The 139662-nt window shown below is 49.7% G+C and overlaps 2 protein-coding genes and 1 long non-coding RNA gene across 5 annotated transcripts in view; all 3 read left to right on the top strand.

Moving 5' to 3' along the window:
- LOC117004461 (probable phospholipid-transporting ATPase IIA) overlaps positions 1-32632 on the top strand; it is a 49340-nt gene extending 16708 nt beyond the window's left edge. The window contains exons 8-28 of the mRNA XM_033075237.1: positions 1-15; positions 198-273; positions 2304-2380; positions 2944-3104; positions 3738-3880; positions 4564-4676; positions 8414-8626; positions 13391-13552; positions 18309-18401; positions 19261-19344; positions 21046-21216; positions 22873-22971; positions 23223-23312; positions 23769-23913; positions 25164-25228; positions 25976-26131; positions 26459-26523; positions 27279-27387; positions 28632-28689; positions 30531-30734; positions 31822-32632. The exon at positions 1-15 is cut by the window's left edge and continues 66 nt beyond it. Coding sequence (XP_032931128.1) covers positions 1-15; positions 198-273; positions 2304-2380; positions 2944-3104; positions 3738-3880; positions 4564-4676; positions 8414-8626; positions 13391-13552; positions 18309-18401; positions 19261-19344; positions 21046-21216; positions 22873-22971; positions 23223-23312; positions 23769-23913; positions 25164-25228; positions 25976-26131; positions 26459-26523; positions 27279-27387; positions 28632-28689; positions 30531-30734; positions 31822-31958 — 2436 coding nt within the window. The 3' untranslated portion in view covers positions 31959-32632. The remainder of the gene's footprint in view (positions 16-197; positions 274-2303; positions 2381-2943; positions 3105-3737; positions 3881-4563; positions 4677-8413; positions 8627-13390; positions 13553-18308; positions 18402-19260; positions 19345-21045; positions 21217-22872; positions 22972-23222; positions 23313-23768; positions 23914-25163; positions 25229-25975; positions 26132-26458; positions 26524-27278; positions 27388-28631; positions 28690-30530; positions 30735-31821) is intronic.
- Positions 32633-34122: 1490 nt separating this feature from the next.
- On the top strand, positions 34123-36402 carry LOC117004464. The gene is made up of 2 exons (XR_004419628.1): positions 34123-35629; positions 35692-36402. It is a non-coding gene; the product is annotated as an uncharacterized LOC117004464 (long non-coding RNA).
- A 9878-nt stretch (positions 36403-46280) lies between these two features.
- On the top strand, positions 46281-134127 carry LOC117004514 (nuclear factor of activated T-cells, cytoplasmic 2-like). Of its 3 annotated transcripts, XM_033075304.1 has the most exons (11): positions 54442-54592; positions 63672-64695; positions 65910-66078; positions 78359-78561; positions 80821-80993; positions 93647-93787; positions 103635-103690; positions 104633-104759; positions 106254-106928; positions 128565-128652; positions 132698-134127. In XM_033075304.1, exons 1-10 carry the CDS (start codon positions 54442-54444, stop codon positions 128606-128608), a joined length of 2763 nt encoding a protein of 920 aa, XP_032931195.1. In that variant the 3' UTR covers positions 128609-128652; positions 132698-134127. The 3 variants fall into 3 exon arrangements, with proteins under 3 accessions (XP_032931196.1, XP_032931195.1, XP_032931194.1); XM_033075305.1 differs by lacking the exons at positions 54442-54592; positions 128565-128652 and adding an exon at positions 46281-46332; XM_033075303.1 differs by lacking the exon at positions 128565-128652.
- Positions 134128-139662: the final 5535 nt, after the last annotated feature.

Below are 139662 nucleotides of genomic sequence, written 5' to 3'. Positions count from 1 at the left end.
GGGACCTTCACCAGGGTGAGTCTGCTGCATGAATCATCCAGAACTCACCAGGGTTCATGAAAACTCTCCATCCTAGCAGAAATCCCTCTGCCAGCTCGCCCAGCATCCCTCTGCAAACACCTCTGTGGGACTCCTCTCATCCTCTGCCCTTTGCATTACTGGCGAGTTTATTTCTTTTTCTCTTTTTCCTGTTGTAGGAGGACAGTGACCCTCCAGTAAATGAAAGTTTGAGCATAGAAAACACCCTGTGGGCCAGCACAGTGATTGCATCAGGTAAGGTGGAGAGCTGTGTAAAATTGTTTTTAAGGGAATATGTTAACAATTTCTAAAGTTATTTCTGTGATGGAATAATAATTCTGTCAGTTGGAGAAATTAGCAGTTGGAATGAGGTTTCCCTGTTGTCCTGACACCTCTGGGGAGCTGAGCTGACATCTAATTGCCTCTTGGACATTCCTAGATGAGAAAGCAGTGGAGTGGCCTTTGGGGCCCTTCTTTAGCATCTAGGAGCAGAATAGCACTTAATTGCTGTGCACATTGACATCCTAATCTGTAACAGAAATGGTGTCAGATGGATTCTGGAACACAAGCTGAGATGAAAGATTTCCAGGTAAGTGCTTCCATTGAGTTTGTCCTATATACTCTTTAAAAAAAACAAAAAAATCAAGTCTTTGACAGATTTTGACTCATAGATACAATGAGCTCCCAAGGCCTGAGATTAATCAGTGCCCCCTTTAGAGGCTGTCAAAGTAAAAGCCTGGTTCCTCTCCTGCCCAGTGTGTTTGCAGAGTTTGCTGGGCAGCAGCTGGAGGAGAGTGGAATGCTGGAGTCCAGTTCTGGAATTAAACTTGTCAAATGGAGGGTCTTGACAGTGCATGTGCATATTTTCAAAGAGTTTATTCAATTGAGTGTTTGAAATGGCCACAAACCAACTGGAAACATTAGTTTTTTTACAGATCAATGTCTCTTCAAGCTTTTTCTAGTCCTGGCAGGTGCTTCCTCTCATTTTGCCTGACTTATTAATTCCAATACTCAATTTTGTTTCTCCTGTGGTAATATCAAGCAGCGTGCTGCAGGTTATTTCTGTTAGGAGAAAACCTGGGTATCATTTTTGCTCTGCAGTGATGGAAGCAGTGGGGCTGTGCTGCCATCTCACTGGGGCAGCCCCTGGAAGATGAGGCAGAGCAATGTGTCTCTCTCCATCTGCTGCAGCAGGGCTGGGTCTGACTCTGACTCTTTGCAGTGGATTTGGAGTGGCTGTGCCATCTGCTGAGCTCAGTTGTGATGATCTTACCACCACCTGCCATCTGCCTCCTGAGATTTGTTGTTGTTTTTTGGGGTGTTTTTTTAAAGGAATGTTTCTCAGTATATTTTTAGAAACCACCTCTCTTATCAGCCTTATTTAAAAATAAGTCACTTGCAGCTTGTTCAAACTTTGACCATTAGTGAGAGCAGGGGAATAGTGGAGTATAAAGTAGCAATGCATTGGCAGTAGTGGTTTTTTTAGAGTTGGTTTTCTCCATTTTTACAGACTCCTACCACTGGGCAATAGCAGCTCCTAAACTGTTGGTGGTTAGACAGCTTTTTCTTCATGGCTCTTTTCTAAAAGAAAACCCATAGAAACCCTGTAATTTCTAGTGATAAACTGAATTATCTTTCTGCACAAAGAAAATGGAGAACTCTGTTGCTCTCAGCTCTGTGGCAAGTGTGGGACAGAGCATTCAAATCACTGATGGGCTCCCAGCAGCTCCATCTGTTACAGGAAGGTAGGAGTTGGGATGATTCACTTCGTGGCAGGAGCAGGATTTAGATAACCACTTAAAGTAAATTGTGGATTTTAAAATAAGGTAATTTTGTCTTTGAGCTCTGGAATTCATTGGATTTGCTCTGATTGTATCAGCCTTTACCAATAAACAAGCAGAGCCCAGAGCTGGTTTGGTTTTGACACAATGAAGTCTGGTGGAAGGCAGCACCAAAGTGGGATTCCAAGTGCTGGGAGGAAATCCAAGAATTCCTCCATCCCCACCAACTTTTATTTATAGTGTGGAGAGACAAGTGGATCAAAAGGGGGTCAGGGAAGCAGAGCAGAGCTGGCTGCTCTTCCCATGAGCTGCTGGAGTCCTGGTGCTGCATCCAGTCCAACCTGACACTGAATTACACCTGGCTGTTTCCTTTCAGTCTGTGTTTTCATGGGTGCTGTGTTGCAGATACCAGCTTTTTCAATTTCTGGTTGTTCCTGAAATTAGCCTGCTGCAAATCCTTTCCACCTGACAGTGTTTTTATGGGGGAAACCTCTGTGTGTGCAGGTACTGTGGTGGGAGTTGTCCTGTACACAGGCAGGGAGCTGCGCAGCGTGATGAACACCTCCAACCCAAGGAGTAAGGTATGGAGAGGAAGCAGGTTTATCATAAATAAAGGTCAGAAATTAATCATTTTTTAAAAGAAAACCCTTCCAAACACTCTGTGCACACACCATAGGGACATGGAATAATTGATATTTTCCAGCCTGTGATTTAAGGTGGTTACCACAACAGAACCTATTTCTCCCAGTTCTTTAAATCCTATTATACACCTGTCTTCTCACTTTTTTAAGGTTGTCAAAACCATTGTTTTATCTGTTTATAATGAGACAGTCCCAGTTAGAATAGAAAAGCTTTTGTTGCACTGGAGCAAAGCTAAGACACAGTGCAGGGATGGTTACACAGCTTTTGGCAGCGTGAGTCCTCTCACACCTCTGCATCCTCTGCTCAGCTTCTGAGGGATGGAAACCTCATTTAATGAGCTGGCAAGAGTATTGATTATAAATTTAAATGTGTCTGTAGTGTTGTGAAAGAGGAGAAGCTGACTGTGGGGAGTGGCTCTTTGGATGGAATGGCAGTTCACTTTTTTTGTGACATTGCACTGAGCTGACATCACCTGTGTGCTGAAACCTCTCTCCTGTTCTAGATTGGCCTCTTTGATTTGGAGGTGAACTGTCTCACCAAGATCCTGTTTGGGGCTCTGGTGGTGGTGTCCCTGGTCATGGTGGCCCTTCAGCACTTTGCAGGCCGTTGGTACCTGCAGATCATCAGATTCCTGCTGCTGTTCTCAAACATCATTCCCATCAGGTGAGGAGAGCACCTGAGCTCTCACCCGTTCCTCTGTCCACAGCCAAGCAAGGCTAGAAGGAGAATGAAGTTACTGTTCAACATAACAGCTGCTTTGTTGTTTGTGCTGAATTTGTTCAGCTTGTTGATCCATTCACTGGCTCAGGCTGTGGATTAGGCCTTTAAATTCTCTGTGTTTGGGCTGCCTGGTCACTGTGATAACAACAGACCAAAAGGAAAGGAGGGTGTTTTGTACAAAATTCAATTAATTATGTATTTAGAGGGCAATGAAACTTTAATATTATGCCATATTAGTGAGTAGATTGGTAACTTACTTTGGGTACAGGACTGGGATTCATTTCAGCTCCATTTTTAATCTGCTCTCTGGTATCCATCACTGTCCTTACTGTGTCCACCCTCCCTTCAAATCATACCTGCTCTTCTCATTGCAATTTTCTCATCTTTGAGTCACAGTGTAATTACATTTGCCACCAGAGCACTGACTTTGAATAAACTTCTGAAATTCTCCTCTGGCACCTCAGATTCACTGTGGAACTCATCCTTTCATTGCACTGTGGCAGTTCACAAGGATTTTTCCCAAACTTAACCTGGTGATACATTTTATTTTCCTTTTTTCTGTTTCCTCCTGTGCAGTTTGCGAGTGAATCTGGACATGGGGAAGATTGTGTACAGCTGGGTGATCCGCAGAGATTCCAAAATCCCTGGCACTGTGGTTCGCTCCAGCACCATCCCTGAGCAGCTGGGCAGGATTTCCTATTTGCTTACAGACAAAACAGGTATTGGTGCAGAAAATACAGCTTTGAGTCATGGCATCTTGTTTGGATTCTGTTGTGGTTTTGGCCAGGAAAAGAGGATAATGTGAGATTTCTTTTGACTGGAAGAAATATGCATTTCCTGTCACTTTGACAATATGATTTAATCAGTTGTTGAAAAAGTTATGCTTTTTTGTTCTGAATGTGCTATAAGCAAGGTAGAACAGGAATATTATACTACTTGAAGTAGTACTTAAAGCATGCTATTAAAACAAAAGTTGAGGTTAAAATAAAATTAAACTCAACTTTTTAGAGCTAGTTTTCAAGGCCAGGTTAAAATAACTTACACAAACAGGCAGAAGCTGTCTGCTGCTGAGCTTTTGAAGCTGAGCTTGAATTGAAAGCCTGAGCTGGAATGAAAAGCTTGGTCTGACCTGAAATCCTGGTCTCACTGGAGTAATTTCCAATTTTTTTTTTGTTCCAGTGGGACCAGAACTATGCTTGCAGCTCCTGCTGGCACTGACTGTGGGGTGAATCTCATTTTTATTTATGCACCCCTCTTGCCAGGAGGGTTTGTTAATGTTGGGTTTTTTGCAGCCTGGGCTGTGCTGGGATGCTGCAGTGACCAGCCCAGCTTTCTGTGGTTCAGGATGGGGCTGTGCTGAGGGTTGGGGTGCTGCTCCCACTCCCTGGTGCTGCTTTTCCAGGGACTCTCACCCAGAACGAGATGGTTTTCAAGAGGCTGCACCTGGGCACGGTGGCGTACGGCCTGGACTCCATGGACGAGGTGCAGAGCCACATCTTCAGCATTTACACACAGGTAAAAACTCACTCCCTGCTCCCAAAAAAACCTTTCCACATCTCTGGGCTAATGGTGAATCGATGTGCTGGGGATCTGTTTAGGAACTGCTTGTGGGAAGTGTGAAGGTCATTGGATGTTTAATGCATAATTGATGTTGTGATTGCTCGTTGTGCTCTGGGGGTTGTTTCACATCATGTGCAATTCCAAGTGTGTGCCTGTGTCCTGCTGCTGAGGTCTAAAATAACTTTTATTTAGATATCCAACTATCTCTTTCTATCTCCTCCGAGCATTTGGTTCTTCTTTTGGTGTTGAAACCCTTAAATGACAAAACTGTATTTAAAAAAAAAACAAACAACAAAACACAAACACCCCAAATCACAAACCCCCAGACTTCAGCTTTATTTGCCTTCATTTTATACTAAATCCTCGGAGAAAACTTGATTACTGGTTAATTATTTGCCCAAGTGTTCAGCATTTTTCAGGAGCGTTTGGGTGACTGGCTGGTCCAGTGTGTGAGCAGTGACAGTAAATTAGAACATCTAATCACCAGTGTGGAAAATAATGTGTGGAATTAGCCTGGTAATGGATATGTCTTATAAAACTTTCAAGTGAGATTCCTTGTAATGAGAAGCATTTGCTGGCCATGATTCATTTCAAACTGTAGTTCTTATTCTTTGCTCTTATTTTTACCATGTTGTGGCCCTTTGACCTGGAAGTGAAACTTTTGTCCTCTTGACACTAAAGGTTAACAGAGCAGGAAACTGGATCACTGTGTGTCCCTTCTTCAACTGGGATAATTTAGTAATTGTGCAATTATCTGAAGACTCCCATTCTGATACTAAAAATAGTATTAAAAAATAAATGAACGCAATTAAGATTTTCTAACTCCATGTGAGTCATCTGGTTTGTGTTTTCACCAATTATATTCTCTTGCACATGAAACCCAGGTGACTCTGAACTTCCCAAACCTCTGTTTTTTTATAGAGTAAAAAAGTGGGGTTTTTTGTGGAGTAAAATGTGGTTTTTATGTGGAGTAAAAAAGTGGTTTCTCTGAGTCTTTTGACTCTTTTTTTCTTGAGAGTGACCAAGAGGCAGTGAGGCCTTTTATCTCCTTTGGACAGTATCAGATTGGATCTGCTCTCATTCAATAATCATATACAATTAACTTTCCAGCACAGAGAAACATTAAGATCAATAAAATACAGTTTTGAGGCATATAAGTGGTTCCTTTTGGACACTGGTGTCCTGGTAGTACAAATAATCTAAGATTTTTTAGAGTTATTTTAATAGATAAATATGGGATTTGTTTCCTTGGGCTAATCTGTTATGATTTTGGATAAATTTTATTCCCTTTGCCCCTTATGTCACGTTTCCCATTGATTTCAGATTTCTGTCTTCACTGCTTGCCTGCTGTCCATACCACCACTACACCTGCCAGTTATTTGTGCTTTTCTCTCAAAGGCAGAGAGGGGTAGAAGGAGCAGGGAGGTGGAAGTACTGGATTTGCAGTACAGGGGCTTTTTCTTGTCCCAAAATCTGGGTGGGCTCTGTGTGTCCTGAACTTCTGTCCTATTTATGTTACAAACCATTATATTTTTTTTTGCTGTGTATCTTTTTGCATAACAACCCATCAATACCTTTGCTATTACCTATAGCCCATCCTAACTGCTAACATCATCAAATTCATGTCACTATGTTCTAATTACAAAAGGTCAGTGTGTTACAGTTTTAAGTTAGAAGTTGTTTTTCAGTTTTCTTGCTGTGGAAAATTCTGAGCTCTGTCTTCTACTTGCAACATTGGTTTTCTTGTTTGCCTGTGAAAATCTTTTTGTAAAATCACCTTTTGTTTTGATGCCTTAAGTTTTGAGTTTTCTGTTCTGCTTGGGTGAGCCTTTCTGTTGTGCTTAGGGTGATGAAGACAAAATAGTCTGATTTCACCTGTGGGCTTCAAGGACAATTTCTCCAAAGCTCAGGCCCTAAGCATAAACAACGTGAAAAGGGGAGGGCAGGCCAGAGAGCAGGCCAGGAGGATGAAATTTCACAATTTGAGACTGTTAATTGGATGGTTGACTGCTGTATGCAAATGGACTAAAATCTGTGAAGGTGTGGGATCTGTGAAGGTGTGGGATTTATAAAGATGTAAGATCTGTAAAGGTGTGAGAGCTATAGAGTTGTAAGATCTGTAAAGGTGTAAGATCTTTAAAGATGTGAGATCTATAAAGGTGTGATATTTATAAAGGTGTGAGATTTATAAAGGTGTAGGATCTGTAAAGGTGTGAGATCTGTAAAGTTGTAGGATCTATAAAGGTGTGAGATCTATAAAGGTGTAGGATCTGTAAATGTGTGATATTTATAAAGGTGTGGGATCTGTAAAGGTGTGAGATCCATCATGGAGCTATCCAGGCAGGGGCCAGACCTGTGGCACTGATTCTATCAGGGTGTTGAAGGCCTGTCAATAAATAAGGAGAAATGAGGGGAAATAGAATTGCTAGGGAGTGCTGTAAAGCACACAAGTGTCGTAAAACTTGCTAGTGTGAAAAACACGTTTTACTGTTTTGGTAAAATTGGCTGCTGCCGTGCTGGGGGCCAGGGCAGGAGGAGCGGCCGGGAGAGCCAGCGGGTCGCTCAGTGAAATGACAGCCCGTGAGCATGTGCTGGGCGTGCAGCTGGTACGACAATTATCAACACTCACCGGCTGCACAGGGCCGGACCAGCACCCACGTTAGAAGGTGATAAGGAGAGGATCAAAAGCCCAAGCCAAGAAACAGGCATGCTGTAAAAGGCGGATCCGAGGAGTGGCCATGCTAAACAGTTCCCAGAACATGTTGACTGTGCAAGAAGGACTGTGACTAATCAACATGCTGATGTATTGTGAAGTGTATTTAAAGGGGCGTTCCCGAAGTGACCATGTGCTCTTGGTGGCCTGCCAAGCACCCGGCCACGTTTGCTCTATCTTTGTCTCCTATTGTGTTTTTATTAAACCTTTTAAATTTTACCAAGGGTGAAATGTGTTTTTCACACTAAGGAGTGCCATAAAGAGCGGAAGTGTAGTAGAAACCCGTTGCTAGGGACTGCCGTAAAGGGTGGAAGTGTCGTAAAACTAGCAAAAGCGTGGCAGTTGCGTAAGAAATTGTTGCTAGGGAGTGCCGTAAAGCATGGAAGTGTTGTAGAACTGTCGTGAAACAGTTGCTAGGGACCTGAGGTTGCATATCATTAAATATGGGACCGGGGATACAAAGCACAGGTACGGGTACCGGGAGGGGACACACAACCAGGAGCGCTATGGCTGACAGGGATACAAGATAACAGGGAAGAGAAACAGCAAACAACTGGAAACATTTACAGTTTACAAAGACATAACAGCTAACATAGGCAGCAATTTGGTAGAGACAAACTTATATTTGGGGAATTTGGGGAATTTATTCCCCACGTGTGGCACTGAGTTCTGCCAGGGTGTGGCCTTGAAGGCCTTTCAATAAATTTCCATTTTATTTCCCCTAACTCTGTGTGGCTTCTGTTCCAGCTCCTCTAGGCATCAGTTTGAGGTGGATTTAATTTATGCTCACAGTCATAAAAGCCCCTTCTAACTCACTTACCTTTTTCCTTTTCAGTTACCCAGTGAGACTGGCTCAACAATTCTTGTCTTCTATATCAAAACCTGTTGTCATTTCTATCCCTTCTTTCCCTTTTACACTCAAAGATCTTTCTGTACCACACACAGACCTGTGTGTCCAACCCTTCTCTCCCGCCCGCAGCAGGCGCAGGAGCCGCCGGCCGTCAAGGGGCTGTCGGTGGCCACCAAGGTGCGGCGCACCATGAGCAGCCGCGTGCACGAGGCCGTCAAGGCCATCGCGCTGTGCCACAACGTCACCCCCGTCTACGAGTCCAACGGCGTCACCGACCAGGCCGAGGCCGAGCGCCACTACGAGGATTCCTGCAGGGTGTACCAGGCCTCCAGTCCCGACGAGGTCAGCACAAAGCATGCTCTGGTTTGGGGTGAATTTGAGGAAATTTTTGGATGGGGATGTTTTTTGGGAACAGGGTTAAGCAGTTCCTCTTACAGCTGGTCTACTACAAGGGCTCCAGCCCGGATGAGGTCAGCACAAAACCTGTGTTGGTTTAGGTTAAATTTGTGGAGGAAATTTTTGGATGACGGTTTTTTAGGAAATGGATTTAAACAGTTCCTCTTACAACCTGTACACTACGAGGATTCCTGCAGGGTGTACTAGGCCGCCAACCCCCACGAGGTCAGCACAAAGCATGCTCTGGTTTGGGGTCAGTTTGAGGAGGAAATTTTTGGATGGGGTTTTTTAGGAAATGGGTTTCAGCAGTTCCTCTCACAGCTGGTCCACTATGATAATTCCTGCAGGGTGTACCAGGCCTCCAGCCCCGACGAGGTCAGCACAAAGCATGCTCTGGTTTGGGTTCAATTTGGGGAAATTTTTGGATGGGGTTTTTTTAGGAAACAGGTTTAAACAGTATCTCCCACAGCTGGTTTACTATGAGGATTCCTGCAGGGTGTACCAGGTCTCCAGTCCCAACGAGGTCAGCACAAAGCCTGCTCTGGTTCAGGGTGAATTTGAGGAAATTTTTGGATGGGGTTTTTTAGGAAATTGATTTAAGCAGTTCCTCTTACAGCCTGTCCACTATGAAGATTCCTGCAGGGTGTACCTGATGAGGTCAGCACAAAGCCTGCTCTGGTTTAGGTTAAATTTGTGGAGGAAATTTTTGGATGGGGTTTTTTTAGGAAACAGGTTTAAGCAGTATCTCCCACAGCCTGTCCACTACAAGGATTCCTGCAGGGTGTACCTGATGAGGTCAGTCCAAAAAACTGCTTTGGTCCGGGGTGAATTTGAGGAAATTTTTGGATGGGGTTTTTTAGGAAATGGATTTAAGCAGTTCCTCTTACAACCTGTCCACTGTGATGATTCCTGCAGGGTGTACCAGGCCTCCAGCCCTGACGAGGTCAGCACAAAGCATGCTCTGGTTCAGGGTGAATTTGTGGGGTTGTAGTGCTACTGGAAGATTGGCACAGAGCTGATTTGCACGTTTACATACATTCAGAATATTCCAGGCAGGGTCTGGGTGTCCTGTCCCACGCTGGGCTGGGCCAGGCTTTGCTTCCCTGCTCCTCTCCTCTCCTATGGGTTGCTCTCCCCTGGAAAGGCAGCATGCAGAAAGCCACTGCCTCTGCACTGAAATGAGTTCTGAATGATTTCCAGATGGTTATTTTTATCATCTGCATCTAAGTTTTTTTTTCCTCCTAAAGCATTTACAGGATATTTTTGCACAGATTTCTGTTTATTTACATATATACTGTGGTGTATAGTGAAGTCAATGTTTTTTTCTTTCACTCTTTATACTGTTCTGCCCTTAAAATATTTACACAGCAATTTGTCTGAAATACCCAGGGGATATTGTTTATTTGTTTTACTATAGCATGATAACTAATCCTTCCAAGATTATTGTTTAAATTCTTTTTTCCTTTCTTGTGATATCTTAAGTAGAGAATTACAGCAGGTTCAGAAATCAGATATGCTTTGCTGCACTGAGGAAATCATGTCTGTAGGTCTTAGATATACAAATATTATTCAGCCATGCTCAGTATGTCATCCTAGATGGTACAAAATGCAGGAGCTACACAAGTGGAGCCCTTGAGAAAGGAGTAATGCTGTTAAATAACATTCCCTGTAGGGGAATGGCTTTGGACTCCTGTTAAAGCCAGCCTTTGAAATCCTATATCAATAAAATATTGCCATGGCAGGGAAGGTCAGTTTATGAAATGAGTACAAAAACTTGTATTCTCTTTACTTTAACAGCAAGGGTAATTTCTACCAGTTGGCATAGGATTCATTTCCTGTAACAGAAAGCAGGATTTCCTAAATTTGTTTCCTGTGCACGCTGCCATTTAGAAGTCTTGAAGTATCTTTATTCAGGTATCAGTTACAGCCTTGGGGCTCTGAGGGCCAGTTGTCAGTTGTAGCCATACAGTAACTAACAGGGGAAATGAAATAGATATAATCTGATCAGAGATAAGAGCCCTGGGATTCCTGGGCAAACAGTCTGTAACCCTGACAGGGCGGCAGCTGCCAGGACATGAAAGGGTGCAGGATCAATTGGTCTCTGCTCTGTCTGCCTGCCTGCCTGGGCAGCCTAGAGGGGACCCTGCAGAGAGCTCATGGCACAGAAGGATCAATTTGTCTCTTTAGAATGAAATTTATTAGTCGATATCCACTTCACTGGTGGCTTGGGTAATTTAATTGTCGCAGAGAGCAAAGCTGGAGGATCCTGTGCTGGGCTGCTGTGCTTTGAAATGCTCAGATTGTATCAGCCTGCCTTGGTTGGAGCTGCAGAATGCTGGCAGGGGCTTCATTGATTTCCCTCATCAGTGAGCATGGGCTCCCTTTAAGGTGTTTGAGGGATTTCAAGCCTCCTTTTAATTCTCCTTCCTCTAAGTTGTAAATACACTTTTGCATTTTGAATATTTCTCATCTCTCTGCTGTGGCTGAGAGCACCTTGAGTTAGGTGTTTGCAGGGGGCAGAGCAAACCTTTCTGACTGATGTGGAGCTGGGATGTGCATCCCATCCCATCCCACGATCCCATCCCACGATCCCATCCCACGATCCCAATCCATCATCCCATCCCATTATCCCATCCCAGACAGAAGAGCTGTCAGTGCCATGGGTGGAGCTGTCCCCTGGTGCCACCTCTGACATGCTGCTCATCCCTCTGTCCCTCTGCCCAAGGCTTTGCTTTCCAGAGCTTTAGGATTGCAGTGAGATGCTGGCAGGGAAGCAGGGAGGAGTGTCTGTGCAAAGATCTTTAGCAGGCTGAGCTGGGAGCAGAGTTTGTCCTCCAGGCACTTGGAACTCACCAGCACAGGCAGAAGAGGCTGCACACACTGAACATGGCACAGCATCATGCTGGAAATAATTCCCAATAATTATTTATTAACCAGAGTGTCAGAAAGCAAGCTCCATCTCTGCTCTGGGAGGCTGCTAGGAGGATTATCCAACTGCACACTTTAATGCACTGAGGATGGCTTGAGGAAACTTTTGAGAAAGATAAGCTTGAAGGAGCCTTTGATTTGTTGTAATCTTTGTGAGTAAGCCTGCACAAACTTGTTAATATTAAGCCAAATATTGATTCAAATTGACTTAAAGGTCTTTCAAGGCAAAGCCAACTCAATTACTTTTTTTTTCTTAATCTGACAACTTAAGACTACTTTATGAAAGGAAAAGTTTGGTTTAGGTTCTCTTTTAAGCTTTTGGATGAAAAGGAGCTGAGTTCAAAAAGCTCCTTCAGTTAGTCCCAATTGTATCAATTAATTAATAATTCGGTGCAAGTATTTACAGGTTCTAATTTTATTTGTATCTTTTGTATGTGGCTTTCCAAAATCAGTTTCATTTTTAACTGAGGTATTTGTGGTTGCTGGAGGCAGTAGAGGCAGAACCTGAAAGGCAGAAAGGATAATTAACCTTCAAGTCGACAGCAGCCATGTGCCCAGCACTGCTGTGCCTTTGAAAATGTCACTGTAAAACACTTGCAGTATTTCATGTCTGTTTAGGGAAAGGATCCCTTGGTCCTTTCTGGGGCAGTGATAGATGGGCTCCTGTCAGCTGCTGCTCCATCTGTTACTGCCCAGACAGCTCTGGAGTTAAATCTCAGCGAGCTCAGGCTGAGGTGGATGTGTCAGCTGAGCTGGGCACTCTGGCCCTTCTCAGGGAAGTGAAATAAAACCTTTGGTTTGTGGCATGGCTCTGGTTGCAATTGAGGGAAAGCTTGTAGAGAACTCAGTTGTGTAGGTCCTGAAATAGGGGCTGCTATCAAAATGATCCCCACATCAGTTAAACCTTGAACAATCTGGGGGTTGTTTTGGGGTTTGTTTGAGGGGTTTATTTGTTTTTTTAGTCCTTAGGGAGAAGGGTTCTATGCTAAGAAGTGTCTGAGCCAGCCTTCAGCTGTCTTGCTGATCACTGCAAAATTGTTGAAATCTGTTGATGAGCTGTTACTACTGAACACATAGAAAATAGCACAGAGTTTGTTTTGTTTGGGGTTTTCTAATATGAATTTTTAATGTGCTGCATTAGTGTTTCTGGCTTTGAAATTGTCAATCCAGGGTGAATGCATCCTTTTGAATTCTTAATTTCACAGACAGCAAGCTGGGAAATCACTCTTTCCAAAAGTCAGTGTTTGTAAAGGGATTTCCCTGAGGAGGTTTGGGCTGGGTGGGGGATCCCAGTTCCTGCTCCTTGCTGCGGACTGTCCTTTGGAATGAAATCATGGAATCATTTAGATTGCAAGAGCCCTCCCAGAGCATCAAGTCCAAGCTGTGCCCAGTGCTCACCCTGTCCCCAGCCCAGGCACTGAGTTCCACATGCAGGAATTCTTTGAACACCTCCAGGGATGGGGATCCAAGGCTCCCTGGGCAGCCCCTGCCAAGGCCTGAGCTCCCTTTCCATGGGGAGATCCCTGGGGTGCAGTGGAATTGGCAGTGGAATTGGCAGGGATGTGCCCATGGGCAGTGCCACAGCTGCACCAACCTGAGCTGGGCTGCCCAAACCGAAGGGACTGGGTGAGGAAAGAGCCATGGAGGAGCAGCTGTGTTTATCAATGGATGTGTTTGATGGCACCATTAATGACTAATGAATTAATGCCTGATGAGTTCCCTGCTGTCCCTCCCCTTGGGAGGTGTGTGGCTGGAGCCCTCACCATGCCCTTCTCCTCTCAGGTGGCCCTGGTGCAGTGGACAGAGAGCGTGGGTTTGACTCTGGTGGGCAGAGACCAGTCCTCAGTGCAGCTGAGGAGCCCAGGGGGGCACATCCTCAACTTCACCATCCTGCAGATCTTCCCCTTCACCTACGAGAGCAAGCGCATGGGCATCATCGTGCGGGTAAGGGCGGCGTGGCCAGGTAAGGCTGGGCTCAGACACACCTGGGGGGGAGCAGGGCTCACCTGGAGACACCCAGGGCTCACCTGGAGACACCCAGGGCTCACCTGGGGACAGCCAGGGCTCACCTGGAGACACCAGGGCTCACCTGGGAAACACCCAGGGCTCACCTGGAGACAGCCAGGGCTCACCTGGGGGACACCCAGGGCTCACCTGGGAGACAGCCAGGGCTCACCTGGAGACAGCCAGGGCTCACCTGGGAGACAGCCAGGGCTCACCTGGAGACACCCTGGGCTCACCTGGGAGACAGCCAGGGCTCACCTGGGAGACACCCTGGGCTCACCTGAGGGACACCCTGGGCTCACCTGGGGACAGCCAGGGCTCACCTGGAGACACCAGGGCTCACCTGGAGACAGCCAGGGCTCACCTGGGAGGGAGCAGGGCTCACCTGGAGACACCAGGGCTCACCTGGGGACAGCCAGGGCTCACCTGGGAGGGAGCAGGGCTCACCTGGAGACAGCCAGGGCTCACTTGAAGACACCCAGGGCTCACCTGGGAAACACCCAGGGCTCACCTGGAGACAGCCAGGGCTCACCTGGAGACACCAGGGCTCACCTGGAGACAGCCAGGGCTCACCTGGGAGGGAGCAGGGCTCACCTGGAGACATCCAGGGCTCACCTGGAGACAGCCAGGGCTCACCTGGAGACACCAGGGCTCACCTGGGCTGGCCTCCCTGCTCACAGCTGTCACCCAGGGCACAGGAGGGCAGCCAGGCAGGGCAATCCATTCCCTCCCTGGGTGTGAAACACCGGGAAGAGTTTGGAATGTGAGCACATGGCCCAGGGCAGGGATGGCAGGGAGGTGAGCTGAGAGGCTGAGCTGGTGCAGAGTCATCACTGTGTTCAGTCTGGGAATCCCAGACCCAGGGAATGCACTGAGCAGACACTGAGTGTTCCCACAAACTGCCTGTGCTGCAGGGGATACCTGCCACAAGGGCACTGTGTATCCAGGTCAGTGCTTCAATTAATTACTTCTGTAATGGAAATTATCTGGAGGTTCTGGGCAATCTTTTCACGACCTAGAATTAAAATATTATCAGCAGAAGAGGGAGGACTAAAGAACCTCCTCATTGTTTTTATTGCAAGTGCAAGCTTTTGATGAAATGCTGTTTTATCAAAGTTGTAAGAGGTGGAGAAACCATCAAGGCCAGGGTGAGCTTCATTAAATTGTGTTTTTATGCTAAACAGAAGTGAATGCCCTGGAATTTTCTTGTCACGAGTGTAAGAGTGCTCCTTTTTCTTTTCCCTTCTTTGATTTGAAGTTTAGTCCTTTTAAATTACCTATTATTTATCTCCTCCCTCACTAGGAGGAAAGAGGTTTCTAGTTTGCATTTCTCTGTTTAGATTTTGCAGTTTGCATTTTAGGCAAAACCAGCAAAACTCCCACTTGTGGTCAGTGGGAGCAACATCAGGCCTAGATCCTGACTGTAAATACCTTTTAAGAAGCATTGAGAAGTGAATTGTCTTTATTTTGTGACCATTCAGCCATAAAATCAGCTCCCTTGTGTGCCCTGTGCAGAGTTAGGGTTGAGTGGCAGATGTTGACTGCCTGGGTATTACTTTGCCACGTTTCTGTATGCTCCAAAATATCTTCAAGCAGGGTTTTAATTCCCATTTAAAAAAAAAAAAAAAGGCATTTATAAATAGGTAGTGAGCAAGTAAAATTGCTTTAATTAAACACATATGTGTGTGTGTGTAGGCACTCCATTTGGTTTGCTCCACAGCTCGAAGGGTGTTCACCTTCTCAGTGCATCCCCTAAACTGTGCTGCTTGCTTAAAAACAGAAACAGGGGGAGGGAGAGCAGCATGGAGCACCCAGGAGAAAACACACCCAGGGAGGGAGATGGAGCTGCCCTCAGCACTGAGTGAGCAGAGCCAAAGGGAAACATTGCTGCTCACCTGCACAGGTACTGCCTGTCCTTACAAACCACAATTTTGGTGAGAATTTTGCTTGCTGCCAGCCTGGGGACAGAGGTGAGCAGAGGTTCCTGTGTCCTCAGTGCTGTCCCTGCAGGCACCATCTCCCTGCACATGCTGTGTGCCCTGCCCTGAGCAGATCTCCTTCAGCACTGCTGGGAAATAAAGCAATGCTCAGTAGTGAAAACAAGTCACAGATGCTGCCTGCTTTGGGATATTCTGCAATATCTGAGTGTTTCCTTGCACTCAGCTGTCATTTCTGTACCTGATTATTTCAGTTCTAAGAAATGCTGTTCTACCCCAGCAACCTGCTCACCAAGTGTGCACTGACTTGTCTTCCTCTTTGAAGGAGGCCTGTTTGTTTGACCACAATATTTTCCATTCTTCGTTTTCTTTGCGTTTTTTTTTCCCCTTAGCCCTGTGGAATGATCTTTGTTGTGGAGCAGAGATAGTGCTATTGTCATATCTGGAATTGAAAGGAGCCTTTGAACCGTGGCCAGAGGCAGACCATGGTGGAAAAAGATGCTTCCCCAAAACAATATAAGTGGCAAATCTGTGTGCAGATTTATAGGGTGATCTTGCCATGATCTGAGAACGCACTAACCTCCTCCTGAACTCGGGCAGAGGAAATGACTAATGCAGGGAGATAGCTGATACAGTATTTACATTGGACAAAAATTCTAAACTCTCTTAAGCCAGCTCTGCAGCACGGGAAGTGCAGTCTTTATTCAGTTTCCTACAGAGATGTTGTGAGACACTCTTTAATCAAATAATTTCACAGATAAACCTTTACCTTTGGCTACTGCCAGAAGTGCTGTGTTTTATTTAAGCAGATTCTGCTTGTTTTGGAAGAGTGACACCCGTTTTCCTCTGGGGATGTGGGATGTGTATCTCTGTGTGAGGGCTGGATGTTCCAGAACATTGAAAACCACACTTCTAATTATGAGCATCTTCCTTGTGAATATCTCTGTGAGCTTGGCAAAAAAATTCAGCTAAGGAGCCTCATTATCCTTGGCTACTCCTCAGCAAAGACTCTGCTTTTCTTTACAGTTTTAGTGTCCATATCAGGTGCTGCATTATGCCTTTTTTTTTTTGCTATGGATTTAAACTCTGCCAGTGCCACAGGACCTGGGGCTTTTAACCTATTTATGTTCAAAAACCTCCACCACTGATTTCTATAACAGTGGAACAGACTGACCCAAATACTAGCTGAGAGAATGAAGAAGTGTCCACTTTGCTCTTCTTTAATTTCTCTTATTCCTAAAATACTTTGGCCCCTTCGTTCACAGCTGTTTATTTCAGACCTTCCTGGGCTTTTTTTGTTTTGCATTTTAAATTTGTTTTTATCCCTGGTGGCTGTCTCGGTTTACAGAGCAATTTGTTTCTTACTCATTGTTTTGTGTCTTTTGAGGAAATTGCCAGGGTTTCCATTAGCTTGTAATACTCAGAGCTGTGGCTTCCTTACATATCTGCCTGCTTAGAAGGGACTTTTTGATTTGTGGTGATGTAAATATGCTTTGCTTGCAGCCTATAAACTCCTTGTATCAGATAAGGCAGGCAGCAAGCTAAGCTTTCTGTGGCAGGCACGAGCTTTAATTATGCTTATTGCATCTGGTGTAACAGAGCAGGTAAATCAGAGTGATTTTTACTCTGCTGGGCTCTGTGCATCTGTTTTGTTGTTTCAGGTGAGCAGGGAATCAGGTTTGAAGGTGAGGGCTCAGGTTATTCTGGAGGCACAGGCAGTCAGGGCTGGGAGGGTCTGTGTGGAGCTGATCCTCCTTGTCTAGAGCATTCATTGCTGCTGTGAGGAGCTGAGCTGCAGCTGGGCAGGCATCTCCTTCTGGCCCCAGACAGGCAGCTGAGCCTCACCTGCCCCAGAGCAGGCAGTTCTGAGCCTGCTGTGCTGAGAATTCACCTCACTTTGCTGAGCCCCCAAATCTGTTCCACTGTCCCAGCTGAGCCCCCCAGATCTGTTCCCAGCTGAATCCCCCAGATCTGTTCCCAGCTGAATCCCCAGATCTGTTCCCACTGTTCCAGCTGAATCCCCCAGATCTGTTCCCTCTGTCCCAGCTGAATCCCCCAGATCTGTTCCCAGCTGAATCCCCCAGATCTGTTCCCAGCTGAATCCCCCAGATCTGTTCCCAGTGTCCCATCTGAATCCCCCAGATCTGTTCCCTCTGTCCCAGCTGAGCCCCCAGATCTGGTCCCAGCTGAGCCCCCAGATCTGTTCCCAGCTGAATCCCCAGATCTGTTCCCAGCTGAATCCCCCAGATCTGTTCCCTCTGTCCCAGCTGAATCCCCAGATCTGTTCCCAGTGTCCCATCTGAATCCCCCAGATCTGTTCCCTCTGTTCCCAGCTGAATCCCCAGATCTGTTCCACTGTCCCAGCTGAATCCCCCAGATCTGTTCCCAGTGTCCCATCTGAATCCCCAGATCTGTTCCCTCTGTCCCAGCTGAATCCCCAGATCTGTTCCCAGTATCCCAGCTGAATCCCCCAGATCTGTTCCCAGCTGAATCCCCCAGATCTGTTCCCAGCTGAATCCCCCAGATCTGTTCCCTCTGTCCCAGCTGAATCCCCAGATCTGTTCCCACTGTCCCAGCTGAATCCCCAGATCTGTTCCCAGCTGAACCCCCCAGATCTGTTCCACTGTCCCAGCTGAATCTCCCAGATCTGTTCCTCTGTCCCAGCTGAATCCCCAGATCTGTTCCCAGTGTCCCAGCTGAATCCCCAGATCTGTCCCACTGTCCCAGCTGAGGCTGGTGTGTGTCTGTGCTGTCTGCAGGATGAATCCACAGGAGAGATCACGTTCTACATGAAGGGGGCAGATGTGGTGATGGCTGGCATCGTGCAGTACAACGACTGGCTGGAGGAGGAGGTATGGGAGGGCAGCTCCTGCCAGAGCTGCCACTGCTGGGGGGGACCTCCCTGCTGAAATACCTGTGAGCCACAAGGTCACTGATCCTGGAAATTCATTGGATCAATTCATTCTTGGTGTCAGTGGAGAGTTCAGCATATTTCATCTAGAATAAGTTCTGTAAATGAAATGGGTTTTGCTCAAAGCTGATTGGCACTCACCAAATTCTGTTTGGATCTGTTTTAGCCTGAAGGGTCCAATTTCAAGACTCTATTTGGCAGATTTGCACTGGGGTGTGTTTGTCAGGTTAGCAGTAATGTGGCACAGAGTTCATGGAATCCCAGAATGGTTTGGGTTGGGAGGGACCTTAAATCCCATCCCACTGCACCCCCTGTCCTGGGCAGGGACACTTCTCCTGTCCCAGGGTGCTCCAAGCCCTGTCCAGCCTGGCCTTGGACACTGCTAGTGCTCCAGGGCCATCCTCAGCAGTAGCTTCAGTCACTGATTCTGTGGTGTTCAGATGAATAACAATGACCTGGCCTTATTTTAAAGAGTTCATTGTCAAAGATGTGAAGTCTAGAAATCCCAGGCTTGTGCCCTTTTACTTAGGGAAATGTAATCAATGGGATTGTATTTGCCACCCTGGTGTAACCAGGACATTTTTCTTCCTGATCACTGGGCTAGGTCCCAAAGCATTGCAGATCCCCTCTTTCCTCCCGAGTTTATCATGCACTTTATCAGATGTTACAGACTCCCTGGGCTTGCTCAAATGGGATGGTTATTTTCTTAACCTGCTATCTTGCACTGCCATCTCCACAGTGCTGTGCATAAATCATTTCAGTGGAGTGCAGGTTATGGTTTGCAATGTGCTCCTCTGCAGTGTGGGAACATGGCTCGGGAAGGCCTGAGGGTCCTGGTGGTGGCCAAGAAGTCTCTGACAGAAGAGCAGTATCAAGACTTTGAAGTAAGTTTTTATTTGTTTTTTCTTCCCTTTGTTTTTAAACAATGAATCACTGAAGTGATTCTCACAAAACTCTTGTGATAGTGCTGCCTCTCACCCCCAGCTCTCTGCTAGAATTGTGTTTTAAAGTGTCTTGATATTCTTTTAATCAAAGTTGCTTTCCAAGTGACAAGGATGAAGTGTTTATCCCAGTGAGGATCCTCTCAAGCAGTTCCTGAATCCTGTCTTGTAGTCTCTTGTGGTAATAAATTCTGCAAATTCTCATCATTTGTTAGACAAGTTTGGGAAATACGTTGGTTTTAATTTCCATTGTTGCATTCTGACATCCAGGGAAACTGCAAATAACTAGAACACAATGCAGGCAGCTCCCTGCAAGCACAGGCTCCATGTGTGGGGTTTGTCTCTGCCCTGGCTTTTCCAGGCAGGCAGGATGGGAAGGGGAACTGTTTGGTTAGTACAGGGACGTGGTGGAACTGCTTGGGACTCTCTGGTGCCGTGGGTTCTAGAGGTGTTCCCTGTGGAGGGGAGCTGCTTGCAGAGGCTGCACTTCCAGGGTGCATGGGCACAGGGGGAAGGCCACGGAGGGAGGCTGGCTTTGTGTCCCTGGGGCTGGGCAGCCCTGTGTCCCTGTGACCTGTGTGTCCCCTGTGACCTTGCTGTGTGTCCCTGTGTGCCCTTGCTGTGTGTCCCTGTGTGACCTTGCTGTGTCCCTGTGACCTTGCTGTGTGACCTTGCTGTGTGACCCCTGTGACCTTGCTGTGTGTCCCTGTGACCTTGCTGTGTCCCCTGTGACCTTGCTGTGTGTCCCTCTGTGTGTCCCTGTGACCCTGCTGTGTCCCTGTGACCTTGCTGTGTGTCCCTGTGACCTTTCTTGTCCCTGTCACCTTGCTGTGTGTCCCTGTGACCTTTCTGTGTCTCTGACCTTGCTGTGTGTCCCTGTGACCTGTGAGTCCCCTGTGACCTTTCTTGTCCCTGTCACCTTGCTGTGTGTCCCCTGTGACCTTGCTGTGTCCCTGTGACCCTGCTGTGTGTCCCTGTGACCTGTGAGTCCCCTGTGACCTTTCTTGTCCCTGTCACCTTGCTGTGTGTCCCTGTGACCTTTCTGTGTCTCTGACCTTGCTGTGTCCTCTGTGACCTTGCTGTGTCCCTGTGACCTTTCTTGTCCCTGTGACCTTGCTGTGTGTCCCTGTGACCTTTCTGTGTCCCTGTGACCTTTCTGTGTCCCTGTGACCTTTCTGTGTCCCTGTGACCTTTCTGTGTCCCTGATCTTGCTGTGTCCCTGTGACCTTGCTGTGTGTCCCCCTGTGACCTTTCTTGTCCCTGTGACCTTGCTGTGTGTCCCTGTTGCTGTTTGTCCCTGTGACCTTGCTGTGTGTCCCTGTGACCTTTCTATGTGTCCCTGTATGACCTTGCTCTGTGTCCCTGTGTGACCTTGCTGTATCTCCTGTGACCTGTGTGTACCTGTGACCTTGCTGTGTGTCCCTGTGACCTTTCTTGTCCCTGTGTGACCTTGCTGTGTCTCTGACCTTGCTGTGTGTCCCTGTGTGTACCTGTGACCTTGCTGTGTGTCCCTGTGACCTTTCTTGTCCCTGTGTGACCTTGCTGTGTCTCTGACCTTGCTGTGTGTCCCTGTGTGTCCCTGTCACCTTGCTGTGTGTCCCCTGTAACCTTTCTTGTCCCTGTCACCTTGCTGTGTGTCCCCAGGCACGCTACGTCCAGGCCAAGCTGAGCGTGCACGACCGCTCTCTCAAAGTGGCCACGGTGATCGAGAGCCTGGAGATGGAGATGGAGCTGCTGTGCCTCACTGGGGTGGAGGATCAGCTGCAGACAGACGTCAGGCCCACGCTGGAGACGCTGAGGAACGCTGGCATCAAGGTCTGCCTAAGCCAGGGCTGCTCCAGCAGGAGCAGGGACCCTCTGGAGTGTGTGGCACTGTCCCAGCTCCAAGCTGGGAGGGTTTCAAACATCACTTTGGGAGCAGAACGTGCTGCAGGTGGTAAATCCCAACACAGGAGTGTGTCACCTCTTGTGTGTTCATGCTCTCACATGCTCTGGCTCCTCCTGCAGAGGAAGGAATCGTGTGGGCACAAGGGAGGATCCAGCAGGAGATTTTTGGGCAATTCTTCTTTCAGGGAGTTGCATGAAACAAAGCAGGTTTGTGGTGCCTGAGCCCCCGTGCTGGGCTGGGAGCTGTGGATATCCACGTTTTCAGTAGCCACTAGAGGGGAGTCTGAGCCAAGACAATCAGGGAGTGGATTTTTTTTTTTTTTCCAGTTTTCTGGGCTCCAGCATCTGTGACTCCACACCTACAGCCTGAGCTGTGCTGTGGGAGCTGCTGTGGTGTCTGCATAGGTTCCCTCTCTGAAAACTTTGTCAGCTTTGCAAAACGGGGAAAAATTGGATTAAATATTCAGATTTGGGTAAGAAAAGTAGGTGAAAGGTCCTGGTTGTGGTTTCTCTGCTTTAAGTTGCAAAGTGAGCAAAATTGTGAAGCCGTGCTGTGAATACAAAGCAGGGCTGTGTGTTTGGGGCTGAGGCAGGAAGGGAATTCAGAGCTTGGGACAAGCTCCCAAAAGTACTTTTTGTTTGGGGCCATCCCTGTAAACAACAGAGACTTCAGCAGAGAAGTGAGACCAGGGAAATCAGAGTTCCCCAGGGATGTAGTCCTGGCCCAGCACTCCAAGGTTTTCCTTCTTTGCCCTCACCTTGGCTGGAGGTGTGGGATGGGCTGAGCACTCCTTGCACTGCAGGGTTCATCAGGGCATTGCATGTGAGGATAAACCCAGAGAGAAGGGGGCCTTGCAGTTCATGGCAGGAACAAATAAACGAGTCTTTGTGTGGGGTTTTTTGTTGATGTTTTGGGATTTTCTTAAGGTTTTTGTATTTTTCAGTGAATATTCTTGGGCAGTGTCTTGAAAGAATTAAAACACCAGTGGAAAAAACCAAAGTCACTGTGATATATTTACACTGGAGAAGGAATTCCCAGCCATTGCTGCTGACATTGCTTTCTAACTCCCTCCCCTCACCAGCACAAAATAAAAGGAGCAGTGTAGATTTAAAAAAAAAATCTAAAAAAAAAAACCTCAAGCAAGTGAGTGTGTTCCAGACGTACACATCAGCACTGAGCTAACCCCAGTTGCATCATCCACATTTCAGCCTGGGCCAGGAGGGATCTTTCTGCAGCAGGGCTCGGTTGAGAAATGGCCGGGGAGGGACACATTAACACACAAATACACATTTTTTAGCTTGCATTTTGTGGGTTTATCAGCAGAATCTTGAAATATTGCAGGTGGGAAAAATGTTACACAGGGTTTGTAACTTCCTTTGTGTCTCAGCCTCTTGAAGAGCTTTGCTTGCTTTCACTTGTGGGAATTTTCTTGCGTGTTTTAAAATAGATGTTTTTTAGAAGAATAATTTGTGTGTGTGTTTTAACAGTTCTTGTCTAAGCCTGAAGGGGCAGGTGGTACTTGCAGAGCTCCTGCAGACGTGGATGTTAAGCTGTATTTAACACAAGAAATGTTTGGGTTTTAGGTGTGGATGCTGACAGGGGATAAGCTGGAGACAGCCACGTGTACAGCCAAGAATGCTCATCTGGTGACACGGACACAGGACATCCATATTTTCAGACTAGTGAGTAACACCCCAGAGCCTCTCTCAGGGGGCCCAGACTGGGACAGGAGGGGTGTGAGCTCACAGCTGCTTCCCAGCAGGGCATTTTTATTCCTTTAACCCAACTTTGTACCCCAAGTTGTTGTTTCTGTGACTGCGTGCCCTAACTCAGTGTGCTGCCTGTCCTGGCTGTGTCACTTCTGTTCCCTCGGATTCTTTGCTGTTCTCCCAGCCCAGTGAAGCACACCTTGCTCAGTTCCATCCTCCCCCAGGTGACAAACCGAGGAGAAGCCCACCTGGAGCTGAACGCCTTCCGCCGCAAGCACGACTGTGCCCTGGTCATCTCGGGGGACTCACTGGAGGTACTGGTGCCTCAAGTTTGGGCTTTCCTATTTCCCACCTTCTGTACTGCCTCAGTGTGTGACTCTGAACTTCGTATAAAGTGTTAGCCAGTTCTCCTCACAGTGTAGTCAGACAAAACAATCCTTGTCTAGCCTGAGAACCAAGGACACCGCTGCAGCTTCAGGACCAAAAAGTGCAAATTGAGGAGAGAATCTGGGAGGGTGGGACTGCAGAGCCTGGAGCTGGAATTGGACAGTGAACCCCAAGGTGGAAATGGACCCAAACTGATAAAAGTGTGAAGACTTGTGACTTAGGGTCCATCTTGGGTGTGTCCTCAGCCAGGCTGAATCCTTTAAGAGTTTTTAACAAATCCCTGCTTTATTCCTTTAGCTCTGTCCAGATCTAGGCACCCCTGAAGGCCCAGCAGGGCCAGCCTGGCAGAGCAGGTGTAACCCAGGTGTGCTGTGTGTGCCCAGGTGTGCCTCAAGTACTACGAGTACGAGTTCATGGAGCTGGCGTGCCAGTGCCCCGCCGTGGTGTGCTGCCGCTGCGCGCCCACGCAGAAAGCGCAGATCGTGCGGCTGCTGCAGGAGAGGACGGGCAAGCTCACCTGTGCCGTGGGTGAGTCGGCAGCCAGGGAGTGGTGGCACCTCCAGGGTGTTCTTTTGGGTGAACACATCCTCTTGTACTGCCTGGGAATGGGGATTTGGGGAGCTGTGTTTTTTTGGGGTGATGCAGAGGGTGGTTGAAATTTTGCGCATGGAAATTCAGTGCCAAACTCCTCCTCAGCCTGGGAATGGGGGTTTGGGGAGCCACACTTTTTTGGGGTGGTGGAGAGGATGAAAATTTGCATGTGGAAATTCAGTGCCAAACTCCTCATCAGCCTGGGAATGGGGGTTTGGAGAGCCACGCTTTTGTGGGGTGGTGCAGAGGATGGTTGAAATTTTGCACGTGGAAATTCAGTGTGAAAATCCTCATCAGCCTGGGAATGGGGGTTTGGGGAGCTGTGGTTTTGTGGGGAGGTGGAGAAGGATAGTTGAAATTTTGCACCTGGAAATTCAGTGCCAAACTCCTCATCAGCCTGGGAATGGGGGTTTGGGGAGCCATGCTTTTGTGGGGGGTGGAGAGGATGAAATTTTGCACCTGGAAATTCAATGTGAAAATCCTCATCAGCCTGGGAATGGGGGTTTGGAGAGCCACGCTTTTGTGGGGTGGTGCAGAGGATGGTTGAAATTTTGCACGTGGAAATTCAGTGTGAAAATCCTCATCAACCTGGGAATGGGGGTTTGGGGAACCATGGTTTTTTGGGGTGGTGCAGAGGGTGGTTGAAATTTTGCACCTGGAAATTCAATGTGAAAATCCTCCTCAGCCTGGGAATGGGGGTTTGGAGAGCCACGCTTTTTGGGGTGGTGGAGAGGATGGTTGAAATTTTGCACCTGGAAATTCAATGTGAAAATTCTCATCAGCCTGGGAATGGGGGTTTGGGGAACTGTGCTTTTTTGGGGTGGTGGAGAGGGTGGTTGAAATTTTGCACGTGGAAATTCAGTGCCAAACTCCTCATCAGCCTTTCAAGGGGCATCTTTGCAAAACAGAGCTTGAGCCTGACCAGGTGAGGTGCCACTGTTAATCTGGGAGCTTTGTTTCAGCACTGTACATATAATGGTGCCACCTACAAGTGAGACACATCCACCACTGACCTGGGGGGCAATTAAAACAAAACTTAATTTAAATTCATGATTTCTGTTTAAAATTTTGCTTTGGTTGATTGAGTCATTTCTTACAATATTTCATTGTGGTGCAGATGACTTTGGTGGGGTTGCAGGTTGCCCCTGTTGCTTAACTCCCAGTTTTGTTTGTGCTCTGCCCTGCAGGTGATGGAGGGAATGATGTTAGCATGATTCAGGAGGCTGACTGTGGTGTTGGAGTTGAAGGAAAGGTGAGATTACCTCATGTTTAATGAGAATTTCTGTGGCCAGTTTTCAAGCAAGTCATAAATGAATTCTCAGACATTTGTGCAAGAAAGGGAGCAAGCTCCCTCAAGACTCATCATCAGAGCAGTAGCCCTGTCATGAGAAATAATTTGGCTATAAAGGAGACTACTGTTAAAGGGAGTTCAAATTCATTATTTGGTTCTTGGCAGAATCCCTGAATTTATGCCCTCATGGTTAGTTTGGGGGGTTGGATGCCTCAAGTGCTGGAGTTCTAATTACACTGATCAGATATACCCTGCATGCACAATTAAAAACTGTTCATATCAGTTTGCAAAACAAACTCTGGGTTAGAGCTCAGACTCCTGCACCTGGAGCTGTGTGGAGCTGCAGGACTGGATTGGCAGCAGCACACAGACTCTGCTTGCAGTCAGCCAGAATTGAACTTTTGAGACTGAGGGTTTGTGTTCAGCACTGACTTGATAGGAGTGTCACGTTAACAAGTGTGCTTGGATCAGAATCCAGAGGTTGCTTGCAATTGGAGGCCAAGGTTCAAATGGGAATGCTCCTCATATTTTTGCTCTTTGCTTAAAACCCACAGTGGAAGGAGAAATACTGAGGCAATGCTCTCCCTCACCTAACATACTGCAGATATTCCTGGAAATTCTGTCAGTGATAACTCACTAGCAACACAATATTCTTTGTTTGCAGTGCTGAAATGAGCTCCCTGTGCTTTTCCTTGCTCTTGTTCCCAGGAAGGGAAGCAGGCATCGCTGGCAGCTGATTTCTCCATCACTCAGTTCAAGCACCTGGGGCGTTTGCTCATGGTCCATGGAAGGAACAGCTACAAGAGGTCTGCAGCCCTCAGCCAGTTTGTGATCCACAGGAGCCTCTGCATCAGCACCATGCAGGTAAATGGGCCAGGAAAGGCTTTCCAAAGAGAGCTGGAGAGGCCAAGTCATAAAGGACAGGTCTTGTGTCTCATCTGGAATGCTGCTGTTTCTTCTCCTGAAGATTTTCATGGGTTAGGGCTTGAGGTTGTTACTGTGATATGAAAACACAGGAGAACATTCCTGGTATTGGACAAATACCAGCAACTGCTCCAAAGGACTAAAAAGGGTTGATATTCCTTTAGTCTGTCTTCATTTCAGGAATGTTCCAGTTAGAACAGAGTGTATTTTTAAGCTGTAACTTTTACTGCAGTATCTCAGTGCCTAAAAAGCTCATTTCTTTTCTAGGCTGTTTTCTCATCAGTGTTTTACTTTGCTTCGGTTCCTCTCTACCAAGGCTTCCTCATCATTGGGTAAGAGCTCACTTTTTACTGGGAATGAGGAAACCTCTGCACAGTGATCCCTTCTGGGCTGGTTAACATCTCCACTCTGCTCACAGCACTGCCTGGAGCTGGATGTCAGCCTTGTCCCCTTCCAGTGCAGCCACTTCCAGGAACATTTCCAGCAGGTTTTGATGGTTTGTGAAATAGCCCACCCTGAGGGAATGTTCCTTTGATCCCTTTAAAAGCAGAGGGATGGTTGTTCTGGGCTGGTGTGTGCACAGCAGTGAGAGGCAGTGCCAAGAAAAGGGACAGCCCAACTTTAGTTCCTGTCCAAAAACTGTCTAAGACAGGGCATTGCAACTGTAATCCCACTATGACTTTTTATACCTTTGAGTACATAACTAAAAAAACCCAGCAAATTCCTCTCCACTCCCTTCTGATGCAAACAGACTCAACCCTGAGCTGTAGAGCAGAATTTGGGGTGGGCACAGGTCAGTCCTTGGCTCCACTGCAATATTTGAACCAATCACTTGTGTATGAGTGTTCCTGACCAAAAATCACTCAAAAATCAATCAATCAAAAGTCACAAAAACAGCAACCAAGCAATCACATCAATCCTGATGGTTTTTTTCCTACCTGCAAAACTCTGGTGTGCTCCATTTGCCAGTTTTTTAATGTGTACATTATTGTGCACTTAAAGAATATTTTATTTCCTCTCTGGAGCCCAGCATTTGTTTGTTCACCTCCACCTGAGTTAATCTGCTGCTCTCCTGCCTTCTTCCCAGGTACTCCACAATTTACACCATGTTTCCTGTGTTTTCTCTTGTCCTGGACAAGGATGTGAAATCTGAAGTTGCAATGTTGTACCCAGAGCTCTACAAAGATCTTCTTAAGGTGTGGGAGACTCTTGTTTGTGTGTTTTGCTTTAAGGCAAGATCCTCATCTTGATTTGGATGTGTAAAGTCAAATAAATTGCCAGGAGATCCAGAACTTTATCAGGAATTTCCAGGCAAAATTCTGTTCAAGTCAAATTTGGATCAACAGATAGAACCAGAGTTCCTGGCAGTTGCTTATTAAATGCTGCATGAAATGCAATTTATTAAAAACGGCTGGAGAAGTAGAAGTTCCATTCTGTGGGAAATTCTAGGGATTTAATATTACCAATTTGTTCCATAATAAAGGGAAAACAGAAATTGTTGGGGATTTGGCACTGTCCTGAAGCCAGAAAAGGGAAGAGGGGAAGGGATATTTGCTCATTTGATGGAGGCAGGGGTTATCCCAGAGTTTCTTCAATACAAATTTGACTGGAGCATGATCTAAGGTTTGCTTGCTGTGCCTTTTTTGTAGCTTTAGCATCTAAGTCAGGTCCTTCTCCTTAGACAAAGAAAACTTTATTTTATGTTTACCATAGAAATATCAGGAAGGTAAATTCTGTCTTAGGTTCCTTTTAAATTTTTTTTTCTTCTTCCCTGGAAAATGTTTTGAATAACTGGGGAATGCAGCCTGGGAACATCTTTCTTGCTTGGAGGAAAGGGTGGACTGAGTCTTCCCCAGCTCCTTTCCCTCAAGGGTTCCTGTTAAACAGATACTCTGAGAAGCACAGCCTGTTTTTCCAGAGCCTCAAAAAGTCTCCATCTGGTTTCACTTGCATGTTGTCTCTTATGTCATAAACCACTAATTCTTCAACCATCCTTAGGCCTGGTCTAAACATAGGGGGTTTTGTGCTGGTATAGCTGTGTTGGCTGGAGATGGATTTTTAAAATCTATCTGCCTTCAATATGAGGGTGATTTGTGTGTGTCTAGAAATACAATATTAATGTATTCACATCAGTGTGTGTACACACATCTCATATTTCCCAGTACAGTGACTGAACTCCTGAGGCATCTTTGCTCTGAATTAATTGTGTGTGCAGAGAGGGCCAGGCTGTGCTGGGGGAGCCCTGAGCCCCTCCATGCACCCAGAAAAATGAGATAAATAAAGAAAATAAACGAGCACTGCCTCAGGGCTGCTTGGTTAGTTTTATTTCTTTTTTCCAAATCATCTTCCAATTCTCTTTTGAATTTCTAAGTTGATCAATAAGTGAATTTTCATAAAAGAAAACCCCAATGGAGCTCTGTCTTTTTTTCCCCCCACCCAGGGACGACCGTTGTCATACAAAACATTTCTAATCTGGGTCTTGATAAGCATTTATCAAGGTAAGAAATCACCTCCTGCTCATGCTTTAGATGTTGTAGTGTGTGTGGCTATCTAAGTTTTGGTATTGCAGAAGTTAAGTAAGGCATGCAATGAATTTCCCAAAGTACCCTTGTGGTGGTGAATATGTTTTTTTTTTTTTGACTCGGAAAATGTTGGTAACGTTACCAAAGGAAAAAATGATCTAAACCCAAATATTGGCAGTAATTGGCAGTATTGGTGATGGAGAATTCAAACCATTGTGCCTCTTCCCATCAGAACCATCCCCTGGAATTCTGTGCAAGTTCCTTGCACTGCTGGAGTTGCCCCATCTGTAAAGCAGAGCTCATGACTCTCCCTCCCTTTCTTTTGGGAAAAGTTCTCCAACCTATTTTTGCAGTTTTTTGTCAACATGGAAAATGCAGCATCTGTAGCCTTCTGTATTTTATCCAGAGATGGAGCTGGCATTAGTAGTTCTGGGTAGTTCTGATTGCTTCACAAGCATCTGTAACTCAGAGTCAATCTCTTGTTCTTGATCATATCTCATCCACTCTAAATTAGGCTGCTGAAGCAATTAAGTAAATGCCCTAATTACAGTGCATTTTCAACAGTGGATGTAGTAATTTGGGTATATATCTAAGAAGGTCTTTTCTTTCATTTTGTCTTTTTTTTAATCAAGTACCCTCAAACTCCAATGCTCTCTATAAGTGTTAATCAGGAAGTTGTAGAAAACAGATCAATAATGTGGAGCTAAAAGCTCAAACAGCAAAATTCCTTGTTTTCCAAAACTCTTTATCAACAAGAGTTAGAGTAAGGGGTCAGAATAAGCGGGTAATCCTGATGGATTTAATTGATGTTACCATCAGGGAGTGAATCCAGGAGTGTAACATCTCTAGGGTTAGCTTTATTTCCTGAGCTCTGTCACAGGGTCCTGCAGCAGGGATCAAGGGCTGGGGATGCTGGATATCACCATGGCAAGGGCAGGGCATTGAGAGAACACTGCCAAGGGGTGGAAGGCTGCAGCAGAGGGTGATGCACGGGGGGACAGATCCCTCCTTGAGCTCTCTGCTTACAGGGTTTGGTTCAAGTGACTCCACCAGAGCTGTGCTCAATAACCAGCAAACAGTGGCCAACAACAGGGCCAGTTGCTAGCAGAGATGAGCCTGAGCAAAACCTGAGCAGTTTGGAAAGTTCCCAGCTGGGCTGGAGCTCTGTGGCTGCAGCTCTGTGGCTGGAGCTCGGCTCCTCCAGGTTTTCCTTGCTGGTGGATGTTGCTGGGGATTACTCATGCTGCTCTCTCCATGAGTTATTTGTGCAGGTGGCCTGGAGCAGCCCTGGCCAGCCAGGAGAGAGGAGCACCAACAATGCCTCGTTAGCAGAGCTCTAATGGGATTCTCTTCGGGGGAGGTGGGAAGGGGAGAGACCTTGCAGTGCAGATTGAGGCTCCCTGTATCCACTGAGCTTTTCAACACTTTGCTGCCTCTTGGCACCGAGGCAGAGCGGTAGGATAAAGAAGAATTCGATATCTTTTAGCTTCTGAGTAGTGACCAAGTGCTTTTGTGGGAGGATAGAGTTACATGATGTTAGAGACCTCCACTTGCCAAAACAGCATGTATTAATTTCCTATCTCCATGTGTCCATGAGTATGATAGACTGTTAGAAAACTTTGGGTATCTCTGCTGTAACTTTTCCCTGTCTTCTCATCACTTCTGTCTCCTAAATAGTAACTGATTTGTTGTCATTACATTCATCAGGTTTCATGAAAAACAGCCTTAGGTTAGGATTGTTTCAGCCTTTCCAAGACCTAACTGTGGGTTTAGAGCTGAGCCTGGTGTTTGACTGAAATAGTTCCATTCCCTTGCAGGTAGCATCATCATGTATGGAGCACTGCTGCTGTTTGAATCAGAGTTTGTGCACATTGTTGCCATTTCCTTCACGTCCCTGATCCTCACCGAGCTGCTGATGGTGGCACTGACAATCCAGACGTGGCACTGGCTCATGATCGTGGCTGAGCTGCTCAGCCTCTCCTGCTACATCGCCTCCCTGGTCTTCCTGCACGAGTTCATTGGTGAGGTTCAGTGCTCTGCTCCATCCAGTTCAGGGCTGGATGGCAGCAGGAGCTGAGCTGTGGGTGCAGCTGACAGCAGGCACAGTGACAGTGCTACCACAGTAAGCTCTGTGTGATCTATTGGAAGATATTTTATGGTTTTTTCCCACAGCAGAATGCTAGAGAAGGTAAAGGTGGTCAGCAGAGTGTGCTACCCACTGAATCTCATCCATTCTTTGAGCTCCAGCTGGCTCATGTAGCAGTGGCCTTTATTTCCATGTGGGAACTTGAGATGCAAGATTGAAATCTCTGCTGTTGGATTGAAAGATTTGGTCTTTTAAACTGCCTCCTAAAACTTACCTTATTTTATCTGTTCATTGAGGCCATTCTCATGGGTTTGGGTGGTGGTGGTGTTTTGGTTCCCTGAAGCAGAACTAATCCTATTCCCTGGCCAGAGGAAAAAGGATGAGGAGTTCCAGACTCCCCCAGTCACTGTTGAGTTGCAAATATCAGACCCATGGGCTTGCTCCAGTGTTCATTCAGGAACCACAAGATGTCACTGCTTCTTCCATAAAGCTCTTTCCTAGCTGAAGACAGCAGGGATAACTTCTCCCCTGGCTGCATCTGTCCTTGCATGTGGTTACACCAGTCCCATTTGGAACGATGCTTTAACTGTTTTGGTGAAGATCCTGAGGTGTTTTGAGTCCAGAGCAGTTTGCTGGGCTCAGCCAGGCAGCAGAGGCAGCTCCCAGGGTGGGAGCACACACAGTGCTTGGCAGTGCCAGGAGGATTTCCCTGGCTCAGGTGGGGTTTGGGAGGGCAGTGACCTGTGAGAGCCCCAGTCCTACACCCCAGTGCTCAGCACATCTCTGCACCTTCCTGGGAAGGGGAGTGAGGAGCCAGGTATCACATGAGCTCTGAACTTGGAGGTGGGGCAGTTTTAAGAATTATAAAATCCCAGAATGGCCTGGGTTGGAAGGGAGCTTAAAGCTGAGCTAGTTCCACCCCCATGCCATGGGCAGGAGGGGCAGTGGTAGATGGAGCTGCTTTTCTGCTGCCCAGAAGGTCCTCCCTGTGTTTTTGACTCAGTGCTCCTTTCTCCACACAGATGTTTACTTCATTGCCACCTTGTCGTTCCTGTGGAAGGTCACTGTCATCACCCTGGTGAGCTGCCTGCCCCTCTACGTCCTCAAGTACCTGAGAAGGAGGTTCTCTCCCCCCAGCTACTCGAAGCTCACATCCTAGGGCTGCTCCTGGCACAAGACAAAGCCCAGCTGTCCCAGAACAAACACACCCCGTGGTAACCTCTGTTACCTGCTGCTGTGTGAGAGACTCCCAGCCTGCCCTGGACAGGAACCTAACGCCAGGAGGGAGTGTTGGAGGGTGCAGGCTCTGAGTTCATCCAGTTCTTGGCACTTTTGTTCTACTTAACTGGGGTCAGATGCATGGAACTGCGATGGCAATGGGTTTCTCTTGCATGGTTCAAAGTCTGTGGAAGCTGCTACCTGACCTTGGGATTTACATTTGACAATTTACAGTGAATTTTTTAAGTGTCTGCGCTGTTCTTTGCATTGTGTTATGTTTTTTTTACATTATTCATCTTTTTGATTCAAGTAGTTACATTCTTTTTACATCTTGGAAATCCCTTAATGTAGGTGATGCACTGCCCTGCTGACAACTGATTCCTGATTTATGGCATGTTGTTTCCATAATGGGGCTCCAGCCTGTCGGATCCACACACACAGGAGAGAGAATCTGAGCGTGCCTGAGATTTCCCTTCCGTTGAAATGGGGTCACCCCGGTGATTCTGGAGGTGTCCAGCCATTGATAAAGACAGAGAAGTGGTAGCTCAAACCCAGAGAATTCAGTTTTGTTTTGCTTTTGTGCTTCCTGTTAAAAGGAGCCGGTGACATAATAGTTTTACTCTGTATTTATTTGTGTAGCAGAAAATTATCTAAACTAAAGCAAATCCTCTTTGGAACAGAACTTTGCAGTTGATCATCCTTGAAATGTGTCGACAACGTGAGAAGAGACTCGTGCTGTTCTGCAGACAATGTGGCAGACGTGTCTTGAATCCTTGGAGACTGAAAGGAGAGGTCACAGAGCTGCTACTCCTCACAGCTCCATGAAATCTGTTTCCTGTTAGTGTGAAACTTTGAGGATGAGCTGCAAATAAGCAGAGGCACTCCTGGGTGGGTGCTTTAATGACACACTCCCTGCAGAGAGGCAGTTTTTGGAACCTTGCACTTGCTTGGCTCTAAAAACCAAACCTGAATCACCTGAGTGAGTTCCTACAAAGGCATTAGGTTGTGTGCATTTTTCATTTTCAAAAATTAAACTCAATGAGTTCTGTCATTATAAACTTTGGTCCTCATTATTATAATATCATGAGGAGAGCAACACGTGCTTGGGCTTCTCAGCAGAAGAACAGAGACTTGCAGGGACCTTTTAGAGCTGGGTTGGTGCATCAAACACCCTGGGCTCTCAGTGGCACCCATCCTGTCTGAGGCTCTTCAGGCTCTGCTAAATTAGTTGCTTGCTGTCTTCTTGTCACAGAGAAACCACGGGGGGAGCTGGCACTGCCTGGTGCCCTTGTTGGCTGCACAGGAGGGAAAGAGCTCAGAGCTGAGCCCTGTCCCGTATCAGAAGCTGAGCCCTGTCCCAAATCAGAGCCTGAGCTCCTGTCCCAAATCAGAGCCTGAGCTCCTGTCCCAAATCAGAGCCTGAGCCCTGTCCCAAATCAGAGCCTGAGCCTGAGCCCTGTCCCAAATCTGAGCCTGAGCCCTGTCCCAAGTCAGAGCCTGAGCTCATGTCCCAAATCAGAGCCTGAGCCTGAGCTCTGTCCCAAATCAGAGCCTGAGCTCCTGTCCCAAATCAGAGCCTGAGCTCCTGTCCCAAATCAGAGCCTGAGCTACTGTCCCAAATCAGAGTCTGAGCCCTGTCCCAAATCAGAGCCTGAGCCTTGTCCCAAATCAGAGCCTGAGCTCCTCTCCCAAATCAGAGCCTGAGCCTGAGCTGCTGTCCCACATCAGAGTCTGAGCTCCTGTCCCAAATCAGAGCCTGAGCTCCTGTCCCAAATCAGAGTCTGAGCCCTGTCCCAAATCAGAGCCTGAGCTGCTGTCCCAAATCAGAACTTGAGCTCCTGTCCCAAATGAAAGCCCAGAGCCTGAGCTGTGTTCTGGAGCTGGGCTCACAGCCTCCTGTGAATTACTGCCATTTTGCCAGACAGATCCTTAGCATTGTCTTCATTATGAGTGGATAGTGTTGGCCATGGCACTGTTCTGGAGTCCCCAGACCTCATTTCACAGAGTCAGGGAATGGAAAACCCCTCCAGTGCCACCCCTGCCATGGCAGGGAAACTTCCACTGTCCCAGGCTGCTCCAGCCCCAGTGTCCAACCTGGCCTTGGGCACTGCCAGGGATCCAGGGACAGCCCCAGCTGCTCTGGGCACCCTGTGCCAGCCCTGCCCACCCTCACAGGGCAGGATTTCTTCTCAATGTCCCATCTAATTTGCATTCATTAGTTTAGGTGCAAGAACCAAGAATTCCTTGTGGCCCCAGGGGGTGTGTGAGCAGCCCAGTCCCTCTCTCCTGTGTGCTGGTAGCTCGATGTCCTGCAACAGCAACAGTGCCAAGCTACTGTGTGTAAATATTTGAGACATATAAATGGTAGAATTCACTGTTTCCTCAAGTCAATACAGTTTACACTGAGTGGACCATATTTGCAAACTATTCGTTTACACCAAGAAAGGGAGTGAACTGTGATTTCATCTGTATTTATTGAATCATAAGTTTAGTAGCATATTTGGTAGTTACAGTGATCTATAGCTGTGTTTTGGGGTGTGGATTATGTTCTTTGCAGCTCGTGTTTTTCCACAAGGTAGTAAATCCAGGAAGTCATTTCTGCCTGGATATACACTACATTTTTTCAAAGCAGTCAGAGACTAAAACTGCCATGTAACAAACAGCAGGAAAGAGGAACACTTCTATTTTTCAACTTTAGCACTTTATGTTTGCAACCCATTTCTCTTAAGTTATTTAAAAATGTTTTTAAAAGCAAAATTTAATACACATGTTCCTATTTACTGTACATTAAAATAAACGGATTCTCTGCTGGAAATTTCATCTTCTCCTCTAGTATGCTCATAATTTGTATTTTTGGGGAGTGAAGCATTGTTTTTTTTCTTGTGTGTAGTATCTCAGTGTCTTTCCTATTGCTTTATCTGTGTGGGTTATGTGCTGTAGCAGTTCCTGTGTGCTTTGGGGCTGCTCCAGGTGCTGGCCCTGGGTGCCAGTGTGAGTCTCACCGTGCTCCTGCTGCCCCTGGGTGAGTCTCACCGTGCTCAGCTGCTGCAGGGTGAGGTTTTGTGGCACACACTGTTCTCTTCCTGCACCCTGCAGCAATTCCAGGTGTGTACAGCCCTCTCTGTCCCCTTAACTCTGCATTTCTCTCCTCCACAGAGCTTGTCCTGTTCATCTGTGCAAACATTTGTTTAGCTCAGCTCGTGGAGCAGTGGAAACCCAACATTCTGTGCTCAGCAGCAGCTTCAGCCTGTGCAGGTGTGCTCAGGACAGGTGGGGTGGGCAGGACCATCCTGTGTCCCCTGGAGGTGAGGCTGTGCTGGGAGCTGCCCCAGGGCTGTTCTCTGAGCTGTCCCAGCCAAAGCCCAGGACAGCCTCGGCCTCTGGAGCTGCCAGAGAGGTGCTGGAGGTGATCTGGGGTTGGCAGGGGGGTTCTAGAGGTGACCTGGAGTTGGCAGGAGGTGCTGGAGGTGATCTGGGGTTGGCAGAGAGGTTCTAGAGGTGATCTGGGGTTGGCAGGGGGGTTCTGGAGGTGATCTGGGGGTGGCAGGGAGGTTCTAGAGGTGATCTGGGGTTGGGCTGTGCTGCTGGAGGTGATCTGGGGTTGGCAGGGAGGTGATCTGGGGTTGGCAGGGAGGTGCTGGAGGTGATCTAGGGTTGGCAGGGAGGTGCTGGAGGTGATCTGGGGTTGGCTGCTGGAGGTTCTAGAGGTGATCTGGGTTTGGCAGGGAGGTTCTAGAAGTGATCTGGGGTTGGCTGCTGGAGGTTCTAGAAGTGATCTGGGGTTGGCAGGGAGCCCCAGCCCAGAGGGGATCCCCAAAGCTGCTCCCTGGTTCTGCAGCTGTGCTGCACCAGCCCCTGGTTTGCTGTGCCCCAGGGATGTGGAGCCCTGCCTGGAGCAGCCCCAAGCTGTTCCTGTAGGACTGGGCTCATCCCAGGGGTCTGGGGCCAGCCCAGTGCCCATTTCAGCAGGAGCTGCACAGCTCTTTATTTATTATTGGTTATTCCAGAAGTGTTAAACTCTATGATTTGCATGAAATCCTGTGGTTCACAGCTTTGCCAATATGGTCCATTACTACTGCCTACAACTCGTGTACTTCTATGCCTTTGAGAACATTTTTAACTGTTAAAATTGTTTTAAGAATCAATGTTAAGTTAATTTTTAATGGGGAAATGGATTCTGGTGTCAAAATGGTATTTACTGTGATGCTGATGTTTTGTACCTGTCATCCAGCTAAACAACCTGTAAATATCCTGAGTCAAGAGAAACACAAATGCCAATTATTTATTGTTCTGTGGAGTTACATGTCGCAGATGTGTAAGAACTTAAAAGGGAATGTCGTAAAACAAGGTGGAAAAAATAAATTTTATGCAACTTCTTTACTTCACCCCTGTATGATGCACCTGGCATGATCAGCCCCAGAGGTGTGGGAGTTGTCAGGATGTGGATTGTGCTGTGAGCCTTTAACCTGTGTGTGGGATAAAAAGGAAAATCCCAGAAATGATAAATTCTTTCTAGAGAATTCCTTCTGTTTTGGTTTTAACGGGGGGGTCATTGCTGCTGGCAGCCACTGCTGGAAGTGAGGAGGGAATTCTCACTGGGACACAGATAAATCCTGCCCTGGGAAGAGCAGTGGTGCAGGAGCATTAGGAGCAGCTATTTTGGGGATGCTCTCATCCCTTGGACTTTGATTCAGGGTCAGGAACAGGGGGAGAGGCAGGATTTAACCCTGAATATTCTCACAGGGGAAATGTCAATAATGCTGAGTACAAACACAATACAGTCATTTTCTACCAAAAATGTAATAGAGCTATAAACACTTAAAAAAATAAATTAAAAAATAAAGAAAAAAAATTTGAGAGTGCAATTGGATAAAGTAAATCTCTGACTTGGGAGACTGTTTATTGAAAGCAGTGACAAACTCTCCCTCAGATCACTGACCATCTATGGAAGTGTTTCTTTTAGGTTCTATAGGACACAGATGCCCTTTTGAATGGCTAACCTTTTTTTGGTATAAAGTAGTTAATGCAAATATTAAATAAGCCGTTTTTGTGATGTTTGCACACATCAAATGGATGGTGTAGACTCCAGAAATCACAGGAACAGACTTTTCTCCCAAGTGTTACCAATTTCCCACTCTAAATGGGTTACATAAGCCCTGCTTAGTGGTTCCTTTAATTTTCGGACGTTTCTTTTTAATGGTGAAATGTGTAATTAAAAAAAGCTAGAAATAGTTTTTCTAAACTCACTCTGGAAGGGAAGGAGAATTTCAGCAATTTTTTTTTTCACCCAAATATTGCATAATAGTAGAAATGTCAAAGATTTCCATGGGGTTTCATTTCATTCTTCATGTGGCTGTGGTCATGCAAGAAGTTTGAACGCTGCAGGGGCTGGCACATTTTTGGAAGATCACACATCCTGGGCTAGGTTTTCAGCCTGGGCTTTACCAAAGAATGCCAGTGGCCTTGTTTTTCAGATTGTGGTTGTGCTGCACCCTGGTGTGTCTCTGTTTTTCCTTTTTCTCTGAGAAGAAGGAGTGGGTGCTGTCTGGGTTGGGGGTCTGCTCTGGCCCTGATGGAGCTGTAGAGGCACCATGAGCCATTGGAGAGAGGAAAACCTCCTTGAGCTGCTTTGTTTTCACCTTCTGAGGGCTCAAACCATGACACCTGCCACTGCCCCTTCCCCCCTGCATTGCTGTGCCATTAAATATTGTCTTACATCCCCACCAGAGGGGGAGAACTGCTCCTGTTCCCCTTCCCCAGGCAGGAATTGGGGTCAGAGCCAGAGGGCTGGGCTGGCCCCACAGGCAGGGCACAGAAAGCAGAAAAATATTTCTGCCTTGATGATGAGACTTTCTCAGCACCTTAAACATGGGAGTCAATCTTAGAGGAAAGTTCCTCCTTCCACAGAGTGCTCAGATGTCTGATTTTAAATGAGAAATGCGATTGCAGGCTTTAAAAACCTCCTGAGTGGGAATGCTGATAAACCCCAACCCAAACATTTCAGTGGATTCTCTTCTGTCTCCTTCTGGAGCTGCAGATCCAAATCGCCCCTGTGCTAAGGGTTCAAGCTGAGTGCCTGTGGGGGCTGTGAGGATGGGGAGCAGCAGGAAGGCAGCTGGGCACTGCACAGGAGGTGCAGGAGGAGCTGGAGTGTGAATGGCACTCACTCTGTGCTCTCCAGGGCTCACACCAGGGCTTCCTCTGGCCACGAGCATTTGGTGGCCCTAAAACCCTCTGGGGCTCTCTGGTGCATCTCTGAAATGTTGCTGCTGTAATTAAAGTTGGAGATGATGAGCATCTTGCAGGATCAGGCTGTGAGAAGAATTTCCTTCCCTCTGCTGCTCTTCCTTCGTGGCCCAAGACCTGAGTGGGTTACAAAAAAAGGCTTTAAAATCACTGCAGTCCCACTTTAAATCCTCCTGCCCTTGGCTTGCTGGAGTTGTCCACGTAAGGAGAATTCTGTCTGCTCTTCAGATTCCCTCAGAAAGGAGTAGTAACAAGAACAATCTGTGCAAAAGAATTTAACGCAGTAAAGATGGGGGTAATAGTCATTCTCATTTGTCCTTTTATGTGAAACAGATTTTATTTTAAATGTACACTCTGAGTAGCTTAACCATATCCAGAGAGTTGTTTAGCAGGGTAAAAGCAGAGCTCCCCAGGATAAATGGGGAGCAGGAGGGGAGGTGAGTGGGCTGTGCTCAGTGGTTGTGCTCAGCTCAGGAGCCCCCTGAGCTCTCCTTGGTGGCCCTGGCACCTGGGGCTGTCCTGCCTTGTGCTGTTGGCAGGCACCAGATTGGCTCATGTGCTTCACATCTGCTCTGTGGCATTTCTGTGCCTGTCCTGGGCTGCCTCTGCTCCCTTTGAAATCACCTCAGATTCCTTTTGTACAGATGCCACCAACCTGTGACAAAAAGTGATGGAAATTGCTATTGACCAGGCATTAAATAAATCCCATAATGGTCTCACTGAAGCAATGGTACCACTGTCATGGGGAGAAACAAAGCTCAAAAAAGCTCTGGGGAAGCTGCCCAGAGAGGCAGAACTCCTCTGTACCTTTGTAAATCTGAAATCAGGGTTTGGAGTAAAAAAGCACATTTATAAGGATCAGCATTCTGTCAGATTTTAACACCTGATCTTTTCCTAGAGATGCTCCAGAAGGCAAAGTCTGAGTGAGATCTCAGTTTGCAGCACTGGCTGAGGACAGGAGCTCCCCGGGGAGGTGGGAGGTGAGCACAGGTTGGTGTCTCAGGTGGGAGGTGAGCACAGGTTGGTGTCTCAGGTTGGAGGTGAGCACAGGTTGGTGTCACAGGTGGGAGGTGAGCACAGGTTGGTGTCACAGGTGGGAGGTGAGCACAGGTTGGTGTCTCATGAGCACAGGTTGGTGTCGCAGGTGGGAGGTGAGCACAGGTTGGTGTCTCAGGTGGGAGGTGAGCACAGGTTGGTGTCTGGAGCTGGTGGGAAGGAGCAGCTCACACTCACCCACCCCCACACAGCCCTCGGGCTTTGCTCAAGCCCCAGCTGAATTCTTGCCAGGGCTCATTACTGAAGTGTGGAACTAATTCTTACAAGTGCCGTGCTCTCCATAAATCGCCTTCAAAAGAAAGCAAGCTCTTGTGTTCCACACGGGAGTGAAGTGTTTCCTCCTGTGATCCCCCCAGAGCCGGGAGCAGGCTGATTTACAGAGCCCCAGTCCGATTTACAGAGCCCCAGCCCGATTTACAGAGCCTCAGCCCGACTTACAGAGCCCCAGCCCGGTTTACAGAGCCCCAGCCCGATTTACAGAGCCCCAGCCCGATTTACAGAGCCCCAGCCCGATTTACAGAGCCCCAGCCCGATTTACAGAGCCCCAGCCCATCCCCTGCAGCCCTGCAGAGCAGAACCCACAGAGCTGGGGAAGAGCAGAGCCTGCAGCAAAGATCAGGTGTTAACATGCAATAAAAGCTGCCACGCTTGGCTGAGCCGGGATCACACACCCTTTAGGCCTGACCTAAGGCAGAGCTTTATGGAGGTGGCAGGTAAGGACTAATTATAGACCTGCACTCCATCACAGGCTGGCCTGTCAGCTCAGCTTAGGGACTGCAGTGCCTAAATCACTCCTGCCCCTCTCATAACTGCGCCCAGTGTGCTCCTAAAGAAACCTGGGGAGTAAATCTGAGGTGCTGAAAGAAATACTGCAGCAGAAATCACACTGTGGGCAAGGTTTTATATGTGTTGGGGTGAATTAATGAATGGGTTTGGGGGTTTTGGAAAGGAAAAAAAACACAACAAACTTTGTGCACAAATACATAGTTTAAAATATATTCTCTTTCAAACGCCAGCTATTTTAACAACAGTGTAAATCAGATTTTACAGACCACATATTTCAAGTATGAAGTTCATTAAATGTGTGAAATTCTAGATTAGCTGCCGGGTGTGGCCAGAGCCCCAGTAATGAATTGTAAATTTTGTTCAGGATATAATATCAGATTCCCTTGCCCTGGCGCTGATATGAAAGGACTAAAGGCACCTTTTCAAAACAGTCATAACCTTTCTTTATTATCTTTATTTAATTGAGCCATCATATGATATAATGAATGACTGCATCAGTGTTTCCATCCTGAACCTAATGCACAGGTGTTTAACTTCATGAATTTGTGGGTTTATTATTATTAAACTGACCTATGTCTCAGTGTTACTGAAATTAATGCTATCAATTTATTCACATTTTTGCCAGTGCCCTGATAGGGGGTGGTTGGCTGGCTTTAGGTTCAATATCACTCTAAACTACAATTCCCTCTGAATTTGTGTGTGAAAAAATGGATTAATTAATGATGGTGTTCTCATTCCATAAACCCTTCCATGAGCTGGGAGCAAGGTGCTGAAGGGAACAGATCCTTCCTTGTGCTGCTGTGTGCAGTGACATTTGGGGACAGATCTGTGGGGTCCAGCTCCACTGGACACAGCAGGCAGGACAGAAATCTGGGTGTTCTGTGCCCCAGGGATGGGCACTGGACACAGCAGGAAGGACAGAAATCCAGGTGTGTTTATGTCTCAGTTCTGGGCACTGGACACAGCAGGCAGGACAGAAATACAGATGTGTTTGTGTCCCAGGGATGGGCACTGGGCACAGCAGGCAGGACAGGAATCCAGATGTTCTGTGCCCCAGTGATGGGCACTGGGCACAGCAGGCAGGACAGGAATCCAGGTGTGTTTGTGTTCCAGGGATGGGCACTGGGCACAGCAGGCAGGACAGGAATCCAGGGGTTCTGTGCCCCAGGGATGGGCACTGGACACAGCAGGAGGAGAGGAATCTGGGTGTTCTGTGCCCCAGTTATGGACACTGGACACAGCAGGCAGGACAGAAATCCAGATATTCTGTGCTGCAGTGATGGGCACTGGACACAGCAGGAAGGACAGAAATCCAGGTGTGTCTGTGTTCCAGTTATGGACACTGGGCACAGCAGGCAGGACAGAAATCCAGCTGTGTTCGTGCCTCAGTTCTGGACACTGGACACAGCAGGCAGGACAGGAATCCAGATGTTCTGTGCCCCAGTTATGGGCACTGGGCACAGCAGGCAGGACAGGAATCCAGATGTGTTTATGCCTCAGTTCTGGGCACTGGACACAGCAGGCAGGACAGAAATTTGGGTGTTCTGTGCTCCAGGGATGCCATGGGTGGATCCAGCTCGTGCCTCTGGACCTGCACAGCCTGGCCTTGTTGTTTCTTCCTCTCCCTCCTGCACTATCCAAAGGGAAGGAGATTCACAAGCCAGTTCTAATCCTGATGTAACCAATAATGGGAATTTTCCAGGTAGCTGGGCCTGAAAGTCCAGGGCTAAGTAGGAGAATTGGCATCTCTCACTCGTGGCTGTTGGCTGGAGATCTCCCAAAGCAGAATTTTCAGTTGTGGATGAAAAGCAAGTAGTGATTTGGAGGAAACCCAAGCAGTTCTGGTTGCAGAGCTGTGTGTGGGTGGGAGAGCTCGGTCAGAGCTGCTCTGTGAGGCAGTCAGGTGAGTGAACACCATTTACACGTTGTTATTTGGAGAAATGCACGGTGGGGAAGGAGCCTGGAGCCGTGCCACGCTCTGGGGATGCTCCGGGGCTGCTCGGGAAGGAGAGGCAGGTCCCGGATTGCAGGACTGTGGGGTAGGACCCAGCCCGAGGGGGGAATCCTGCTGAGCCCCTCTGCAGCACGGCAGGACCGGTGCAGCCTGATCCAGAGCCTCCTGTGCCAGGGCACTCTCGGGGAGAGCAGTATTTACTTTGGAAGGGCGAGCAGCCTTTGTCAAAAATACTTATTGTTGCTGTGAGACTGAAATACCTTTTGCGAGTGGAAAACAGCGATGTCTCCACGAAGTCTCTGATGATAAAATCCAGTCAGCTGCCCCAATGGCCCGAGAGCACATCCTCAGGAAGCCTTGATGCCTTATCTCCTAAAGAGCATGAGAAATAATAATAATTTTAAAAAATAATCGGTTTTATTGCCAAATGCGTGCGTGGAGCCGGGCAGGGAGGTTCATCCTGTGGGAGGCTGCCAGGGGAAGGCAGGGACCCCCCCGGGCAGGGACCCCAGGGACCCCCGCTCCCCCCGAGCCCCCCGGGCCGCCTGCAGCTCTCCCCGGCCGGGCACGGAGCTCCTTGCTCGGCCTGCTGGGCTGCGAGCCCGGCTGTGAGCACCGGGACAAGCTCAGCTTCCAAATCCATCCCCCGAGCCCGGAGCTGCTTGGGGTCGGGGCCAGCAGATGCATCTCTGCCCTGGTCCCCAAGCCAGGCACATCCCAGAGGGTGCCGTGGCCATGGGGGGAGCTGGATGGGTTTTTGGGGGGTAGGGGTGCAGTCCAGAATGTGCCCCTAAAAGGAAGAGGAAGTATTCTCCTAAAGAGGGAATAAATAGCTAAAAATATTAGTTATTAATAGCTCCTTAGCTCCAAAAATAAAATCCCTTAGTGATACCAAAATAAGAAAGCAAAGGAAAGTCGGAGGTATTTGGCCTTCCTTTGAAAAAGGAAGCTAAAAATAACTATATATATATAAAAATCTCTCGTTTCTAGGGAAAGTCTCTGCCCCCGCATCCAGCTTGCACTGTTATATAAGACTTGAACTACATCCCCCTCTCCTCCGCGGCCGCTCACAACGCGCTGGAGCCGCGGCCAGATGGAGAAAGGTTCCGTCAGGAAAGTTTAACTCAGCGGGGAAGCTGCAGCCAGTGGAGGACACGATTCTCTCGCTGAACTCTCCAAAAGCCTTGGAAATCTTACAGTTGTGTCATATGCTGGTTTGGGGAATGCTAGTCCGGAGGCAGCCGCCAGCCCTCTTTCACTTCTTTATTTATTTATTTTCTTTTTTTTTTTTCGCGTTGCACTGAGTTTAATTTGGGTAGCAGGATTCAGCAGTTTTAAGTTGGAAAAAACTTAGTGGAAGAAGATATTTTAGGAAAAGCCTGTCATGTGAACTAGCGGGAGCCGATCAAACCGAGCTATTAAAAGAAAGACATTGTATTTTTAAACGGGGCAGCCTAGGGCAGCCAACCTGTGTGCCCAGAACCGCGGGGCTGCTCCCCGCGGGGGAGGAGGCCGAGCTTTCCGTCGGGGTGGCCCATTCTCCGCTCGGCCCGGGATCCCCTTGGCACGGCCGGCTGCCCTCGGCCCCCCCGGGCCCTGGGCTTCCCCTGCTCGCCCCCAGTTTGCCCCTCAAAGCTCGGCTTCACCGCCCCAGCCCCGTCCCGAGCGCTGCCCAGTGCGAGCCTGGCTGGGTGCTGCGGTGACTGGGCAGAGCTGCAGTGAGGAGCTGGGGCGGTGGGGGTGGAAGCTGTGTTAATTGCTTATTTCTCCCGCCTAGAAATGAATTAAAATCGTTTTGCTCTCTATGTAAAGCTGCAGCTTCGAGAAATCCTGATTTCCCTTAACTGTTCCTGAACAGGAATCTGGTGATTCCGATCCTGCTGCTGCCGGTGGTGGATGCGCTCGGAGCCGTGGGGAGCTCAGATGGGCACCTGTACCGGGGGGGGTCTCAGGTGTGATACCTGTGCCGGGGGGTGCGGGGAGTTCTGGTGTGACACTTGTACCGGGGTGTAGGGAGTTCAGGTGTGATACCTATACAGAGAGATGCCAGGGGATGCGGGGGGGGTCTCAGGTGTGACACCTGTACCGGGGGGTGCGGAGTTCTGGTGTGACACCTGTACCGGGGGGTGGGGACTTCAGGTGTGACACCTGTACCGGGGGGTGTGGGGAGTTCAGGTGTGACACCTGTACAGAAAAATGCCAGGGGATGCGGGGGGGGGGGTGGTGGGGTGTGTCTCAGGTGTGACACCTGTACCGGGGGGTGCGGGGAGGTCTCAAGTGTGACACCTGTACAGAGAGATGCCAGGGGATGCAGGAGGGTCTCAGGTGTGACACCTGCACTCAGGGATGTGGAGGGGTCTCAGGTGTGTCACCTGCACTTCGGGGTGCGGAACCGCTGCCGAGCAGCTCCGGGGCTTTGCGGGATCTCTCCCATGGCTCCAAATCCGCTCTTGGAGAGGGCTGTGAACGGGAAAACCCTCCAGGTACCAACCCGAGGGTCAGGTGCAACTTCTCGGTCCTTCCCCGCCCTCCCACGGCTCAGCACCGAACATCCTCAGGGAGAGCGGCTCAGCCCTGCGGGCCGGGCAGGAAAAGGCTTCCCGAGAGCCGAGGGGTGCGAGGGGCTCTCGCTGCGGGGCTCGGGGCGAGCTGTGGCCAGCGGGGTCCCCGGGCCGGGGCTCCCCCGCTCCCCGGTTGCATAACGGGCCCGCGGGGCTGGGGAAGGTATTTCCGCCCCGACGTGTCCAAAGATGACAAAGGATAGGAAAGTGAGGTGCGCTGAGTTTCCCTGGGCTGCCTGCAGTTGCTAGCCTGCAGGACAACAAACCCGAGCAGCAGAAAGTTTGATTGCGATACCTCCTTCGAGTGGATTTGGGGAGCGAGGGAGTGAAAAATGGAAATGCGGGGCGGGTGCCAGGCAGCCCTCGGCGCTGCCCCGGCCAAGCGCGGCTGCCGTGACTCACCGGGGCTCCGGCTGACCCCGGCGCTGTCCCCGAGGGGCGGCAGAGCTGCCACCCTCCCCAGAACCCTTCTGTTCGTGTCCTCCCCATCCCTGCAGCAGAGCTCTGTGCAAGTGCAGCCGCACGGAGATGCCGCAGCGAGAGGCAGATGCTGCTCCTTTTACACCAGTGAAAACCATACATTGAGAGACAGCCGCGGTTCATGACATGCCCGGCTTTATTTTCCTGTTTTCTTTTGCTTTATTTTCCTGTTTATACATAGGACGTGTAAACACACACGGGTTGTCTTGGTTTCGGAGGCTTCCTTGGATATTTCATTCTTGCTAAGCTCCACGTGTATCAGTGGAAATCCGTGGGGTTGCTCCTCTCCTAAATTGATCTAAAATTAGGAACAGAGAGAGGTCTGTGAAACGCCACTAAACAAATTCACCGATTCTTAATTTTTCTTTTCGTCTTTGTATGAAGAATTGAGCCGGCGGTAATTAGGAGCCAAAACCTGTGCCAGTAACAAGATGGGTATTAATAGAGTGCTGCTGAATTTAAAAGACATAAATATAAGCTGGGGACTTCGCTTTTCTGAATGATTTATTCAAAGGTAAAAGCAGCAGCAGCCTGAGCTTGTCTCTGCTGGGAAGAAGGAAAACTTCTGCACAGAAGCCCCGTTGCTTTGAAAGGCTTTGCAGTTCCTGCAAGTTTTGTTTAAAAAGCACACACTGGGATTTTTAACATCATCCATATTTCTTTCTTACTCGCTCTCTAACTTTCTGCTCAACAATTAAGTGCTTGTGCTGCAGACTGAGAAAGCCGCAGAGCTGCCTTGGCCCGGAGCTGGGAGACGTCATGGATTCCTGAGTGTGAAGTTGCAGGAAAGCCCTCAGTTTGGGAGATGGAGGCGATCCAGGGGTTTCCATGGCACTGGGATAAACAGGAGGAAACAGTGAGGGAATCCCGTTATTTTACAGCATTCAAAGACTATAAACACTCGGAGCAGGGAAGGAAGTGGCCTTTCCCTCTCTAGTAACCCTCATCTCAGAGCAGAGAACTGACTTCACTTCAGGAACACGCTCAGCCCAGCTCGGATCCCTCTGAGCACCTCCAAACACTTACTGAGGAGGCGAGCAACAGGGGTTCCCTCTGTCCGGGCAGCACTGCTTGAAGATGGTTTAAAGGACATTTTATTTTTTTCCTTTTTTTTCAATTTTTTTTTTTTTTTCGCTATAGAATTTTTTTTTTTTTTTTTAAATTCCTGATGCAGCGAGAAACTGCCTGCAGGCTGGTACACTACCACCACATCATGAGGTCTATGGATCAAGGTAGGTGTGAGTGCTGCCTGTCCGGGTGCTGTGTGCGTGTCCCTGTGTCCCTCCCCTCCCGGGGCTCGGCGGGTCCCCCCGGGCCGGGCTCGGGCCCTTGTCCCCAGCCCTGGGCAGGCGGGGGCGGGCAGGAGGGGTCACTGGAGGGGCCGTGGGGCAGGGAAAGGGCCAGAGGGGCCTGGGGCAGGGACCGGGCCAGAGGGGCCTGGGGCAGGGACCGGGCTGCCTTCAGCTTTGGGGAGGTTTGGTTTGAAGCGATCCGCCACGGCGGTACGGATCCGTCTGGAGCAGCCTCCTTTAAAGTGCAGCCAGGGGAACTCTCCTGTTCCAAGGCATCACCCCAGCAGTCTCTCTGACTAACCCGGCCCTTAACCCTTGCTCCGCCTGCGCCTCGGGGGCTCGGGGCTCCGCCGAGCTGCGGCAGCGCTGCCCGGGGCTCGGTGCGGGGGTGTCCGGGATGTTCGGGGTGCCCGGGGATGTTCGGGGTGCCCGGGGATGTTCGGGGTGCCCGGGGATGTTCGGGGTGCCCGGGTGCGGTCCGGGCCGTGCTGCGGGGCGGGGGTCGGGGCTGGGGGCGGCGTGCGGGGCTGCGGGGAGGAGGTAAGAGTTAAGGGTGGCGAGAGGAGGAGCCAGCCCCGCTGTCAGTGCCGTGCCCGGGGACAGGGGCAGCCTTCCGGGGATGCTGCGGCTCCCTCGGGCATCCTCCGAGCTGGCCAGCCGGGGAATCGGGCTCGCACGGAGCGGGGCACCGGGCACCTCTCGGGGCGATGCAGGCTCGGGCACGGCCGTGCGGGGCTCTGCGGGGCCGGCCGGAGGATGCTCGGGGAGAGGGAAAGCGCTCGCTGCCCGCAGCCCCGCTCCTGCATCGCGCCTGAGGAGCGGCGAGCTCGGCTGGGACAGCGCTGCCAGTGCGGGGACAAGGGACAGGAGGGACAGGAGGGACAAGAGGGGCAGCAGGGGCAGAGGGACAGGAGGGACAGGAGGGACAGGAGGGGCAGGAGGGACAGGAGGGACAGGAGGGACAGGAGGGGCAGCAGGGGCAGGAGGGGCAGGAGGAGCAGAAGGGACAGGAGGGACAGGAGGAGTAGAACGGACAGGAGGGACAGCAGGGACAGGAGGGACAGAACGGACAGGAGGGACAGGAGGGACAGGAGGGGCAGAGAACGGACAGGAGGGACAGAACGAGCAGGAGGAGCAGGAGGGACAGGAGGGACAGAACGGACAGGAGGGACAGGAGGAGCAGGAGGGACAGGAGGGACAGAACGGACAGGAGGGACAGGAGGCACAGGAGGAGTAGAACGGACAGGAGGAGCAGCAGGGACAGGAGGCACAGGAGGAGCAGAACGGACAGGAGGAGCAGCAGGGACAGGAGGGACAGAACGGACAGGAGGGACAGGAGGGGCAGAGAACGGAAGAGAACGGACAGGAGGGACAGAACGAGCAGGAGGGACAGGAGGGACAGGAGGCACAGGAGGAGCAGAACGGACAGGAGGAGCAGCAGGGACAGCAGGGACAGGAGGGAAGCGCTCCTCCATCCGGCCGCTCCATCCCCGATCCCGCCCGCGCTGGCAGCGCCCTCGGCCGCTGAGTCAGAGCCGGGCCGGAGCGGAGCGGGCTCCGGGGGACGCGGCTCGGCTGCCTTGGAGGGGCCTGGAGAGCGGCTGTTTGTTTGCTGCTGCGGAGAGAGCTCCCCGGGCACCTGCCAAAACACACTCGTTAACACCTACACCCAGAGGGGATCATCCGAGAGCTCCGAGTCTCGCACAAGCCAATGGAAAGGCTCTGGAGTGGCTTTATACCGCCTTAGGATCAGACCATTGCCCTGCCTCGTGTCTCCTCGGCTTTCTCCAGACAAAACTCCCTCTCTCTGAGCGCTCCAGCTGCTCTTAGTCACTCTCACAACAGCCGTGGGAAGTTATTTTGCTGCGAGCAGCAAAGGGAACGCGGAGGTTTCGTGTGCTGTCAGTGATCTCACCTGCTGCAGGACAGGGACAGCAGGGCATCAAAGCTCAGGGACAGCAGAGTATCAAAGCTCAGGGACAGCAGGGCATCAGAGCTCAGGGACAGCAGGGCATCAAAAACTCAGGGACACCAGGGCATCAAAGCTCAGGGACAGCAGGGCATCAGAGCTCAGGACAGCAGGGCATCAAAACTCAGGGACAGCAGGGCATCAAAGCTCAGGGCAGCAGGGCATCAGAGCTCAGGACAGCAGGGCATCAGAGCTCAGGGACAGCAGGGCATCAAAGCTCAGGGACAGCAGGGCATCAGAGCTCAGGACAGCAGGGCATCAAAACTCAGGACAGCAGGGCATCAAAGCTCAGGGACAGCAGGGCATCAAAGCTCAGGACAGCAGGGCATCAAAACTCAGGGACAGCAGGGCATCAAAGCTCAGGGACAGCAGGGCATCAGAGCTCAGGACAGCAGGGCATCAAAGCTCAGGGACAGCAGGGCATCAAAACTCAGGGCAGCAGGGCATCAGAGCTCAGGACAGCAGGGCATCAAACTCAGGGCAGCAGGGCATCAGAGCTCAGGACAGCAGGGCATCAAAACTCAGGGCAGCACCGGGGGCAGCACCACAGCCCCTCCCTGTGCCGGGCAGCTCTGCTTTCCCCAGAGCCCTGCAGCCACAACCCAGAATGAAAAGCACTAATTTATTTCTTTTATTTCCAGATGGAATATTTGGGAGTAGCCAGTGGAGCACTGCAATCAGTTGCACGACAGAGCCTTGAGGGGCTCCAGAAAGAAAATGCTCCTGGGCCCCAGAAAATGCTCCTGGGCCCCAGAAAATGCTCCTGGGCCCCAGAGTGTATTTTTGCCTTATGCAAATGTTGCTCCTGTCAGTGCTGCAGGGCTGATCGGAGCAGTCTCTGCCCCCGACTTGCCTTTGTGCCACAAGGCTGCTCCCAACATTTCCACAAGGAAAAAGCAGCACGAAGCTGCAAGGGGTTAATAACACATGGCACTTTTGGGATCTGCCTTCGGGAGGATTCCTGCACCCACAACAAAGTGTTAGAGTCTTACTAATGCAGGGTGTGTAAATGATGATGTGCTAATAATTTTAAGCCCTTATCCCCTTTTATGATTGGAGCAGGCTCAGGATGAGGAATGAAGGCTCTGCACAAACACCCTGCCAGAAAAAGCTGCTTCGGTGCCTTTGCTCCCCGAGCTGGGCTTCAGCAAGTCTCAGCCAGGGCAGAGATCTGTCCCATGTGTCCCCAGGTCCCTGTGGCACCCTGGGGTCCCACAGCTGTTAATTCTCTGTCCCTTGGCCTTTGTCTGCTGTGGGACACCAGCTGCAGTCAGCAAATGATTCCAGAGTCTTTCGTGCGGGGCAGGAATCACATTCACAGATGGGACGCTGACAGAACTGGAGCACTCTTTTATAATATTCCAATAGATATTCTAAGTGAAATTTCATCACTCATTTCTTAAAAAATAGCCAAGGATAATAATATCTTAGAACTTCTTTTCCACTACTGGCCTAATCTATTTTTTTTAAAAACTATGATATGTGCATTCCTTTGGTTTGCCCAGCAGACTTCAGAACTTAATGGGAACGTGGAGATATGAGCAATTTTTCCATTGTCCTTCCTTGCCAAACCACTTTAAGCTTGAAATTGGGGGGTAATATCTGTGACTCAACCTGACCCCAAAATTGAATAGTGTGTGTGCCTGTGCCTCTCAAAGGAACTACCAGATATTTCTTCCTTCTCTCTCCCTCCTTTTTTTTCTCTAATAACACTCCCCACACTCCAGACCAAGCAAGCAGTCACTCACAGTCTGAGCTCATTTTAAAGAGCTTGGATTAAGTCCATGTGCAAGTTTTAGTTGCCTGTTAAATTTCTAATGCCTGCCACATACACCATTAGAACACTTAGATTTTTAAGACAGCATTGACTCATATTTTCTTTGGGTTTTAGCAACTAAATAGACATGCAGCTTTCTTAATCCACTTTTCTCTACCTCTTTTTCTTTTAAAAAGTTTAATGTAGGTATTGCAGTATTAGTGATCCAGAGTAAGTAATGTGTCATGTGGGACAAATAATAATTAGCAGAGATATTTCTGAGATGAAATAAAATTTCCTCATCTCGAAGCATCCTCTGATCCCTTGCATTAGTGAAGTTATTGGTGCAGGGAATACAGGGGGGCAGTAGAAGTAGAAACTGAAAATAGTGAATGAGAAGTTGCACAGGCAGTGCATTTAAACACTGAGCAATACGTTAAGGACTCTAACTCACAGTTTTTATTACACTAGAAGAGCTCTTTTTAGCTTTGTTTTTGGATTCCCCGTCCCTCAGTGCCTAGGTAGTCCAGTATTCACATTCCTCTAAAGTTTTATTAAAGTACAGCCCTGCCAAAGGCCAGCACGGATCCAAGTATGTGGAAAAGGACTCCTTCCATCCTGCAGTTCCCTGAAATGGCAGCACAGTGTATTTCCAGTTCTGCTCTGTGTGGAGCCTGCTGCAAGCATACGTGGCTGCAATTTTTGTTAATGCTGCCAAGGACAGGCTTTGCTGCAGTCCTTGAAACACCTTTTTGGCTCATGAAAACAGCTTTAGAGAAAAAAACCCCGCAGTTAGTGCTGACTCCCAGATGTCAGGGTGGGTGCTGAGAGCCCAGGCAGAGCTGGGACCAATCTCCATGATCCTGGACACAGCAGAAATGCATGGAGGATCCCTGCAGAAAGGAAGGGTCTGATGTGAGAAAGACTGAGATTTAGGAAAACCAGTATTTCTGGTTTTGGACAGTCTATCCCAGCCTTTCACTCCAACCCTCATAGAAATCAAGCTTTGGGAAGTGTCTGTCACATTGTTTGGGTTTTGTTCTTTGATTTGGGTGATGTTCCTGAGTGTATATTACTGGGCTGAAGAGCCCACAGCCTGTTGAAGTCTAGGAGCTTCCCTGCCTTTCCTTCACCACTAATTATTAATGACAGGCTGTGGGCAGTATTTGTCAGTTATGTAGTTATTAACAGCTCAAACTTAAACAATTTATAATGTTTTATTTTCATTGTGGGCTCAAGAGCCTGTTTTGGGTCTAAACTAAACTCCACTCAGCTCCAAAAACTACAGCTGTCACTTGAGCTGAATTCTGCAGCTGCCTGCACCTACCAGTGGCTTCTTGCCCCTCTAATATCGGTATTTTGTGCATTTGTAATATTCCTGCTATAAATAACAAACAAGTAGGCTCAAACCCAGCCCACAGAGAGTTCAAACTCCCATCTCTGTGCACTCAGAGCTTGTCAGACTGGTTCCTGTAGGTTCTGAGCAGGGATTGTATGGGGCTGGTGTCCTCATGTGCCCTGAGAGCTGCAGGGGGAGCAGCAGGGACACACTGCACTACAGCCCGCTGCCTCCTGCTCCCTGACATCTGTCAAGCTGTCTGCTGGGCAGAAAACCTTGAATCCTATAAGCTGAGCTAATTCCTGCGTTTCTCTAACACTTTTCTCATTGCTGTCTTGTCACCCTCATTCCTGGCCAGAGTCAGAATTGATGATTACGTGTTTGATGAAACTCCTCTGCATGACACGGTCCTCTTGGAAAGCAAAAGGTACATTTTCCATCTGTGCAGTACTACTAATCCTAGGAGTAGCTGAGGATAAGTCTGAAACTTCACATGCCTAATGGATTGCAGGCAAGCTGGGAAGTAAAGGATGGGATAGAGCTTGAGCAGAAGTCAGGGTTGTCTCCCCATGCCCTCCTGCCAATCACCTCTACCTCACTTTAAAAGCCCAGTGTTTTTATTTGTGCTCTTTCTTTCTGTGGCTAATACAATCGATGCTCTCCCATCGTGCTCCCTGTGGTGTTAGCTGTGAGGATGGCAGCTCTCTTCATTGCTAAGCCAAGATCAGCGAGTGTGTTTCATTTTTCTAATGAATTTCAAGTAGAATAGCCAATGATAAAAGGTCAGTGCTCAACAAACAGTGAGGATCACTGGACAACAGATAGAAACAATCCAATTTAATAGGTGTTTAAACAATTCAGAACAAATCAGGAGAGAGCAGCCCAGGTTCCCCAAGGGGCTGGCAGGATCTGTGAATACCTCAGTGAACATTGTGTCTGCAGGCTCACCTGCCCTGTCTGACAGCCACTTTCCCTATTCCCTGGCACCTTCCAGTAACAAATTAGTGCCACAAGGGCTGATTGCAGTGTGACTGTTTGGCTGCTCCCCGAGTGCCCTTTCAGCCCCAGCCCTGTGTGGTGTTTCGGCTCACCCAGAGCTGCAGGGGGATCAGCCAGTGCTGGTCAGAAACTCAGTGAAGAACCTGACTGCAAACTGCAGGGAAGGTCTGAGTTCTTGTCCTCTGGACGAGCAAAGGATGGAGCAGAAGGGTGTGATGAGAAGGCAATTTGTCATTACTTGGCTGGACACATTAATGAGAAAGGCAGTAAGTTTTAGCACAACTGCAGAGATTCTGGTTCATGTGTGCTTCAAAACAGACTTTCTGTGACCTTAGACAAGTAACGCAGGGTTGGATTTATCTTGCAGTTAATGCTGCCATGCTGACAGGCTTAGCAAATAAAAACAAGCTGAAGTAAACACCAAAATACTTCTTTAATGATCTTGGTCCCTCTGCCCTTGCCTCCCTGCCCTGTCCACAGACTAGGAGCATTTTTCAAACTCACAGACCTGATGACAGCCATGTGCACACCCATGAAGGGCAGCACACAGAGAGGGAACAGCGCTGTGAGCACAGAGCCCTGCACACACAAACCCAGGGTCCCCAGTTCCCGGCGGGTTCAGCCCCATCCCAAGGGCAGGAGGCTGTGGAGACAGTGACCAGCACCCCAACAGGGCCAGGCCAAGGTTGGATGAGAGGAGTCAGTGTGGGGGTGGCTGGGGGCACCTGGGCAAGCTGGCAGCACCCGGCTGTGGCCAGCAGGGAACGCGGCAGTGCCCATCCTCTGCAAAACACAGCTTGTGAGCGGGGCAGGACGAGAACAGAGCCTTGTGCACCACGGCCCCGCTGCCTCTTAAGCTGCTCCGGCTGTGACAGGCTGTCCTGAGCTTACAGACAGCCGACAGCTGCCGCAGCTGCCCTGGTGCACATGGTGCGGGATGTGCGAAGCCTGGAGAAGGCAAGGGCAGGGAGAGGCGGCGACCCTGGAACCTCCGCGGAGAGCGGCTGCGGCAGCACAGCCCGGCACGGCTAACGGGGGGGGACAGCACGGGGAGGCTGCCCAGAGGGCAGGGAGAGACTCGGGAAAAGGGCAGGAGATGCTCGGGCAAAGGACAGGGAGATGCTCGAGCAAAGAGCAGGAGAAGCTCGCCCAAAGGGCAGGAGATGCTCACCCAGAGGGCAGGAGATGCTCGCCCAAAGGACAGGGAGAGACCCGGGCAAAGGACAGAGATGCTCGCCCAGAGGACAGGGAGATGCTCGCCCAAAGGACAGGAGATGCTCGCCCAAATGGCAGGAGATGCTCGCCCAAAGGACAGGAGATGCTCGCCCAAAGGACAGGGAGATGCTCGCCCAAATGGCAGGAGATGCTCGCCCGAAGGACAGGAGATGCTCGCCGAAAGGACGGGAGATGCTCGCCCAAAGGACAGGAGATGCTCGCCCAAAGGACAGGAGATGCTCGCCCAAAGAGCAGGAGATGCTCGCCCAAAGGAGAGGAGATGCTCGCCCAAAGGGCAGGAGATGCTCGCCCAAAGGGCAGGAGATGCTCGCCCAAAAAGCAGGAGATGCTCGCCCAAAGGACAGGAGATGCTCGCCCAAAGGGCAGGAGATGCTCGCCCAAAGGCCCCCGTTCCTGGGGGTTCCCGAGCCGGGGCAGCCCGCGGTCCCCGCCGTTCCCAGCCCGGGTGCGGTGCTGCCGGGCCGGTGCCGGCTCCTCCCCGGGGGCGGCCCCGGCGCAGGTGGCTGCGAGGAGCAGGAAGCTGCCCCGCTGCCGCCCGTGCCGAGCCGAGCCGAGCCGTGCTTTGCCGTGCCCAGCCGTGCCCAGCCGTGCCGCCCGCGCTCGCCGTCGGGGCTCCGTGCCCTCCGCAGCCCCCGAGCCAGGGCGTTTGTCTCTCGGAGTTCCCCGCTCCATCCCCGCCCGGCTCTCGCTCCGGAGGCACCGCGGGGTCGCGGCCGCGGCTCTCGGGGCTCGCTCGCCCCCCGGGCCGCAATGAGCGCGGCGGGCCCCGGGCCCGGCCCCGAGCCCGGCCCGCACGATGGGGACCCCGGGCCCGGCCCCGGCACGGCCCGGCCCGGCAGCCCGCAGGAGGAGTTCGACTTCTCCGTCCTCTTCGACTACGACTACCTGAAGCCGATCGAAGGTTGGTGAGGAGCCCCCGGCAGCTCCTCGGGGCTGGTGCTCGCCCGGGGCTGGTGGCCGTGCCCCTGGATCGGGACATCGCTGCTGTCCCCAGAGCCGTGCAGCCAGCCGCGGGGAGCTGTGGCAGGGCTCGGCAGCATCCCGGCACGGCTGGGCGAGCTGCGGGCTCCGAGCGCTGGGGCGTGCAGCCCCGGGAGCGCCGAGCCCGGCAGGGCTGGCACAGCTGGCTGGGCACAGCTGGCTCCAGCCCGGCGACAAGCACCGCCGCTGGAGTTGAATTTGAGGAAAAAAAGAAAGATTTGCGGGCTGTTCTGCTTTTCTGGGCTTGTGCTGTGATACTGTAAAGTGCGGTGGCAAGTGTTGCCTGGCTTTCCAAATGGTGATTCTGGCTGTTGATGGCACTGAACAGGGATACTTCCCTTGAAATATAGATTTGTGTAAGCCAGGCAAAGCCAGAAGAGAGGACCCGGAGGAATGATTTGTTGGGATGTTGTCTCTAAGATACGTTGGTTTGATTCTGCACAGTGAGAGTGGTGTTTCCCTGGGGCATCCAGAGATGTGCTCCTCTAAGGGACGAGACCTTTGAGGCTGAATCGTGGTGTCATTAGTGAAATGGAGAGTTGTTGCTGAGTTTTATTCTTGTCATTAGTGAAATGGAGAGTTGTTGCTGAGTTTTATTCTTGTCATTAGTGAAATGCAGAGTTGTTGCTGAGTTTTATTCTCTCTGTCGTTGTTTAAGTGCACCAGTATCGAAGGTGACTGGGGATGGTTCATACCATGATGGACAAAGATGAATTTTCTTTCAAGCTTTCATGTAGATCAAAACGTGCTACAGTAAATCCACGGTGGGGAGGGGTTTATGGTTTTAATGAAAATACATGGAATGTCAGTGAAAGCTTCAGATGCTGCTGTGTTCACATCTTTGCAGTAGACAGAGCTGCTGTGAAACCTTAAGTGGGAACTTCGACAGAATATAATTGTACATAGGTGGGGGGTAGAAAGTTTAATCTTCAAACCACATAAATGCAGAGCAGTGTGTGCTTGTTGTAGAAGTAACTTCCTTCTCGAGCCTGCTTTCTTCACTTTTGAATGACTGGAAACCATAATTAGTAGTAATTTTGTTCCAAAGATGGAAATCATTAGCATTAAAAAAAAAATTATCCCAACCATATACATGAGCATTGTAATCTGGAGAACATTCTCCCTGGCTTTGAAAAGGCACAACTCCAGTCTGTAAGCAATCCAGGATACATCCGCAACCTTTAATGTACAAAAGATTAAAGTGTGTTTACACAGAGCAGAAAATGCTCAAACTCTGAGCGAGGGCTTTATGCACGTGCTGCTGGTCACTGCTGCTCATTGTTCGTGTGCACTGCTGGCCTCATCTGAACTGCACTTGGGCAAACAAGCCCTGTGCACACGAGGACTCAAAGTGGAACCAAAACCAAAGCAGTGGGACCCAGCACTTCAGGCTGGTTCCTGCATTTTGAGTCCTCCCAGCCTGGTCTGCTCCACCCACTGCTCATGACAAGTCCTAAAATAACTAATCTATGAGCACGTTAAAAGTAATTTTTTAAATTTAAAAAATACGGAAAAATGTAAATGTTAGGCTCTAGGAATGGATTGGGGTGAATGTTTATTCCTGATAAACAAATTTTTAAAAGGCTGGACTTTGGCAGTATCCTTCCAAGGCTGTGTTTTAAAAGTAGGACCTATATCAACTTGTTGTCATGGGGATGCCAGAAATATCCTTCCTGAAAGTGCTGGCATTCAGTGGGGCTTGTGCCTGGGCCAACAGGAACATGGACTGCTATAAAAGCAACAGGGAAAAGAAGGGTCAACAAAAATCCTGCAGTCAATATTATTAATATTGGATGTTCCTCTTGAAGCCAGCCATTTCCAAAAGCTTTTTACCTTTACTTGCCAGGCTTTAATTAGCAATCTTCTCAGGGTTTGCAAACAAACATCTGCTGAACTCGGGGGCCTGCCCAGATGAACAGGATTTGGGGAGTGTGGGCAAGGCACACTCAGCTTTCAGGTGGAAGCTGTGATTTCATTTGGCCATTGAGGATTCTTCTGTCCTTTAAACAAAGAAGTGTTGGATGCGTTCCCTGCAGAGCTCTGTGCAGGTGTTGGCAGTGCTATCCCAAATCTTAGTTCCAAACGTGCCAGGTGAGTTAATGAGCATTTCCAAATAAACTCCCACTCCTGGATACTCCCAGAGGAGTAAGTTCTGATAAGTGCTGTCTGTGCTCTTCCCTAACACCTGCTGTTGGCTTTGAGAGACAAAATTCTGCAATCCAGACCGTGCTGTGCTCCAGCAGCTCCCTTCAGGTTTGCTGGGCACTCAGTGTGTGATGATCTGCTGAGAGGAAAAGCTGCCACATCATTTTTAATGTTTGAGCTCAGCACTTCTGGGAGCTGATCCTCTGAGGGGTGTGCTGCAAATCCAAAAAAACCCCTGCATTTAAATAAGATTCCAGATGAAATCCTGCCCTGAGACAACAGGTAGAAATGCAGATGGGGAAGAGTAATTTTCTCTAGGCTCTTGCTGTAGCTGATTGGACTCAGCCTGCAGCTGGTGATAGGAATCTACAGGCTCTGTGTGTGTGCAGTGTAGAGAGGGGAGGCAGGGAGCATCCATAAATATTAATATTCCTCCAAATGCTTGTTTGTATGTAGACAGGCTCCCAGGGACATTGCCACGTCTTGTAGGTGTCAAGCCCTGAATAATTTGCCTCGTTCCTTTTTTTTCTTCTCCCAGATGCAAAGCTATTAAAAGGAAAAAAAACTGAAAGTGCATGCAGTTGGGTCCTGGGGCTGGCTCAGGAACACAGGAGGCAGTGTTCAGCTCTCCATAAAGAAACAAATATGCACATCTACCAGAGAATTCCAGATTTCACTCAGGAAACCAGCTCTCACTCGGAGCTTCCAAGCAGTTAGTGTAAATAACAGACAACTCAGCTTTTGAAAGATGCAAAGAAGCTCTGGACTGGCCCCTTCAAATGACAATAAGCAAGTTAATTGAAAAAGAAAATCGACTCTTTTATTTATGCAGATGAGGGACTCCAGTTAGATCCTGGGAGCTGCAGGCAGCGGATGTGAGGTCAAAACCCAACTTGTGCCCCTGGCCTGCACGGGGCTATCTTTAGCTTTTCCTAGAGGATGGTTTGGATAAACCCAGCACGGAATGCAGCTTTTATTCCCTAATTTCATGCTAATTGGCACGGTCCCATTTGGCTGAGTGGCTGCCTTTGAAGAAGCTGCCTTGTTTTAAAACAGAGCAGGGTGGCCCTCACCAAGCCACGTGTGCTCACCCTGCTGTGGCCCTGGGGAACCTGGGGAGCCTCTTCCTTTTCCTCTCTGCCATTCAGAGATGTGTGAAAAGGAGTTCAGAAATCGAGGGTCAAGTCCTTTGAAACTGAAATCTGATTTCTCTCCCCTATGATTCAGCTGTGGCTCAGTTCTTGGGGGCACTCCTGAGGGTCCCCATATGGGGAGGGTGCCTGGTTTCCAGAGGGTGCTGGAGCTGCCTTGGTGGTTATTTGCAGTGCAGGAGCACCCAGAGCCCTGCTGTGATAACAGAGGCAGTCCTGTGGGTAAAACCTGTGGGAAAAGGGACAATGAGAGCTGGCAGCTTGATCCCAGAGGGGCTGGGGGTCAGACTGCTGTAGGAAGAGGAGCTGAGTGGCACAGGGATGGCTGTTTGCTGACAGTCAGGCTGACTGAGAGCATGGGGAGATGCCAGAGCTGCCTGGGTGTGAAACTCGCTGTGTTTTAACCCCCTGTCACAGCAGAAGGATCTTTTGGTGCTGAATCAGAGGGTGAATCAGCAGTGAAACCTCAGGATGGGAAATCCTGAGTGCAGGGAGGGGGTGAGTGCTGGAGCAGCCCGTGCTGAGGAGCTGTCTGTGGGATGTCCATCAGAAAAGAGTGGAGAGGATGGTGGTGCTTTGCTGGAGTATCCCAGTCTGTGATCTGGGATGCAATATGCAGAAATGGATGAACTCTTGCAGGTGGCACAGCCTTGGGAGCAAAGCTCTGTCTCTGGGGCATCCGCACCGAGGTTTCAGTCAGTTCAGTGCTTGGGAAACAGCTTTGCTGGGCTGGTCCATCACACAGCTGCTCCCTTGGAAGGTTGCAGAGGGCTCTCCCTCCTTGGGGAGCCCAGCTGGAGGGAGGCAGGGCTGCTCCCCGCTGTGTGCCACATCCCCGGTGTGCAGAGGGCAGCAGGGTGAGCCTGGCCGTCCTGAGCTCCTGCAGCCCTACCCAGGCTCGGCAGCTCAGGGAGAACTTTGGGTGGTGCTGGGGCCGTGTGCCTGAGCCATTCCTGTGCCGCTGGGATCTGCGAGGGCAGAGGGGAAGCAGCTGAGCTGCTGCGAGCATCCTCTGCCCCTCGCGAAGGCAGGGCTTGATGTTATTACAGGAGCGAGCTGCTGCTGTTCCTCTCCTGGCTGCTGTCTCTGCCCTGCCCTTTCCTCCAGCAGATTCCTGACCCCAGGCTGGCCGGGAGCGGAGCAGCCAGTCCCCTCCTGCTGAAGCCAAAAAGCAGAATTCCTGCCGATTTCCATGGAAGAGGCGTGTATCTGTGGGAGCAGCACTTGCTGCTCCCCCTCGCCCCGCTGAGCTGAGCTCGCCTCGCAGCATCCCCGGCGTTGCCATGGGCACAGACCGCGACACCAGCGTGGGCAGCGGCGGCCGGGACAGTGATTTCATTGTGCCCCGCCGCTCTGCGGGGCCGGCAGAGCTCCCCGAAGCGCAGCCGGGCTCCTGACGGAGCCGAGCCGATGAGTCAGGGCTGCAGCCTCTCCCTGCACCGCAGGCTCAGCCCCGGGCATCGCCGCTGCTGCTCCGGGCAAACTGAGCCGGGCTTCAAACCGAGCTCTACTTCAAACCGAGCACGGCTCCAAACCCAAACCGGCATCAAACTGAGCCGGGCTTCAAACCGAGCTCTACTTCAAACCGAGCACGGCTTCAAACCCAGCCCGGCATCAAACCGAGCCCAGCTTCAAACCGAGCCCGGCTTCAAACCGAGCCCGGCTCCAAACCCAGCCTGGCATCAAACCGAGCCCGGTTTTAAACCGAGCCTGGCATCAAACTCAGCCCGACTTCAAACCGAGCCCGGCTTCAAACCGAGCCCGGCATCAAACCGAGCCCGGCTTCAAACCGAGCCCGGCTTCAAACCGAGCCCGGCATCAAACCGAGCCGGGCTTTAAACCGAGCCCGGCTTTAAAACGAGCCCGGCTTCAAACCGAGCCCTGCTTCAAACCGAGCCCGGCTCCAAACAGAGCCCGGCTTCAAACCGAGCCGGGCTTCAAACCCAACCTGGCATCAAACCGAGCCCGACTTCAAACCGAACCCGGCTTCAAACCCAAACCGAGCCCGGCTTCAAACCGAGCCCGGCTTCAAACCGAGCCGGGCTTTAAACCTAAACCGAGCCCGGCTCCAAACCGAGCCCGGCTCCAAACCGAGCCGGGCTTTAAACCAAACCCGGCTTCAAACCGAGCCCAGCTTCAAACCCAAACCGAGCCCGGCTTCAAACCCAAACCCAGCCTGGCATCAAACCCAGCCCGGCTCCAAACCCATCCCGGTTTCGCAGCCGTGCCCTCGGCCCCTTCTCTGTCGCTCTGCCATGGGGGGACAGTCAATATTGTTGCTGCACGGATGCTGTGGGTGTTTGCTCGGCCGGGGGCTGTGGCAGGGGCAGGCTGGGGCTCGCCGTGTGTGAACGCTGTTATTCATACCTGGAATATTCATACCTGGAATATTCATACCTGGGATATTCATAGCTGGAATTGCATCCCGCGGGAGGGGCAGTGCCGCGGTGAAAGTGCTCTCTGGAACATTGCAGGGATCAGCAAGGAAAGCAGCTCGTGTGATGCCCGGTTTTGGATGGGCTGTCGCTGGGGGCGAGGGGTGTGTTTGTTATTCAGCAGACTTTTAAAATGCCACGTGCACATACAAATTTTGTTTTTCCCGTATTCCTCAGCATGAACCTCTCCCCGCTGGCTTTGCTGCTCGGTGTGTTGAGTTTTGGTTCCGTGCCTGCTGTCTGTGCCTGGCACAGATAATTCAGTTTATGGTGTGGTGGGGCAGCTCTGGCTGAGTTTTGGTTCCGTGCCTGCTGTCTGTGCCTGGCACAGATAATTCAGGTTATGGTGTGTGGTGGGGCAGCTCTGGCTGAGTTTTGGTTCTGTGCCTGCTGTCTGGCACAGATAATTCAGTTTATGGTGTGGTGGGGCAGCTCTGGCTGCAGGGGTGCTGCCTGGGGAGCTGAAATGCTCACTGCCCCTTGGGGTGAAACTGTTCAGCCTGGAGAGGCTTTTCTGCTCCTGCTGGTCACGGCACAAATCCAGCCTGGCTCTGCTTGGTGCTGGTTTTGCTGGCTGGAATCGGGGGGATTCTCCCCGACACTGTCCCCAGAGCAGGGGCAGTGATGCTGAGTGTCAGGGGTGGCTGTGAGTGTCCTGGGGTGGTTGTGAGTGTTCTGTGAGTGTCCTGGGGTGGCTGTGAGTGTCCTGGAGTGGCTGTGAGTGTCCTGGAGTGGCTGTGAGTGTTCTGTGAGTGCCTTGGGGTGGCTGTGAGTGTCCTGGGGTGGCTGTGAGTGTCCTGGAGTGGCTGTGAGTGTTCTGTGAGTGCCTTGGGGTGGCTGTGAGTGTCCTGGGGTGGCTGTGAGTGTTCTGTGAGTGCCCTGGGGTGGCTCTGAGTGTCCTGGGGTGGCTGTGAGTGCCCGGGGATGGCTGTGAGTGTCCTGTGAGTGCCCTGGGGTGGCTGTGAGTGCCCGGGGATGGCTGTGGATGTCCTGGGATGGCTGTGATTGTCCTGGGGTGGCTGTGAGTGCCCTGGGGTGGCTGTGAGTGTTCTGTGACTGTCCTGGGGTGGCTGTGAGTGTCCTGGGGTGACTGTGAGTGTTCTGGGGTGGCTGTGAGTGCCCTGGGGTGGTTGTGAGTGTTCTGTGAGTGTCCTGGGGTGACTGTGAGTGTTCTGGGGTGGCTGTGAGTGCCCTGGGGTGGTTGTGAGTGTTCTGTGAGTGTCCTGGGGTGACTGTGAGTGTTCTGGGGTGGCTGTGAGTGCCCTGGGGTGGTTGTGAGTGTTCTGTGAGTGTCCTGGGGTGACTGTGAGTGTTCTGGGGTGGCTGTGAGTGCCCTGGGGTGGTTGTGAGTGTTCTGTGAGTGTCCTGGGGTGGCTGTGAGTGCCCTGGGGTGGCTCTGAGTGTTCTGGGGTGGCTGTGAGTGCCCAGGGATGGCTGTGACTGTCCTGGGATGGCTGTGAGTGCCCTGGGGTGGCTGTGAGTGCCCTGGGGTGGCTCTGAGTGTTCTGGGGTGGCTGTGAGTGACCTGGGGTGGCTGTGAGTGTCCTGTGAGTGCCCTGGGGTGGCTGTGAGTGCCCAGGGGTGGCTCTGAGTCTCGGGGGTGTGTTCCCCTGCTCGTCCCGCAGACTGACGGGTTCTGCTCAGAGGGAATCTCGGCAGCGATCTGGAGGCTCGATGTGTCAGACCTGAGTGATGGGGATGACACACTCGCTACTCCTGGGTGCCAAAGCTCTGAAATCAACGGCGCTAAAAATACGTTTGGCTCAGAGTTCAGTGACTCGTTGCTGTTTTCCTATCCCCAAAACAGCTGTGTGCTGGGATTAAAAGCCAGAGGGAACCTTGAGCATTGTGCAAGCTGGACTGTGCTGTGCACTCCCCTCCTGTCCCAGACATTCTGTGTGTTGGTTTGTTTGCTCGGCTCTTGGGGTTTCCCACTAAACACCAGCAGTTCCTAAAAATGAACAGAAACCCCCTGAAAATAAGTCCAAATCTCTCTGCTTGTTACCAGGAACTTCTGCTACTTTTGCAGAAAGCACAGTCAGCTCCTGCCTGGCTTTCTGTGTGATATTTTCTCATGGGAATTGCTGTCTCATGTCATGTAGGAGTTAGAGAAAATGCTGGAACAGTAATTTCAATATTTAAATGAAACCCTCTGCCTGTGACATGCACTGATCTGTACACAGAGCCAGCAGATAGTGTGAATTAACCCCAAATTGTGCAGCCGTTTCAGGTATTTCCTGCTGGATACACTTTAAAAACACATGCAAATCCTGGTAATGTTTTTCATGTTTTTGTGTGATGACAAATCCTCTCCATCCCCCAGGCTGGGCAGCTCCAGGAGCTGCTGTCCATGGCAATCCCTGCCCTGGCTCTGGGATGCCACTGCCACTCACACCCTGGGGTGTGGGACCAGGCTGGAGCTGGGCTCAGCAGTGCTGGCAATTCTGTGTTCCCTGGGAGCAGTTTGTAAAACGGGAATCTCTGAAAATTGAGGATTTTTGGTACCAGAAGAGAGAGGGTTCTACTGAACACTTACTTGTTATTGTGTATTTTATAATCCCTGTCTGAAAATGCTCCTGGGGCTGCAATTGGAATGTGATTGCCCTTTAACCACAGGGCTGGATTCTTTCTCCCTCTCTCTCTTCTCTAACAAATATTTGTGAATGTGTTTTGTGACTCACATGAAACCTGTCACCAAACTTGCTGTCATGATACAGAGCCAAGCAAATCACCACACAGAACTGCCTTTTCAATTTTAGAGTTTGAGCTCAGCTTTGACCTGCCTGGGTTTGGCTGTGTAAGGAAGGGGTTTCTCCCTCTCCAAAAACTGCTCCTCAACATTTGGTTTTATGCAGATGTGTTTGGAAGTGATTTTGTGATGTGCTGGTCTCGGTCCAGCTCCCAGTTGGCAAAATGTGGCCAAAGTCACCTGAGGTGTCACTAAGAGGTGTCCTTGGCAGGAGGTCAGCCCTGCTGTGGCCAGAGGGATGCTGACCTGCCCAGGGGATCCCTCAGGTGAGGCTCAGGCAGCAGGAGCCTGGCTGGAGGTGTTTGCAGTGCCTCTGTCCATGCTCACCTGCCCTGAGCCCTCGAGCTTCCCTGGCTCTTAACCCAGCACTTCTCACAAGCATTGACTGCACTTAAAAAGAGTGAAATAATAAGCTAATATCAGATCACAACCAGTTTATAAATATGCATTTTTTTAACCCATGATTGCTCAGCTTCTGTAACAATATTTACAGTCTTAAAGAGACCCTTCTTTTTCCAGAAGAACCGACTCCACATAAAACCACCAGCCCACCCTCTGGAGTTACATACGCTCATGATGTCTTGGACTGTGGCCTCAAGCCATGCCCCCTGCCTTTTCCTAGCCTTTCTGCAGACCCCATGGGCAGATATGGACAGCCAGATAGCATAGGGCCAACACCTACACACCCTGCCAACGCTGCAGGGGCCTCTGCTCCGAGCCCTAGGATTGAAATAACTCCATATCACGAACTGATTCACTCAGGGGGTCCCTTCCGCAGCAGAGACACAGATGTTCTGTTGGTAGAACAGTCCAACTCAGCCACCACTAGCCCGAGGGTTACCCTGCCCGTCCCTGGCTTTGAGGGCTACAGAGAACCACTGTGTCTGAGCCCAGCTAGTAGCGGCTCCTCTGCAAGTTTCATTTCAGAGACAAATGTATCTCCTTGCACCTCACCATGTGTTTCACCAAATAATGGTCCTAGTGATGACCTTTGTCCACAGTTTCAAAACATCCATACTCATTATTCTCCTAGAACCTCTCCAATAATGTCACCACGAACAAGCATCACGGAGGAAGCCTGCTTGGGACGCCACTCACCATCACCCTGTCCCAACTCAAGGTCTTCGTCGCCAGGTGCAAAAAGGAGGTACTCGAGCACGGGGCTCTACAGCAGCCAGCTGCCCCCCAGCTCTCCTGGGCGCTCCCGCAGCCCCTCTCCACAGCCCTCTCCCCGCCTGGCCCCGAGGGAAGACGGCTCTGCGGGCGCTTTCACGCCGCTGCCCAGCGCCGCCCTGCCCATGGATGCCATGAGCAGCCTCCCCGCCGATCCCTCCTGCGGCGTGCCCACGAAAATCTGGAAAACCAGCCCCGACCCCTCGTCCATGCCTTCCCACAAAAACAGCATCCCGTGCCACGTCTTTCAGACTGTTGACTTCCATGGGCCTTGTGAGCAGGAGGACAGGAGAAACTCGGCCCCAGAGTCCATTCTGTTGGTTCCTCCGTCCTGGACGAAGCAACTGGTGCCTGCAATACCAATCTGCAGGTATGAAATCCTTCTCCTGGCTGTTTTCCATGTTTGTTCGTGGTTTGGTGTCCTCTGTCATGGCTGGTGATCCCTAGGGAGTGTTTTATTGGGCAGGACCAGAGCTGAGTGCTCAGGGACTGCACTGGTTCATGGGGATTCTGAGGTTAAAAAGTCAGGGTTTTGCAAAACATCCCCAAAAAGGTTCACTGATAGCACAGTGCACCACAAATTCAAATTTCTAAATTATTTGTCTAAATAGCAGATTGAAACCTTTGACAAAAGGTGAACACTCTGGTGCTGTCCTGCTGCTCTTAAAGTGGTGAGATTGCTTTTGTAAAGTCACAAATTTCCATCAAGGATGAAAACATCTTAATTTATTTTTATTTAAATTTAAATAATGCCTGATTCAAAACAGAGCTCGCTGCTCCAGGTCACACTGAGTGTTTGGTGACCTCCAGTTTTCCTTTAGCCCAAATCTCAGGGCTCCACTGCCTGGCTCTGTGGCACCTGCCAGGACCCAGGGTGCCAAGTGAGTGACGGGGCTGGCAGTCCCTGCTGGCACCCAGCCAGTGCCATCCCGCTGGGCACCGGGGCTGTCCCCACACTGACGTTATCCCAGGGTGTTCCTGACCTGCAAACACAAACTGTGAGTGACAGAGCACGGGCTGTGACTTCCCTTGGCTCGTCAGACCGGTCCTGGCAGCAGCCACAGAGTCAGAGTGCTTTAAAATCCAGGGCAGGCTTTAGTTGTACACTGCAGTGTGTTCATTTCATGCCATAAACCCTTGTGTATTTTCAAAACAGGAAAATTAGTACCAGGTAAGAATATTTAGCATTTTATTGATGTGCATTTTAACATTTATGCAAATCATAACAATTGTTAATTTGCACAACTGTTAGGTAATGACAAAATGGAGTTAATATTTCACAACACGTACTCTGTGATCCAAGTTGGAGACACATAGCAGGAGCTAGATAAAGAGGGGATCTTTGAAAAAATGTAACTGCTAGAGCTATTTCTGTTTAAGAAGCAGAAATATCTCATTCTCCTCTGCAAGGAGATGGGCCCACAGAGATGGCCATGATCTCAGCAGAGATGTGAGCAGTGCAGCACAACCCACGGGAATTCCTGAATATTCCAGGAGGGGCCCTGGGAGGAAGGAGGGATGGGGGCTTTGAGGAACCACGTTCTCAGGACTGTCCCTGCTGTTGTGTCTCTCTGTGTGTCCCAGCTTGCCTGTGCAGTCTCTGCCCCCCCTGGAGTGGCCCCTGGCCAGCCAGTCTGGCTCGTACGAGCTGCGCATCGAGGTGCAGCCCAAGCCCCACCACCGCGCGCACTACGAGACCGAGGGCAGCCGCGGCGCCGTCAAGGCTCCCACCGGGGGACACCCCGTGGTCCAGGTAAGGCTCTGGGCATCTCCTCTAGCCAGAGTGGGGAAATTTCATCTCTGAATTGCTGCTGTGGGTTGGCTCTGAAAGAGGAGCACCCTCTGAGCTTTTGGAGCCATGGGGAAGTCCAGGACGTGGGGAAGGGTGGGTTGGATTGGCTTCTGAGAGCTCAGAAATGTGGGTGATGTGTTTGCTGCCTCTTCTGGGCTCTATAAACCTCATGTGATCCCCTGGGGGCAAGCTCACCTCTGAATTGCTTGCTGTGGGCTGTACCTGAAAGAGGAGCATCCTGTGAGCTTCTGGATGAGCTGAGCCGTGGGGAAGTCCAGGATGTGGGGAAGGGTGGTTTGGATTGGCTTCTGAGAGCTCAGAAATGTGGGTGATGTGTTTGCTGCCTTTTCTGGGCTCTACAAACCTCATGTGATCCCCTGGTGGACAAGCTCATCTCTGAATTGCTTGTGTGGGCTGTACCTGGAAGAGGAGCATCCCATGAGCTTTTGGAGCCATGGGGAAGTCCAGGACGTGGGGAAGGATGGTTTGGATTGGTTTCTGAAAGCTCAGAAATGTGGGTGATGTGTTTGCTGCCTCTTCTGGGCTCTATAAACCTCATGTGATCCCCTGGTGGACAAGCTCATCTCTGAATTGCTTGCTGTGGACTGTCCCTGGAAGAGGAGCATCCCGTGAGGTTTTGGATGAGCTGAGCCATGGGGAAGTCCTGGATTTGGGGAAGGGTGGTTTGGATTGGCTTCTGAGAGCTCAGAAATGTGGGTGATGTGTTTGCTGCCTTTTCTGGGCTCTATAAACCTCATGTGATCCCCTGGTGGACAAGCTCATCTCTGAATTGCTTGTGTGGGCTGTACCTGGAAGAGGAGCATCCTCTGAGCTTTTGGAGCCATGGGGAAGTCCAGGATTTGGGGAAGGGTGGTTTGGATTGGCTTCTGAGAGCTCAGAAATGTGGGTGATGTGTTTGCTGCCTTTTCTGGGCCCTCCAAACCTCGTGTCATGACTGTCATAAGGTGCCTGGGAAGTCACTGGTGAAACAAGTGAGCAAAATTGAGAGTGCCAGTGGTGGAGAGAACGAATTCGTCCCTCTGCTGACCTGAGAGGTGAATGAGCTGAACCCTTCTGTTTGGAGTGTGAACAGCTTTTCCTTCACCTTTCACAGGGGGTATGAAATACTGGCTGAGCAGCTGCAGTGTAGCTGAGAGGGGCACATCAGTCATTTCCCTCATTTCCCCTGTTTTCAGCCCGAGTTTCCTGAAGGAAAGCCAAAGGCAGGCTGGGCTGGGGCTGTGCTGTGTCAGGGCTGGAATGATGAGTGGGAGCTGAGCAGGGCAGCCACAGCTACAGCCTTCACTGAGCAGAGTTGGGCTGCATCCCACAGATGTTCCTGACACACTCAGGCCTTGCAGGAATCAGGAAAACATTAACATTTATGCGTAATTTCAAGCATGTGATCAATACCGCTAATTTCACTGGGCTGATTTGTGCTTAACTCCAAACATGCTCAATATTCCCCTGCAGGCTCACCCTCTTTTACAATCAAGCCATAAATTGGTAAATTAATGAATTTGTTTGCTTTGATGGAGCTGGACCTGCACGTATGGAGTGGGTATTTGAGTAGAGGGTGCAGGCTGATATCAGCCAGTCACACTGGCCATTCCTCAGCACTGCAGGGTTTTGGTTGGGCTCTGAGGAGCTCCTGTGGTGTGTTTGAAGCTGCCTAGGGGCAGGAATGGCACCAATCAGCACTTGTTCCTTTCTCAGTTTGCTTGCAACTGCAGTATCACTCACCCTCCCCAGGTATTCCTATCAACATTCCTGTTGCACTGAAGGAGTTTCTTGTGACATGCAAATAGAATTTGATTCCTTCCTGCAATCAATATCAATCAAAGAGGCATTTCTATTTTCTGTTGAAGACAGGAACAAGTATTGCTAGTTTTATCATAATTTGCCTTCAAGCTTTAGGATCTAAGGCTGTAAATTCAAATGTCCACTTCAGCTCCCCGAGCAGATGTGCCTCTGCACAGCTGTGCCTGCATCTGGGGAAAACATGGACAGTTTCTTTCTGAAGGTTTATTGTAAAGCTGGGAGTATTTGCTGAATTTGTGTTCACTTGAACATAACCAGGTTCATCTGGATGCCAAGCAATGAGATAGTTGCACCTGTCTGGTTTATGACATCTCAGACTGGGGGAGGCTAGTAAAATCCAAAGTTTTCATGTCAGAAGTTATTTGGCTTCAAGGAATCTTTTCTTTTTTTCTTCTCCTTCTTTTCCCCTCAGTGAAGTTTAACTTTTGTGTTCTTCTCAGATGCAAAGTATTTTTCTAAAATCCAATCTCTTTTGAAACTAATCTGATTTTAGAAAAGCTTTCCATTAACTCTCCACGTGTCTGATTACCCAGCTGAACCTGCTGGCAGAAGAGCTCTTGGCTGGTTTTTGCAGCACGCTGTTGGCCTGCAATATTTATTTTTTAGAAGTGCATTTTGCATGCAGATTTCTTCTTTGGGGTGCTCTGAAGCTACAGACCAGCAGGTCTCATATCCTCCAAGCCTTATCTTGTGGTTTATCTTTCTGATGCTGCTTCCTCTTCTTCACGTGTCAAGCCCCGAGGGTTTGTGCTCAGGGCTCTGCAGCAGCCGTGCACTCCAAGCATGGCAGGAGAAGAGTCTGGGTGGGCAGAGCCTCTGGGGAGCTGGACCACATGGGATGTTCCATGTGTGATTTCAGCACCAGGAGCACAGGCTCCCAGCTCAGGTGTTCGAGTCCCTCTTGGGAGGAACCCACAGCTTCTGGTGACAGCAGAGAAACTCAGGTTCTAGGGTGTGAGCTGGGTGTGAGCATCCCCTGGATGTCAGGGAGCTGAGAACAGCCAGGAATGCTCTGGAAGGACAAAGCTGAAGTTTCCATGTCCTTCCATCCTGCAGGTCACTGAGCCCACACAGGAGGGGAAGGCTTCCCAACTCTTTGTTCCCAAAGCTGCTGGTTTGTGCCAGCTGCTCCAGCCAGGGCTGAGGAGGAGCCTGTGCAGTGGGAAGGGCAGTGCCTGCTCCTGAGGATGGGGTTGGGATGGAGGTGCAGCCCAGACACAAACCTGGGCTGTAATGGCAAGGTTAAATCCACGACCCAATGTTTACCTTGGGTGCTACATCCAAATGTAGAGCAGGGCTGCAAACCCCAGTGCTCAGGTGAGGGCAGGGGCAGGCACAGGCACCCCCAAGCCCATCCAGCCCTGTGCCAGGCTCCTCCTCACCTCTGCTCTAGAGAAAGCATGGACGGAGAGGGGGCTCCTGTTCAGCACAGCCAGCCCAAAAATCCATTCCCCTGGGTTCTAACTTTAAAACTGTGGTGACTTTCACTGCCTCTTTTTATTTTTCTTGTTAAAAAGAAGCTGGAATGGCAGAGTTGTTAGTGGATGCTCACAGGAGCTGCTTTACAATAACAAACGTATGTTCCACTTTCCTTTTATATTTGAATTTTGCCGTCTGTGTTTTCTTGTGGTTTCGCAGTCAAAGGAGACATTGTTTCTCAGCCTGGGCTTCCCATGGGGCTCTGACTTTTAACTGTATGTGGACTTCCAACATTCAGCTAATTCATTGGTGTGTTAGTGAAAGCAGAGCCTTTGATGGAAACTCAACCCCAAATCCCAGCTCGCCGGGGAGATTCGCAGCTCTTCGCACGCGGGCTGCCCAAGGGTTGGCACCGAGGACACGTCCCAGAAGTTCATTTTATCCTTTTCCCCACCTCCCCCGAGGCCCTGTGCAGGGAATGGACCTGGCTGGTGCTGCACAACATCTCTGTGCCACCCTGGTGGCCGTCACCGTCCCTGCTCTGGGGCTGGGCTTTGGTCCCCAGCTCATGGGTGACAAACCCCTGCACCTCCTCACCTGATTTACCTGCAGGGCTTGTCTGCACAATGCCATCGTTGTAGGGGCCTCTTGAGCTGGAACTCTCCTCTGTGCTTTTATTTTCTGCTGCAGGGATTGATGTGCAGTGGCCCAATCAGAGATTTTAGCTGCATTTGGGAAATTCTCTTCAGGACCAACATGCCATCAAATGCAAGGGTGGGTCAGCAGCTCTCACCTGTGCTGCAAGCATGGCTGTAACTCTGAGAGAGAGGTGAATGAAAAAGCTCTCACTGAAACTTTAGAGCCTAATTCAGAATGCATTGCTTTTGATCCAGGAAGGAGTTTTGGCAGAGGTGAGGGGAAGCAGAGTGTACCAGCTGGTTTGAGGGGGATGCCTGTGCAGGTTTTGTGGGTTAGAAATACTCCTGAATGAGGCAGATGCTGGATTTTGTTCCTCTTTCCTCTAAGTTCTCACTGCAGGACTGTGCATGGGGGGCTCAGTGTGCTGTAAAGCACAGCTGGAATTCCCTGTGTGTCCTCAGATGTTGGCACTGCCAGCACAGAACTCACCCCACTCAGGGTGTGCTGGGGTATCTCAGCAGTTTCCCACAGGGTGGGCACACAGCCAGAGGGTTTCAGCATGAAAGAAACTGGGGAGGACAGACGTTCCTGAGCCATGCTATTTATTCTTTTAATCTTTTTCTCACAAAAACACTTTTGGCCAAGCTGTTTTCAAGATGTGGCTGACATCAGTGCCTTGTCCAGCGCCTGAGGTGGGTTCCTGTTCCCCAAAGCCACCTTGCACTAAGCCCTGGCAGAGAGCTCAGCTCTGGGGTTTGCTTCAGTGCTGTCAAATCGATCATTTGGGCTGGGATTCATCTCCAGGACGCTCTTGTGCTGCCACTCTTGCCCCTCGTCACCCTGGCTGCTGTCATGGTTGTGTCACACCTGGGTGCACAGGGGATGCTCCTGGGGAAGGATGAGCTGAGTGTGGCAGAGGAAGGGGAGGTTTTAGACAAGCCCTGCTTTGCCACCACTGCTCTGCTCCAGCTGGTTCCACAGTGCCTCTGACAGCTGGCAAGGGCCCAGCTTTGCTAACTGGTGCCAGATCCCCGTGCTGAGGAACTCCCCCAGTGTGATTCTGTCAAAATCATCCCATTTTCACCCTCTGATCTCCTCGTGGCACAGCGAGTTCTGTCGTGCTGGGGAGGTTTAGCTCTTGTCATGATGTGCATGGAAGTGCTTTAGTGGCACAGTTGGTTTTCTGAGCCAGCTGTGAAAATGAGATCTCCAAATCCTCCTCTGTACATTGCTCTGGACAGATGCATTGTGCCTCTTCTTTAAAACTGTCATCTGAGATAGTCAAAGCACCCTTAGAACAGGATCAGCTCTTCACAGGGGCAGGGGAACTGAAGGCCAGAGAGGAAACAACTTGCTGACCCTGTGCTGTGAGGTCAGTCAGGAGCAAACCCTGACTCTCCAGACCTGCACTAACCCCATCTGAAGGCAGAAATCCGCAGTAAGACACTGGGAGTCTGGTTGTCATTTGCTGCAAGGAACGCAGAGCAAGTGAGATTCAGCCCTTGGAATTTTGACAAAAACTGTCACCAAAATAAGAAACACTTAAAATTGAGTATCATAAAAAGTAATTTAGCAGAATCAGATTGTTCAAGGATTGTCTTCAAGAGCCTTTTAGACAGCTTGTGGTAGGGAGCAAAAGGAACCAAGGCAAAGATTTCCTTCTGGTTTGCGTTCTTTGCAGTGTCCCGAGTACATTAACTTGAACAAAAACATGTGAGAAGATTCAGCTTTGTTGCTCAATGTCAGCTCTAACTGGAGCAGGGCAGAGGAGCTGCTACATGATACAGTGGCTGTTCGAGGTCCTTTGTTAAATTCCTGGACAGTTATTGATATGCCACTCTCCCTGAGACAATGCAGTGACATTTTCCATCTCCGTACCAGCATTGTTGAGCAAAGACCTCCCCAAAAAAAATTCCTTGACATCGCTGCAGTCAGCAGCTATTAACGATGGGGATGAATGAGCAAACCCGAGGCTGCAGCAGGAAGGGGGGACAGAAATGGGGCTGTTGGCTCAGAACATCCTCTCAGAGGGTCAGAGGGGCACAGAGGGCAGGGCTGGGACAGGGGCAGTGCTGGGATGGGGACAGTGCTGGGACAGGGGCAGTGCTGGGATGGGCACAGGGCTGGGATGGGGACAGTGCTGGGATGGGGGCAGTGCTGGGACAGGGGCAGTGCTGGGATGGGCACAGGGCTGGGATGAGCACTGCTAAGAACAAAAAAAATGATGCCTTATTTATTTCCCACTAATCTCTCCTTTTCCTGCTAATAATGCCAATTCTGTTCTATAATGCTAATGCTAGTCTACATAAACCACAATAATATTTAAATTCAAGAAAGCATATCCCAGATTGAAAGCTCTAAATTCCAAAAGTTGCTCTGAGTTTCCCCTGTATAGATATGTTGTACCTGTAGGTGACCTAGAGAATCTTTAAAGAATTTGCCTGGCTTTCTGACTGCTGTTAATTTGTCCCTTGATTTTAGCACAATTAAGCAGTGTTTTGCAGAGATTTGCTCTTTGTGCAGCACAGCAAAGGTGAGCCTGTGTTTCACATCCCCCCAGCCAGCTGCTGGGGTGCAGGGTTTGGGATGTCTCAGCACTGGGTTTGGAATGGAATCAGAATGGTTGAGAAGGGAATGAACAACTCTGGCTTGAAGTGCTGTGTGTTGGGAGCTGGGCTCTCAGTCTGAGAGGAGTTTTGGAGCAGAGCAGCAGCAGAACAGTGCTCCCCATGGCTGATGTGTGCTCCCTGTGCCTGATGTGTGCTCCCCATGGCTGATGTGTGCTCCCCATGGCTGATGTGTGCTCCCTGTGCCTGATGTGTGCTCCCTGTGCCTGATGTGTGCTCCCTGTGCCTGATGTGTGCTCCCTGTGCCTGATGTGTGCTCCCCATGGCTGATGTGTGCTCCCCATGGCTGATGTGTGCTCCCTGTGCCTGGTGTGTGCTCCCCATGCCTGATGTGTGCTCCCCATGGCTGATGTGTGCTCCCTGTGCCTGATGTGTGCTCCCCATGGCTGATGTGTGCTCCCTGTGCCTGATGTGTGCTCCCCATGGCTGATGTGTGCTCCCTGTGCCTGATGTGTGCTCCCCATGGCTTGATGTGTGCTCCCTGTGCCTGATGTGTGCTCCCATGGCTGATGTGTGCTCCCCATCCCTGATGTGTGCTCCCCATCCCTGATGTGTGCTCCCCATGGCTGATGTGTGCTCCCTGTGCCTGATGTGTGCTCCCCATGGCTGTGTGTGCTCACCCATGGCTGATGTGTGCTCTCTGTGCCTGATGTGTGCTCCCTGTGCCTGATGTGTGCTCCCCATGGCTGATGTGTGCTCCCTGTGCCTGATGTGTGCTCCCCATGGCTGATGTGTGCTCCCTGTGCCTGATGTGTGTTCCCCATGGCTGATGTGTGCTCTCTGTGCCTGATGTGTGCTCCCTGTGCCTGATGTGTGCTCCCTGTGCCTGATGTGTGCTCCCTGTGCCTGATGTGTGCTCCCCATGTGTGCTCCCCATGGCTGCAGTGCCAGCCCCATCCCAGGCTGGTGTTGGGTGTGGAACTGAACAAACCCAGCAGCTGAGGGCACATCTGCTCATTTTTTGCATGCAGAATTCCACAGGTGCCTTCCTGCAATGACATCAAATCCCCCCCTTTCCCAAATTTGACTGGTATTGATCCAGGGATGGAGTGCAGGATGGATTTGCTTTCTGCAGAGGTGGGATGATGCTTTCAATCGTGCCACACATTTCCATTTTGTTCAGGAACCCAATCATAGCAGCAAACCAAACAAGAAAAGTCTCCTTGTTTTCTGAATGATGTTATTTGTTTATCTGCCAAAGTGCTTTGCATTTCCTCGGGTCACAGACCAGCCCATGTCTGGCTGTGTTAATATTGTAAGAGTTAGGCAAAAGCAAAGTTTAAGAAAAATCTTTCAACTGAAAGAAATAGGATCTTAAAGTCCCAAAATAGAGTATGGAAAGGTACACATCATGTCTGGCTTCTCTTTCCCCTTGTGGCAAATGTGACTCAAAGGAGTTGGGTTTTTTCCAGCTCGACCTGTATACAGTTTGGGGGAGTTTTATTGTGAATAGGTCACCTTATAATACACAAAAATATTTCCTCCCAGAGTTCTGCATTCATAAATCTTTCTTGATGCTCGCTCTCTTGAAACTGAAATCTAGATGATTTTGTTTTCTTCATGGAAAGAGGCACACCTGTGTGTGGGGCTGGTGCTCCCCTGGAAGGGTTTGGAGGGGGCAGCTCTGATGAGCAGGAGAACAACACTGAAACAGAGATTTTACAGCAGCTTGGTTGTTGCTATGGGAGGGAAAAAAAATTCAAAGCTAGTATTTTAAAAAGCATTTAAAATCTTCACTTCTCAAAGTTTGTTTAAGGGTCAAATTTATTCCTCCTTTGCTTCTCCAAAGAAAAGCTTGGTGCTTTGGTTAAATATTAAAGCAGCTGCCTGGCACTGGTGAGTGACAATCTTTAGCAGGGCACTTTCAAGAGGAGATCTAGCTCTGAAGCATGGCTTTGATGTGTTCTTTCACTCCAGCTCACTGTGGATTTTCTCTGTAAAACAGCAGCACAAATGCTCTGTCCCTGCTGGGCAGGGTGAGCATCACTGTTCCCTGGTGCAAGAGAGCTTGTGGGACATGGCCAGAGCTGTGGGGAGGATGAGTGTAAAACTCTGACTCTAAAGCTCCTGGAGTGTTTCTGTGACTGTTCATCTCCATTTTTTTGATTTTCAGTCATCCTGCTGTGTTCATAGCAAGTGAAAGGTAGATGGAAATGCTTATGGTAAATGATCACTTGTATTAGCCCTGAAAATGTAATTAATTAGCTCAAGGATAAACCCTTTTAAATGGGGACACTTTTTACATGTATTTTTTCTCTTTGTATCTGCATTTTTAAATGCTATTCTGATTTTACAGTGATGTCATCCCACAGCATTGCCATAACACCATAAATTACCAAAAAAAAGTAATTTTCTTCCACTGACCAAACAACTGATTTAAAAGCTGGTTCTGTGGAGGATCAGGAGGCTTTTTACTGAGTGTTTTATGCCCCTGGGCCAGCAGATAATACAGACATTGCCATATGAACAGGGAATCAATTCCTCTCTTCTTTAGTCTGTTATACAACACACACCCACAGACCTGCACATTATTGGACAACCTTGAACAGTTTTGTCTTGGGACATGAGCAAACCCCAGTTAAAATTACTTTTAAAGGTGGCCAGTATTAAACCCTGTGTGTGTAGCCAGTTCTGTTACAGCTGCTACTGACTGTGCTCACTGGGGGCAGATTTCCTTTTGTAATTTATGATCTGTTTTCCTCCATTTCAGTCTCCCACCCATAACTCTGGGATTTTGTTCTGCCAGGGCAGAGGGGAGAGCAAAAGCTGCTTTGGCTGTAATAACCCCTCCTGCCCAAAGGATCCTCTCAGTGCTGGATGCACAAAGCATTACCCTGTCAGGCATGACAATAAACACCCAGAACATAAAACTGCTCTTCCCCCTCGCCCTTGTGAGGACAGGATGGCTTTAGGGATACAATGGCTTTGCACTGAAGGCCAGGAAATGTTAGATTTTCAAAGTCCCATACTTAGGGTGAGTTTCTGTGGGTTTGGGCTGTGGATCAGCAGGGGCTGATTCCTCCATCAGTGCCTGTTCCCAGCAGAGCTGTGATTTTCTGTTACCTCCCCTCTCCTGTAGGTGCTACCATCTCTGAATGTGCCCATGGCTGTGCTGTGTGTGTCACACTCCTGGCCATGCTGTTTGTCACACTCCTGGCTGTGCTGTGCTGTGTGTGTCACACTCCTGGCTGTGCTCTGTGTGTCACACTCCTGGCTGTGCTGTGTTTGTTTGTCACACCCTGATTGTGCTGTATTTGTCACACTCCTGGCCATGCTGTTTGTCACACTCCTGGCTGTGCTGTGCTGTGTTTGTGTGTCACACTCCTGGCTGTGCTGTGTGTGTCACACTCCTGGCTGTGCTGTGTTTGTGTGTCACACTCCTGGCTGTGCTGTGTGTGTCACACTCCTGGTTGTGTTTGTTTGTCACACTCCTGGCTGTACTCTGTGTGTCACACTCCTGGCTGTGCTGTGTGTGTCACACTCCTGGCTGTGCTGTGTTTGTGTGTCACACTCCTGGCTGTGCTGTGTGTGTCACACTCCTGGCTGTGCTGTGTTTGTCACACTCCTGGCTGTACTCTGTGTGTCACACTCCTGGCTGTGCTGTGTGTGTCACACTCCTGGCTGTGCTGTGTTTGTGTGTCACACTCCTGGCTGTGCTGTGTGTGTCACACTCCTGGCTGTGCTGTGTTTGTTTGTCACACTCCTGGCTGTGCTGTGTGTCACACTCCTGGCTGTGCTGTGTGTGTCACACTCCTGGCTGTGCTGTGTTTGTGTGTCACACTCCTGGCTGTGCTGTGTTTGTCACACTCCTGGCTGTGCTGTGTTTGTTTGTCACACTCCTGGCTGTGTTTGTTTGTCACACTCCTGGCCATGCTGTGTGTCACACTCCTGGCTGTGCTGTGTGTGTCACACTCCTGGCTGTGCTGTGTGTGTCACACTCCTGGCTGTGCTGTGTGTGTCACACTCCTAGTTGTGCTGTGTTTGTCACACTCCTGGCTGTGCTGTGTGTGTCACACTCCTGGCTGTGCTGTGTTTGTTTGTCACACTCCTGGCTGTGCTGTGTTTGTTTGTCACACTCCTGGCTGTGCTGTGTGTCACACTCCTGGCCATGCTGTGTGTCACACTCCTGGCTGTGCTGTGTGTGTCACAATCCTGGCTGTGCTGTGTTTGTTTGTCACACTCCTGGCTGTGTTTGTTTGTCACACTCCTGGCCATGCTGTGTGTCACACTCCTGGCTGTGCTGTGTGTGTCACACTCCTGGCTGTGCTGTGTGTGTCACACTCCTGGCTGTGCTGTGTGTCACACTCCTGGCTGTGCTGTGTGTGTCACACTCCTGGCTGTGCTGTGTGTCACACTCCTGGCTGTGCTGTGTTTGTTTGTCACACTCCTGGCTGTGCTGTGTGTGTCACACTCCTGGCTGTGCTGTGTGTGTCACACTCTTGGCTGTGCTGTGTTTGTGTGTCACACTCCTGGCTGTGCTGTGTTTGTGTGTCACACTCCTGGCCATGCTGTGTGTCACACTCCTGGCTGTGTTTGTTTGTCACACTCCTGGCTGTGTTTGTTTGTCACACTCCTGGCTGTGCTGTGCTGTGCGTGTCACACTCTTGGCTGTGCTGTGTTTGTTTGTCACACTCCTGGCCATGCTGTCTGTCACACTTCTGTGTCTCCAGTGGCAGCCCTGGTGCTCTGAGCCCATCTCCCTGCTCTCCCCTGGCTCCCAGAGCCAGCTGCAGGCTTGCCCAGAGCCTCCTGTCCCCCTGCCCTGCTCCCCATCTCCAGAATTCTGGTGAGGAATGGCAGTGTCTGGGCTGTGCCTGGGCTGGGCTCTGCAGTTTGCTCTTGCACAAGCCCAGCCTAGAGCCTGGTGTTCAGTGGAGAAATTCCTGGAGCTGTTGGTGCCAGCAGAGGCTGCTCACTCGTGCCTTGGCTTGGAGGGTCTCTGGGGCACAGCCCCTGTCTTTGTGAGCATCCAAAATATTCTGGATGAGCAGTGATAGCTCTGAGAGGGAGTGTCTCCTTCCATTTGCCATGCTGGAGGAAGGCTGCCAGCACTGCATTGATGCTGCATGTGGTCCCTTCCAGGGGGGAATTAATCCTTCTGTGCAAGGATACCTCCTGCTGACTGGTGAAAAAAAAAAAAGATAAAAAACCCTGGTTTGGCCATGAATACCATTAGCTTAATCTTCCTTTTCTCTGATCTTCCAGTGCTATTTGCTTTGTATGGCTTCATCAAGGTTTTGTATGTGGACAGAGTAATTGAAAACAAATTCAGCATGTCTCAGACCATAAAGTTCCCTTTCAGCTCCATCCCTGGCTATGCGGTAGATAAATGTCTGGTTCTCATTTTTGGTTATGTGAGAAATTTAGAATGGTCTGATTTGTAATTTTGAACGTTAATAAAGAAGGAGAAATTTCCTTGTCTCCTGGTCTATGGAGGCATTCTGGTTTCCTTGCAGCAAAAAAAACCTCGAAAAAACAAAAACAGAATAATCTGTGTCCTTGAAGCTGTAAGGTCAGCTAAGCCATCCTTGTGCTGTTCAAAATGCCATCTCTGCCTGTACAGGTGATGTTTTAATTAGTGCAGGAATGGCTGAAGGTGAACACAACCAAGGCAAGGATGAGTTTCACAGAGCAATACCAGATACCCACATTTATCTTGACATTTCTGCCCACCTTGGTTTCCTGAGGACCTTGCAGGCCCAGTGTGTGATGGCAGGGTTTTCATGTCTTGCCAGCTGCATGGGTACATGGAGAACAAGCCCCTGGGCCTGCAGATCTTCATTGGCACAGCAGATGAGAGGATCCTCAAGCCCCACGCCTTCTACCAGGTCCATCGCATCACGGGCAAGACCGTCACCACCACCAGCTACGAGAAGATCATCGGCAACACCAAAGTGCTGGAGATCCCCCTGGAGCCCAAAAACAACATGAAGGCAACGTAAGCACGTTTATTTTTATCAGCACATGGAGGTGGGTTGAGCTGGCACTGAGGGTCTTTGGGAAGGAGCCATTTGAAGAGCAGTGATGCTCTGGAGGGACCCCCCTTTTTATAAACCAGCTAAAGCACCTGGGTTAAAGTGCTGGGAGAGTTCCCATCCAGCAGGTGACCATTCAGGCACTTCTCTGTATTCCACTTTCTGCAGTGCCTCTGCTGTAATCCCAGAATGGTTTGGGTTGGAAAAGCTCACCCAGTGCCACCCCTGCCATGGCAGGGTCACCTCCCGCTGTCCCAACCTGGCCTTGGACACTTCCAGGGATGGGACATCCATTATTATCACTAATAATCCATCATCTTCACAGTCACAAGGGGTTTGCAGTGCACTCAGCAGAAGCAAACTCGAACCTCAAGTCCTTGTGCTGCAGGGACTCAGTGGGGAGCAGGGCAGCAGGCAGAGGAAAGGTGTGGGATGTGTTTTACAACACTTACTGGAATACAAAACATCTCTCCTGAACTCAGCCAAGTGCTCTGGCTGTGAAATCTCCTCCTGTAATAGGTTAGCAGAAAAGCAAGTACAGGCACATCTTGTCTGTATTACTCCTTGCAGTTTTATGGAGGCAGAGGGATGAAGTGGGCACCAGTCTGAAAACTTCAGCCTTGAACGTGTGCCAGGCATGAGAGTGATTGCTCTGCAGAGGGAAGAGCTGTATCTCCATCCTTCAGAGGATCCTGACAAAATTGGCAGAGCAGTTATGTTTTTAAGCCCCCCTACTCCATCACAAAATCCACATTCTTTCTTCATATTTTTTTAGAAAACATACCTCATTCCTAACAAGGAACCCTGGAATCATAAACCCCTGCACATATGCAAGGGCAAGGAGCAGTGTGGGTGTAGGAGGCAGCTTGGGGCTTATACCTCCCCAAATGTGATTTTAATTCATATCAAAAGAAGAGAAATGATGTGATTTCAGAGCTGATATCAAAATGGGCTGGCAGTGCCTGTTTAATAGCAGTGCTCACTGCCTGCTCTCAGAACTGCTGCTGAGTTTGACAAATAATTGTCACATTTTCCTAACACAGGCACGTTTGCAAGGTTCCACTGGACTCTGTAAACCTGCACTTACACCAAATATTAAATTGCAGTGCTGATTTAAGCAACCCTAATCCTTTCATTGCTCAGCCCCATCGTGCTCCCTGCACCCCCTTTGTGCAGGGACACAGTGAATGGGAGGATGAATATCTGCTCTGCCAGGCTCTTGCCTTGCCTGGGGACAATGTCCCAGGGCTTTGGAGGGTGGCACAGTGACCTGGCCAGCTGCAGAGCCCAGCTGCAGGAGCAGCAGCACCCACCCTGTGCAAAAGGAGGAGACAGCAGCGTGGCTCCTGCTTTGGAGCTGGATTCCTCATCCCTGGATGGTGCAGGAGTGGGGATTCTGCCACCAGCTCAGCTGCTGCGGTTCCCCAGAGCTGCCCTGCCCAGGTGAGGGAAGGGCTGCTGTGCAGTCCCTGGCAGCTGGGCTGCCGGAAGAGCTGCCGCTGGAGGCTCCTGCTGGGGTGGGCTCTGCACTGCTGGGGGAAACAAGATTTGAGGTTTGAGTGCTTGGAGAGCAACTCCTGCTGTCACCAGAGCGTGGGGAGAGGTCCAGAGTGAGGGGAGAGGTCCAGAGTGAGGGGAGAGGTCCAGGAGCAGGGGGAGAGTTCCAGCAGCAGTGAGGAGAGGTCCAGCAGCAGTGGGAGAGTTCCAACAGCAGTGGGGAGAGGTCCAGGAGCAGGAGGGAGAGGTGCAGAGTGAGGGGAGAGGTGCAGAGCACGGGGAGAGGTCCAGGAGCAGGGGGAGAGTTCCAGCAGCAGTGAGGAGAGGTCCAGCAGCAGTGGGAGAGTGCCAGCAGCAGTGGGGAGAGGTCCAGAGCACGGGGAGAGGTGCAGCAGCAGTGGGAGAGGTGCAGGAGCAGGGGGAGAGGTGCAGAGTGAGGGGAGAGGTGCAGCAGCAGGGAGAGAGGTGCAGGAGCAGGGGGAGAGGTGCAGAGTGAGGGGAGAGGTGCAGCAGCAGGGAGAGAGGTGCAGGAGCAGGGGGAAAGGTGCAGACTAAGGGGAGAGGTGCAGCCGCACCCCCATGTGCTGCAGTCTGGGGCCGCTGGAACAGGAATATCTGGATGCTGAATGAACAAGCACCCAGAGCTGCTCTGAGGCAGAGGGTGACACCGAGCTGGCTGGCAGAGGTGTGATGTGGGGGCTCTCTGTGTGTGTCTGTCGCTGCAGCATCGACTGCGCGGGGATCCTGAAGCTGCGCAACGCGGACATCGAGCTGCGCAAGGGCGAGACCGACATCGGCCGCAAGAACACGCGGGTGCGCCTGGTGTTCCGCGTGCACATCCCCGAGCCCAGCGGCAGGGTCGTGTCCCTGCAGGCGGCCTCCAACCCCATCGAGTGCTGTGAGTACCCTGGCACTGCAGCTCCTGGGCTGGCACACCCTGGGTGCTGCGCCAGCCGCGCGCTGAGCGCCGCTCGTGCCTGTCCTGGATGGAGTTTGGGGGCTCTTCAAGGGTTGGGGGTTGTGAGGGGAGCTGTGCCCAGAGAGGCACAGAGTAGGCAGCTGAAAGAGTACAGAAGGTGTTTATTGAAAGGTGCAGCTTGGGCAGTGCAAGAGCCTGGGCAGGGCTGCACCCAGGATGGGTCCTGGCCATGAGTTTTTGCAAGGATGGGTCCTGGCTGTGAGTTTTCACAAGGATGGGTCCTGGCCGTGAGTTTTTTCAAGGATGGGTCCTGGCCGTGAGTTTTTACAAGGATGGGTCCTGGCCGTGAGTTTTTTCAAGGATGGGTCCTGGCGGTGAGTTTTCACAAGGATGGGTCCTGGCCGTGAGTTTTTACAGGGATGGGTCCTGGCCATGAGTTTTCACAAGGATGGGTCCTGGCCGTGAGTTTTTTCAAGGATGGGTCCTGGCCGTGAGTTTTTTCAAGGATGGGTCCTGGCCGTGAGTTTTTTCAAGGATGGGTCCTGGCCGTGAGTTTTTACACCCCGACAGGTTTTGGTCCATGTACACATTGTCCAATTACAGCTCCAGGTCATGAAGTCTCAACCCCTTGGCTTGCCCCCTTCCCTTCACTGTTGTTTGTGCTTTTTGGGTTGGTTGTCCCTGATCCTCCAGCTGGGAAGGGATTGTTGTGTCCAAGCACCGTGTGAAGAGAACTCACCAACACCCCGTGTGAAGTTTCAGAGTTACACACCAGCAGAGAATCTGGAAAATAGAAAAGCTAAAACTTAAGGCATCACAGCAAGCTCCAAGTCTGGGGGCTTCTGCAAAGTTTATTTATTTATTCTGCAGAGTTTATTTATTATTGTGCTGCTGTTGGATGCTGCTGGGCTGTCGGGTGTTTCCTCGGGGCAGTGGGTGTGTAGGGACACACCTGCACTGTCCCTGGTGGTGAAGTGTGCAGGCTGTGTGCATTCCTGGCTTTATCTCGGGTGGAGGCACAATCAGAACTTGCCCCCCACGAGCTGGAGTTCTGAGTTCAGGCTGGGCCAGCTGTGAGCTCTGTGGCCAGTCCTGTGTGCCCAAGGAGTGACCAGAGCCCTCTGCTGTGAGCTGTGGCAGGAGGATGGAGCTGGAATGGAGGGACAGCTCTGATTCTGAGGCTCAGGGACGTTCTGGTCATTGTTTTTTCTCTCTGTCAATGCCCAGGGGTGCAGAGCTCAGGAGGCTGAAGCAGGGAAAGCACAGGTTGTTCTGGTATTCCCCTGAGGGACAGAAGAAAACTGGCAGTTTTGATTTCTGAAGCGGAGATCCCATAAATGCATGAGCTCAGAACCTGTACCTCCCACTCGTTTTAACTGACTGGATCCTGAGAAAGAGAGGCCTCTGATGAGGGCCCCCGTGTCACAGTCATTTCTGGAAGGGCTCTGCCCACTTTATGCTTCCTGTGCATCCTGTGATGCTTTTTGTTGTTAGATGGCGCCTTTTTGGTGGTTTGGGGATTTCACAAATATGTAATGAGCAGTTTTCCTCTGCTGAATGAGTCACCCCTTTAGCAGAACCTGTCTTGCCATGAGTTGTGTGAAGAAAGCCATTGAGCCTCTGGTGTGTGAGCTGTATTCACTGAGATGCACACTTCATTTAAATACAACTGCTGAGAATGAGAGGAGCCAGCTCTGGGTGGGAAACCAAACTGGCAGTGAATTGTTGATGGCAGCTTTTAAAAAAGCAGTACAAATGAATAACCAAGGCAAGGGAGAGGGTGATGGCTCTGGATGCTCTGCTGGCAGAGATCATTCCACAGCTGGGTGAAGTCTCTGGGCACTGTGATGGGGAAGGGACAGCAGTGGGAGCAGCCACCACCTCTGTCCATAGGAAATTGCCCGTTCTCTGGGGGAGCAGATGGCTGGAACAATAGTGGCCTCCACCCCAAGCGTGTCCCTGCTGAAACAAAGATCCATTTGCTAAAGGAAGCGCTCAGTGAGGAGTCTGGGCTGGGGAGACTCCAGGTGTGACTCCCACACGCTGTGGGCAGGAGGAGCCGGTCCTGGATCCTGCAGGGAGCCCCACACATCACCCCCCACCTACTCAAATTCTCCTCAGGAAAAGCAGGCATGAGTCAGCCAGGCATTTCTGGGCCCCTCCACAATGGCACGTTGTGTTTGTGCCCATCGCTGCAATTCAGCAGAAATCCAGGCATGGCTTGCAGAATAAATCACATTTTTCTGAACTGTGTGCACACACCTAATTTGCCTGTGCAGTGACTGCTGTGGCAGAGCCTTGCTTAAGATGTTGAGGCATTTATTCTGAGATGTCTTTGCTTTGAGGAGTCTTAGGGGCATAAAAAAGCCAAGAGTGGAGATACCAGCATAAGTGGCTTATTGTTAGTGGGGCTTTTTTTATTATTTAAGTATGAAAATGTTGGCTGCATAGATGACAGCAGAGCTCCCAAAAGGAAAAAAAAGAAAAGTATTTGATCCCCAAGGAAATAAAATAAGAAAGTTTTATTTTTGGAATTAGATATACAGGCAGTTTGGAGAGATAGAAGCACTGTGCTGTTCTGAGCTCAAGGAAGCAGGGTATGAAATGATCTGGAGTAACAATTACTCTGCCATTCAGTGGGTAAGTTGCATATTTAGCACTTTTTTTGTTTGCATTTCAGTAGCACTTCCTGATCTCAGCCCGGTTCTGGGAAGACAATAAAAAACCATCAGTGGGCTCAGCATCAGCAACGCAGCCCAAATCTCACTAGAGGTGGTGACCAAGCTCAGCCTGTCCCAGACAATCTGCAGCCCCTGCAGTGCCCAGGGAAGCTCAGTGCCCAGGGAAGCTCAGCTCAGAGCCCAGGGAAGCTCAGCTCAGTGCCCAGGGAAGCTCAGCTCAGAGCCCAGGGAAGCTCAGAGCCCAGGGAAGCTCAGCTCAGAGCCCAGGGAAGCTCAGCTCAGTGCCCAGGGAAGCTCAGAGCCCAGGGAAGCTCAGCTCAGAGCCCAGGGAAGCTCAGCTCAGTGCCCAGGGAAGCTCAGCTCAGTGCCCAGGGAAGCTCAGTGCCCAGGGAAGCTCAGTGCCCAGGGAAGCTCAGCTCAGAGCCCAGGGAAGCTCAGCTCAGTGCCCAGGGAAGCTCAGCTCAGTGCCCAGGGAAGCTCAGAGCACAGGGAAGCTCAGCTCAGTGCCCAGGGAAGCTCAGCTCAGTGCCCAGGGAAGCTCAGCTCAGTGCCCAGGGAAGCTCAGTGCCCCAGGGAAGCTCAGCTCAGTGCCCAGGGAAGCTCAGTGCCCAGGGAAGCTCAGCTCAGTGCCCAGGGAAGCTCAGTGCCCCAGGGAAGCTCAGCTCAGTGCCCAGGGAAGCTCAGCTCAGTGCCCAGGGAAGCTCAGCTCAGTGCCCAGGGAAGCTCAGAGCCCAGGGAAGCTCAGCTCAGAGCCCAGGGAAGCTCAGCTCAGTGCCCAGGGAAGCTCAGAGCCCAGGGAAGCTCAGCTCAGAGCCCAGGGAAGCTCAGAGCCCAGGAAAGCTCAGCTCAGAGCCCAGGGAAGCTCAGCTCAGTGCCCAGGGAAGCTCAGCTCAGTGCCCAGGGAAGCTCAGCTCAGTGCCCAGGGAAGCTCAGCTCAGTGCCCAGGGAAGCTCAGAGCCCAGGGAAGCTCAGCTCAGAGCCCAGGGAAGCTCAGTGCCCAGGGAAGCTCAGAGCCCAGGGAGGCTCAGCTCAGAGCCCAGGGAAGCTCAGAGCCCAGGGAAGCTCAGCTCAGAGCCCAGGGAAGCTCAGAGCCCAGGGAAGCTCAGCTCAGAGCCCAGGGAAGCTCAGTGCCCAGGGAAGCTCAGAGCCCAGGGAGGCTCAGCTCAGAGCCCAGGGAAGCTCAGAGCCCAGGGAAGCTCAGCTCAGAGCCCAGGGAAGCTCAGCTCAGTGCCCAGGGAAGCTCAGCTCAGAGACCCAGGGAAGCTCAGCTCAGTGCCCAGGGAAGCTCAGCTCAGAGACCCAGGGAAGCTCAGCTCAGAGACCCAGGGAAGCTCAGCTCAGAGCCCAGGGAAGCTCAGTGCCCAGGGAAGCTCAGAGCCCAGGGAAGCTCAGCTCAGTGCCCAGGGAAGCTCAGCTCAGTGCCCAGGGAAGCTCAGCTCAGTGCCCAGGGAAGCTCAGCTCTGTGCCCAGGGAAGCTCAGAGCCCAGGGAAGCTCAGCTCAGTGCCCAGGGAAGCTCAGCTCAGAGCCCAGGGAAGCTCAGCTCAGTGCCCAGGGAAGCTCAGCTCAGAGCCCAGGGAAGCTCAGTGCCCAGGGAAGCTCAGAGCCCAGGGAAGCTCAGTGCCCTGCCAAGAAGCAGGATTAGGGCTGGGGGATGTTTTCTTCTTGCCCCACTGTCTGTGCTGCTGGGATTCACTTTCCCCCTTTGTTTTCTGGTTTGTTTGGGTGTTTTTTCACCTGGCCACCTGAGAACCCGTATCCCCAGGATCCCTCCTGTGTGGCAGCAGGAATGATGTCCCTGTGGTTTTGCCCTGGTGAGCAGCAGCTCCAGGATCCATTTCCCTCCCCAGGGCTGCCCTGAGCACTGCTGCTCCCAGCAGAGCATCCCAGAGCTCCCCCAGAAGCTGATCCCAAGGAAATCCCAGCAGTGTCAGCAGATCATCAGCTGCAGTGAAGCAGGAGCTGTGAAGCAGCTGCTTTTCAGAGGGCTGCTCCGTTCCACCTCATCTGTGTCACACTCAGCACTTGACAGATTTTCGGAGGGGATTTCACAGGTTCAGAGAATCATCCGGAGCCAGTTCCTCCCCAGGCAGTGTGGGAGGACCAGGGGCTGATGTGTTGTTAAATGATCACTTGTGCCTTAAAATGCACCTCAGAGCCAGCCAAGCCTGCACAGTCCAGCAGCTTTTTTCTCCTGCTGCCTGTTGATTCATCCTCAAGCCACTGAGGAGCCAAAGGCATTTGAAATCCCTCTGATAATTTAGCAACAGGCCATTGCTCAGTCAGCTATGGGAAACCATTCTTTGTAGGTGTGTGCTGGGAAGGTGAGGAAATCCCTGGGAAATCACTGTCTCATAGGTGTGTGCTGAAAAGTGTGAAAACCCCAAAATCCTTTCTCCTGGCCCATGCTGAGTCAGGAACCTGCAGGGAGATGAGTGGGGTGCAGAGCCCGTGTCCTGTTGGCCTGGCTGGCTGTCCCCTCCCTGCTGTGTGTCCTGTCCAGGTGTCCATCCCTGCTGTGTGTCCATCCCTGCTGTGTGTCCATCCCTGCTGTGTGTCCAGTGTCCCTCTCTGCTGTGTGTCCAGTGTCCCTCTCTGCTGTGTGTCCATCCCTGCTGTGTGTCCAGGTGTCCATCCCTGCTGTGTGTCCAGTGTCCCTCTCTGCTGTGTGTCCATCCCTGCTGTGTGTCCATCCCTGCTGTGTGTCCTGTCCAGGTGTCCATCCCTGCTGTGTGTCCCTCCCTGCTGTGTGTCCATCCCTGCTGTGTGTCCATCCCTGCTGTGTGTCCAGGTGTCCATCCCTGCTGTGTGTCCATCCCTGCTGTGTGTCCATCCCTGCTGTGTGTCCAGGTGTCCATCCCTGCTGTGTGTCCATCCCTGCTGTGTGTCCATCCCTGCTGTGTGTCCAGGTGTCCATCCCTGCTGTGTGTCCAGGTGTCCATCCCTGCTGTGTGTCCAGTGTCCATCCCTGCTGTGTGTCCAGTGTCCCTCTCTGCTGTGTGTCCTGTCCAGGTGTCCATCCCTGCTGTGTGTCCAGGTGTCCCCTCCCTGCTGTGTGTCCATCCCTGCTGTGTGTCCAGGTGTCCATCCCTGCTGTGTGTCCATCCCTGCTGTGTGTCCTGTCCAGGTGTCCATCCCTGCTGTGTGTCCAGGTGTCCCCTCCCTGCTGTGTGTCCATCCCTGCTGTGTGTCCAGGTGTCCATCCCTGCTGTGTGTCCATCCCTGCTGTGTGTCCAGGTCTCCATCCCTGCTGTGTGTCCTGTCCAGTGTCCATCCCTGCTGTGTGTCCTGTCCAGGTGTCCATCCCTGCTGTGTGTCCATCCCTGCTTTGGGATGCTCTGGGCAGGAGCAGCTGCTGCTGGGGGAGTTCTGGCTGTGACAGGGCAGGGCTGGGTGTCCCCTCAAGCACAGCTACGTGGAAAATCACCCCTGGAGAATCTGACACTCACAGATCATTGTTTTTGAGCCATGAGGACGATTTCTGGAAGCTCAGTTCTGTTCCTTTACCTCTCACCAAGAGCTGGAGCTCATTTCTCAGGGACTGGCAGGTCTCTGGTGTCACAGGAATTGCTGGCACCGTGCTGCCTCTCCAAGAGATGGGGTTAATGTGGGTGCCCCAACCTCTGCAGTTGTGTTTGCACTCCTGGGCTGAGGTATCCTGGAGCAGAGGAGGAGCAGGATGGAATCCAGGGCAGCTTGTTCTGCTCCATGCTGCCAGCAAGCCAAAACTGCTCCATGCAAATGCCTGAGTGTGAGTGTCCTCCACTGTGCCCCAGTTTTTATTCTAATGAATCCTGTTAAACCTTCCCAAGGGCTGTCACAGCTCTTGCTCTGTGCAATCCGTGTTTGCTGACCCTGAATCTCTTAAAATGCAAACTTAAATTGCATTTGGCACGAGAGAAGGAGACTAAAATCTTGTTCTTATAATAGATGTTCCGAGGTGGTAAAAAAGCAAAACAAACAAAACTTATTGCTAAAGAACCGTGTGTCCATCTAGAGGAATTTAAATAGTTTCTATTATTGACTGTATTTTGTTCCATTAAATTGGGTCAAATTTCTTATTTCCCTTTAATCAATTTCCCTGGAAGTTTCCTTTATTTTTCTCTCCTTCTAGTAGATTTTCCCATAATATTAGACAATCCGAGCCTATGATTTGTGACACATTAATAACTGCAGAGGAAAGAGCTAGTCATGTAAAAGAATGTTGTCTTGGCAAGGCAGCGCTTGCTTTTCCTCAGCTGGGAGTTGTGCTGCTTGGAACACAGCAGCAGGCAAGAAGGAGCCCTGCTTTATTCAGATAGAAAAGCAGAAACAAATGCTCCCTTTGCCCTTGGGAGATACCTATTTGCAAGTTTAACCACAGCCATGATTATTATGGGAGTATCATGGTTTCCAGTCGAATTAAATGATTTTTTCCCTTTTCATTTCAATTCAAGGCAGTCACACCATTGGCTGCAAGTGCAGCTGACAGAAAACTGGTGCTCTCTTTAAAGAATTTTCTCTCTCTTGAAGCACAGGATGTAAAAGCTAATTCTGACAACATTTGCCACTTTGCACCCAGAATATTTCAGTGTTTAAAGTGGGAGTGAGAGCAGAGGGGATGCCTTGGGCTCAGCTCCTGCTCACCTCCTGAAAGCAAAGCCCAGCCCAGCACACAGGGCCAGGAGTGCAGAATTTGGGCTGAGCAGATCCTCCAGGAGGGGCTGGAGGGAATGCTGAGCAGCCCCAGGGCTGAGTGACAGAGCAGCAAAGCCCTGGCTCTCCTGTCATCCATCACAGCCTGCCCTGCTGGGCTGGCTGCACTTCACAGACAGGATCACACTTATCTGACACTGCTGCCACGGCTGCCTGTCACTGCTCCTCTGCCAGGACATCATCAATCTTCTGCAGAGGAGGAGGTGCAGAAAAGCTCTCTATTTTTGGTGCTTTTTGCTTGGATGGCTCTGCACAAACTGCTGATTAAGTCTTGCTGGCAGCAAATTAGAAACTGTTGTCAGTCACACTGTGTTCTTCTTTTCAGACTGTTTAGACCACATTTTCAAGGTTTCCCCACGAGGGCTGGAAATTAGCTTTATTTGCTTGGTTCATAAGTCTTCCACTGCTCCATACTCCTACCAGGAGGTAAATTATCCCATCCCTCTGATCAGAAATTTGCTTCTCTCTGGGGTGTCTTACTGATGTCTCCCTGGTGCTGGGGATGTCTCCAGCCCTTGGTCCTGCCCAGCCTTTGTGTTTCCTCCCACTGCAGAGCTCAGGATGCTCCAGGCAGTGATGGAGGGGATCAAAGTCTCTCAAACATGAATGAGTTGGAGAAGTGTTGAGCACAGCAGCTCTGCTCCTATCAATCCTACCACAGGCAGCTCGTGGTAAATAAACCCAGTGTGACAGCAGCAGTGAAATATTTTCTTTGGCTCATTGAGGTTTGCACTGAGGTGGAAGAATTAATCCCATAACAAATTACATCTCTGCTGTTGCTTCCAGGGGTCAGGGGGTTTTTAGCAGCACACATCCTGCTCTATCTGCTCTTCTCAAACCCAGCAGGAGCCACTGGCTGGATCAAGAACCTTTGGAGGTTTGGAAAGAAATGTCAGGAGTGGTGAGTCCCAGCTCAAAGGCTTCCAGCAAGCTGGGATGAACTGGGGCTGCTCTGGGCAGGGCAGGGACAGAGGTGCTCAGGGATTTGACCCCATCCCTCTTACACAGCCCCATTTTGGTTTATTTGGTTTACCTACTCAGAGGCAGCAGTGGCTTTGTCCTCACTGAGCTGCCTGTGAGCCTCAGCCCTGCTCCTCCTGCTCAGGAGGATCTTAGCACAGGGATGGAATCCCTCTGTGCCTCACTGTCAGCACTGGGCCAGCAGGGAACCTGAGAGTTCAGAGCTGGAGTGACCTGAGAGTTCAGAGCTGGAGTGACCTGAGAGTGCAGAGCTGGAGTGACCTGAGAGTTCAGAGAGAGCTGGAGTGACCTGAGAGTGCAGAGAGAGCTGGAGTGACCTGAGAGTTCAGAGAGAGCTGGAGTGACCTGAGAGTGCAGAGAGCTGGAGTGACCTGAGAGTTCAGAGAGAGCTGGAGTGACCTGAGAGTTCAGAGCTGGAGTGACCTCAGAGTTCAGAGAGCTGGAGTGACCTGAGAGTTCAGAGCTGGAGTGACCTGAGAGTTCAGAGAGAGCTGGAGTGACCTGAGAGTGCAGAGAGCTGGAGTGACCTGAGAGTTCAGAGCTGGAGTGACCTGAGAGTTCAGAGCTGGAGTGACCTGAGAGTGCAGAGAGCTGGAGTGACCTGAGAGTTCAGAGCTGGAGTGACCTGAGAGTGCAGAGAGCTGGAGTGACCTGAGAGTTCAGAGCTGGAGTGACCTGAGAGTTCAGAGAGAGCTGGAGTGACCTGAGAGTGCAGAGAGCTGGAGTGACCTGAGAGTTCAGAGAGCTGGAGTGACCTGAGAGTGCAGAGAGCTGGAGTGACCTGAGAGTGCAGAGCTGGAGTGACCTGAGAGTGCAGAGCTGGAGTGACCTGAGAGTGGAGAGAGAGCTGGAGTGACCTGAGAGTGCAGAGAGAGCTGGAGTGACCTGAGAGTGCAGAGAGCTGGAGTGACCTGAGAGTTCAGAGAGAGCTGGAGTGACCTGAGAGTGCAGAGAGCTGGAGTGACCTGAGAGTGCAGAGCTGGAGTGACCTGAGAGTGCAGAGAGCTGGAGTGACCTGAGAGTGCAGAGAGAGCTGGAGTGACCTGAGAGTGCAGAGCTGGAGTGACCTGAGAGTGCAGAGAGCTGGAGTGACCTGAGAGTGCAGAGCTGGAGTGACCTGAGAGTGCAGAGAGCTGGAGTCCATCACAGAATTATTGAATGGCTTGGCTTGGAGGGACCCTGAAGCTCATTGTCCCTTGGACACTCATCCAGTGCCACCCCCTCACTAGACCAGGGTGCTCCAGCTGAGATTGTCCCTTGTCACCTCCCAGCAGCACTGGTGACACTCTCGTGGGGGAGATTTGAGCTGTAACAGACTTCTCCAGGTAATCAGTTTTCTCCAAATACCATTTTTCCCCTGAAAGCCAAGGGGCAGAAGGAGAGGTGAGGACACTGTGGGCAGTGGGAAGCAGGAGCCACCTCTGCCTGCCTGGCACAGCCCCTCAGGGTCACTTTGCATCCCATGTGAGCTGTTCCTGCTGGGACTGAAGGCATCCTCAGCTCCCAGGGAGGGGCTGGAGCCCTGGCCAGGGAGGGTCAGGGGAGCTGGGTGGGCTCTGGGCAGCAGGGGCTGCTCCCTGCAGGCTGAGCCCCCTCAGACAGGGGCTCCCTTTCTGTCCTGAGGCTCTGCATGCATTGTATTTCTTGGCACCACCAACCCATGACATCTTGATTTGCAAACAGTCAAATAAAATAGAAAAATAATGTCCCCTGTTAATAGGTTGACACACTGCTCCAGGCCAAGTGTGAGTATTTCTATAGCATTTGCTTTGCTGCCTCATGTCAGTAACTGTTGCTATTGAAAGTAAACACCCCAACTGGTTAAATCAACAGGGTTTTGTTTATTCAAAGCTCATAAACTCCAGTAGCTGTAGGTCACTTTATGAAGTGCCAACCCCTGGGGGAAGAGAAGGAATAGTGTGAAATTATTGCATGCAGTGCACCCATCATGAGCCTTAGAGGAAGGGGATTTATTAGCAATTAATATTTCTTGCAGAGGAAAAAAAATAATCCTATTGAGGCAGCTCCACACTGAACCTTGAACCTCTGTACTGGGGGAAATGGGGAAGGGGGTGAAGCCTCTTTACATGCTGGGGTGAAAAAAAAAAGAGACCTTGGAAAATGAAAAGTGGCTGGGGTTTTTATTATTAGAAAAGGATTTCAAAGCACCCAGAGGGAGGAGGAGAATTGAGGTGGAACAGGGCAGGGGAGCCCTGGAGTGTGGTGGGGTCACTGGGGAGCTCAGCTGGGATCTCTCTGCAGCTCAGCTGGGGCACTGCAGGTTTGCACTCTTGTCTCAGGGCAAGCACAGCTCTGGGGGTGCCCACAGCCATCCAAAATGCAATTGGGATGAGTCAGGGTCACTTCCAGGTAAAATTTGTCCTTCCAAAGGAGCCTTGGAAACCACTGGTCTGGGATGGCAGGTCCCAAGCTCTCTGCTAGCACAGTGCAGCTGGAAGGAGATGTTGGTTAATCTGGAATCTGGATGATTTAGGATGTTTTGGATGTGAAATTTGGCGATTGAATAGGGATAGAGAGTGTCCAGGGCAATGCTTAAATACTTAAATGTTTTCTCTTGACTGTTGTAGACATGCTTTTGGATGATTGCTGTTTCTTCTTAAACCTTTGAGGTTACAGATCTTATCTCTGATAAATCCAATTAGGAACTCATCAGAAATGTTAGTATTTTGGGAAAGAAATTAATCCCACAGCCATGTGAAATTATCAGCTTCTTTGAAAATAATCTGAATCTCTATTTTTAACTGGCAGTATGTTAGCCCAGATGTTCTATACTTGAAAAGAACAGTGAGTCCTGAGGTAGCTTTAAATGGATTTCAAAACTGCTTCTCAAATGGCATAAGAAAGTTACAGCTATTGAATTCCCTCTGTTCTTTAATGAGAGCAAAATCTCTGTCTCTGACTGAAGGGTTCAGCAGAGCTAAAAAGCTGCTGTGAAAGGTTCAGTGCTTGAGTTTCTCAGCAGACACTGCAGCATTCTCTCCAGGTGCCGAGGGAGCTGTGAGGGCTGCAGAGCAGTGCCAGGTCAGGTCACAGCCTGCCTGGGTGTGAGTCAGGGCTGCTCTGACATCCAGCCTCACATTTCTCAGCCCTGGCTCAGCCCCAGCACGTTCAGTGAAGACACAATGCTCAGGGTCTCTGTCAGGGAGAGCTAAAACCCAGCCAAGGCAGCTGGGGAAGAGATGAGCAGGATCCTCTGGAGGCCTTTCCAGTTGGGCTGGATGGATGTGGAGGAGTTGGAGTGCAGGTCATGAACTCACAGCTCACCAGCCCCAAGCTGCTGCCCACCTGGTCTGGCCACAGGGAAGCTCCTGATATTTTCCAGCTGTCTGTGTTGCAGGGAACAGTTCTCACATCCTCACTCTCCTCAGCTCCTGCTCTGGATAGCAAACAGGTGGGATGGTGAGCAGGGATGGTGAGCAGGGTCCCCAAAGCTTTCCTGACCATGCAAATGGCTGGTTTATGGGATCAGAGGAGATGGGGCTGTCCTGGTTCTCTGGCTGGGGAAAGAGAGAAAAACTTGCTAAAGTCATGTCCAAATTTGTGTCCAAGACCAGCAAAGACCTTAGAAAGCCTTGATGACGTCCAGGTCCATCTGGATCCCACCCCACCTTTCCTTCCCCTGCCTTTTATATCAGACTGAGCCTGTGGCATGAGGCCCTGCTCCTCAGGGATGTTCAGAATTTCTGCAGAACATGCTTGGAAACACCCTGGGCTGCAGCAATCCTGCTGTGGCCCCTCCTGATCCCAGCTGGGGCTTCGTGGCTGCCCCTCCTGCGAGCCCAGGTGCCCCACATGGGATGGAGATGGAGCCACCCCTGTCCTGTGGGATTTTGGAGAAGAGGTTCATTTTTTTCCCCCTCTGAAGGAATTCAGTGTTATTCAGTGGAATCCTCTGTGCAGGTGGAATTTTTGGGCTCTAAGGCTGCAGTGTGCCTGCACTTGAAAATTTGGCCGTTGGCTTGGAAACAGGCATGGGCAAGTTTCAGCTCATTCATCCAAGCTGTCCTTTCTCAAGGACAAGGAGCAGGGCCAGCACAGCTGAGCCACTGCAGCCAACTCCTGAATGTTTCCAAATAAAATGCCTTGAGTAAGTTTATTTTTCCCTCTCAGACCTAAATTTAGCACCTTGGAGAAGCTGCTTTGGCAGTCAGCGGATGGTAACGATGACAAGATCAATCTGTGGATAGTTCTGGGAAGATTTGGAAAGTCCTGGTAAAACAGAGCTGGTTTCATTCATGTTTGCAATTTGTCCACAGCCCAAAGGTCTGCTCATGAGCTTCCAATGGTTGAAAGACAAGACATTGACAGCTGCCTGGTTTATGGGGGACAGCAGATGATCCTCACTGGACAGAACTTCACAGCAGAGTCCAAGGTGGTGTTCACAGAGAAAACATCAGGTAAGGCAGGTGTTTCCTAACCCTCCCTGAGGGCTAAGGCACATCTGGAGTGCCAAATCCCATCGTAAGATCTGTGCTCATGATTACTCCACTCAAGGGAGGAGTGCCATGCAGGCTCATGTGAGTAAAGTTGGAGCTGGGAGCAGCTCTTTGTGGTGCTGCTTCACAGGAATCCAGGCTGGGAATCAGCAGGGACAGGGTTTGTTATCAAGGAAAGGAGATGAGCACTCCATGTTCCTCTGTGCTTGTTTAATCTCATGTTTAGTGAATGGAGAAATCATCATTGAAATGAATTTTTTTTTTATTGATGTGAACTACAGGCAAAGATTGTGTTTTCTTCCCTTTAGAAATCAATGGTGAAAAAAACATCATGTGTCTTTTTATAAAATTATTTTTATATGCATAATGAGATAGAAGAGTCCATCCCTTCTCCTTCCATATTTTTTATTGTAAACTTTGTGCTCCCATTGTGCTCTTAAGAACATTTGGTGCTTGGAAGTTTTCTGTCAGTGAACTGAGGCATTTTAAGTGATCTATCCAGAGACTTGCAAGGAGTTTGAGAGATTGCATGGCCCAAGTGAGCAGCATGGGGTAAAATGCCATTGGAAAAAAGTGAGAATTGAGCCAAAAATGAATGTACATCCCTGTATATCCCAGCTGGTGACACAGGGAACAAAGCATGCTGTGGGTCCAGCTCCTGGCACAGCAGCAGCAAGGCAGGCAGCTCCTGCAGGGATGGGAGCTCTGGGGAGGGTCAGAGGAGCCTGTGCAGTCACAGGAATTCTTTTGGCACGCTCTGTTTCCTTTCAAGTCCATGGATTAATTCCTTCCCACTGTGCTGCCACTGTTCCACCATGGTACACGGTAACTCTTGGCAGCCTGCAGTGCTACCTGTCCCAAGAATGCTCTGAGCAGCTCCAGATGATCCACTGAGAGCAGAGGGAGCTCCTGGTGCCATTTCGAGGAAACATCCCCAACACCCTGCCCCTGTTTCCATAGGAGAGCAGAGAGGGCTCTGCCTGGAAGAGATGTTAGAAAGTAAAAAGGGCAACAACATTTTCCACACTAAATCTAAAGCTTTTCTTCCCTGCTGGGGAAACTGCAGGGTTTTTTTTTCCTCTTTTTTTTCCCTCCTGTTGGGAGAGACAGGACTTATCCCAACGGCAGTGCCCAGTCTGGAGCAGGGATTTGCTTGCTGGTGTTCCATATCCTGCCTCCCCCTGCCTCTGCAGGCAGCCTCAGTCTGCTGGACTCTGAATTAATGATTGGCAGAAGGGCAATTTAGAGGATGGGAGGTCCAGAGGCAAATCCTTGGGCTGAATCAGAACTCTGTGTGGTTTGCAGGGGGGTCTCTGCTGACTGCTTCTCTGGGAGTGCCATAATTCAGGACAGAGGTGTCCTGAAGTGCTTTTAAATGAAGAGTGCTTGATTGAATAGGTGTATCCTAAGGTGAGGAAGGTTAACAAGCTGAGCTGGGCCTGCAGATGGGCTGAGCCCAGCTGAACTGAGTCCAGCTGAGCTGGACATGAATGGGCTGAGTGCAGCAAACCCAGAATTGCTTTGTGCCTGATGAGTGTCCCACCTGAAAATCAGGATCTGGTGCACCTCAGACTTTCAGGCTCCCTGTAGACAATCCCAAATACCTCTGGGCTGTCTGTTCATGGTTTCCACTGCCTTGGGCTGCAGGAGCCCGAGCAGAGAGCCCAGCTGTGCAGCCCCAGTGAGGATCCAGCAGTGCTGGGTGGGAGGGGGAGCAGCTCACCCACGCTGCCCTGCCCTGCACAGCCCTGCAGAAAGTGCTGATGAGCTGCTCGGGGGCAGGGGAAGCCACAAGCAGCGTTCTGGGGGTGGATGGCAGCCCAGCTCTGCCCCAGCCCAGCTGCAGCAAGCTGGGTCTCTTCCAGAGCCTGTGAAACAATCACACCTTTGTCAAGGCAGGAAGATGCAGCAAGCTCGCAGGGGAAGCTTGGTTTGCTTAGAGTTTCATTTTAGCAGCTCACAGCCCTGTCTGTGCTAGCAGTGATGCTGGATTTCCCACTTTTGCCCCTGGTTTTTGCTGTGCTGGTAACAAGGGTGAGAGCTGTGGTGTGTGTGAGCATCCCACGGCCCCACACAGCTCCTTGGCTCGGCTGTCCAGAGTTTAGGTGAGAGTGGCAAGGCTCTTCTTTCCCCCAAAAATCGTTCTGCAAGTTATTTTTGTGCAGCCAGGGTTTCTCCTGTTTGTTGTTCCACAGGCTCCAAGCTCTGGGTGCTGTTGGATGTGGGGTGTGGGTGAAGCAGGTCCTACAAAACTGCTGGGGATCACAGCTGTCAGTCAGGCTTCATCCCTCAGGGGAACTCTCAGAACCTCTTTCCATCTCCTCTGGATCTTGCAGACAATCCTTCACCCACCATTAGCATTTGTGACAAAAGCACTGTAATGAACTGCTCTGTTTGGCCTTCCACAGACCTGCAGAGATGTGTGGTTTTCCACAGAAATACCTGGAAAAGAAGGCAATTCCCTGAGCTGGGGATGTGACAGAGTCGGTGTCAGAGCTGGGGACAGGGCTGGGAAGGTCTGAGCTTGGGCTCAGGGCAGGAAATGGCAGCAGGAAGCAGTGAAGGGCTGGAGCTCTGCTCTGAGGGATAAAGCACTTGTGTTTGAAATGCTGATGCATAAATTGCTGTAATTTTCTGAAGTTTATCGACACACACACTCAGAGTTCTGGGTTCCCCTCGGTGCAGGGTGATAAAATGGAGCTGCTGTCAGCCAGGGGAACGCTGCAATGCCCCAAGCCCAGCACACAAAAGCAGAGTTTGGCTGACAGAGCCTGAAGATCTGAACTTGGAGACATGTAACTGAGCCCAGCTAAATTAAACTAGGTCAGGGGAAGCAACTAGATTGGAGTGTGTTCTTTTAATTTCGAACTGGAAGAGAAAGCTTGAAAAGCAGTCTTGGAGCTATCAAGGACTTGGAATAGGGTGAAGGTCAAGGGTGTTAGTGCTTGGTTGGGGCCCAGATCTTACAGTGCAGTTAAAAAAAGAAGAGATTTGGAATTCCCCCTTTTATTTATTTTAATTGTCATGTCACAATTTGCAAGTCAGATGCTGGTTGCATTGTGTTTACTCCCATCTGTGTACTGGTTACTGCTGTCAGTGATAGAGGAGGTTCGTGTTTCTGGGGGAGAAAAGTGCAAATGGGCCGTGCTTTCCCCTGCCAAACTCTTCTGGTGGCCACATGGACGTGGTGAATCATCCCCAGGACAATGTGGGTGGTGGAGGAACAACCCAAACACAGCGTCCATCCTTGGAGTGGCTCCACCACGGATCTGCAGCCTGGGCCAGCAGGGCAGGGAGAGGAGGGGCTGCCTGTGCCCTCTGAGCCCCAGCTGGGGATGTCCACAGCCCCTGGGACCAAATCAGTGTGTCTGCAGCCCAGCAGTGTGCTGGGACACACCTGGATGTGTCCTGGGGAGCTCAGCCAGGGCAGGGTCAGGCTGTGTGCTCCCTAGGGGGGTGCTGGGTTGAGGCTGCACAAAAAGCCCAAAATGAGGCATGGAATGTGCCAGGGCATGCCAGGAGTCCTGCAGGACAAGGACACCCTGGCAGGTTCACTGGGGACAGAAGGTTCTGGTCTGATGGAGGATCATGCTCTCTTTGGGAGAGGTGAAAGGAAATCCCAGCACTGTCCACAGCTCTGCTCCCCTCTCTGCTGGGTCAGTTCCTCCAGACAGGGAGCTGGGTCCCTCTTTGTAGTCTGGCAATTTCATGAATGATCCAAAAACTCCTGGGGAGTGCAGAATAAAAGCAAACTGTTTCAGCAGTCAACCCTGTGAACTTACTAGTGCAGCATTAATGATGCAATTTTCTCAGGCAAATTCAAGATAAGACAGAAAGCTTTTTAAAAAAACTCCAGTGTTCTCCCAGGTTCATTCAAAAGAGATGTTTGCTACTTGAACTAATAAACAACTTTAAATATTGAATGTGAGGGTAATGAGTATTTATCAGGATTGGTTTGCCTGGTTCTGCTGTGCAAATTAGAAATTTTCAAGGTAATTAATGGGGCACCTTGTGCCTCTCCCTGCTGCTGTGGCTGCTGAAAGCCAGCAGACCCTTCTCCCCAAAGGTTTCCCCCACCTGGAATGTTCTGCCTGCCCCAGGTGCTCCTGCAATCCTCCAGGGCAATCACCCCACCGGGGACTCCAGAAAAACACTGCAAAACAGGAAAAAATCTAAGGCTCACCCAGAGAAAAATGCAGGAGAGTGTGGCTGCAGAAACGGAGTTGCCATAGCTGTTAGAGGCTCAGCCAGACAGGGTGGAATCCAGTGTTTTGGAAGGTTTCCCCCTATGACACAAGATTTTGGAATTTTACAGCTGGTAAATCCTTATTAGCACAGGCAGCCACTACTGGCCTGGATTCCCTGGCTCACTGTTTACTATGGGGGCGCCTGATGGAAGCGTGCCTGGTCCTGATTATTCAGCTTAATTGTTTAGGGAGAATATTAAAAAATAATCATAATTCTTGGCATAAACAAAAGGCAGAGAGACAAGCTCCCATCACCTGTTGACAGAAAATTGATCATGAAGAAAGCTGGCATGGGGAGTGGAATTCCCTGTTCTCCCACTTAGTCATCGCATCCTGGTGTGACTCATTTTATTACATGGAGGTTCCCAGTGGTTTTATTTTGAGAGAAGCTTTTGTTTAATAATTTATACACACACACACACACAAACACACTTATAATCTTGAAAATACAACAAATCTGTTCTGATGAATTGGCATAAGGAGTCATTTGGAAGAGCTCTGGAATTAAATACTGTTCCTCCTGCTTCGATGTTCAACTACTGTATTTATGTTTTATTTTAATGGGAATTGAATTCCTCAACAATAGATGGGGAGAATTCGCCTCCAGACTTGTTCTCACTGTGCAAAATGTCAGATTTGGGGCTGGGCTGGCTGGTGGATGACTAATCCATTGCCCTTTTACCTCCCAGACCTTGCCTTGTATCTTTGGCCTTGGTGAGTCAAACTTCTGTCCTCAGAGCAGTGAAGGCACTGGCTCTGCTCACAACAAACAGAGCTCCATTAACTGCAGTGGGCAGTCTTGCTTCAGAAAGAAAAAGAAATCCATGAAAATGAAGCTCAGGAATGAATTTAATAGCTCTACTTCTCACGAGTTTAAAATTTATTCTATGTTTGCTGTAATGTTTGAAAATTATTTTGAAATAAGAGCTTAGAAGGGGACAAGTGCTCAGGACCAGGTGCTGAACAACCTCGTGCTGACTTGAAGCAGAGCAGCTCCCCAGCTGAAATCAGAATTTGTCCCTGAGTTTGTCTGGAATTTGTCCAGAGCAGCAGAGAATTCTGAGTGAGGGTTCCCCATAAGGTTTCTGCTTCCCAGAGTGGTTCTGTCCTACTGGAAACCATCCACTGCTCTCCCTTTGTTCTTGGGGTGGCTCTAAAAGCCTTTCCTTGTTTCCCAGAGATGTCTGTCATGTGCTGATAAAAGCTGACAGAGATAATTGCTGTGCTTTTTTGGAAGACCTTCCAAAGAACAGAGGGGATAGGGACAGTTCCTGTGCAGAAATGTGCAGAGCACAAGGCTTCTCTGGGGACCCAGAAACAGGTTGTTCATTAAGTAATTTGTGTCATGCTTGACTGGAAAGCAGTGTACATTTGCAGGCCTAAAATCCCATCCAGAATCAGCACAATAGTATATTTAGTCTTCAGCTGCAGAGAGCTGCAAAGAACATTTCCTGAGCCTCTCAGTCCATCAGTCATGCTTGTTCAAATAAAGCAGTGAGTTTGTTTCTCTGCTAGTTACTGACCCCAAAGTCATGAGTAAGGGATCCTGAATAATGTGTAAAGGCTGTAACTGGTTCAGAAAACCTTTAATTGGCTAATTAAAAAAACTCCTATGAGGGGCTGCAGAGAATCACCCAGAATGTTCCTAATGCAGACTGACGTTTTGATTTCCCCCAGTTTGAAGCAAGACTTTTGGTATGATGGCAGTTTGACTTAGAAAGGGTAGAATTACTTTCTTCCAACAACTCATTCATTCCCCCAAAGAGTGCTGACACAATCAGATCTCTCATCGGGGTTTAATGCTAAGTCTCATAGCCCTGAAGCAGCACAAAAATCTCGATTTCCTGAACGTTTCACTGACCTGTGGTGTTAAAGACTTGCCAACTAAGACAAACCATTAAATGAGCAGGGAACCACAACAGTAAAAATACTGCATGAGGCAGCCATGGCTGGTGAGACCTCAGGGTCTAAATCCAAGAATATTTTGTCATCCTGAGTGCAACTGCTGCCCTTAGCAGAGGCAGGGCTTGAGCTCCCTGTGCTGGAGCTGCACTTTGAAAGGCACCACACACGTGGAGCTGGCACTGAGGGATCTTCTGCACCTTCCTGTGCTGCCCATTCTGGGGGCAGGTTTAATTCCATGCAATAAGCAGCTATCTGCACTTGCAGACTTCAGATTAAATTTTTAATCCAGCTGGGGTTTAGTCCTCTCAGTTTCCAAGCAGGAGCTGTTTGTCCCGTTTGTGGCATGGCAGTTATGGGGTAATTAAGGCCAGAAAGGATCTGTGGAGGGTCCAGCACAAAGCTGAGCACATTTGTGGTGCCCAGGGAGTGTCCCTGGTGTGACAGGTTTGTACTGGGGGCTGTGCTCCACTCTCACACAGCTTTAGGATTTTTAGTACATCCTTACAATAAGAATCCCATTTTCACTCAGGAATTTCTCCAAGCATCCACTTTAATTTCCTCCTAAAAAAGAATCTGCATTTATGCACAATCTAAAGGTGATAAATGTGTTGGCAGTTTGGTGCAGGTTCTCTCTATTCAGAATTTCCTGAAATGATCCTGAGACTTCTCCGTTTATTCCTCCTGCTCTCCGTTAGCTCTCAGAGTGTGCATAATCAAAAGTTTTCTTTTCATTACCAGGAAAAAGAATAGGTTAAAGTAGAGAGAGAGACACTTCTGAAGGCAGTTGTATTTTTCATTTTCCTCACAGCCTCCCTCATCTTTCTGCCAAAAGCTCCCATAATGTGCATATCCAGAGCAGCTAAAGGAAAAGCAAATATTGATTGTCTCGAGCTCAAGTGAAGCAGTGAGACAGATGGAGCCACATCATCATATTTAAGCATAAAGGTCAGGAGTGAACTGCAGAGTGGTTAAATCCACCAGGGCTTCAGTGCTCAGAGAGCAGGGTTTGCTGCTGCTGACAGATTTGTTAGAAACCCGTGAGCTGCCACAAATAGGGAATGTATCCAAACAGAAGCATCTATCATTGTTGGAATGATAATCCCAAATACAATTCTTTCTTGTTTGCCTTTTCTCATTCTTACTTTTGACCTGCACAGACTTTGGACTCAGCCTGAACACCATTTGGTTTTTATGGTTGGCTTCATTAGCTTTCAGTGCAATTTCAGTGGCTCAGTTACTAAATCAAATCCCCTGTGGTTGTGGTTGCATGTGTTCCACAGCCTTGGATGTGGCACATGAGGCCCCCTTCCACTTTAGTTTATGCATTCTGGACCAACAAATCCTTTTGATTTCCACCTTCTTTGTGAAGCTAGTGCTGTTGTATCTGCACAGACTGTTTGAATTTAGCAGTACAGAAAGGAAGATGAAAACATTCTGCCTGGAGCAAAACCAGTGTCAAATATTCCTGCTTGGCTGTCCTTGTCAGGACAGCTCCATGTGGCACAGCTGAGACTGCTCTGATGTCTCTGTCAGAGCTCTTACTTTATGGTGTATTTTCTTGTTCCTTTTCCCTCCTCTTTTCCTCTGAGAACTCTAAAGCATTATCCTTTGGGGTGTTTAGGAGTTGGGGAGCTTCCTTACCACACACTGTGGTGGTTTCTTCTCTCAAAGGTCACCTAAGGAGGAATCTCCCCACTGAGCATTTACTGCCTCGTAATCAGAGAAGGATTTGCTGGATTAACCCCCCAGGATTTTGGCTTCCCCCTTCCCTGTTTCTGTCTCCAGAGCAGCAAGGAGCTGGCTGCAGTGACAGGGGCACAGATTGAATATAGCACTGGCTGATTATGTTAAATGGCATTAAATGGCATTAAATGGCATTAAATGGCATTAAATAATGGGATATTTGCCATGCCTTTGCAGCAGTCCCTTGGGATGTGCTGGCTCCAGTGGCACAGCAGGAAAGACAACTCACTCACAGGGGGAACTTAATATTAAAAAAAAACCAGAGAGAAAGCTGGGAGATGCTCAGAGCTCCCTCCCTGCTGCAGGAGCTGCACTCCCAGCCCTTCCCTGCTGTCACTGGGAGGGTTGGGGTGAGGGAGCCCAGCAGGGCTGGGTGCCCCCTGCCCCTCCAGGAGCCCAGCCAAGGCAGGGATTGAGCCCTGACCTCCAGGGAGAGCTGCCCATCCCACCGGAGTGCCCAGAGGTGTCCAGCTGTGCAGGGCTGGCAGGTGAGGCTCTGTCCTTGGGGCTGGGGCAGGCAGGGACCCCAGGGCTGTGTCCTGGCCACCGAGCCCAGCTGGGGAAGAGCCAGCCCAGAGAGCCCAGCACATCTGTCAGCTCATTGTCTGGGCCCAGCACAGAACAAAGAGTACAACAACAGAAAAAAAATGCAAAATGCATTTAAAAATACTCTTTCATTTCCCTTTTCGCCAGAAGCAGAAGTGCTTAAATAACAGAGGACAAAAGCAGCTCTTGCAGAACTTCCAAGAGTTGGGAAAAATAAAAAGCCCTGTGAGAAGGACTGGGTTTAGGAGGAGATTTTCCCCCTTGTCCTGGCCAGTCTGGGAGCCCCAAAGCAGAGCTGCTCCCCTAAGGCAGAGAGCAGCCCCCTGCACATTCCCAGTCCATCAGCTCCTTGCCATATCTGTGCCCTGGCCAGTTTAAAAACCAGATTTCAGTAAGATATGAGGCAACTTTTGTTCCCCCATCAGTACTTTTCTTCTGCAAATTGCTTGGATAAAAAGCTTAATGGAATAGGAAATTCAAAGGGGTAAAGATTAAAATCTAAAAAAAAAAAAAAAAAAAAAAGGAAAAGAAAGCACTGCAAAAAATGTTTCTGTATTTAAGGAATGTTTGTAACAGAGGAAGCACCCAGGCTGTAAATGAATGTCCTGTCACTACTGTCACACTTACAGCTCAGGGGTTCCTGTGGTATTCCATGCAGGGGATCACATTTGGTTTTCCTCTTTAAGTAGAATTTTGTGTAACTGAGGATGGAGACAAGCTGCATGGATGTAACAATTTGGGGCTGCAGTGGTTCAGGGCAGAGCTGTCCCACATGCAGTGAAATGCTTCTGCACTGAGTCCAATGAATATTTGGTGCTTCTGCACTGAGTCCAATGAATATTTGGTGCTTTAGGACGGCTTTAGGGCTGTCAGTGGCATTCTCTGGGAATCCAGGGGCTCTGGGCTTTGCTGAGCTGCTGACCCAGTGTGCCCATGAACAAGGTGTGTGCCCATGAACAAGGTGTGTGCCCATGGACAAGGTGTGTGCCATGAACAAGGTGTGTGCCCATGGACAAGGTGTGTGCCCTCCCAGTGCCCTCCAGCAGCCAGGCTGGCTGGCCTCAGGCCTGCTAAAAAGCAGATGTTGCACCTGTGCTGAATATTTCATTCCTCAGCTTGGCTAATTTCTACATAAACATTTAATTTTAATATGTGTGTAAGCTCTTTCCTGGCGAGGGAAGTGTTCAGTGATGTGCTTAAATAAAATGCTGTTGCTTTTGGTTAGGACTGGGAAGGTGCTTGAAATTAAGTCCATTTTGAGAGCTTTGCTAACTTAATGCCCTTGATTTGTCTCTCTTTTTTTTTAATAAGTTCTATAATTTAAAAAAAAAGCCCACAGTGAGGTTAATGCTGTGATATTGTTCTAGATGGGCAGCAGATCTGGGAAATGGAGGCCACAGTGGACAAAGACAAGAGCCAGCCTGTAAGTATGAAACTGTGGGTGTGCTGTGCAGCACCTTGTGTCCAAGGGGGAGCTTCCAAAGAGCAGCTCAGGAGCACAGAGAGCAGAAATGCAAAGAGGAACAAATAGCAAATGCTGCAGCAGTGCATGGGCTGCACAAGGAATGGATTCCTGCAGAACAACCCAGCAAAGGGGACCCTGCTGGGGGCTGTGTCTGCACACCCACAGTGCCAGCCCAGGCTGGGCCATCCCTGGTGCTGTGTCCTGCAGGATTTCAGCTCTGTCCCATCCCTGGTGCTGTGTCCTGCAGGATTCAGCTCTGTGCCATCCCTGGTGCTGTGTCCCTGCAGGATTTCAGCTCTGTGCCAGCCCTGGGGCTGTGTCCTGCAGGATTTCAGCTCTGTGCCAGCCCTGGTGCTGTGTGTGTCCTGCAGGATTTCAGCTCTGTGCCAGCCCTGGTGCTGTGTCCTGCAGGATTTCAGTGGCCACTGTTCTTGTTCTCTCTGTTCCCTTGGCTTGCTGGACCTTGCTGTGGGCAGGCAGAGCTCCAGGAGCCAGCAGTGACACTGCCACAGCGACAGGACAGTGGGGCCTGCCTGTGGATGAATCTGGAATATTTGAGTTATTCTGACAAAAATAGGGAATTCTGCAGTGCCCACTCCTTTATCAAACACTGTGGGATTAGCAGTGTCACCATTTCATGTGTTTTATTTGTGGCTGAGAATTCTCTCTCCAAGTTCAGGACAACACCAAGTGCAGGGGGGATACAGTCCATAAAAACCAACTTGCCACTACCAAAAAATCTCCTGCTCTTTCAGATCTGCCCTTTTATTCTCACACCTTTTTTATGGGGATGAGCAGGGAGGCTCCTCCTGTAGTGCCTGGAGGTGCAGGCAGGGGAGCTGCACACAAACCCCCTGCTCAGCCCCAGGTGCCAATTGCTGGCTGTCCCTGTCATTCCAGAGCATGCTTTTTGTGGAAATACCTGAGTACAGGAACAAGCACATCCGCACAGCCGTCAAGGTGAACTTCTACGTCATCAATGGCAAGAGAAAAAGGAGCCAACCCCAGCATTTCACCTATCACCCAGGTAATCCTCAGGGACAGAGCCACCTGATTCCATCAGCAAGATTTGATTTTCTGCTCTGTTGTATTCTTGCTGTTCTTTGAGGATCTAAATGCTGCTGGTTTAATTCAGCTCAGCACTCAACAGCTGCTTGGTTTAAAGGATGGCTGTGATTTGTGATCAGGAGTTTCCCTCAGTCTGAGGTGTTATCAGTGTGGGACATGATGTGACCCTCTGAAAACCAGGAGTGTTGCCTCCTCTGACGTGTCCAGCAATAAGAAAACATCAGATCTGGGAAAGGGCTTGGGATGGAGGAAGGGAAGCAATATATATTCTTCTAAATGAGGCTAGTTGAGAAAAATATGAATGCTTTTCTGATGTTCTTCCTCCAGGGGATTGATGAGCCATGTCACAATAAATGCAGCAGGATTACTAATGAGATTCCCAGAATTTCTCTCTGGCTGGGGAAAAAATATTGCGAGAAAATCAGAGTATTGTGTTTGTGGAAAGCAGAAAGCATAAAATAACAGCATCAGAATTTATGCAAGCTCCAAATGATGTCTTAATTTGACTTGTCTCTAAGGAGGGGCAAACATTAATTCAGACTCTTATTTTGGTCTCCTCCAGTCTGAAAATCTCTGGTCCTCTCCCTGAATTTATGAACTCTATCACCAAGGGTTTGCACAGTTGCTAAATTGTTCTGCTCTGAAATAGTATTGAGAAGCACACTTCTATCTCAACACAATCCTAAAACAGACTTTAGGAGAAGGAATCTCTACTTCCAAAAAGGAAATTTGCATGACCACTGTATGGTTTCCATTGTATGGTGTTTCTGTAGTGAGTTTTGGGGAAGATTTGAGCAAAAATCATTGGAAATGTAGAGGACCATCATTTATCCCACCAGGATCCACACAAGTCTTACTAAATCATGGTCTCTTACATGATGGTGTCAGACAAGTCTTCAACTCTCAGCACTGAGGGAACTTTGTGCAGCAGAGACAAAAGCTCTAAACTCGCTCAGCTCTGCCTTTGGTCACTTGTTAAATGTTTGACAGAAAGATGGGGAGTTGTTTATTTTCTGGGATTTCTATTGATTCAGTCTCTGTGGGATGGAAGTACTTCATGAAACACCTATCTATGACTTCTCATTCTGTCTGTGTTCCAAAATGGCCCTTAAATGAACTAAAACAGGAGCTGAAGTGTCGAATTTTCCAATTTTAGCAATTGTTGGTTTGTTAGTTGGTTAAAGATTTTTCAAGAACCTCTTAGCACAGAATGCTTCGAACAATTTTTGGTTTGTTAGTTGGTTAAAGATTTTTCAAGAACTTCTTAGCACAGAGTGCTTCGAACAATTTTTGCTGTGGTTGCATGTGGGTAATTTATTAAACTCAGTGCTCATGACATGTGAATTTACACACACCAATTTTGTAAAAGGCTTAAATCTCATTACTTCAGGGAAAAGCTCTCTGTTTCTCCTCAGCTCGTTGCAAATAACGTCCTTTGCATGCTTTGTTCTAGTACCATCAATCAAAACAGAGCCCATTGATGACTATGATCCAGCCCTAATCTGCAATCCAGTGCACAGTGCTCTGGGGACAGTAACACAGCCTTACTATCCACAGCACCCAATGGCCACCGAGTCCCCCTCCTGCCTGGTGCCCACCATGGCCCCTTGCCAGCAGCTGCGCTCGGGGCTCTCCTCTCCCGACTCGCGGTACCACCAGCAGAACCCCGCTGTGATTTACCAACGGAGCAAGAGCCTGAGCCCCAGCCAGCTGGGCTACCAGCAGCCAGGCCTGATGGCCACCCCAGTTGCCATTGCAGATGCCCACAGGTCGGTGCTGGTGCACGCCGGCTCTCCAGCGCAGAGCCCGGCCGGGCTGCACCCCTCCCCGGGCCAGCAGCAGCCTTCTCCCGTCATCCACTACTCTCCAAACAACCAGCAGCTGAGGTGTGGCAGCCACCAGGAGTTCCAGCACATCATGTGCTGTGAGAATTTCCCCTCCGGCGCGTCGAGGTCCGGCCAGCCCCAGCCCAGCCAGGCGCAGAGGCTCAGCCCCAGCTCCTACCCCACGGTCATCCAGCAGCAGCGGGCGGCCAAGGGCGGGCCAGGGAACGAGCAGAAGGACGTGCTGCCCGCAGGAGTCACCATCAAGCAGGAGCAGAACCTGGACCAGGCCTACCTGGATGATGGTGAGTGCTGTGCCCCTCTGGTTTGGCGGCTTTGTTGGAGGGAGGGGTGAGGTTTGGTTCTCAGTGCCCTGTTAGCTCCTGGCATGACCCCCAAAAGAGCATGCTTCTGCTTTCAGGCCGTGGAGAAGGCTTCAAAATGGGAGTGGTGGAGCTGAAATCTCTGCTGGGTAGTTGAATAAAGCGTGTGGTGTCACATAGTGAAGGGTTTGGAATTTGGGGTTCTTAGAATATGGATGGGGACAAGATGGAGATTGTTGGGCATTGTCTCTTTCGTCTTTCTGCTCCATGATTTCAGGCAGTTTCTGGCTGGAGAGTTAGTGCTGCACTGCAGGTCACAGGAGTTTGGTTATTGGGTCAAAAGTATAAATAATATCGATGTCATTTTCCTATTGGACTGTTTAAGAGACTTTGTAACTAGCTAGATTCACCTCCATGAGGTGGTGTGTGCATTATACATACATATATAAATATATAATAAATTGTGTGCTCCCTTTGAGGGTGTGGGCATTTGCTGGGTTTGGGTCTTCCATTGAGTGCATTTTTGGTAGATGCCAAAGCACTTTGGCCACTGGCCCAGGGACCCTCTGCTTGCCCTGTGCCACGCTGAGCTGGTCCCATTTTGTTCCCCTTTGCCAAAAGTTCCTTTGCCAGTTTGGAAAATGGTGGCTCTGAAACGAAACGCATGTCTTCATCCTTTTAATATAATTTTTTCATATCAGAGCAAAGTCCACTTTGTGAAATGCTCTTGTACATTTTGTACCAAAAAAAAAAAAAAAAAGCCCATTGAGCAATTTATCAAGGCCTGTAATGAATGGGGTAGTGCTGCAGGCAAAACCATTGCAGATGTTCTAGATGAACAGTGGGACATTGATAAGTAAAACAATGCTGTTCCTTTGTTGTGAGCCAGCTGATTTAGCTTTCAGGAATGAACATAAGTTTGAGTAAAGCTTTCTTTGAACATATCCTGCTTATTCTTAGGTGGGCAGCTATTGGCAGCGTGCTTGATTGGTTCTTTAATTAAAGCATGTTTCTGTCAGGAGGGAATCAATGCAAAATGAACAGTGCAGCTGGACACTGCCATCACAGAGAGCAGCAAAGCCACACTGACTGTGGTGGGAGCAGAGTGGGCTGCAGGAATTGCTGCTGCAGATGCAGGATGTTCCTGTGCAGGACATCCAGACCTGGCTGTCCCAAATGTGACTCTGCTCTGCTCTCAGTGCAGGCAGATCCAGCCCTGCTCTCCTGGATGTGCTCTGGGATATGCTCTGAGCACTCATTACTTTGGGATTTTTACTGCACTTAACCTGGAGCTGTGAAACTGTGCCTGTGGAGTTTTGCTTTCTTCAGCTTGGGTGCAGAGTGCTCTGCATGCTCAGCCTTCCCTGTGGGTGTGTGGGCACAGGTTGGAAGGTTTCCTCTCTCAGCTGTGTTTGCAGAGCTGTGCATGCAGCTTTGGTGCCATGGCAGTAAAATCTGGAGAGTTTTTACTGGTTCTTTTCTCTGAGCAGGAGATTTAGGAGTCCTAAATTTCACTTGGGAGATTTGCTTTCCATTCAGGGATTTGGGCATGATAACAAGGCAAGAGAATCCTTCTGACAGGAGAACTAAACACTCTTATTTAGGATAATTTTTAATATGAGGAGCTGAGAGATTCTTCCACATTTCTAAAAGTGCTTGGTGCACACCTTTTAAAAGAAAGAAAAAAGAATCTTGGAGTAAAAGGTAACTTCACTTAAAAAAGCTCCCAAGATGGAGTGCAAAGTGAATTTTCCTGAGTTTTGAATCAGCCAGTGACCCCAAGTGCAGCACAGCTCACCCAGAGTGCACTCAGCCTCCTGCCCAGGGAGCCTTCAGACAGAACAGCAGCAATTCCTCATGAAATCCCAGCTTCTCCTTGGCTGACAGGATCATCCTGATTTCAGCTAGATTAGCTTATCAATACTGCACCCAAATCAGGCCAGGCAGGATGGGGCACATGCAGGGTCTTCACTGACCTCAGTGAGTTTTTATCAGCTGCAAGTGTGACTGGGAGAATTGTGATTTACTTTAGGGCTTTGCAAAGCATTTCATTCTGAAACGTTCAGGACTTGAATTGAAAAGCCACATTGTTTGCTGCTGGGGAAAAGTGACTCAGAACATAACAAAAGCCATGTTTTCCCTGACTAGAAAGTTTGGGTTTGTGCTTTGTAGCATTAAAAGAAAGCAAACCCAAAGGATTATGGAGGCTTTGCCCTGAAATCCCTTTTATCCAGAGAGCTCTTGTGAGATAAAGTGAGCTGTGAGGTCCTGCAGTGATTTCCACGGACAGACACGGAGCTGGTGCCTGCCCAGGCAGGCTTGGCACAGCCAGGAGCTGCTGCTGCTGCTGCCCAGGCTCTTGGGCAATCCCTGCTGCTCCCTCTCACTTCCCTTCGCTCTTCCTCCCTTCCCCCCTCTTCCTCCTCCCTCTGCCTTGTTCTCCTTTCTCCAGAGCTCTGCTGACACTCCAGCTTTGCTGCTGTGCTCCTCTCTCCAGTTCTTGCCCACTGCTCTCATGGCTGTCCCTCAGCCTGGCTGTTCTGGCCTTGATTTCCATTCTATTTCTATTATTTCTATTTGCCAGAAGCTCCTGCAGTGACCTGGCCGTGCCCCAGGCTGGAGGTCCCTCCTGCTGGAGCTGGTGCCTCTCAGATGGGCACTCTGAGAGTGCTCAGGCTGTGCTGGGAGTGCCCAGAGCATCCCTCAGCTGCCACCCTGCTATTCCTCTTCATCCTCCCAGCTCCTGATGTCCCTGCAGGCAGGACCCTCCCTGGCTTCTGTTCCCTGCTGTAAAAAAACAGTGTTAGTCCTTCCTGAGAGCTGCTCAGAGCCTGCACTGCTGCACAGGGCACAAATACTGGGAACTCAGCACATTTAACCTGTGCAGCCCTGCCCTGGAAAGAGAAGAGCTTTCCCCCTCTGCCTGTGGGCTCTGGAGGTTGAGGCAAGGATTCACCACCTCAGATGGGTTTTGTTGGTGCCAGGAGAGCTTTGTGCCCTCCCCAGCCCTTGGTGAGAATTCCAGCAGCTCTGTAGCTGGTTCCTGACCCTGCTGCAGATGGACAGACCTGCCACTTGTTCTCCAAGGAGACCCTGGCCCCTGTTCTGCTCAGAGAGGAGCCTGTGGTGCCCTCCTGCAGCTGCCCAGCCTTCCCCTGCCAGCCAGAATTGCCAACAGCATTACAGGAGGGAAGGATCCACTCCCCAGAGGGTGCATTTGGATTTCCATCAGTGCTGATGCAAGTTCAGCATTGCCACACACTGCTCCATGCACAAACTCCTGTTTCTCTGTGAAATGGATCCACCTGTAACTTTTGGTACCAAATTCTGTGAGGAATCCCCAGAAGAAGGGACTGTTCATGACAGATTGTCAGAGAAGCCTTTGTGACACCCAAATCTGTGCCTCAGAGATGCATGACTGCTGGAATGGCCTTGGGAGTGACCATCCCCTGGGTGCAGGAGCCCCTGGAGGTGCATCAGGTGTGCAGGCAGTGATCAGCCCCAAATGCAAGTGAGAGCCATGGGGTGACAGTGACAGGCTCAGCCAAGGCTCCATCTCAATATCATTCACAACCAAACCGCCCACGCTGGTAAAAGTTACCCAAACAACCACACAAACAAGCTGACAAACAGAATGCAGCTCCTCCAGCACCCTCAGAGCGCTGAGGTGAGCTCTGTAAAGCACAAAGCAGTTCAAAGTGTAGTTATTGCAGCACAGGGTGCAGTGCCCAGGTGGGGCAGGATGGACAGGGGTGACCAGGGAGGGTCACTGATCCCTGGCTCTGGGCAGCCCTGGGGAACAGCTCAGCTGCCAGGGGCCAGTTCCCCAGCTGGGACACACACCAGGCTCAATTCCACCCACAGCTCATGCTGGTGGAGATGGTGATACCAGCCTGCCTGCCTCAGATTGAGATCTGCTCTCTGCAAGGAGAAATGGCTGTCACTATTCACAGTAACTGTCTAACCACATCTGGCACGGCACTGTCCGCTGGGCTGCATCCAGCAGCTCGAGAGTATTTTTGGTGCCCAGTAATCTGTTCTGGGGAGGAGAGCAGCGAGGCAGGCGCTGTGCAGGGCTTTATCAGGCTGCTGATCAGCGGGCATGTTTTATAGTGAGCTCAGGTATTTCGCAGAAACCTTCAGACACGTCAGATGTTTCTTTAGAAAGCGGCTGCAGGATGTGCAGTGTGGTCCTTGCACATCACCCAGCGCTGCACATCAGCTCCATGGCAGGCTGAGTGTTCAGAGTGTTTTACATCCCTGCATTTCCTTCCTGTGTTCTTTCCTTCAGCAAGAAAACCCTCACTCTGTGCCCATGGTACCACGAAATGAAATTCAGATCCCTTCTTTCCTCCACGTCCAGGAGGAAGCTTTGTTGTCAGCTCAGTTCTCCTTGGGCAGGGAGCAGCTCCATAAATCCCTGGAACTGTCAGAGCCCAGAGTGAGCTCAGGGCTGCTGGGGATCCTGAGCATCCTCCAGCCCTGCCCAGCCCTGCCCAGCCCTGCCCTGCTGCTCTGGCAGCTCCTGCAGGCTGGGGCTGCTCTGGGAAACCTCTGGGCACTGCAGCTGCACTGGCAGGGTCCTGCCTGGTGGGGAGAAGCTGTTTTTAGGGTCCTGCCTGGTGAGGAGAAGCTGCTTTCAGGGTCCTGCCTGGTGACAGAAGCTGCTTTCCCATCTAAACACTGTCCTGAGCACTGGCAGCACAGAGCATTCTGGCTTTTAGGTTTTAGGTTGGTTTGTAGTTGTTTGCATCTCATGTCCATGCATAGAGTTCGGTAGCAAGACAGGGCAGAGGGGAAATGTTTTTGTTTGCTGGCATTTTGGACAGGGGAGAATTTGAATCCTGCACATGGGCTGGGGGTCAGGCTCGAGCAACAGTTTGCATCTAAAAAAAGCCACGCTCTGTTTTTAATTAGAACTGCTTTTCATAGAAGGTGTGGTCACTTCTGCTTAGGCAGAGTTTGACTAAGAGTGAAGCCTGCATGTTCTCCAAAACATTTTGCTCAAACACTCTAGCAAATCTATGTATTCATCAGGCTCATTCCTGAGGCTCTGACTCACATTATTACAGATTTTCTGTGCTCTGCTGGGACCTTGCAGCACTCCCTTGATACTCTGCAGCTTTATTTTTGGATCACTGCTCTTGTGGCTTTGTTGTGTCAGGATCTCCATGCCCCTGTCCTGTCCTGCTTGTCTAGAGGCAATTTAAAAAGAGAACAAAAACGTGGTTCTGCTCCCAAAACCCTGCAGTCTGTTGGCAGGAAGTTGAGAGATCAGTCTGTCAGGAGGAAGGTCTGGGCTGAGTCTGAGCTTGGTCTTTCAGCAAAGAATTTAACTTCCCTTCAGTTTACCATTATTTTAAATTGGTACCTTATCCTTCCCTCTTGTACAGTTAGGCATTAATTAATTAGTGTTAGTAACACACACGTGGATTCTCAGAAGAAAACCCTACACTTGCACACCTGAATGAGAATTAAGGATTTGTGTTGTTATAGCTGGCTCCAGCTGATCTTCTTCACCTCTAGAAACAATTCCCTGTTAAAAAGTTCAGAGGAATCCAGCCCTGTTGAAGGCTGCCCTTTCTGAGCAGCTGCCCCAAAGCGTGCAAACCAAAACAAAGAAAAGAAAAAAGAAGAAGAAAAACCCATACATCCCAAATCAGCAGTGGAGGAAGGAAGAGAATGAATTGAGTGATTAAAACCATGGTTCCACTGGCACCTCTTTGTTCTGGAGCTCAGGAATCTTTAATTGGTGCAGTAAGTGCCCACAGGCTGTGTCACAAAGCGTTTCCTGTGCAGGGACAGAGCCCATCAGGAGCCCAGAGCTGCTCTGGGGCACTGCTGCCTCCCCCAGGACCTGCTGCCAGCTCAGGAACCCCAGCTCCAGGGTGTGAGGTGCAAGGCAGGTCCCCTTTGGGGTGACTGCTATCAGCTCCAGTTTTGGGAGCCATCAGGCAATCCTCAATGAGAGTTTTGAAATACTGGCCAAGAGTTACTTGAAAAAAAAAAAAAAATAACTTGTTCGTGCAGTTGGGAATTGAAAGCTTCTAAACCACAATAAAGTCCTTTCCCAGACTTGCTGTCCATTTACTCCGAGCTCATGGCATTCCTTAGACAGTCTGAATCACTGCAGCAGACAGCTCTCACAAAGGGGACACAGACACCCATCTGTGGGGAGGCATCTGCCAAAACAGACCATACATTTACTTTTATCCCTTCAATCCACTTGCAATTTAAAGGCATAATAACAATAACATTTTTCACTCCAGTGCAGAGAAATGGCAATGAATTAAAGTTATTCCACTGTAGAGAGAGGCAGACAGGCTTGTCCCCAGCTCCCATAGAGGGTGAAGTGGGATCAGAGTTTTTGAGGGACCTGGCTCCAGCTGAGGCAAAAACTCAGTGGCAGAACTGTGATATTCCTGGGGAATCCCAGACTTCCAGGTCCCCCAGGTGTGCAGGGGTATAAAACATGTTGCACTGAAGGGAGGGACTGGCAGAGCTCCTGTCTCTTCTCTTTCTCCTGTCCCCCTTCTCTTTCTCTTGTCTCTGCTCTTTCTCCTGTCTCTTCTCTTTCTCCTGTCCCTTCTCTTTCTCCTGCCTCTTCTCTTTCTCCTGTCCCCTTTCTCTGCCTTTCCTGGCTCCCTCCTTTCCTGCTGTACCTGTTTAAGAACTGTTGGTGCTTTCCAGCAGTGACATTGATGGCTGGCAGGTCACTGCCAGAAATTCTCATTTCTTGGGGATGTGTCTGGAGGCAGAGCAAAGCTGTTCTGTGAGGAAAAGGGACCTTCCTGCAAGCTGGGAGTGACTCTGGGTGCTTCACTCAGGAATCCTTCAGTCAAAATCACAACAGTTTTGACAAAAGTTTTTAAAAATGGGGACTTTGGTGATGAGAGATGTGCAGCTAGAAAATGGTTTGTAACAAAACCATGCAAAGCAGGGAAGGGGATTAACTGATTCTAGTGCTAAATTCTGCATTTTGTGCTGGAGCAGGGCAGTGCTCTCTGGAAGCCTCGAGCTGGGCTTGTTCTACACTCCAGCAGCTCACCACACTCCAGCAGCTCACCACAGAGCCGTGCTGGTTAAGGTGGTTGGGGTTTTTTTAAATTTTATTCTGCTAACACAGCTATTATGGTGAAAACCCTTGTAGAGACACAGCTCTGCTGGTGTAAAACCCTGGAATCAGCAGAGCTCAGGCCAAGCCAGGGCAGCACCAGCAGCTCTTTCACTGCAGGGTTTGTGCTGGGGTGACTGCAGGGACAGGGGATGTCCCTGCTCAGCTGGGGAGCTGATGGAATAAATATGGACATGAACAAAAGGGGAAATAGAAGGGATTTGTATGTGGCAGTAATTGCATGAGCACCTCAGAGTGAATCCCAGTAATTCCCAGCAAAGGTGATGCTTTGAGCTGGATCCTTTGCTGAGGGCTGTTGTACCTGCAGCAAGGTGGGAATTCAGCCTCACAAACAGGGACAGTGATAAAATCCTTCCATCCCTTCAGAATGATGTGATTGAATATTAATCAGTGACCTAGCTCACATCCACATGGCAGCTCAAGGCTTTTGCCAATTCTTTGCAATTTCATTGCAGTTCTTGGAATTTCATAGCAATTTAAAAGTCCCTGTGCAGGTGACTTTTCTTACTGATCTTTTCAGGTCCAATCCAAGAAAAAACCAAAACGTTAAAAATACAAACCTGGGTGTTTGGAGCTTTCAAAATCCAGGCAGACAAAAATGATGCAACTTTGGGGCGGGAGGTTGATTGCATGATTGAAAAAGCAGTCCCATGATTGCTGGAGGCCTGACTCACCAGCCCTGAGCGCCTGGCTCTGGCACTGCTGCTCCTCACAGCTCCCTTTGGTTAATTAGCAATGTGCAGAGGTGGGGAAAAGGTCTTTTCTCCCCTTAAAGCTCAGTGTAATAACTGATAGGATTCAGCTCCTCCTGCCATGGCTCTTGGAAAAGCAGCTCGAGTCCTTTCTGAGCTGCACTCTGAAATGCTGGGAGCAGCTGCACAGAGCCTGGCTGCTCGGAAAAGCTTGGAAAACATCTGCACATTTTTTGAACTGTTGTGAAATAAAGTGCCTGGCAAGAGTAACCATCTTAAAGATCTACAATCTTTTTATGGTGCAAACTGAGAGGCTTTTATAAAGTCTTCTCCTGTAGAAAAGTGCCTGGATTCTCAGAGTTACTTGCACAGACAGAATTTTCTCAGTTCAGGTCACGTCCTGCCAGGGAGCAGGGATGGTTGGTGGGGGACTTTTTGTCTGTATAGACCTCTTCATCACAAGAGTGAAGTCCTAGAATTAATTAGCTTAAAATCAAAATTTTTCCACCCGTTTTTCATAGTTTGTTATTAATAATAATGTAATTATGTATTAATAATTAACTATACATATAGAAATATGACAATAATTTATAATCAGGATTTATTGATAAATATCTGGCCATTTTTAAATTAAGAAAATGAGGATGAATCATCTGAATTTCCCATCTGAGTTAGTTTTCGTATGAGAACTCAAGCAGTGGGAGTTGCTGTCCTGCCCAGCAGAAGCAGGTATGACCCTGCACTGTCCAACCACTGTTCTGCTGTTTGCTCAGCAGCCCCAGGGCACTCCTGGGCTCACATTTGGGTGCAGGGAGTGCTCAGAGGCATTTTTAGAGCACATGGACAGGACAGTGCAGGGCTGGCTGTGAGGGGCACTCCTGACCTCTCTGGGGTCACTGATGGGAAAAGCAGCAGCACCTCCCCAGCTGTGCAGGGGAGAGGCAGGGCTGGGCAGGAGCAAAGCCTGGGGACCATAAAACTCCTGAGCACCTGAGCTCCTCCTCTGGGCCCTCAGGCAGGTGCTGGTTTCACACTCCCATCTGTAATACAACTGCTTCTGTGTTTACCAAGAGAAACCTAAAATGTATAAACCGTGCACTTGTGTCTGAATCATCACTCCAGTCCCCGTGCCTCAGTTTTGCAAGCTCAGAAATCTGGGCATGCATCCAGCTGGGAATCTCACAGATGACTCCTCGCTCTGAGAGGGGTCTGCACAAAAACCTGAAATCCAAATATTCCCAATTTTGCAAGCATTCGTGTTTGTGTGCTCATCTCCGAGGGATGCTGCAGTCTGTTTGGAATTCAAACACTGATCTCTAGAAATTTGCATGACTAATGGTCTGCAAATGACTGAAGACTGAGTCTTGAGGTGGATTTAACCAGTGTTAGGTATAAAAGAGTTAAATCTTCAGTAAATGTTAGCTGGAGTCAAACCACTGAGGATCAAAGGGCTTCACCATGAGCAGCTCTTACTGACCCAGTGACAAACTAGGCTGACACTCCCCATCTTCCTACAGGTTCTCCTAATCCACACAGCTCCCATTTTAATCAAGCCCTGTCCTTTTGTGGACCTTTAATTTAGAAACTCTGCACTCCAAAATATAAACTAAACTCTGCCTTCAGCTGAACAAACACTCCTTCTTTAGAGTGAGGCTGCAATTCAAACTAGATGTGGTGAGAAAAGGATTATTGGCTTCTCCTGTGGATGTTGGGGTGCTGGGCTTCCACCTGAGGGGGAATTTTCCCACGTGGATAATGGTCAGGAGTGGAAGGAAAGGTCAGAAGGGGCTAGTTGTGCAAAACCCTGAGCTCTGCAGGACCTGAGACCCTGCACAAAGTGTGGGGTAACGTCCCTGCAGAGTGTGATTGATGTCCCTGCACATTTGGGGTGATGTTCCTGCACATTTGGGCTGATGTCCCTGCACATTTGGGGTGATGTCCCTGCACATTTGGGCTGATGTCCCTGCACAGTGTAACTGATGTCCCTGCACATTTGGGGTGATGTCCCTGCACAGTGTGACTGATGTCCCTGCACATTTGGGGTGATGTCCCTGCACAGTGTGGGTGATGTCCCTGCACATTTGGGGTGATGTCCCTGCACAGTGTGAGCTGATGTCCCTGCACAGTGAGGGGTGATGTCCCTGCACAGTGTGGCTGATGTCCCTGCACAGTGTCCCTGCACATTTGGGGTGATGTCCCTGCACATTTGGGGTGATGTCCCTGCACATTTGGGCTGATGTCCCTGCACAGTGTGGCTGATGTCCCTGCACATTTGGGCTGATGTCCCTGCACATTTGGGCTGATGTCCCTGCACAGTGTGGGGTGATGTCCCTGCACAGTGTGGCTGATGTCCCTGCACAGTGTGACTGATGTCCCTGCACAGTGTGACTGATGTCCCTGCACAGTGTGGCTGATGTCCCTGCACATTTGGGCTGATGTCCCTGCACATTTGGGCTGATGTCCCTGCACAGTGCCACCAGCCTGGCTCATCCTCAGTGCTGACTTGCTCTGACTCTTTGCAAGGAGTGACTTGGGCCAGGGCACAAGCAGCAGTGAATTAGAAAAGTGTGAGTTTGCAATCATTCCCTGTGATCAGCCCTGCCAGGGGAGTCTAGTCAAAGATTCCCAAATTGTGGTGTGGTTTGGTTGGTTTGGTCTCTTAATGATGAATGACTTCATCAGCCATGAATGAGCCGAGTCAAATGTAGGACAAATAGTGAGACTCATGAATGACTCCTGTGACATTTGCAGTGTCTCGGTGGGTGCTGGTTTATTTAGGTGGTTTCTGAGTTTCTTTGGAAAGAGTGAGAATGACTAAAAGAAGGGGGAACCACTTCCTAACTATGGGGGTCAGTGGTGAAAGTTTTGTGGCCGTTAAACCTCCCTGGGCTCAGCTCTGTCATTACCAGAGGCAGTGTCAGCTCTTGGCTATGATCTGGCTCCAGGAGACCCCACAGGCACAGGGCTGGGGGATGATCAGACCCTGCTTTCCCTCTGTGGTCAGACACCTCCCAGTCCTGTCCAGCCCCCTGTGGGCTCCCAGGGCAGCCCAGGAGGCAGCAGGGCTGGTCTGGAGTGTCCCTGGCTGGGGCTTGGGGCTCAGGGGAGTGCCCCAGTCCGAGTCCCTGCAGATGGGGTCATTAAACTCTGTGCAAATTGGTGTTTGCAAAGGCTGGGATAGTCTGGGCACACCAGGCTTTGGGCAGATCCAGGCTTAAATCAGAATTGAGGCAGATATGAGGGGAGCCTTTAGCAGCTGCATTTTTGAATTGTAGTTTGGATGGTGGATCTTTTTGCTTAGAATTGTATTACATTTTCTCTTACCTGATTTTTTCTGCACCCTTGTTCATTTGCTTTGAGCAGGGTGCTGTCTCCTTCCTTGGAAAGGAGTCCAAGGCTCCAGCAGCTAGACTAATTTATAGCTAGGTAGGCTCTTCTGAGGTCATCCTGCAGCTTCAGACCCTCAAATAACTTGGTGGTGTTGTAAGATATGTTTCCTTTTTTTTTTTTAATGCCATTGATTTTTATACAAATTTTTCCTCAGGACAATTTTTATAGGCTATTATAAAGCACAAAACTAGTGCTGTGTCTGTTTTAGAAATGAGCATCTCTGGCCCCTTCGTTCTGTACTTGGTTACACTGCACAGCTCCTCAAAACTAATCCAAATTTAGATCAAGATTATGGCTTCAGAGAGTTTCAGGCTGTTCAGATAACAGTCTTGGTTTAGATGCTCCTCCAGTCTGTCATGCACAAACACATCTCTGCTCTCAGACCTGCTGAGCACCAGTGTCTGTGCAGGGGCTGCCAGAGCCTCTGCCACGGGGACATTCTGGGGCAGCACCCTGGCAAACAACCCAAATAACCCAAATAACCCTGGCTAATAATCCAAATAACCCAAATAACCCTGGCAAATAACCCTGGCAAATAACCCAAATAACCCTGGCAAATAACCCAGCCCGTAGTGCCAGTGAGGCTGGAGGCAGTGCCTGAGCTGAACCTGGCTGAGCTGAACCTGGCTGAGCTGAGCCTGGCTGAGCTGAGCCTGCCTGAGCTGAACCTGCCTGAGCTGAACCTGCCTGAGCAGAGCTGAACCTGCCTGAGCTGAGTCTGCCTGAGCTGAGTCTGGCTGAGCTGAGCCTGCCTGATCTGAGCCTGCCTGATCTGAGCCTGGCTGAGCTGAGCCTGGCTGAGCTGAACCTGCCTGAACGGAGCCTGGCTGAACGGAGCCTGGCTGAGCTGAGCCTGGCTGAGCTGAGCTGAACCTGGCTGAGCTGAGCCTGCTGAGCTGAGCCTGCCTGAGCTGAACCTGCCTGATCTGAACCTGCTGAGCTGAGCTGAGCTGAGCCTGGCTGAGCTGAGCCTGTGGATGAAGGGCTGGCAAAGAGCAGCTCCCCCAGCCCTGGGTGGCACTGGGCTCTCAGGAGCTCTGTCCCCAGCACAGCCCAGCTCTCTGACACTCCTGGGGACTCCCTGGCTGTGGCAGAAGTGCTCTGGCAGAGCGGTGAGTGAGGAAATTCATTTTCTTGTCTTTGGAGAAGAGCGCGGCCATCGCGGCCGGCCAGATGGAATTTGTTGTGATAGCAAAACAAGTTCTATGGAAACCATTGTGAGCCTGAGCGAGGCTGCCCAGGAGAGTTGGGGAAAGCCTCTTTTGTTTGTTGTGCTTGGCATGGCTCTGCTCTGGATGAAGATGCTTTAATTTTGTGGGGAGACCCAAGAGAGCATTCCTGTTTTTCCATACCAGAACGCCTTCCAAGCTGGCACCGGCGTCCCCTCTTTCCAGCTGCTCCTTTCCAAGCACACTGTGCCTCCTAAAGATAGTCCTTACAGTGGCTGGGGCTGGTGGAAAACATGAAGCCTGCATGGATTAGCACAGGAATTCATTTGGGCTGACGAATTGGGTTTCCCTCTATAAACAGCAGTTGTGTTTTCATCCTCTGGACAGCACAGGCAGCTCCACGTCCTGCAGCTCTGCCCAGCCTTGTCCAGCCCAGCTGGGAGCACAGCACAGCCTCTGCTGGGGATGGACAGCAGCCCATGTCCATGGTGTTTGCAGATATCCCCTCTCACAGGCTTTTTCCAGCCCTTACAAGAGGTGCTGGGGATATTTTGTTGGGTTTTTCTTCTCCAGTTTATTTTTCTTTCCAGGTAAAAAGGAAATTAAAGTAGTCCCTTCTCCCTGTGACCTTACAAGCAGCCCACAATGTATTTTCTTTTCTGCTTTGTTTAATTTGGAGTGTGATGTACAGGAGCTGGGGGTTCTCTAGAGAGGATTTTTCCTCCCTTTTTGCCCCCAGGGTCCTGCAGAGCATCACTGCCCCCAGGGCCACCCTACCAGCCAGGGCAGCACCCCCAGCACTGCCCCCAGCACCCTTCCCTGTCACTTGGGCTTGCTTTCATTGCTTATTTAGTAAATACAATGGTGAGGGGTTATTGATCACCCCACAGTGCTCCTGGGTGCTCAGGGGGGAGATGTGAAGGCAATTTAATGATCAGGCTGCACTTAGTGGTGGTTTGTATTTACCTGACTGTTCAGTGATTTTATCCATGTCCCTGGGTAACTGAGCATGGAATTGGAGTTGTTGTGGATGAAAATGGGGGATTTGGTGTTCAGCTGTCAAATGGAAGACTTGTTCAGGTAGAAAAGTTTAACTTTACCTAATGACCATGTTTTCACATATAAAATTTAAAATCTAAAATTTTATTTCTTGGAAATAAGTCTCAGCAAGCCCCCACCTCCTCCTAGCACTGCAGCCTTCCCTGCCCTGTCAGGGCACTCTAATCCTCTTTCTAAATCATAGATAGCATTGAATTTCCCATCACAAGGTGGGATTTAAAAAAACCGACTGCAAAAACCCCAGAAAAGCAGAAAGTGCATAGCAGTGCTGTAATGGTTTGCAGTTTTATTGATGAGTAGAGACTTGTGCAGTTCCCAGTCCCCACTGGGTGAGTGCAGGGGAGTTTGTTCCCACTCCCACCAGGGTGAGGAGGGGGTGCCCAAGGGGAGCCCTGGGTGCTCTCAGGACTTTCCTGTCCAAGCAGACTCTGCCAGGGGTTTGCAGCTGGAGCACACGAGGCCCAGCAGGTTTCCAAAAGGCAAACAGCTGGATGCAGATGGCATTCTTGAATTAAGAAAAGAAAAGCCCAAAGCAGTTGCTCTCTGGCCCCTTCCCATGCTGGGCAGAGTGGGCACCTCACATCACTGGGAGAAAAAGAAAAAGAAAACAGCTGGGGGTGTTTCTGGGCACCTGGAATAAGAGAGGGGACAGTCCCCTCCTGAGGCACAGGAATTGCCTCTCCTTTGGCAGAAGCTGCAGCCCTGTCTCTCCTGAGGGTCATCCCACCCTCAGCCAGGGTCAGCAGGGATCAAACCCTTAGAGACTGCTCACCCTGTGTGCTCAGTGTGCTGATTTCCAGCGCAGAGATCAGCTGGGGTGAGTGTAGTGTTGGTGAGTGATGCTTGAGGGGTGTCACAGTGCTGTGAGGGCACCCAGGGAAAGCCCCATGTGTGCCCTGTGTCACCCAGCCCAGCACAGCACAGCACAGCACACTGCCACAGGAGTGAGTGCTGACCTGGCCATGAGACAGAGCCCAGCCCTGCCCCTGGGGCTCTCCTGAGGCCTCTGCTTGCTGTCAGTTCAAAACAAGAAGTTTTCCATTCTGGGATGTTCCTCTGCCCTCTCCAGCACCCACTGCAGCATGAACTTGTTCTGAAGGCACCAAGGCTTAACCCCCCTTCAGCTGGAGCAAGGGCTGTTCCCTCAGGCCATCCCAAAGGACACTGCCTTAGACCATCCCAAAGGCTGTTCCATTCCCTTAGACCATCCCAAAGGCTGTTCCATCCCTTTAGACCATCCCAAAGGCTGTTCCATTCCTTTAGACCATCCCAAAGGCTGCTCCATTCCTTTTAGACCATCCCAAAGGCTGTTTCATCCCTTTAGACCATCCCAAAGGCTGCTCCATTCCTTTTAGACCATCCCAAAGGTTGATCCATTCCCTTTGCCCATCCCAAAGGATGTTCCATTTCCTTTGCCCATCCCAAAGGCTGTTCCATTCCCTTTTCCCATCCCAAAGGCTGTTCCATTCCCTTTACCCATCCCAAAGGCTGCTCCATTCCCTTTGCCCACCCCAAAGGCTGTTCCATCCCCTTTGCCCATCCCCAGGACACCCCCAGTCCTGCAGGACATCTCTGTGACATTCCCATTCTGTCCTGTCTGAGCAGATGTTGGGCACGGCTGTGCCACCTCCTGAGGGTGATGTGTGCTTGTCCCTGGTGTATTTGCTGCTGGAATCGTGGCTGGCTGTCCAACCCCAGTGGCTCAGTGGGGACTGAGCTGCCAAAGCCCCGTTAGGATTTTGGGAAGGTGTCCCTGCTGCTGGTGGCTCTGTGTGTGTACCCAGGGCGTTTCACTCCTGCCAGCCCTGCCCAGGAGCACTTTGGGACCTGCCCCTTGTGCTGCTGTGTGCTCCAGCTGCCCTGGCTGGCTCCTCTCTGTGGCACAAACACTGCTCCCATTGAATCCACATTCCCCACTGCTGCTGCATGTGTGCTGTGCTCCGATGAGATCATGTCCAACGTAAGCAAGTTTTATCTTTATTTCAGGCACGAGGGTGTTTTATCATGCTGTGGTTCCAAGGCTGCTGTTGTGAGGTTGGAATTGTCCCAGGAAGTGTAGCAGGGCATGGTTAAATGCAGAGTAATGGGTTCAATATGAGGCACAGACACGGAGCTCTGAGCTGGCTGTGCAGGCTTGTGTTTAAAGAATGTGGTTACACAGCTGGGGAGAGCTTGGGGGAGATCAGGATGGGCTTGCCAGGTAGCCCAGACCTTGCAGTGTGCCCCTGGGACAGGATCCTGCACACAGCCCCCAGACCTCACAGCTGGAAAACTGGGGATGGCTCAGCACGAAATCCTGGGAAGGATTCCCTGGGGCAGTCTCTTTGGGTGGTGGTTCCCACATCTTGATCTGGGATTGGGATATCTGAAATAATTGAGGCAGATCTGGAAATAATTGAGGGCTAATTTCTGAACAAATGTAGGTTATTGCTGTTGTGGTGAGGTTGGGAATTGCCCAGTATGGACTGCACTTCAGCTAAAGGTGAACTCCACTGGACATGGAGCAGCTCATTCTATTTCTGGGAATTGAGAGCCCTTCTTTTCTCTTTCCTTTCTCCTTTTCCTTTTCTTTCATCTTCTCTTTATATTAAGAACAAAAGTTTTCTCATTCACGCCATTGATTCAGATTGAAAGTTTGAAGGCTTTGGATGATGCAGATAACATCTTTCTTGTTCTCTCAAGCTGTTTGCTGTCAGATGTTCCTGGCCTTCTTGAGGCAAGATGTAGAAGCAGTTAGAGTATCTGCTCCCTGTGGTGTTTTGTACTCCTTTTTCCAGTTATCCGTGTCTCTTATAATTAGGTCTGTCTTGTGGTCTCTGATTTATACACATGCCCCATAGTATTATATAGTATTTTTATTAGTACATTATTTTATGGTAGAAACCCCAGCACTCTGTTGTGGCAGATGCTGCTTTGACTCCAAAGTTTAAAAAAAGCAGCTCCTCCCTCAGAGGAGTTCCAGTCAAAGTGCAGGATAAGAGCAAGCAGCTGGATGTGGGCAGACACACAGGATCTTGTATGTGGCACCTCCTTGACGTTATGAGATGTGAATTGTAACACTCTGTCAGTAACCAGTTAAATATTTCATGGTCTGGATGCTTTCCAGCTGACTTGGGAGCAGCCACTGCAGCCCCCAAGTGCTGGGCTCAGCTGCCAGGACCTGCAGAGCTGCTCCCATCTCTGCCCCTGGCTTTGGAGGCAGCTCCCAAAGAGGGGAAGAATCTTCCCCCAAATATTGATTTGTGGAAGGATGTGGAGGCGTAATAGAAAATTAATCTGTGTGTTAAAGTGATTTTGTGTGTTCCCCTGCTCAGTTCTGCTGCCCATAGTGCTCCTGGAGATCAAGCAGATGGGAACAAAAGCCTTGTGCAGGCTGGCTGGGCTGGGGCTGTTTGTACATTGGAATTACAAGCAGAGGCACGTTTGATGTCTGGCCAGAGGGGAGCTGGGTTGGCTTGGCAGAATTGCTCACAGGGCACTTGTGCATCCTCCCCTTACCTTAGGACAGGGATTTTCTGCTGTTTGAGAGGCAGGCTCAGGATTCAGGGCAGAGATGTCAGGAGGGAAAGCTGCTTTGTGGAAATCCGGGGTTCTGCAGAGTCCTCAGGCCTTCAAAGGGGACACTGCAGAGTGAAGACACAGCACAAGATCAGATGTCAGAGAATCAGAGCCAGTGAATAGTTTTGTGGATTAATGGACATAAGCACTAGAGCTCAAGGGAGGGAAACAGATTCCATTATTGACTGTTCATCCCCTGCAAAACTGCCTAAAGGGAAGGCTAATATGGTTTGTTTTCCCTTAATTAAATATTTGTTAAATGGTTTGTTTCCCCTCAATTAAATATTTGTTCTGGTTGTTCCTTTGTGACAGAAATAAAAAAGCAGCAGCATTGCCTATCTTGTACTTTCAGCTAATCCTGAACGTGCTGTAACAGTTCTTCTGTCCTCCCCCAATTATTTCCTGTAAAAAATTGCTTTCTCGCATCCATTCTCCTTTCTCTGCTTTTGAATCACTTTGCTGAATGACTCACCCTGCCCCAGTAAATAGGTTAGCTGGAGGAGCATGATGAAACTGCCCAGTGACATGTGCATGAGGAGTTGTTTGTGTGCAGTTGCTGTTTCAGAGGTGTTGTGCTATCCAATCCCAATTTCATCAGGTTTGAAACCACGAGGTGCTGCTGGAGGGAAAAGTCATCACCAGCCCCCTTTGGTGGTGCTGGTTTTGATCTAAAAGAAATATGTCTTAACACCCCACTGGCAGTGCTTATCTCAGCAGTTCTGGATCCAATCCATCAGGGCCAAAGCGTGCACAATGAACCAGGCACGAGCACAGCTCAGCCCTGAGCTCTGCAGCAGCTGCAGGATCAAACCAGGAGTTAGCAGGGACAAAGTGAGGACTCCTGCCTTCAGTCCATCAGCCTAATACTTCTGTATGGGTTTAGCCAAGTAATGTGGTTTATAAAATGAGCTCCATCCCCTTCTGGTATAAGTTTTTGTGTATTTATTTATGATGTGCTCATTCTGCTCGGAATGTTTTACTCGGTCTCGTTGCATGTAAACTAAAGCTAAATACAAACTTCATCTTTTCTCAGTAACTCTCTAACTATCAACCAGAGAGAGCCAACTCCATGACTCAAACACGTGTCCCTTCCCTGCAGCTGCAGCCAAAACTCTCTGGCATCAGAGTGCTGCAGAATGAAAGTCATATCTAAATATATGTGAGCAGAAAGAAAGTCAGTTAAAAAAAGACTTTGTTATGGAAAGCTACTACAAACCAAATCCACGGTGGCCTGGAGTTCCTCATCACACCCAGGCTGCTCCAGTTTTCCACTTTCAAGGTACTGTTCCCAAAGCAGCTGCTGACACTGGTGAGGAGCTGCACACAGCCAGCCCAGCTCCCTGCAGCCCCTCTCTGCCTCCTGTGTGGTGATGAGAGACTCAGGGCTGTCCTGACAGAGCTCAGGGTATTTATCACCATCCCAGCACACAGGAATACAGCAGCTTTTGTGCCGTGCTCATGCAGTTCTGGCAGTGATGTGCAGAGCCAGTCCTAGGTCAGGTCACCAGGGAGGGACCTGGGCAGTGCCTGGCCCCAGCTGCACCCTGAGCACCATCCCTGCCTTTGGTTTCAGTGTCTGCAGTGCTCAGAAAAAGGTGCAGGAGGCATTTAGAGAAACAGAAACACCCCAGTTTGCTGGGCTGCCTCTCCCAGCTCTGCTCCAAGGGTCTGACACAGCCCCTCTGAGCTCAGCTCAGGGAGTCTGAGCCTGCACAAGAGCTCCAGGGCTGCCCATTTCTGCAGCCTGGTGGGGCAGCAGAAAAAGGACCTGAAATTGTTCCTGAAGGTGCCCCTTTCTTCCTGCAGTCCATGTGTAGGCAGGCTTGTACCTCAGAATTGTTTGGTGAAAAAAAGTGATGACTAAATACTGAAATCCATCAGCAAACAGGAAATCACACTCTGGAGCAAAACCTGCTTTTTGTCTTGCTGCTGCAGCCAACAGCCCAGGATAGAAACCCAGCTCGTGTGTGTGTGCATGTGTGTCCTGCAAATGTCACACAAAGCCACTGCTGGGGCATGGAAAATGCCTTCAACACTTAACCCACTGACTCCCAGGACATTCAAACAGGGCTCAAATGGATTAAATATCTGAAAGCACCACAACTGCCCCCATCAGCCTCTGGACTCTTCCCTTCAGCAGCTCTTTCTGCAGGAGAAATTGTCATTTGTGCTCGAGTGGGCTCAGATCTGATGTTTCACCTAAGACTTTGAAACATCCCTGCAGGGACTCTTGGGGGTTCTTGCTCTCTACTGGAGCCACACAGAGCAGAGTGGATCTGCTGCAGGTGTAGCTTGTTGTGTGGAGCTCCCCATTCTCTCAGGCTGTTCTCCATCCTCTCAGGCTGTTCTGAAGCAGAGTGGATGTGCTGCAGGGTGTAGCTCATTCTCTGCAGCTCCCCACCCTCTCAGGCTGTTCTGAAGCAGAGTGGATGTGCTGTAGGATGCAGCTCATTCTCTGGAGCTCCCCATCCTCTCAGCCTGTTCTCCATCCTCTCAGGCTGTTCTGGAGCAGAGGGATTTGCTGCAGGGTGTAGCTCATTCTCTGCAGCTCCCCATCCCTTAGCTGAGCACGGATTTTTGGAGTTCATGAGCCTGACTCCCAGGCCCTGTGCATTTTTCAGCCCAAAGCAGATCTGGAGCAGCTCTGCCCTTCAGGGATGCCCTGGCCATGTGGAGGATGATGACAGATCTCCAGCCCTGCATCCCTCAGGTCTCAGTTTTTCCTGCCAGCTCTGAGGCCGTGCTGCTGCAGTGGCTGTTGATCTTTTCTGGAAGTACAGTGACAATAATGAAAGTGCTCAGAGAATCCTCAGCGTTTCTGAGGTGGTGTCACAGACAGATTTGTGTTTTGAGTACTTCCTTCCTGCCAGTTTTGATCTGCAGTGCGTTTAGGGCATTGCATCTTTTTTAGCAGAAATGCTATCTTTATTTTGTGCTCTTTTCTTGCAGCCACACCCAGCTTCCTGTTAAACATTTTGGGCAGGACAGTACCAAAGATTGTTTGATTTTTGCACCTCACTCTGGCACTGTACTGAAATTTAAGGGAAGGATATTTAAATGTCACGAGTGCAATCCATTCCTGTAAATCCAGAGCAGTTCAGATATTGATTTCAGTTGGGATGGGCTTCAGCCAAAAATATGCATTTTATTTAGATTCTGTTTTCCATCAGATATCTGTATGGTGTTGCTAAATGCATGGAAAGATGCCAGTGGGTTTGGAGTCTGTTCTCTTACAGCAAAAATGCATCCTGGGACTGGAGGTGCCCCTTGCTTTGAGGTCAGCACCTCTTCCAAGGGTTTGCTTAATGAAGGAGAGGAGCTGATTGCAGCTGGGCTGGAGGTGCTGGGAGGTTCACAGCTCACACAGACTCCAGGGTTACAGGCAGGACGAGACAGAAAAGCTGCAGGGGGCATCTCCTGGCATTATTTCAGTGAGGAGAAACCCTGGTTTGGATGTGCAGTTAGACTTTACAGCTGAGAACATCTCAGTGATTGTATGCCCCAATTTAAAAAAAAAAAATCCTTAAATTGCTGTTGATTTCTGAACAAGCCCAGGACTTTCCCCAGCACAGTTTGTTGGGTTTGTGCCTGAGGCACCCAAATTGGCATTTCCCAGTCAAGGAGCTGCTGTGCCCTCGTGTGCACAAGCTGATTTTCCAGGATGCAGAATATAAAATAGGAATATAAAATAGGAATATAAAATAGGAATATAAAATAGGAATATGAAATAGGAATATAAAATAGGCTGTGTCCTGAGTGGGAGGTGCCAGCCTGTGATACGTGGCTGCCCCATCCTTGGGAGCCAAGGAAAATACTTCTTTGCTATATATAGTCACCTGAAATGGAGCAGCAAAAACACTTCTGACTCTTGCACTCAGAACTTAGGTTTTGAGAAGCACTTTTTGCTCCTTAATATTGAAACTCCTTCTCTTTTCTTTTTATTTCCACATGGTTTTGCAGGAACGCCAAACGCTTTCACGGTGAACTCAAATCTAAAAATATTAAGAAATATAAAAAAAAAGAAGGCAGAGAATTTTAAATACTGCCCTTTCCTGAGGAAAATAATTCACCTTCTTTGCATTTGAAGCAAAGACTGTAACTTCCATCATTTCTTTGCCCAGATCTTTCCTGTTCTGTGGAGTTAAGGCAAAGTTTGATTTTCACAGCCACTGTGCTTGGATCTCTCCATTAAAAGGGACTGGCTTTGGATCTGCCAGAAATGTGTTGGCTCTTGCTTGGCACTGGGGTGAGGTAAAGTGAATTTTGCAGAAGGCAGTGACTGAGTGACAAATCACAGACCCCCTGTGCCTCAGATTGAATTAACAGCTTCTCACCTTTGGTCACCAATTTTGGAGTGCATGTTTTTGAATATTCATTTTTAGATAATATCAGTTGAGACAAAAAGGGGGAAAATATTAAAATCTAGTGCTGGATCTGAGCAAACAGAAATGTCAGTGGTTAAGTTCTGCCTTGTGTGTTGTATATGCTGAAATGTCCTTTTATTAAATTTTGCCAACCCAATGAAAGAGTAGCTGAAAGCTGTAACACTTGGCCATGCAACATAGGTCAAAGGTTACCTTTTCTTCTCAAAAATGGTTTTGCAAATCTTTTTCAGAGCTGATAGATACACACCTTAGCTGGATACAAAACATTATATGAAAAAGAATGACTGTGATCTTTGATCCAAGCAATCAAAAAGAAAGGTAATTGGTATTTTTTTGCCTTTTCTCCAGCTGTGTGTTTCTCTTAACCTTTATTTATTTATTTTTTCAATTAAAAAGTCATGCCCCTTTTTATTTGGCGTAGAGGGTTTTAAATATTTGATTTTATTTAATTAATTTATTTATTTTTTTCATTCTTTTTCTTCCCCACTTGTGTAGCACAGAGGTGGGCAGGGAAGGAGAGGTGGGGCTGTGCATGCTGGGCTGGAGCATCTGGAGGGTCCCATCCTCCCCAGGCAGGGCAGGGAGCTCTGGGGACACCCAGGGGCAGCTCTGGGGACACCCAGGGACAGCTCTGGGGACACCCAGGGGCAGCTCTGGGGACACTCTGCACCTCCAGGGGCAGCTCTGGGGACACTCAGGGACAGCTCTGGGGACACTCTGCACCCCCAGGGGCAGCTCCTCTCCATCCTGCCTGCCCAGGGCTTGGCTCTGCACAGAATTCCCCTGGGCATGGCAGGATGGGGGACTGCAGGGAGAGCCCCTGGGGCTGAGCTTGGCCTCTCTGAGAGCCCCTCCTGCTACAGAATCCCCTTGGGGTCACTGGGGCTGTGACACATCCCTGGTGTCCCTGGGTCTGTGGGATTGTCCCCAGGGGTCACTGGGGCTGTGACACGTCCCTGGTGTCCCTGGGGTCTGTGAGATTGTCCCCAGGGGTCACTGGGGCTGTGACACGTCCCTGGTGTCCCTGGGGTCTGTGGGATTGTCCCCAGGGGTCACAGGGGCTGTGACACATCCCTGGTGTCCCTGGGATCTGTGGGATTGTCCCCAGGGGTCACTGGGGCTGTGACACATCCCTGGTGTCCCTGGGGTCTGTGGGATTGTCCCCAGGGGTCCCTGGGGCTGTGACACATCCCTGGTGTCCCTGGGGTCTGTGGGATTGTCCCCAGAGGTCAATCCATGGTGTCCCTGTTATCCCTGGGTCCCCTGGGGTGGCACAGGTGCACAGGGTGTGAGTGTGGCCCCCTCACAGGTGACAGTGCCACCTCCCAGGGGCTCCTTGGGACAGCTCAGTGTCCCCCAGGGGCACACAGCCCAGATCTGCAGCTGAGCTGAGCCCTGCTGGCTGGGGGCTCTGCACAGGGGTACACTGACCCCCCTCAATTCCAGCAGCCTCTGGGTCCCCTCCCTGGGCTCTCCAGGGTCTGTCCCCTCCTCCAGGAGCAGGATGTGACAGATGTGACCCTGCAGGGTGCCCAGCCAGGCATTTCCTTGGCCAGGATGGCTGGGGGCAGCTGGGATTTCAATATCTTGCTTTATGATTTAATTTTTCATTATCTTTGCATGTGTGCTTGTGGCCTCATTTAATGAGTTCTCTCTCATTAAACGGATCAATAGCTCTGTGCTGCAGAGCAACCAGTGCCAGGCACCTTCAATAACAATGTTTTATTTCTTAATCTCACAATCTGCAGTTCCTCTCAGCTAGAAATGAGCAAATAATGAGAACTGATACTTGAGATATATTTTAACCACACCACCAAGATAAGGATGGCTGGGAGTTCAGAAGAGCAGGGTCAGCAGTGCTCTGGGCTTGCTCTGAGCTTTAGGCTCGGCTTAGCTCGCTGATTTTGCTCAGCCTTCCAATGAAACCCAGATTCTTGGGTTACACCTGATCTGGTGCAGGTCCCAGAGATGTTTGATTTCCCCAGGCTTGGGCTGGAGGTGGTTCCAGCCTTGGACATCAATCCATGCCTTGGGATGCTGTTGATGTCCAAGGCTGGCTTTAGGGACTCTGCTGGTGGGTTTTAGTGCTGGACAAGCCCTGAGACAGCAGGGATGCTGCACCAGCCCTCCCCTCACCCTGCACTTGGGTGGGATCCAGGCTGGCTGTGGGATTCAGCCCAGCTGATAACAGAGCCTTGTCAGCCAGGTTCTCACACAAATCCCAATTTCCACCTGGCAGGAGCAGCCCTGGGTGTGCAGTCAGTGGGGTTAATGCCTCAGATTGTCCCTGCAGCTTTTCAGCCCCCTGTGACCTCAGCCCACAGAAGCCACTGCTGACCTCAGGGCAGGGAAAGTGAAGTTTGCAGGCTGAGTCAGCTCTGCACCACAGCATCCAACCTGCCCAGAGCCAGGGAGCACCAAACCTGCCCCTCTGAGCCCCTCAGGGAGCTCCAGGTCATCATCACCTGCTCATGTTCCACTAATATTGCACATTCCTGGGTGCAGGCTGCTGGCTCTGCTGTTTCCTTGGCTGTACCAGGTAAAGGAACAGATAAAACTCACTGATGGATTTTTGGTAGATAAATAAATCGCCTCATCCCACTTGTTTTGGGGAGGAAATGACCCTCCAAGAGTGGGTGCCCACCTCTTTTAGCTCCCTGCTATTTTTAGCTGTGGCTGTGAACAATTTCCATTGAAGACCTGCTGCTGTCATTTCCTGGGCAGGGCAGCAGGAAGCTGAGGGTGAGCAGGAGCTGCTGAGCTCGCACAGAACAACCTCCCCTCCCTCTGGCTGCTGCCCTGCACTGCACTGCAGGGCCCAGATGTTCTTCCAGATGTTCTTTCTTTGCCCAAGTCACCCCAAATTCAGCAGCTGGCAGGATGCTGGGCAGCAGGAGAGGGCAGCAGTTCTGCTTTTCTCACCCAAATCATCTCCAGTCTGGCTCAAATCAGGAATTTCAAATCAGAGCTGAGCCTTGGGCTCTTGCTGGGGGGATTTTGGGGTGTGCAGCTCCTGGAGTACAGCCCCCCACATCCAGGAGCTCTGAAAAAATACAGATTTTACTTGCTCAGAGACAGATGCCAGCATGCAGAGAGGAGGGAGATTCCAAACCATGAATCATAACTATTAAAAACTAAATCATGTGTTCCCCTTGCCAGAGACCTGCCAGAGACTGGGCACCAGCTTTTTAGATAGTGGGAAGTAGTGAAATACTATGTTAATTATTGATATGTTAATTAATACTATATTAGTTAATACTATGTTAATTAATACTATGTTAATTAGTGTTTCTCATTAACATTTATTAGAAATTGAGGAGTCTCACAGCTGCAAACCTGAGGATTAATCAGTGTTGGGGGAGGGCCTGCTTTGGTTTGAGTTATTCCCTGTTTCAGCCCTTAAACACCAACAGGGAGAAGCCATTTAGATCTGGGGTGTGAAACCCAGAAAATTTCATTTTCTGGTTTTAAGGCAAATTTGTCAGAGTAGCTAAAGAGCTTCCACACCATGATGAATTCAGCACCAAGGAGCTGCAGGTGAAAGGGAGCCCCAAAAAGGCAGTTCTGGAGTTCTGCATCATGGCTTAGGTCTCCTAATCACAGTGCAGGGAATTTCTAGAGGGAGAATTGTTGTTCCAGGAGGTGCCAAAGGGTGCTTGAGGCAAGTGAGTGTCAGAGGTTGCCAGGTGACATTGGCTGTTGGAAATAAAGGGATATTGTTTTGACTTTTGAACAGACAGCAGAGTTCTTCAGTTCTCAGTCTTCTCTTGAGCTTTATTATTTTTTAACAAGCTTGTCCCAGCCTCTCACAGACCTGGTGCTGCATTCAAGTTGTTTGTGCTACAGGAATAAATGGTAACAAAGGTGTAAAGCAGGTAGAGTCTAGAGTGGGATTAAAAAATACCAGACACAAAGCACCCAAATGCACCTTTTTCACCTGAATTGTGTTTGCCTCTGTGCTTCCATCACTGTCCACTATATTCCCTCCAAGCCTGGCCTTTTTAGAATATTTTTCTTTCAGCCTAGTGAAAATACTGAAATGCTTCAATACCTGGAGATGTTTCTGGTTGTGCTGGGGTCAGGGCAGTGGCAGAGGGATGTGTGAGAGGCTCCTGGGCACTGCTGCCCCTCTCTCTGATTTATCTGAACCTCAGAGTGCAGTGCAGCCCCCTCTCCCCACTCCTTCCCCTTCCCTTCCAAAGATGTGCAATCTGCAAGCAGGACCATGTAGATTTTAACAGAATGAAGTTGTGAATGCAGAGGGGATGTTTGCAGCTTGGCTGCCCAAGGATTGCTTTTACTTTTCACTGATTGTGATGTTGGAAGTGCTTTAATGTTTCCTCCTCTCTCTTTTATTTCCCAGTTAACGAAATTATCAGGAAGGAATTTTCTGGACTCCCTGCCAGAAGTCAGACATAGAAGAAGAGATTTGTGAGACAACTTTTACCCAATCCTTCCACAAGTGACCTCTTAGATCCTTCCAGTGCCCCTGCAACCTCTGGCTTCCTCTGCACTTCATCTCCAGGCAGAGACTCAGCGCAAGGAACAATGAATTGGCACCAAGTGACAGCCTTGGCTGAGCCCCTCGCCACCTCTGCCTGTAAACAGCAGCAAGGACACCCTTCCTCTCATCCAGACACCACATTGTTCTCCTGGAGCAGAGCAGCTGTGTGAGGAAACGCTGAGAGCCTGCTGCAAACCATCATGTGTGTCCATTCATCCATCCCAGGAGACAGAGCATCCCTGGGCAGGACTGGGGCTGGGGAGGGGACAGGAGTGATGGATCCAGGGGAGAGCAGCAGCCACTGCAGCACTGGCAGTGACCTGTTCTCCTGAGAAATGTCACTGCTGCAGGAATGTCTGTGTTATTGCAGGCAGCCCCAGCTCAGCCTGGGGTCAGTTTGCTCTGAGCACTGGGATTGGTGTTTCAAACAGGAGATGTCACCTGAACCCAGCAGTTTGCTTCATTTTTCTCCTCAGACTGGATAGGAGAGAGGGATTCTCATAACCAACCAGTGAAAAGAGCAATTCAGCATTTGCAATGCCTGTCCCAAGGTAAAAGAAACCCAGGTAAAACAGAGATTAATATATAGGAGTCACAGTAAATCCAAAGATTTTATCATTGATCCTTATTAGCATTTAGGAGTGTATGAACACATCTTAGATATTTTCTCTCTAACAAATTGTTGCTGTTTCTTTTCATGTAGAACCTGCTCTTGGCTCATAACTTGTCTCATTTAGCAGCTGGAACATTTACTCACCCAAGCTGCAGAGGAAAATAATTGCATCTTACAGAAGCCATACATTCCAGAGAAAATATGCACTTATTTATATCCACCTGGCCTCTTTAGCTTTGCACAGCTACCAGCAATTCCTGGAAAGGTGACATTTCCAAGGGAGTTAGCATTTTGTTATGTTTTGCTTTGTCTGTTAGAATGTCCTGTCCTGACTCCTGCTTGGCACTTTCCAGGTAAGCACTGCCACCTGCAGCTGTAGAGCTACAAGTCAGAATATTTAGGGGAATTTTGGGGAGTCAGGGCCTCCCCTGAGGGAAACAAAATCTTATTGAGTGGGTGATCAGTGTACAGTAAAAGATAACCATCATATTTTAGGGATTATGTAATAATCTTTCCTGGTTTTATAGATAAGAAATGCTGATATTTTCTAGGAATGCAGAGCCTGAGCTCTGCTCTAGAAAGCACAGTGAAATATTCCACTTTTCAGCTGTGTCACAGCACACTTTGCAGAATTCCAGCATGTCCTCTGCTCCCAGCAGCAATTAGGGGATGGGGACACAGCAGAGCAGCCTCAGCTTTGGTTCCCCAAAGAAAGATTTTGCACAATCCCTGCAGAGAATGTGCTTGGTCCAACAAAAATCTCTTCAGGACCATCAGGATTATATTTCCTGAAAACTAAAAGCTGCTGCTTAAAATCTGCAAGGTCTTGGGGTTAGATGGGAAAGAAGCATCAGGTTCTTCAGAACACCTGACCTGGGGCTCCTGAACAGAAATCTGAATTTCACAAGAGCAGCTCTGAGCTGCAGGTTGAGCCCAGCTCAGATCCAGAAGCAGAGCAGAGCCCTGCACATCCCAGCTGGCCCTGCTGGCACAGCCTGGCTTCTGTTCCTGCTTTCTGCCATTCAAATCTTTCACCCCAAAATCAGCCCCTGGATCCCAACACCAGAATTCCTGGGATGCTCCCCTGGGCTCTCCTTGTCAGCTCTGCCCTGTGGGTGCTGTGGCCAAGCCTAAGCCTGGACCTGCAGAGGTGAAAATGGCTTTTTTAACATTTAATTTAAGTTAATTTAATTTTTAATTCTGACTTTCATAGAAACAAAAGTGCAGCCCAGGCTCAGTGAAAAGGGGAATTCCTGTTAGACAGCACCCAGCAGGACTCAGACTGGCTCACAGCCTCCAAAAGCTATTTTGGATTGTTATGAACTGTCAGTGGGCCAGAATCTGGCACACATTAAGGGTTTAGTGCAGTCTGATGAATTGGACAATTCTGACAAATTCTAAAGGCCAGAAGTTGCCTGTCAGAAGTTCTTTGCTGTAGCTGAGTAAAAGAACAGACCAAATGCATCTCCCAGTTTCACTCTTGGATAGATCAAACATTTTCCATGATCCAACCTGCAAAGTATAAGAAACATTTTAAAAACAAACCAAAAAACCATCCACAGAAAAAAAATCATATTCCTGGTAGAACCTCCTCTTTGCTGGATTTTAAACAGAAGCTCCAAGAAGCCCAGGAAGGTTTTTCAGGTTTTCCCAGACCTGGGATGTGCTGCTGCTGCTCTGATTGTCTGCAGCAACCACTCATCAGTTCAGGAGAATAATTTTTTGCATATTTAATTTTTAAATCATATCAGTTCAGAGAAAGTGGGGAGGGATTAAAATCTAGTGCTGGATCTGAGCAAGGAAAAAGGTCAGTGTTTAAGTTCTGCCTTCTGGAGTGTAGATGCTGAAATAAAATAATAAATTTTAATTGTAATAAATTAACCCCAAAAGGAAGGAGCAGCTGAAACCTTGGGTTTGGAGTTGGGGCAGAGCCAGGCAGGCAGAGCCAGCAGGGCTGCACCAAAACACCAAATTTCCACTGTGCTGATCTGATATTCAGGCACTTTGCTGTACAGGGGGAGCCAGCCTTGGGTTTGGATTGGCTGGGTTTATTTTGGGGGGTTATTTTCTTTTGGTTTGTTTTTTTAGTTTGTTTTTTGGGGTTTTTTTGTTTGTTTTTTTGGGGGGATTTCTTATTCTTTTATTAGTTGGTTGGGAATTTTTTAGGGTTTTTTGTTTGGTTGGTTTGGTTTGGGGTTTTTTTTGTTGGTGGGTTTTTTTTAATTTTGGGGCTAATTTTTTTGTTTGGGTTTTTTTGGGGGATGTTTTTTTTTTTTAATGTGCTACAGGTGCTCTGGCCATGCTTGCATTGACTGTATTCCTTCTCACCTTTAATGCATAGGTAATAATTCATCTGTGTACATAGTGTACAATGTAATTTATATAACACAGCCACACAGAGAGGGACCATTCACATGGCTGGTGGTGACAGGACAGGGGGGAGTAGCTTTAAATCAGAAATTAGGATAAAAATCCTCATTGGGAGGGTGGGGAGAGGCTGGGCTGGAATTGCCAGAGCTGCCCCTGGAGCCCTGGCAGTGCCTGGGTGATGTTTGGGGTCCCTGCCATGGCACTGCCATGTTCAGGTGATGTTTGAGATCCCTGCCATGGCAGGGCCATGTTCAGGTGATGTTTGGGGTCCCTGCCATGGCAGGGCCATGTTCAGGTGATGTTTGGGGTCCCTGCCAGCCCAGCCATGCCCTGCTCTCTGTGGCTCTGTTATTTTCTCCATGGTCAGGAATGATCCCTGCCCAGAGCTGCCTCCCCCTGTGCTGCCTCCAGCCCTGCAGCAGCTCAGTGTGGAGGCTTCACCCCATGGATTCTGTATTTTAGGGGTTCAGGCTGTGCTGCCCCATCTGCTTTTCCGTGCATCAGTTAAATAATTCAGCTTCAACCAACTTTGTATTTATTTCTGGAGAAAAGGAGCATCCTCAGACATAGTGTTGTTGTCTCTTTAAAAAGGAAACTGGTATGTTAAAATTATATAGCTAGGCTGAAGAATTTCAATATATACAGTACTAAATTATTTCCTGTTCTTGCTGAGCAGTGTTTTTCCAGTATTAGTATTTCTGTTAATACAACTTTCTCTCAGAAGAAGCACGAGTTAACCTTGGAAGAGTTAATAGCATTTAGTGAGTAATTTGTTCTCACTTTTTCTGGAAGATAGCCATATTTGCACATGAGGAAATTCTGTCTTTCCTCAGTTATCTGAATGTTTCACCACAGTGCCTTCCTGCCATTGTACCAAAGGCCTGCAAATATCTTGTCTGCAGGGTGAACAACTCTAATGCATTTTCCATCAAAGCTGCACCATGAGAAGTTCATGGGGCATGTTGGAACTCCAAAGTTCATCTCTTTTTGTTTGTCCTGTGTGTGTGTGTGTCTGTGTGTGGAATTTTTTTTAACTTCCATTTTTCCATCCGAGCTTTGGCTGCGAATACAGGATGAGCTTCTATAAACTCCTGCATCCAATATACGTAGAATAAAAATCATCATTCATGATATGTAAACAGTCTGAGAGTGGAGTGGGAGCGGGCAGATAGCAGGAAGATTTTATTTTGTCAGTTCTGAGTGTTGGAAGTCGAGTTTGCCAGGAGAGGAATTGCTTGTGAAGATACTTGCAATGAAATGCAAAGTCCTGGTTTTGTTTTTCTCCATGAGAATGAGCAAAATGTGAGATCTGAGCAACAGCAGTGGAGTGAAAGTGTCTCATGTATGTTGTTTTTATTGGGAGAAAGAATGTAGAAGAGTCATGGGTTTTGCACTTGCTTTATTTGTATCATGTAAATATGTACCCCATTGTCCCTGTAGGAATCCAGCATTTCCTGAATGTAGAGGATTTCCAGAACCAGCACTATGTTATCCCTATTGTATAAAAAGCTGCTGCTTCATAACATATCTAAACCAGTTCTCAGAGTAGCTAGCATGTTTTTTAAAGTCTGTTTTGTAATCCATATCTCTACAACCAAAGTGACTGTGCTTTTTGTCTGACCAAATATGCAACAACTTTTGGATTAAGGTTTTGTATTTATAAAGGATCAGTTTTCATTTTTCTGAATGCCTTACTTTTCTATGCAATTGTTGTTGAATTGTTGTTGTCCTAAAAAAAAAAAGATGTATTTGATAAATTTCCCAAAGACTTCAAAGACAGCTTTAAACACTTAAGAAATATGTTTCTAAATATTTCAATCTGAGTTTTCCCCCTGCATTTCTTTCCAAATTGCTACTTAATAGGGAACAATGATCTGCCAGATGGGACTCAAGAAAATGACTGTCTTAATTTCAAATCTTAAACTGATTCAGATCCTCATAATTTTTGCACCACTTAAAATCATCTGATGTTCCAGCTTAGCTGCAGTTCTGAGTGTTTGTTCTTTATGTTCCATGTTCCTGTGCAATAGGAGGAGATGCCACTGCTGGGTCTCGATGGGGTGAATTGTAAAATCCTCCAGAAATCAACTTTTCCTCATCATTCCCAGTGCAGTGGTTTCTCAGCTGTGAGGCAGCACTCTGCCATCACACGTGGAAGGTTGTGATCCTTCCATCATCTCAGTTCAGAAGGAATCATTCACCCTTTGGAATGTCTGACATCAGATTGGCATCTGTGTCTGTAATACCTGCTGAGTTCTAACTGCAGGGGTCACAGCTGACAGCAGCTTCTCTGCCAGCCAGTGCCAACCCCCTCTGGTCTGTTTAAGGTTTGTTTAGCCATTTTCATTGTTTCAGGGGCACAAAAATAGAAATTAAAGTCTGCACATTGCAATAAACCTCACCTGAAGGTGCTGATGCTGTAAAAGGTGATTGCAAAGAGTTACCTGGGGGGGGGTTGAGTTTCCTCCTGTAACTCCTCAAATAGCAACATTGGGTAGAAAGCTCCAGAAGGACTGAGTCTCAGAAATCAATAATGTTTGTGAGACCCAGGAGTCCCCAGATGTGCTGCTGGGAGCAGCAGGTACTGCAGGATGGGCCCTGCCCTGAGCTGGGGTGGTGGCACCTGGGCACAGAGAGTCTGGCCAGAGCTGGCCTGCCTGGCACTCACATCTTTGTCTGAGTGTGTCATTAGGAAGTGATTCCCCCCAAAGTCCAGCCCTCCCTGCCCTGGATGTTCAGCTAAAGCCATATTTTAATAGACACTTGTCACACACATCATCCTAACAGATGTCTTTTGAACCAAATTGCTTGTTCAAAAACCTGGCTCTCACCATTGAAAAGGGGTTTGTATCATTCACATTCCTACAACAACGTTGTTAACCTCCAATGTAATGATTTTTTGCTATCTGTAAAGTATTTTTATATATTGCCTGTACTATGGTAGATTAGCAATAAATGAAAGGGCATCATCTGCTGCAAGAGTGTTTGGTCTGTTCTTAAATTCCTTTACTGCCTTTGACAAATGGGGGGCTGAGTCACCCACTTGTCTTCTCGTCCTTGTCACCCTGCTAAATGTTCAGGAATGGGTTGTGCCAAAGGATGGCAGAGTTTGGAGCTGCAATCGTCATTAATGAGCTGCAATCATCATTAATGAGCTGCAATCATCATTAATGAGTGCCCAGCTCCCCTCTGGGTCAGGATCCCACCCAGGTCCTGTGGACAGATTCACACTGGGGCTTCATTTCCTCTTGGTGTCTGTTTTCTTTCCATTTTCTATTCCCCAGCCAATCCTCACCAGCAGGTTCTGCACCTTGCTAAACCTGGGGGCTGAATAAAGCAGTGACTGCCATCCCTGTAAAGGACATCCATGTCAGGGACATCCCTGTAAAGGACATCCCTGTAAAGGACATCCATGTAAAGGACATCCCTGTCAGGGACATCCCTGTCAGGGACATCCATGTAAAGGACATCCCTGTAAAGGACATCCAGGTAAAGGACATCCATGTCAGGGACATCCATGTCAGGGACATCCCTGTAAAGGACATCCATGTAAAGGACATCCCTGTAAAGGACATCCATGTCAGGGACATCCATGTCAAGGACATCCATGAAAGGATATCCATGTCCTCCTGCAGCAGTGATGCTCTGGTAGAGACTGGGGATGGACTCCATTTCACTTTTTATTCATCTAAACCTTAATTGTGCATTTCTCTGCTGGAGCCACTCAAGGAGACATTTCCATACTGCTGTGCTGGAGGGATGCCCAGAGCCCATTACGGCCCAGTGAGAGCCCAGTTTATACAGCGTTCAATTAAAGACATTTACCTTAACAAAATCAATA

The sequence above is a fragment of the Catharus ustulatus genome, chromosome 17, assembly GCF_009819885.2.
Source record: "Catharus ustulatus isolate bCatUst1 chromosome 17, bCatUst1.pri.v2, whole genome shotgun sequence".
NCBI lineage: Eukaryota > Metazoa > Chordata > Aves > Passeriformes > Turdidae > Catharus > Catharus ustulatus.
This window is presented reverse-complemented; position numbering and strand designations above follow the sequence as displayed.

Bases quoted from the DNA above. Each gene is read 5' to 3' on its own strand.
- LOC117004514 (XM_033075303.1), top strand. From the start codon at position 54,442: ATGAGCGCGGCGGGCCCCGGGCCCGGCCCCGAGCCCGGCCCGCACGAT. The intron at 80,994-93,646 runs GTGAGTACCCTG...ATTTGTCCACAG, and splicing joins CTCCAACCCCATCGAGTGCT to CCCAAAGGTCTGCTCATGAG. The intron at 103,691-104,632 runs GTAAGTATGAAA...CTGTCATTCCAG, and splicing joins ACAAAGACAAGAGCCAGCCT to AGCATGCTTTTTGTGGAAAT.